The sequence below is a fragment of the Pristiophorus japonicus genome, chromosome 8, assembly GCF_044704955.1.
Source record: "Pristiophorus japonicus isolate sPriJap1 chromosome 8, sPriJap1.hap1, whole genome shotgun sequence".
NCBI classification, from domain to species: domain Eukaryota; kingdom Metazoa; phylum Chordata; class Chondrichthyes; family Pristiophoridae; genus Pristiophorus; species Pristiophorus japonicus.
In genome coordinates this window covers 35,757,856-35,884,104 of record NC_091984.1, presented here as the reverse complement: position 1 = coordinate 35,884,104, position 126,249 = coordinate 35,757,856, and the positions used below count along the sequence as shown (strand labels likewise).

Below are 126,249 nucleotides of genomic sequence, written 5' to 3'. Positions count from 1 at the left end.
AGCAGCGGATGAGCTGAGGCAAGTGTGGAGACGGGCAATGTTACGTAGCTGGAAATACGTGGTTTTAGTTATGCCACGGATTTGTAGTCAAAAACTCATTTCGGGGTCAAGTTTGACACTAAGTTTGCGAACAGTCTGGTTCAGCCTCAAACAAGTTGGGAGAGGGATGGAGTCAGTGTCCAGAGAATGGAGTTTGTGGCGGGGACTAAAGACAATGACTTTGGTCTTCCCAATATTGAATTGGAGGAAATTTCAGCTCACCCAGAACTGGATGCCGGGCAAGCAGTTTGATAATTTAGAGACCATAGAGGGGTCGAGAGAAGTGTTGGTGAGTTAGAGCTGGGTGTCATCTGCGTACATGTGGAAACTGATACTGTGTTTTCGGATGATGTCGCCAAGGGGCAACATGTGAAATAGGAAGGGGCCGAGGATAGATCCTTGGGGAACACCAGAGTTAACGATGCAGGAGTAGGAAGAGAAACCTGCCTAACTGTCCACTGGGGGTCAGGGGGCAACTGACTGTCAGGGCAACTAACCGTCTGGGGGTAGGGGGCAGCTAAGTGCCTGGGGGTCAGGGGAAACTAACTGCCAGGATCCGAGGGCACGTAACTGCCGGGGTCAGCGGGTCACTGAATCTCTGCTCCTCCTCGGCCTTCTCCTCCATGCTACTATGCATTAAGTCAGATTATTTCTTTAAAGTCCACTGAGTCATTGCTTTGTACTCTCTGATCGTTCTGTTAGTAACCACCAGGTGGCAAGACAAGTGTTCATCTTCTCTAAAACAGTTTCACAAGCTTTTCTGGTGTTTCTTAAGATATTAGATGTTGGGTAAAATCATTGTAAAATATTTCTTCTTGGTATTGCAAACATTCGTAGATCTCGTGTGTCATTGCTCATGGGCAAGGAGGGGTCATGTGTGATTTCTGATATTTATCATAGTTCTGATGTGGCCTAAATTAAAGAAGCAGTAGCGGGACATTTGGAAAAGCATGATTCAATCAGAGTCAGCATGGTTTTATGAAAGGGAAATTATGTTTAACAAATTTGCTGGAGCTCTTGGAGGATGTAACGTGTAGGGTGGATAAGGGGGAACCAGTGGATGTGGTGTATTCGGATTTCCAGAAGGCATTCGATAAGGTGCCACATAAAAGATTACTGCACAAGATAAAAGCTCACGGGGTTGGGAGTAATATATTAGTATGGATAGAGGATTGGCTAACAAACAGAAAACAGAGAATCGGGATAAATGGGTCATTTTCCGGTTGGCAAACAGTGACTAGTGGGGTGCCGCAGGGATCGGTGCTGAGTCTTCAACTATTTACAATCGATATTAATGACTTGGATGAAGGGACCGAGTATAATGTAGCCAAGTTTGCTGACGATACAAAGATGGGTGGGAAAGCAAATTGTGAGGAGGACACAAATAATCTGCAAAGGGATATAGATAGGCTGTGAGTGGGCAAAAATTTGTCAGATGGATTATAATGTGGGAAATGTGAGGTTATCTACTTTGGCAGAAATAATAGAAAAGCAAATTATAATTTAAATCGCGAAAAATTGCAAAGTGCTGCAGTACAGAGGGGCTGGGGGTACTTGTGCATGAAACACAAAAAGTTAGTATGCAGGTACAGCAAGTAATCAGGAAGGCAAATGGAGCGTTGGCCTTTATTGCAAGGGGGATAGAGTATAAAAGCAGAGAAGTCCTGCTACAACTGTACAGGGTATTGGTGAGGCATAACTAGAATACGGCGTACAGTTTTGGTCTCCATATTTAATGAAGGATATACTTGCATTGGAGGCTGTTCAGATAAGGTTCGCTAGGTTGATTCCGGAGATGAGGTTGACTTTTGAAGATAGGTTGAGTAGGTTGGAGTTCAGACGAATGAGAGGTGATCTTATTGAAACATACGATAATGAGGGGGCTCGACAATGGTTGCAGAGAGCATATTTCCACTCATAGGGGAAACTAAAACTAGGGGACATAGTCTCAGAATAAGGGGCCGCCCATTTAAAACTGAGAGGAGAAGGAATTTCTTCTCTGCGTGTTGTAAATCTGTGGATTCTCTTCCCCAGAGAGCCGTGGAGGCTGGGTCATTGAATATATTTAAGGCTGAGATAGACAGATTTTTGAGCGATAAGGGGGTAAAGGTTTACGGGGAGCAGGCAGGGAAGTGGAGCTGAGTCCATGATCAAATCAGCCATGATCTTTTTGAATGGCGGAACAGGGTCAAGGGGCCAAATGGTCCACTCCTGCTCCTATTTCTTATGTTCTAAACACGAGTGGTTTTCCCATTGCTGTATATGAAATTTACTGAAGCGATATATCACGCACGGTAAAAATATCACTTGCTCTACTGATACTGAAATGATACCGCCTTACCGTAGCACTAACACAACTGATACAATCAACATTAATCAAGCGGCTAAAGCAGCTCATGGTTCAATGGAGTATTGGTTTTTACATAGATATGTATTAGAGAGAAAATGTTCATATTCCAGATTTCAGAAATAAATTCATTTATCATGGAATTGAGCAACTTCAAATTGATCCACAGTTCCATTTCATCCTTCACCTCATCCGGCAGTTTAACAAAAAACTTTTTTCCTTCCTTTCAGGTGTCAAGGATCGTAAGTTTCAACAACTCTTTGACACCAATGCCCCTCCCGAACCTTGTTCTCCTTCACTTCTCTCTGAACCCAACCCTTCTTCCAATCTCACCCCCTGCCGTGTTTTCACTATCCCCTATGGCCATCCTCTCTCTGACCCCGAACGAGCATTCCTCAGCAAATGCCTGAGCTTCATCCCCTGACAGCCCCACCTCAATGAATTTCGAGCTCGGCACGATGCTGAGTTCTTTTTCCGCTGCCTTCACCTCCGTACCCACTTCTTCAGCCAGGAGTCTTCCCCCCGCACAGCTGACCCTTTCTCCCATTTTTAAAATTCTCTCTCTACCTGGACCCCTCCCTCTGGCCTCTTACCCTCTCTAGATCACTTCATTGCGAACTGCTGACTGGACTATGGCCTCCTCAATTTCTCTGCTCCCCTCACTCACTCCGCTCCCCTCATTCACTCCAACCTACCGACCTCTACCTTGCAGAGACTGATTGCCAGCTCTCTGACACCACCTCGTACCTCCCCCTGGACCATGACCTAATTTCCCAGACCGTCACTGACCTCATCTCCTCTGGAGATCTTCCCTTCACAGCCACCAACCTTATAGTTCCCCAACTCCGCACAGCCCGCTTCTACCTCCTTCCCAAGATCTACAAATAGGACTGCTCTGGTAGATTCATTGTTTCAGCCTGTTCTTGCCCCACGGAACTATTTCTTCCTATTTCTACTTTATTTTTTCTCCCCTTGTCCAGTCCCTTCCCACCTACATCCGCGACACCTCCGATACCCTCTGCCACTTTAACAGTCTCCTTTTCACTATGGACATACAATCCCTCTACACTTCCATCCCCCACCAGGATGGCCTGAGGGTGCTCCACTTCTTCAAGTAGAGGCTGAACTTGTTCTCACATTGAATAACTTCTTTGACTCCTCTCACTTCCCCCAAATTAACGGTGTTGCTATGGGAACTCGCCTGCCTTTTCGCGGGATATGTGAAACATTCTTTGTTCCAGTACTACTTGGGTCCCCTCACTCACTTCTTTTTCTGATACTTTGATGACTGTATCGGTGCCGTCTCCTGCTCTCGCCTTGAATTAGAAAATGTCATTCACTTTGCATCCAATTCCACCCTTCCCTCATCTTCACATGGTTCCCTCCCCTTCCTCAACTTCTCTGTCTCCATTTCTGGGGATAGACTATTGACAAACATTCACTATAAGCCCACTGACTCCCACAGCTACCTGGACTACACTTCCTCCCACCCCACATACTATAAGGACGCCATTTGTCTCTGTCGCATCTGTTCTGATGCCGCCATCTTCCATACTAGTGCATCTGATATGTCTTCCTTTTTCCTCAAGCGAGGATTCCCCTCCGCTGTGGTTAACATGGCCCTCGACCATGTCCATTCTATTTCCCGAACTTCTGCTCTCGCCCCTTCCCCTCCCTCTCAGAACCTCTACAGGGCTCCCCTTATCCTCACCTTTCACCTCACCAGTCTCCACGATCAACGGATCATCCTCCACCATTTACGCCACCTCCAGCGTCTTCCCCTCTCCTCTCAACATTCCGAAGGGACCGTTCCCTCTGCGACACCCTGTTCCATTCCACGGTCACCCCTTCCCTTCCCTTCCCCGCACCTTTCCGTGCAAGCGCAGCACCTGCCCTTTTACCTCCTCCCTTCCCACTGTCCAGGGCCCCAAATGAAACAACGATTTACTTGTACTTCTTTCAATTTAATATACTGTATTCGCTGCTCTCGCTGTGGCCTCTTCTACATTGGGGAGACCAAACACAGATTGGGTGACCGCTTTGCTGAACACCTCCGTTCAGTCCGCAAGGGTGACCCCGAGCTTCCAGTCACCTGTTACTTTAATTCTCCGCTCCATTCCCACTCTGATACCTCCGTCCTCGGCCTCCTACTCTGTTCCAATGAAGCTCAATGCAAGCTCAAAGGACAGCACCTCATCTTTCGTTTCGGCACTTTACAACCTTCTGGACTCAACATCGGGTTCAACAATTTCAGACCAGAACCTCTGCCCATATTTTGTTCCCTTGCCTCCTTTTTTTTCTCACAAAAACTCCCCCTACCCCCGTTTTATTTTTATTTTGTTTCTCTCTGATTCCCATGGCAGCTGCCATTAACACCCTATCCAGACTCATCTTTTGTTTCCTAACTTGTGCTGTTACCATCTCAATTCGGCCCATCATCCCTTTTGTCTCTCAAATCTCTTCTGCCTTCCACCCTATCACAGACCTTCCCTTTTGTTCTTTCCTCCCCTCCCCCTTTCAGGGCCCAGCACTTCCTTAAGCATCTGTAACATTTCAAACTATTGCCAGTTCTGACGAAGGGTCATCGACCTGAAATGTTAACTCTGTTTCTCTTCACAGATGCTGCCTGACCCGCTGAGATTTCCAGCATTTTCTGTTTTTATTTCAGATTCCAGCATCCGCAGTATTTTGTTTTTGTGTCAAATTGAATTTTGTTGTGTGGTCTTTTGTAGTCCTGCTTCTGTTGTTTACCAGTAGCACAGTTGTCTTTTGTGAATCCTTCTGATGTTTTATAGCACCAGCAATGTCCGTTTTACTGCCATCTGCTGACCCCTTAAAGGAAAACAGGAATTCAGATGTGTTGTCTTCAATGAGTATTTCAATCTACTCAACAAAGCTTTTGAAATTAAAATTTCACTCCAACAGACGCTGCTAATTCATCTTGACAGGAATTTTAAAAAGCGGTGTAAATAAAAATACATCTGAGTTGTGTAACATTTGTGTACCATGAGCCTTTTTACCACACACACTTCAAACAGAAAACCTCCACCAAGGCATTCATCTGTATTTAAATTTGCTCCTCTGTGGCTATTTTTTTTAATGGGATTCAAATATATAATCTGGGGTGGGGCTGGCACTGGATGGGGTCATGCAAAGAAAGTCATTCTGAGGGCACAGCTGTGAACCATTGAGTTGCTTTAGCCGCTTGATTGGTGTTGATTATATCAGTTGTGTTAGTGCAAGGATCGAGGGCAAGGCTGGTAGGACAATCATTGACTCGCCAATGTGAGACCTGGGCCATTTTAACTCCAAAGCCTTATTTAAATAAGTTAGGCCCAACTCCCTGGGGCGAGGACCACATATGCTACCTTCAAAAGCGCCATTAAAAAGGTGCGGGGCACTTGTTCAGCATGGATCCAGTGAGTGGCATGCTGCCTGTTATATATGTAAACTTCTATTTACTCTGTACAACCACCAGAAGGCTCATCCCCTGGAGTCCCAAGGGATCCCATAATCCCTTGGGAGCACAAGTATTTAAGGAGGCTTCACAGGTTGGAGAGGCACTCTGGAGACCTGCAATAAAAGACTACGGTCACACTTTGAGCTCACAATGTTCAGTCTGACTCTTTCTCCATACTCAACACCTGGCGACGAGATACAGATAGCGAACCCAAAGATGAAGAGAACAGTGGGCATCTTGGAGAAATTCTCGGAGGGAGATGATCGGAAATCTTTTGTGGAGCGACTCGACCAACAAGCTAGATGGGGAAGAGAACACTGCCAAACGAAGGGTGATCCTTCTCACCGTTTGTGGGGCACCAACATATGGCCTCATGAAGAATCTGCTCACTCCAGTGAAACCCACGGAAAAATCGTACGGCGATTTGTGCACACTGGTCCAAGAGCATTTGAACCTAAAGGAAAGCGTTCTGATGGTGAGGTACTTGTTCTACACCTACAAAAGGTCTGAAGACCAGGAAGTGGCGAGTTATGTCGCCGAGCTAAGACGCCTTGCAGGACATTGCAAATTTGAAGGACATATGGAGCACATGCTCAGAGACTTTTTCGTACTTGGCATTGGCCACGAAACCATACTTTGCAAACTTTTGACTGTGGAGACCCCAACCTTGAGTAAGGCCATAGCAATAGCCCAGGCGTTCATTGCCACCAGTGACAATACGAAGCAAATCTCTCAGCACACAAGTGCTGCTACAAGTACTGTGAACAAAGTAATGTTGTTTTCGAATCGTAACTTACAGGGCTGGTCACTCAGACCTGCAGCTATACGACCGCAGATGTCTCAGAGCCCACCATCAAGGATGATGAATGCAAGGCCATTAACAACCTGTTGGCGCTGCGGGGGTGATCATCATTTCCATTCATGCCGATTCAAAGGGTACGTTTGCAAGGGCTGTGGAACAATGGGACACCTTCAACGAGCGTATAGGCGAGCTGCAAAGCCTCTTAAACCTGCAAACCACTATGTTGCAGAGGAGGACAGATCCACGGAGGATCACTACGAACCAGAACCTCAGGTAGAGGAATCAGAGGTACATGGGGTGCACACATTCACCACGAATTGTTCCACGATAATGCTGAATGTTGAACTAAATGGACTCCCGGTGTCAATAGAGCTGGACATGAGTGCGAGCCAGTCTATCATGGGCAAAAAGACTTTCAAAAAGTTGTGATGCAACAAGGCTTCAAGGCCAGTCTTAACTCCAGTTCGCACAAAGCCAAGAATTACACGAAAGAACCGATACCTGTAATCGGCAGTGATACCGTAAAGGACTCCTATGATGGAGCAGTGCACAAGCTACCACTCTGGGTGGTACCGGGCGATGGTCCCACGCTGCTCGGCAAGAGCTGGCTAGGAAAGATACGCTGGAACTGAGATGACTTCCGAGCGCTATCGCCCGCTGACGACAATTAGTGTGCCCAAATCTTAAGCAAATTTCTTTCGCTGTTCAAACCAGGCATTGGAAAATTCCAAGGAGCAAAAGTGCAGATCCACCTAATTCCAGGAGCGCGACCCATCCATCTCAAGGCGAGAGCAGTACCGTACATGATGAGAGAACGGGTAGAGATCGAGCTAGACCAGCTGCAAAGAGAAGGCATCATTTCCCCGATCGAGTTCAACGAGTGGGCAAGTCCTATCATCCCAGTCCTCAAGGGAGACAGCACTGTCAGAATCTGTGGTGATTACAAAGTAACTATCAATCGTTTTTCCCTGCAGGACCAATACCCACTACCGAAGGCCGACGACCTCTTTGCAACGCCGGCGGGAGGAAAGACGTTCACGAAGCTGGATCTGACTTCAGCCTACATGACGCAGGAACTGGAGGAATCATCGAAGGCCCTCAGCTCCATCAACACGCACAAAGTTCTTTTTGTTTATAACAGATGCCTGTTGGAATCCGATCGGTGGCGGCGATATTCCAGAGAAACATGGAAAGCTTACTGAAGTCAGTCCCGCACACCGTGGTCTTCCAGGATGACATCTCGGTCACAGGTTGGAACACAGTCGAGCATCTGCAGAACCTGGAGGAGGTTCTTAGTCGTCTCAACCATGTGGGGCTCAAGTTAAAATGCTCGAAGTGCATTTTCCTCGCACCTGAAGTGGAGTTCCTGTGAAGGAGGATTGAGGCGGACGGCATCAGGCCCACCAAATCGAAGATGGAGGCAATCAAGAATGCACCGAGACCACAGAACGTGACGGAGCTGCGGTCATTCCTGAGACTCCTGAACTACTTCGATAACTTTTTACCGGGTCTCAGCACACTGGTAGAACCACTGTATGTCTTATTACAAAAAGGGGACGAATGGGTTTGGGGAAAAAGCCAAAAAAATGCATTTGTAAAAGCGAGAAAATTGTTATGCTCAAACAAATTACTTGTGTTGTATGATCCATATAAGCGTTTGGTACTAGTATGTGATGCGTCGTCATATGGTGTCGGGTGTGTATTGCAACAAGCTAATGATTTCGGGAAACTGCAACCGGTTGCCTATGCATCCAGGAATCTGTCTAAGGCTACGAGAGCCTACAGCATAACTCAGAAAGAAATGTTAGCGTGTGTTTATGGGGTAAAGGAAATGCATCAATACCTGCTTGGGCTAAAATTCGAATTGGAAAGTGACCATAAGCCACTTATATCCCTGTTCTCCGAGAGTAAATGGATAAATACCAACGCATCGGCCCGCATCCAGAGATGGGCGCTCACGTTGTCCGCATACAACTACGCCCCACCACAGGCCAGGCACAGAAAACTGCGCCGATGCTCTCTGTAGGCTGCCATTGCCCACCATGGGGGTGGAAATGGTGCAGCCTGCAGATCTAGCCATGGTTATGGTAGCATTTGAGAGTGAGCAATCACCCATCACTGCCCGGAAAATCAAAACCTGGACGAGCCAGGACCCCTTATTATCTCCAGTCAAAAGCTGTGTGCTTCACAGAAGCTGGTCCAGTGTCCCAGTGGAAATGCAGGAAGAGATAAAGCTGTTCCAGCGGCGCAAAGATGAAATGTCTATACAGGCAGACTGCCTTTTGTGGGGCAATCGAGTAGTGGTCCCCAAGAAAGGCAGAGACAGCTTCATCATGAACCTCCACAGTACCCACCCAGGCATCGTAATGATGGCAGTTGGTGAGAGGCGGGAGCGACCTATAAAAGGCCCAGCGGGAGATCGAGAGCCAGCGGCAGTTGGTGAGAGGTGGGAGCGACCTATAAAAGGCCCAGCGGGAGATCGAGAGCCAGCAGCAGTTGGTGAGAGGTGGGAGCGACCTATAAAAGGCCCAGCGGGAGATCGAGAGCCAGCGGCAGTTGGTGAGAGGCGGGAGCGGCCTATAAAAGGCCCAGCGGGAGATCGAGAGCCAACGGCAGTTGGTGAGAGGCGGGAGCGGCCTAAAAAAGGCCCTGCGGGAGATCGAGAGCCAGCGGCAGTTGGTGAGAGGCGGGAGCGGCCTATAAAAGGCGTACCGGTGCAGCTACAGCGGGAGAGAAAGCAAAATAGAAGTAGAAAGGAATCAAAAGGTGACGTCACAGCCAATGGGGTAAGTGATTGGCTGGTGATTGGTGAGTAGCTTTTCTTTTTCTTTTTTATATCAGTAAGTGAACTGTAACATTGTTATTACCAATTTAAGGGTATCTAAGGGTTAAGGCATGGCAGGAGAGCTCGGTCACATGATATGCTCCTCCTGTACCATGTGGGAACTCAGGGACACTTCCGGTGTCCCTGGGGACTATGTGTGTGGGAAGTGTATCTGCCTCGAGCTCCTGACGGTCCGCATTGCGGAATTGGAGCTGAGGGGGGATTCACTCTGGAGCTTCCACGATGCTGAGAATGACATGAGTATCATGTGTAGTGAGTTGGTCTTACCGCAGGAGAAGGGTCCACAGCCAGATAGGGAATGGAAGACCAGCAGGAAGAGCAGTGCAAGGAAAGTAGTGCAGGGGTCCCCTGTGGTCATCCCCCTGCAAAACAGATACAACGCTTTGAGTACTGTTGGGGGGGATGACTCATCAGGGGAGGGCAGCAGCAGCCAAGTTCATGGCACCATGGCTGGCTCTGCTGCACAGGAGGGCAGGAAAAAGAGTGGGAGCGCGATAGTGATAGGGGATTCGATGGTGAGGGGAATAGATAGGCGTTTCTGCGGCCGCAACCGAGACTCCAGGATGGTATGTTGCCTCCCTGGTGCAAGGGTCAAGGATGTCTTGGAGCGGGTGCAGGACATTCTGAAATGGGAGGGAGAACAGCCAGTTGTCGTGGTGCACATTGGTACCAACGACATAGGTAAAAAAAGGGATGAGGTCCTACGAAACGAATTTAAGGAGCTAGGAGCTAGGAGCTAAATTAAAAAGTAGGACCTCAAAAGTATTAATCTCGGGATTGCTACCAGTGCCACGTGCTAGTCAGAGTAGGAATCGCAGGATAGCGCAGATGAATACGTGGCTTGAGCAGTGGTGCAGCAGGGAGAGATTCAAATTCCTGGGGCATTGGAACCGGTTCTGGGGAGGTGGGACCAGTACAAACCGGACAGTCTGCACCTAGGCAGGACCGGAACCAATGTCGTAGGGGGAGTGTTTGCTAGTGCTGTTGGGGAGGAGTTAAACTAATATGGCAGGGGGATGGGAACCAATGCAGGGAGACAGAGGGAGACAAAAAGGAGGCAAAAGCAAAAGACAGAAAGGAGATGAGGAAAAGTGGAGGGCAGAGAAACCCAAGGCAAAGAACAAAAAGGGCCACTGTACAGCAAAATTCTAAATGGACAAAGGGTGTTAAAAAAACAAGCCTGAAGGCTTTGTGTCTTAATGCAAGGAGTATCCTCAATAAGGTGGATGAATTAACTGTGCAAATAGATGTTAACAAATATGATGTGATTGGGATTATGGAGATGTGGCTCCAGGATGATCAGGGGTATTCAACATTCAGGAAGGATAGAATAAAAGGAAAAGGAGGTGGGGTAGCATTGCTGGTTAAAGAGGAGATTAATGCAATAGTTAGGAAAGACATTAGCTTGGATGATGTGGAATCTATATGGGTAGAGCTGCAGAACACCAAAGGGCAAAAAACGTTAGTGGGAGTTGTGTACAGACCTCCAAACAGTAGTAGTGATGTTGGGGAGGGCATCAAACAGGAAATTAGGGGTGCATGCAATAAAGGTGCAGCAGTTATCATGGGTGACTTTAATATGCACATAGATTGGGCTAGCCAAACTGGAAGCAATACGGTGGAGGAGGATTTCCTGGAGTGCATAAGGGATGGTTTTCTAGACCAATATGTCGAGGAACCAACTAGGGGGAGGCCATCTTAGACTGGGTGTTGTGTAATGAGAGAGGATTAATTAGCAATCTCATTGTGCGAGGCCCCTTGGGGAAGAGTGACCATAATATGGTGGAATTCTGCATTAGGATGGAGAATGAAACAGTTAATTCAGAGACCATGGTCCAGAACTTAAAGAAGGGTAACTTTGAAGGTATGAGGTGTGAATTGGCTAGGATAGATTGGCGAATGATACTTAAGGGGTTGACTGTGGATGGGCAATGGCAGACATTTAGAGACCGCATGGATGAATTACAACAATTGTACATTCCTGTCTGGCGTAAAAATAAAAAAGGGAAGGTGGCTCAACCGTGGCTATCTGGGGAAATCAGGGATAGTATTAAAGCCAAGGAAGTGGCATACAAATTGGCCAGAAATAGCAGCGAACCTGGGGACTGGGAGAAATTTAGAACTCAGCAGAGGAGGACGAAGGGTTTGATCAGGGCAGGGAAAATGGAGTAGGAGAAGAAGCTTGCAGGGAACATTAAGGCGGATTGCAAAAGTTTCTATAGGTATGTAAAGAGAAAAAGGTTAGTAAAGACAAACGTAGGTCCCCTGCAGTCAGAATCAGGGGAAGTCATAACGGGGAACAAAGAAATGGCAGACCAATTGAACAAGTACTTTGGTTCAGTATTCACTAAGGAGGACACAAACAATATTCCGGATATAAAAGGGGTCAGAGGGTCTAGTAAGGAGGAGGAACTGAGGGAAATCTTTATTAGTCGGGAAATTGTGTTGGGGAAATTGATGGGATTGAAGGCCGATAAATCCCCAGGGCCTGATGGACTGCATCCCAGAGTACTTAAGGAGGTGGCCTTGGAAATAGCGGATGCATTGACAGTCATTTTCCAACATTCCATTGACTCTGGAACAGTTCCTATCGAGTGGAGGGTAGCCAATGTAACCCCACTTTTTAAACAAGGAGGGAGAGAGAAAGCAGGGAATTATAGACCGGTCAGCCTGACCTCAGTAGTGGGTAAAATGATGGAATCAATTATTAAGGATGTCATAGTAGCGCATTTGGAAAATGGTGACATGATAGGTCCAAGTCAGCATGGATTTGTGAAAGGGAAATCATGCTTGACAAAGCTTCTGGAATTTTTTGAGGATGTTTCCAGTAAAGTGGACAAAGGAGAACCAGTTAATGTGGTATATTTGGACTTTCAGAAGGCTTTCAACAAGGTCCCACAGAAGAGATTAATGTGCAAAGTTAAAGCACATGGGATTGGGGGTAGTGTGCTGACGTGGATTGAGAACTGGTTGTCAGGCAGGAAGCAAAGAGTGGGAGTAAACGGGCACTTTTCAGAATGGCAGGCAGTGACTAGTGGGGTACCGCAAGGTTCTGTGCTGGGGCCCCAGCTGTTTACACTGTACATTAATGATTTAGACGAGGGGATTAAATGTAGTATCTCCAAATTTGCGGATGACACTAAGTTGGGTGGCAGTGTGAGCTGCGAGGAGGATGCTATGAGGCTGCAGAGTGACTTGGATAGGTTAGGTGAGTGGGCAAATGCATGGCAGATGAAGTATAATGTGGATAAATGTGAGGTTATCCACTTTGGTGGTAAAAACAGAGAGACAGACTATTATCTGAATGGTGACAGATTAGGAAAAGGGGAGGTACAACGAGACCTGGGTGTCATGGTACATCAGTCATTGAAGGTTGGCATGCAGGTACAGCAGGCGGTTAAGAAAGCAAATGGCATGTTGGCCTTCATAGCGAGGGGATTTGAGTACAGGGGCAGGGAGGTGTTGCTGCAGTTGTACAGGGCCTTGGTGAGGCCACACCTGGAGTATTGTGTACAGTTTTGGTCTCTTAACTTGAGGAAGGACATTCTTGCTATTGAGGGAGTGCAGCGAAGGTTCACCAGACTGATTCCCGGGATGGTGGGACTGACCTATCAAGAAAGACTGGATCAACTGGGCTTGTATTCACTGGAGTTCAGAAGAGTGAGAGGGGACCTCATAGAAACGTTTAAAATTCTGACGGGTTTGGACAGGTTGGATGCAGGAAGAATGTTCCCAATGTTGGGGAAGTCCAGAACCAGGGGTCACAGTCTAAGGATAAGGGGTAAGCCCATTTAGGACCGAGATGAGGAGAAACTTCTTCACCCAGAGAGTGGTGAACCTGTGGAATGCGCTACCACAGAAAGTAGTTGAGGCCAATTCACTAAATATATTCAAAAGGGAGTTAGATGAAGTCCTTACTACTCGGGGGATCAAGGGGTATGGCGAGAAAGCAGGAAGGGGTACTGAAATTTCATGTTCAGCCATGAACTCATTGAATGGCGGTGCAGGCTAGAAAGGCTGAATGGCCTACTCCTGCACCTATTTTCTATGTTTCTATGTTTTCTATATGAAAGCGATAGCCAGATCCCACGTGTGGTGGCCCGGTATCGATGCGGACTTAGAGTCCTGCGTCCACAGATGTAATGCATGCTCACAGTTAAACAATGTACCCAGGGAGGCATTGCTGAGTTTATGGTCTTGGCCCTCTAATCTGTGGTCTAGGGTACACGTCGACAATGCAGGCCTGTTCTTGGGTAAAATGTTCCTCATGGTTGTAGACCTGTACTCCAAGTGGATTGAATGTGAGATAATGTCGGCTAGCACGTCCGCTGCCGCCACTGAAAGCCTGCAGGCTATGTTTGCCACACATGGCCTACCCGATGTCCTGGTGAGCGACAACGGGCCATGTTTTACCAGTGCTGAGTTCAAAGAATTCATGACCCGTAACGGGATCAAAAACATGTCACATTTGCCCCGTTTAAACCAGCGTCCAATGGTCAGGCAGAGAGAGCAGTGCAAACCATCAAGCAAGGCTTGAAGAGGGTAACTGAATGCTCACTGCAGACTCGCCTATCCCGAGACCTGCTTAGCTACCGCATAAGACCCCACTCACTCATTGGGATCCCACCTTCTGAATTGCTCATGAAAAGAGCATCCTGATCTACATGAACAGGTAGCGAGCAGGAGGCTTCAACAAAGTGCATAACATGATAGCGCAAATGTGTCACGCAAGATTGAAATCAATAATCCTGTATTTGTATTAAATTATGGACACGGCCCCAAGTGGCTTCCCAGAACTGTCGTGGCCAAGGAGGGGAGCAGGGTGTTTCGGGTCAAACTTTCAAATGGACTCATTCACCAGAAACACTTGGACCAAATTAAACTCAGATTCACGGACTATTCTGTGCAACCCACCTTGGACCGTACCTTTTTTGATCCCCCAACATACACACCAGTGGCAACCGGCTCCACAGTTGACCACGAAGCAGAACCCATCATCCACAGCAGCCCAGCAGGACCCAACACACCAGGCAGCCCAGCAAGGCCAGCTGCACAGCAGCCCAGCGAGGGCCCAACAAATGATTCAACAATACCAGCTTTCACACCAAGACGATCAACCAGGGCAAGAAGGGCCTTAGATTGACTCACATTGTAAATAGTTACACTATTGACTTTGGGGGGTGGGGGGAGGGGGGTGGAGTGTTGTTATACATGTAAACTTGTATTTACTCTGTACAGCCACCAGAGGGCTCATCCCCGGTGTCCCAAGGGATCCCATAATCCCTTGGAAGCACAGGTATTTAAGGAGGCTTCTCAGGTTGGAGAGGCACTCTGGAGACCTGCAATAAAAGACTAAGGTCACACTTTACTTTGAGCTCTTAGTGTTCAGTCTGACTCTTTCTCCATACTCAACACTGCTGATATTTTAACCCCCTGTATGCCCCATTCTCGTTGAGCATGCTGGGTTTAAGTCAGGGCTTTAAGCGTATAACACTGAACTAAATGCACTGTACAGGTTCCCTCACCATGAAAGAAAATAATATAGCTGTAGAATCCTGCAATGAAAGCATGTTCCTTGCAGAATCATTCTCTCTATGGAAACAGCAGAAGAGAAGTGATTACAGTTCTCCAATAGTCATCATCAGCTGAACCTGTCTGTGCCTGAAAGTAGCAGGATTTTTTGGTCTTGTGCAGAAAAAAATTGGCACAGAATTCATGAAAATGAGAAGCTACACAAGGAAGAATAGCGAGCCTCTTTCAATTATCCAGCAAGAGGTATGGGCAATGGATTGGTGAGGGAGAGAAGGTTGCATTTTTTGAGTGTAATCTTTCATCAAAATTGAAAACCCAAAGATAAGTGAGCTTTTTAGTAGGCTTGGAAGCAAACAACAGAAGTTGTTGTAAAACAACAGATTACCAATCACGCAGAGGAAGTTAGTGGGTTATGGGAAGTGGAGAAGTGGTTTCACCCAAGATACAGGCTTGTGTTTTAATTTTCAGGACTACTCGTTTCCAACATTTTCTATTTTCGGACCTCCTGCATTTGCAGGTTTTTTCCATTTCCCCCATTTTGTTGCTGTTTTCCTTGTGAGAGATTTATTTGCTTTTTTCAGCCTGTTAGCCAGTTGCATATTCTTTGTTCTTTTAATGTCTTTTCATTTACTCATTGAGGTGCTCTTTTACATCATGTAACAGATTCCTATGCTTGTCTTAACCACTTTGCCGATCTTTCAAGCTACTATTCTTTCCTGCTGCGGGAGTATCTGATGTTTTCCCCTGTCCCCCCTCCCCAACACACCCATCTTTTATCTATCCTTACTAAAATGCTTACTGCAATTTTTGTACTGACAAAGGGTTTACACCTAAGAAGTTAACCTGTCTTTTCGCTTTACAGATGCTGCTTTGTATTTTCAACATTTTCTGCTTTAATTTCAGATTTACAAAATTTGCTGGGATTTTTTTACGATAGAATTTATACTTAATCCATCAGAGCAATGGTCAATATGTATAATCTAAACACATACTTTGCTGTATTCATGTTGGATGAATTAATACCAGATTTGAGCAGTTCACCGGAAACCATAGGGGGGAATTTTGACCTAACCTGCCTGTTGGAAACTGACTGGATCGGGTGCAATGCTGATTTCATACCGCACTTGATTTTGAGATAGTGGATGCATTGGTTGTGATCTTCCAAAATTCCCGAGATGCTAGAAAAGCCCCAGTGGATTGGAAGGTAGCAAATGTAACCCCGCTATTCAAGAAAGGAGGGAGAGAGAAAACAGGAAACTACAGGTCAGTTAGCCTGATACCAGTTGTCAGGAAAATGTTGGAATCCATTATTAAGGAAGTGGTAGCAGGGCACTTAGAAAATCATAGTATGATTAGGCAGAGTCAACATAGTTTTATGAAAGGGAAATCAAGTTTTTTGAGGATGTAACAAGCTGGGTGGATAAAGAGGAACCAATGGATGTAGTATATTTGGATATTCAAAGGACATTCGATAAGGTGCAACTTAAAAATTTGGAATGCAAGATAAGGGGTTAGGGGTAATATATTAACATGTATAGAGGATTGGTTAATGAATCAAAAACAGAGAGTAGGGATTAACGGGTTATTTTCCAATTAGTAGGCTATAACTAGTGGGGTGTGGCAAGGATCAATGTTGAAGGGGCAGCTATTTACAATCTATATTAATTACTTAGATGAAGTGACCAAATGCAATGTATCCAAGTTTGCTGATGATACAAAGCTAGGTGAGACAGTAAGCTGTGAGGAAGACACAAAGAGATATAGACAGGTTAAGTGAGTGGGCAGATGGAGTATAATGTAGGGAAATGTGAGGTTATTCACGTTGGTAGGAAGAATAGAAAAACAGAATATTTTTTAAATGGCGAGTAGCTATTAAATGTTGGTGCTCAGAGAAATTTAGGTGTCCTTGTACAGGAAACAGAAAGTTAGCATGCAGGTACAGCTAGCAATTAGGAAGGAAAATGGCATGTTGGTCTTTATTGCATGGGGGTTGGAGTACAAGAATAAGGAAGTCTTACTATAATTGTACAGGGCTTTGGTGAGTACTGTGCACAGTTTTGGTCTCCTTATCTGAAAAAGGATCTTGGAGCCTTAGAGGGTGTGCAACAAATTTTCACTGGATTAATCCTGGGATGAGAGGGTTGTCCTATGAACAGAGATTGAGTAGATTGGGCCTATACTCTGTGGAGATTAGAAGAAGAATAAGAGATGATCTCATTGAAACATATAAGATTTTGAGGGGAATTGACAGGGTAGATGCTGAGAGGTTGTTTCCCCTGGCTGGAGAGTCTAGAACTAGGGGACATAGTCTCAGGATAATGGGCCGGCCATTTAAGACTGAGAGGAGGAGGAATTTCTTCACTCATAGGGTTGTGAATCTTTGGAATTCTCTGTTGTATATGCTGACTATGGATGTATTCTCTGCGTAGTCATTGTGTGATTGCATAAGATGGAGACTTGTTTACCTGATGTACTATCAATAAGTTTACACTGTGTACATATATGTTGGCACCACTAGAGGGTGCAAGTGGTGGAGACTGGGGGTTTCCTGCCCTGGCGGCAGGGCCCAGTAGAAAAGGCTGCACACCGTGCTTATGCCTCACTCTGGAATTTGGAATAAAGGACCGAGGTCACTACAGTTTGATTGTCTCGTGGACTCATTCATAAGTGCATTACAGACATAATATTCTCTACCCCAAAGGGCTGTGGATGCTGAGTTGTTGAGTATATTCAGGGCTGAGATAAAGTTCTGGACTCTAGGGAAATCAAGGGATATGTGGATCGGGCTGGAAAGTGATGTTATTGAACGGCAGAGCAAGCTCGAGTGGCCGTATCGCCTACTCCTGCTCCTAATCCTTATGTTCTTCTGTAATATCTAGGAGTACACTGCTGAACTATTTACAAATGCAGCATGTGTCAGCAGAACATAATAGTGTAGTAAGATTGTTGATTAGGATTGCACTGATTGTTACTGTTTTAACATGTAGATTAAAATGTTGATTGGTATCCTTTCTCAGCTTTTAAAGCAAAGTGCTCAAGAGTGCAAAGCCAAGGCGCTAACATCCACAAGAAACTACTCTGAACTCTTGTCAATCCACTCAGCCTGAACATAGTTTGTTTAAAAAAGAGCCCTTCCATTTAAGCTGTCCAAGAAGTGTTTAATTGTAAAGTCCTGTCCCCTCAGTACAGATTCACACGAGGCATGTAGTGAAGTCAAGGTCACTCTGGACCTGCGCCTTTATTTCACAGCTCTGGAATGCTGCACTTGCCTGAGACCTGTCCTTATATACATTTCTTTTGCAAATGCACCCCTGGTGATAAGGTATGCTGGTGGTCACAGGTCATATCTTATTACAGTCATGTATTGCATGTTAGGATACAGTTATATATAATAATGTAAGATACATGACATCACCCTCCTCCAAGGTCTTATTGTCTTTATAGGTTCAATCTCTCAGGTGGTCTACACGCTCGCGTGAAGCGTCTGAGTTGTGGTTCAGTTGTTTGCCTTGGTGTCTGTTTTTCTTTGGGTGTGGTTGCTGGTATCTCGCCTGGGCTATCTGTTGGGATTGCCCTTTCCTCAGGTTGTTCCCTCTGTCTGTCCACCGGGTGTGGTGCGAGTTCCACATTGTAGTCTGCCTCTGGTTCCGCAGTGTTGTTGGTAAATCTGCTTTTGACTTGGTCTACATGCCTCCTGCAGGTTTTGCCATTGTCCATTTGTACTACCAGTAGCCTGTTTCCTTCCTTGCCCGTTACTGTCCCCGCAAGCCATTTGGGACCCCTGCCATATTTAGTACAAACACTTTGTCCCCTATCTCATTCCATCTCCCCCTCGAATTTCTGTCGTGGTACTCAGTCAGTTTACGGCGCTTTGCCTCAACGATTTCGTGCATGTCTGGGAGGATTAATGAGAACCTTGTTTTTAAAGTCCTTTTCATCAACAGTTGCGTGGGGGTGATCCCAGTCAGTGAGTGCGGACGAGATCTGTATGCCAGCGGCAGTTGCGACAGGTGACCCTGCAGCGTGGGACCTTGGATTTTAAGTATGCCTTGTTTAATGATTTGCACTGCTCTCTCCGCCTGGCCGTTGGAGGCCGGCTTGAACGGTGCCGTCTTGACGTGATTTATGCCGTGGTCAATTATAAAGTCTTGCAATTCTGCGCTGGTGAAACATGGACCATTGTCACTGACCAATATGTCAGGGATTCCGTGCGTTGCAAACATGGTTGTGAGGCTCTCCACAGCGGTGGAGGTTGTGCTCGAGTTTAAAATGGTGCATTCTATCCACTTTGAAAATGCACCTACAACTACGAGGAACATTTTGCCCATGACCCGCGACCACGGTTTGGTAGGCCAGGGCCAGGGGCTCAGTGGAGCCTCCCTGGGGGCATTGCTGAGTTGGGTACAAATGGTGCACCTTCAGACGCAGAGCTCCAAGTCCGTGTCAATATCAGGCCACCAGACATGGGATCTGCCTATGAGAACAATCCCCGGGTGCTCGCGGTGGAGCTCCCGGACAAATGCCTCTCTGCCTCGCAGAGGCATGACTACTTGGCTGCCCCACATCAGGCAACCTGCTTGTAGTGATAGCTCATGCATGCGCCTGTGAAAGGGTTTTAATTCCTCGGGGCAGGCATCGCGAGCCTCTGCCCAGTCACCGGATAGGACACATCTTTTTACGAAGGATAACGTGGGGTCGCTGGCTGTCCAGACTCTGATTTGGCGAGCCGTCATGGGCGAACCTGTGGACTCAAAGGCATTGATTGCCATGACTATCTCACCGTCCTGTTCGTCAGACCCTTCCGGGGTCGCCAGGGGTAGCCTGCTGAGCGCGTCGGCACAGTTGTCTGTGGTCTGTGCCTTATGGTATAGTCGTAGGACGCCAGCATGAGTGCCCACCATTGAATTCGCGTGGAGGCGTTGGCGTTTATTGCCTTGCTCTCGGATAGGAGGGAAGTGAGGGGCTTGTGGTCGGTTTCTAACGCGAACTTGGACCCGAAAAGGTATTGGTGCATCTTTTTGACACCATACACGCACGCGAGCGCCTCCTTCTCTACCATTCCGTACCCGCGCTCCGCCCGCAAAAGTGACCTGGAGGCATAAGCTATGGGTTGTAATTTGCCCACATTATTGACATGTTGCAAAACGCACCCGACCCCATATGCTGACGCATCGCATGTGAGAACTAGCTTTTTACCTGGGTCAAAGAAAGTCAAAACGCTGTTAGAACACAGAAGGTTGCGTGCCTTATTGAAGGCGCGTTCCTGGGCATCCCCCCAAAATCAATCGCACCCCTTCCTGAGTAGCACGTGGAGAAGCTCCAGCAGCGTGATTAAGTTCTGCATAAAGTTCCCAAAGTAATTGAGTAGCCCGAGAAAGGCGCGCAGTTCTGAGACATTCTGGGGCCTGGGTGCCAGGTGAATTGCTTCTGTTTTGGACTCTGTTGGGCGGATTCCATCAGCGGCAATCCTTCTGCCCAAAAATTCAACCTCGGGTGCGAGAAACAGGCACTTGGATTTCTTGACTCATAGGCCTACCCGATCCAACCGCTTTAGTATTCCTCCAAATTACGGAGATGGGGGTCGGTGTCCCTGCTCGTGATAAGTATATCGTCTTGAAATACAACCGTCCCCGGGATGGACTTGAGCAGACTCTCCATGTTGCGCTGGAATATGGTAGATGCCGACCTGATGCTGAATGGGCATCGATTGTACATGAAAAGGCCTCGATGTATGTTGATGGTGGTGAGTAGCTTGGATTCCTCGGTCAATTCTTGCGTCATATACGCAGATGTGAGATCTAATTTTGAGAAAGTTTACCTCACAAAGCCGATACATTGATGACTGTATCGGTGCCGTCTCCTGCTCTCGCCTTGAACTAGAAAATGTCATTCACTTTGCATCCAATTTCCACCCTTCCCTCATCTTCACATGGTTCCCTTCCCTTCCTCAACTTCTCTGTCTCCATTTCTGGGGATAGACTATTGACAAACATTCACTATAAGCCCACTGACTCCCACAGCTACCTGGACTACACATCCTCCCACCCCACATCCTGTAAGGACGCCATTTGTCTCTATCGCATCTGTTCTGATGCCGCCATCTTCCATACTAGTGCATCTGATATGTCTTCCTTTTTCCTCAAGCGAGGATTCCCCTCCACTGTGGTTAACATGGCCCTCGACCATGTCCATTCTATTTCCCGAACTTCTGCTCTCGCCCCTTCCCCTCCCTCTCAGAACCTCTACAGCCCGAGAAAGGCGCGCAGTTCTGAGACATTCTGGGGCCTGGGTGCCAGGGAATTGCTTCTGTTTTGGACTCTGTTGGGCGGATTCCATCAGCGGCAATCCTTCTGCCTTATCCTCACCTTTCACCTCACCAGTTTCCACGATCAACGGATCATCCTCCACCATTTACGCCACCTCCAGCGTCTTCCCCTCTCCTCTCAGCATTCCGAAGGGACCGTTCCCTCTGCGACACCCTGTTCCATTCCACAGTCACCCCTTCCCTTCCCTTCCCCGCACCTTTCCGTGCAAGCGCAGCACCTGCCCTTTTACCTCCTCCCTTCCCACTGTCCAGGGCCCCAAATGAAACAACGATTTACTTGTACTTCTTTCAATTTAATATACTGTATTCGCTGCTCTCGCTGTGGCCTCTTCTACATTGGGGAGACCAAACACAGATTGGGTGACAGCTTTGCTGAACACCTCCGTTCAGTCCGCAAGGGTGACCCCGAGCTTCCAGTCACCTGTTACTTTAATTCTCCGCTCCATTCCCACTCTGATACCTCTGTCCTCGGCCTCCGACACTGTTCCAATGAAGCTCAATGCAAGCTCGAAGAACAGCACCTCATCTTTCGTTTCGGCACTTTACAACCTTCTGGACTCAACATCGGGTTCAACAATTTCAGACCAGAACCTCTGCCCATATTTTGTTCCCTTGTCTCCTTTTTTTTCTCACAAAAACTCCCCCTACCCCCGTTTTATTTTTATTTTGTTTCTCTCTGATTCCCATGGCAGCTGCCATTAACACCCTATCCAGACTCATCTTTTGTTTCCTAACTTGTGCTGTTACCATCTCAATTCAGCCCATCATCCCTTTTGTCTCTCAAATCTCTTCTGCCTTCCACCCTATCACAGACCTTCCCTTTTGTTCTTTCCTCCCCTCCCCCTTTCAGGGCCCAGCACTTCCTTAAGCATCTGTAACATTTCAAACTATTGCCAGTTCTGACGAAGGGTCATCGACCTGAAATGTTAACTCTGTTTCTCTTCACAGATGCTGCCTGACCCGCTGAGATTTCCAGCATTTTCTGTTTTTATTTCAGATTCCAGCATCCGCAGTATTTTGTTTTTGTGTCAAATTGAATTTTGTTGTGTGGTCTTTTGTAGTCCTGCTTCTGTTGTTTACCAGTAGCACAGTTGTCTTTTGTGAATCCTTCTGATGTTTTATAGCACCAGCAATGTCCGTTTTACTGCCATCTGCTGACCCCTTAAAGGAAAACAGGAATTCAGATGTGTTGTCTTCAATGAGTATTTCAATCTACTCAACAAAGCTTTTGAAATTAAAATTTCACTCCAACAGACGCTGCTAATTCATCTTGACAGGAATTTTAAAAAGCGGTGTAAATAAAAATACATCTGAGTTGTGTAACATTTGTGTACCATGAGCCTTTTTACCACACACACTTCAAACAGAAAACCTCCACCAAGGCATTCATCTGTATTTAAATTTGCTCCTCTGTGGCTATTTTTTTTAATGGGATTCAAATATATAATCTGGGGTGGGGCTGGCACTGGATGGGGTCATGCAAAGAAAGTCATTCTGAGGGCACAGCTGTGAACCATTGAGTTGCTTTAGCCGCTTGATTGGTGTTGATTATATCAGTTGTGTTAGTGCAAGGATCGAGGGCAAGGCTGGTAGGACAATCATTGACTCGCCAATGTGAGACCTGGGCCATTTTAACTCCAAAGCCTTATTTAAATAAGTTAGGCCCAACTCCCTGGGGCGAGGACCACATATGCTACCTTCAAAAGTGCCATTAAAAAGGTGCGGGGCACTTGTTCAGCATGGATCCAGTGAGTGGCATGCTGCCTGTTATATATGTAAACTTGTATTTACTCTGTACAACCACCAGAAGGCTCATCCCCTGGAGTCCCAAGGGATCCCATAATCCCTTGGGAGCACAAGTATTTAAGGAGGCTTCACAGGTTGGAGAGGCACTCTGGAGACCTGCAATAAAAGACTACGGTCACACTTTGAGCTCACAGTGTTCAGTCTGACTCTTTCTCCATACTCAACACCTGGCGACGAGATACAGATAGCGAACCCAAAGATGAAGAGAACAGTGGGCATCTTGGAGAAATTCTCGGAGGGAGATGATCGGAAAACTTTTGTGGAGCGACTCGACCAACAAGCTAGATGGGGAAGAGAACACTGCCAAACGAAGGGTGATCCTTCTCACCGTTTGTGGGGCACCAACATATGGCCTCATGAAGAATCTGCTCACTCCAGTGAAACCCACAGAAAAATCGTACAGCGATTTGTGCACACTGGTCCAAGAGCATTTGAACCTAAAGGAAAGCGTTCTGATGGTGAGGTACTTGTTCTACACCTACAAAAGGTCTGAAGACCAGGAAGTGGCGAGTTATGTCGCCGAGCTAAGACGCCTTGCAGGACATTGCAAATTTGAAGGACATATGGAGCACATGCTCAGAGACTTTTTCGTACTTGGCATTGGCCACGAAACCATACTTTGCAAACTTTTGACTGTGGAGACCCCAACCTTGAGTAAGGCCATAGCAATAGCCCAGGCGTTCATTGCCACCAGTGACAATACGAAGCAAATCTCTCAGCACACAAGTGCTGCTACAAGTACTGTGAACAAAGTAATGTTGTTTTTGAATCGTAACTTACAGGGCTGGTCACTCAGACCTGCAGCTATACGACCGCAGATGTCTCAGAGCCCACCATCAAGGATGATGAATGCAAGGCCATTAACAACCTGTTGGCGCTGCGGGGGTGATCATCATTTCCATTCATGCCGATTCAAAGGGTACGTTTGCAAGGGCTGTGGAACAATGGGACACCTTCAACGAGCGTATAGGCGAGCTGCAAAGCCTCTTAAACCTGCAAACCACTATGTTGCAGAGGAGGACAGATCCACGGAGGATCACTACGAACCAGAACCTCAGGTAGAGGAATCAGAGGTACATGGGGTGCACACATTCACCACGAATTGTTCCACGATAATGCTGAATGTTGAACTAAATGGACTCCCGGTGTCAATAGAGCTGGACATGAGTGCGAGCCAGTCTATCATGGGCAAAAAGACTTTCAAAAAGTTGTGATGCAAAAAGGCTTCAAGGCCAGTCTTAACTCCAGTTCGCACAAAGCCAAGAATTACACGAAAGAACTGATACCTGTAATCGGCAGTGATACCGTAAAGGTCTCCTATGATGGAGCAGTGCACAAGCTACCACTCTGGGTGGTACCGGGCGATGGTCCCATGCTGCTCGGCAAGAGCTGGCTGGGAAAGATACGCTGGAACTGAGATGACTTCCGAGCGCTATCGCCCGCTGACGACACTTAGTGTGCCCAAATCTTCAGCAAATTTCTTTCGCTGTTCAAACCAGGCATTGGGAAATTCCAAGGAGCAAAAGTGCAGATCCACCTAATTCCAGGAGCGCGACCCATCCATCTCAAGGCGAGAGCAGTACCGTACATGATGAGAGAACGGGTAGAGATCGAGCTAGACCAGCTGCAAAGAGAAGGCATCATTTCCCCGATCGAGTTCAACGAGTGGGCAAGTCCTATCGTCCCAGTCCTCAAGGGAGACGGCACTGTCAGAATCTGTGGTGATTACAAAGTAACTATCAATCGTTTCTCCCTGCAGGACCAATACCCACTACCAAAGGCCGACGACCTCTTTGCAACGCCGGCGGGAGGAAAGACGTTCACGAAGCTGGATCTGACTTCAGCCTACATGACGCAGGAACTGGAGGAATCATCGAAGGCCCTCAGCTCCATCAACACGCACAAAGTTCTTTTTGTTTATAACAGATGCCTGGAATCCGATCGGTGGCGGCGATATTCCAGAGAAACATGGAAAGCTTACTGAAGTCGGGCCCCCACACCGTGGTCTTCCAGGACGACATCTCGGTCACAGGTTGGAACACAGTCGAGCATCTGCAGAACCTGGAGGAGGTTCTTAGTCGTCTCAACCGTGCGGGGCTCAAGTTAAAATGCTCGAAGTGCATTTTCCTCGCACCTGAAGTGGAGTTCCTGTGAAGGAGGATTGAGGCGGACGGCATCAGGCCCACCAAATCGAAGATGGAGGCAATCGAGAATGCACCGAGGCCACAGAACGTGACGGAGCTGTGGTCATTCCTGAGACTCCTGAACTACTTCGGTAACTTCTTACCGGGTCTCAGCACACTGGTAGAACCACTGTATGTCTTATTACAAAAAGGGGACGAATGGGTTTGGGGAAAAAGCCAAAAAAATGCATTTGTAAAAGCGAGAAAATTGTTATGCTCAAACAAATTACTTGTGTTGTATGATCCATATAAGCGTTTGGTACTAGTATGTGATGCGTCGTCATATGGTGTCGGGTGTGTATTGCAACAAGCTAATGATTTCGGGAAACTGCAACCGGTTGCCTATGCATCCAGGAATCTGTCTAAGGCTGCGAGAGCCTACAGCATAACTCAGAAAGAAATGTTAGCGTGTGTTTATGGGGTAAAGGAAATGCATCAATACCTGCTTGGGCTAAAATTCGAATTGGAAAGTGACCATAAGCCACTTATATCCCTGTTCTCCGAGAGTAAATGGATAAATACCAACGCATCGGCCCGCATCCAGAGATGGGCGCTCACGTTGTCCGCATACAACTACGCCCCACCACAGGCCAGGCACAGAAAACTGCGCCGATGCTCTCTGTAGGCTGCCATTGCCCACCATGGGGGTGGAAATGGTGCAGCCTGCAGATCTAGCCATGGTTATGGTAGCATTTGAGAGTGAGCAATCACCCATCACTGCCCGGAAAATCAAAACCTGGACGAGCCAGGACCCCTTATTATCTCCAGTCAAAAGCTGTGTGCTTCACAGAAGCTGGTCCAGTGTCCCAGTGGAAATGCAGGAAGAGATAAAGCTGTTCCAGCGGCGCAAAGATGAAATGTCTATACAGGCAGACTGCCTTTTGTGGGGCAATCGAGTAGTGGTCCCCAAGAAAGGCAGAGACAGCTTCATCATGAACCTCCACAGTACCCACCCAGGCATCGTAATGATGGCAGTTGGTGAGAGGCGGGAGCGACCTATAAAAGGCCCAGCGGGAGATCGAGAGCCAGCGGCAGTTGGTGAGAGGTGGGAGCGACCTATAAAAGGCCCAGCGGGAGATCGAGAGCCAGCGGCTGTTGGTGAGAGGCGGGAGCGGCCTATAAAAGGCCCAGCGGGAGATCGAGAGCCAGCGGCAGTTGGTGAGAGGCGGGAGCGGCCTATAAAAGGCGTACCGGTGCAGCTACAGTGGGAGAGAAAGCAAAATAGAAGTAGAAAGGAATCAAAAGGTGACGTCACAGCCAATGGGGTAAGTGATTGGCTGGTGATTGGTGAGTAGCTTTTCTTTTTCTTTTTTATATCAGTAAGTGAACTGTAACATTGTTATTACCAATTTAAGGGTATCTAAGGGTTAAGGCATGGCAGGAGAGCTCGGTCACATGATATGCTCCTCCTGTACCATGTGGGAACTCAGGGACACTTCCGGTGTCCCTGGGGACTATGTGTGTGGGAAGTGTATCTGCCTCGAGCTCCTGACGGTCCGCGTTGCGGAATTGGAGCTGAGGGGGGATTCACTCTGGAGCTTCCACGATGCTGAGAATGACGTGAGTATCATGTGTAGTGAGTTGGTCTTACCGCAGGAGAAGGGTCCATAGCCAGATAGGGAATGGAAGACCAGCAGGAAGAGCAGTGCAAGGAAAGTAGTGCAGGGGTCCCCTGTGGTCATCCCCCTGCAAAACAGATACAACGCTTTGAGTACTGTTGGGGGGGATGACTCATCAGGGGAGGGCAGCAGCAGCCAAGTTCATGGCACCGTGGCTGGCTCTGCTGCACAGGAGGGCAGGAAAAAGAGTGGGAGCGCGATAGTGATAGGGGATTCGATGGTGAGGGGAATAGATAGGCGTTTCTGCGGCCGCAACCGAGACTCCAGGATGGTATGTTGCCTCCCTGGTGCAAGGGTCAAGGATGTCTCGGAGCGGGTGCAGGACATTCTGAAATGGGAGGGAGAACAGCCAGTTGTCGTGGTGCACATTGGTACCAACGACATAGGTAAAAAAAGGGATGAGGTCCTACGAAACGAATTTAAGGAGCTAGGAGCTAGGAGCCAAATTAAAAAGTAGGACCTCAAAAGTAGTAATCTCGGGATTGCTACCAGTGCCACGTGCTAGTCAGAGTAGGAATCGCAGGATAGCGCAGATGAATACGTGGCTTGAGCAGTGGTGCAGCAGGGAGGGATTCAAATTCCTGGGGCATTGGAACCGGTTCTGGGGGAGGTGGGACCAGTACAAACCGGACGGTCTGCACCTGGGCAGGACCGGAACCAATGTTCTAGGGGGAGTGTTTGCTAGTGCTGTTGGGGAGGAGTTAAACTAATATGGCAGGGGGATGGGAACCAATGCAGGGAGACAGAGGGAGACAAAAAGGAGGCAAAAGCAAAAGACAGAAAGGAGATGAGGAAAAGTGGAGGGCAGAGAAACCCAAGGCAAAGAACAAAAAGGGCCACTGTACAGCAAAATTCTAAAAGGACAAAGGGTGTTAAAAAAACAAGCCTGAAGGCTTTGTGTCTTAATGCAAGGAGTATCCTCAATAAGGTGGATGAATTAACTGTGCAAATAGATGTTAACAAATATGATGTGATTGGGATTACGGAGATGTGGCTCCAGGATGATCAGGGGTATTCAACATTCAGGAAGGATAGAATAAAAGGAAAAGGAGGTGGGGTAGCATTGCTGGTTAAAGAGGAGATTAATGCAATAGTTAGGAAAGACATTAGCTTGGATGATGTGGAATCTATATGGGTAGAGCTGCAGAACACCAAAGGGCAAAAAACGTTAGTGGGAGTTGTGTACAGACCTCCAAACAGTAGTAGTGATGTTGGGGAGGGCATCAAACAGGAAATTAGGGGTGCATGCAATAAAGGTGCAGCAGTTATCATGGGTGACTTTAATATGCACATAGATTGGGCTAGCCAAACTGGAAGCAATACGGTGGAGGAGGATTTCCTGGAGTGCATAAGGGATGGTTTTCTAGACCAATATGTCGAGGAACCAACTAGTGGGGAGGCCATCTTAGACTGGGTGTTGTGTAATGAGAGAGGATTAATTAGCAATCTCATTGTGCGAGGCCCCTTAGTGAAGAGTGACCATAATATGGTGGAATTCTGCATTAGGATGGAGAATGAAACAGTTAATTCAGAGACCATGGTCCAGAACTTAAAGAAGGGTAACTTTGAAGGTATGAGGCGTGAATTGGCTAGGATAGATTGGCGAATGATACTTAAGGGGTTGACTGTAGATGGGCAATGGCAGACATTTAGAGACCGCATGGATGAATTACAACAATTGTACATTCCTGTCTGGCGTAAAAATTAAAAAGGGAAGGTGGCTCAACCGTGGCTATCAAGGGAAATCAGGGATAGTATTAAAGCCAAGGAAGTGGCATACAAATTGGCCAGAAATAGCAGCGAACCTGGGGACTGGGAGAAATTTAGAACTCAGCAGAGGAGGATAAAGGGTTTGATCAGGGCAGGGAAAATGGAGTAGGAGAAGAAGCTTGCAGGGAACATTAAGGCGGATTGCAAAAGTTTCTATAGGTATGTAAAGAGAAAAAGGTTAGTAAAGACAAACGTAGGTCCCCTGCAGTCAGAATCAGGGGAAGTCATAACGGGGAACAAAGAAATGGCAGACCAATTGAACAATTACTTTGGTTCAGTATTCACTAAGGAAGACACAAACAACCTTCCGGATATAAAAGGGGTCAGAGAGTCTAGTAAGGAGGAGGAACTGAGGGAAATCTTTATTAGTCGGGAAATTGTGTTGGGGAAATTGATGGGATTGAAGGCCGATAAATCCCAAGGGCCTGATGGACTGCATCCCAGAGTACTTAAGGAGGTGGCCTTGGAAATAGCGGATGCATTGACAGTCATTTTCCAACATTCCATTGACTCTGGAACAGTTCCTATCGAGTGGAGGGTAGCCAATGTAACCCCACTTTTTAAACAAGGAGGGAGAGAGAAAGCAGGGAATTATAGATCGGTCAGCCTGACCTCAGTAGTGGGTAAAATGATGGAATCAATTATTAAGGATGTCATAGCAGCGCATTTGGAAAATGGTGACATGATAGGTTCAAGTCAGCATGGATTTGTGAAAGGGAAATCATGCTTGACAAATCTTCTGGAATTTTTTGAGGATGTTTCCAGTAAAGTGGACAAAGGAGAACCAGTTGATGTGGTATATTTGGACTTTCAGAAGGCTTTCGACAAGGTCCCACACAAGAGATTAATGTGCAAAGTTAAAGCACATGGGATTGGGGGTAGTGTGCTGACGTGGATTGAGAACTGGTTGTCAGGCAGGAAGCAAAGAGTGGGAATAAACGGGCACTTTTCAGAATGGCAGGCAGTGACTAGTGGGGTACCGCAAGGTTCTGTGCTGGGGCCCCAGCTGTTTACACTGTACATTAATGGTTTAGACGAGGGGATTAAATGTAATATCTCCAAATTTGCGGATGACGCTAAGTTGGGTGGCAATGTGAGCTGCGAGGAGGATGCTATGAGGCTGCAGAGTGACTTGGATAGGTTAGGTGAGTGGGCAAATGCATGGCAGATGAAGTATAATGTGGATAAATGTGAGGTTATCCACTTTGGTGGTAAAAACAGAGACACAGACTATTATCTGAATGGTGACAGATTAGGAAAAGGGAAGGTGCAACGAGACCTGGGTGTCATGGTACATCAGTCATTGAAGGTTGGCATGCAGGTACAGCAGGCGGTTAAGAAAGCAAATGGCATGTTGGCCTTCATAGCGAGGGGATTTGAGTACAGGGGCAGGGAGGTGTTGCTACAGTTGTACCGGGCCTTGGTGAGGCCACACCTGGAGTATTGTGTACAGTTTTGGTCTCCTAACTTGAGGAAGGACATTCTTGCTATTGAGGGAGTGCAGCGAAGATTCACCAGACTGATTCCCGAGATGGTGGGACTGACCTATCAAGAAAGACTGGATCAACTGGGCTTGTATTCACTGGAGTTCAGAAGAGTGAGAGGGGACCTCATAGAAACGTTTAAAATTCTGACGGGTTTGGACAGGTTGGATGCAGGAAGAATGTTCCTAATGTTGGGGAAGTTCAGAACCAGGGGTCACAGTCTAAGGATAAGGGGTAAGCCATTTAGGACCGAGATGAGGAGAAACTTCTTCACCCAGAGAGTGGTGAACCTGTGGAATTCTCTACCACAGAAAGTAGTTGAGGCCAATTCACTAAATATATTCAAAAGGGAGTTAGATGAAGTCCTTACTACTCGGGGGATCAAGGGGTATGGCGAGAAAGCAGGAAGGGGTACTGAAGTTTCATGTTCAGCCATGAACTCATTGAATGGCGATGCAGGCTAGAAGGGCTGAATGGCCTGCTCCTGCACCTATTTTCTATGTTTCTATGTTTTCTATGTGAAAGCGATAGCCAGATCCCACGTGTGGTGGCCCGGTATCGATGCGGACTTGGAGTCCTGCGTCCACAGATGTAATGCATGCTCACAGTTAAGCAATGTACCCAGGGAGGCACTGCTGAGTTTATGGTCTTGGCCTTCCAATCTGAGGTCTAGGGTACACGTCGACAATGCAGGCCTGTTCTTGGGTAAAATGTTCCTCATGGTTGTAGACCTGTACTCCAAGTGGATTGAATGTGAGATAATGTCGGCTAGCACGTCCGCTGCCGCCACTGAAAGCCTGCAGGCTATGTTTGCCACACATGGCCTACCCGATGTCCTGGTGAGCGACAACGGGCCATGATTCACCAGTGCTGAGTTCAAAGAATTCATGACCCGTAACGCTATTAAACATGTCACATCTGCCCCGTTTAAACCAGCGTCCAATGGTCAGGCAGAGAGAGCAGTGCAAACCATCAAGCAAGGCTTGAAAAGGGTAACTGAATGCTCACTGCAGACTCGCCTATCCCGAGACCTGCTTAGCTACCGCATCAGACCCCACTCACTCACTGGGATCCCACCTGTTGAATTGCTCATGAAAAGAGCATCCTGATCTACATAAACAGGTAGCGAGCAGGAGGCTTCAACAAAGTGCATAACATGATAGCGCAAATGTGTCACGCAAGATTGAAATCAATGATCCTGTATTTGTATTAAATTATGGACACGGCCCCAAGTGGCTTCCCAGAACTGTCGTGGCCAAGGAGGGAAGCAGGGTGTTTCGGGTCAAACTTTCAAATGGACTCATTCACCAGAAACACTTGGACCAAATTAAACTCAATTTACTACTATCCTCAGCAACCCACCTTGGACCCTACCTTTTTTGATATCCCAACATAAACAACAGTGGCAACTGGCACCACAGTTGACCACGAAGCAGAACCCATCATCCACAGCAGCCCAGCAGGACCCAACACACCAGACAGCCCAGCAAGGCCAGCTGCACAGCAGCCCAGCGAGGGCCCAACAAATGATTCAACAATACCAGCTTTCACACCAAGACGATCAACCAGGGCAAGAAGGGCCTTAGATTGACTCACATTGTAAATAGTTACACTATTGACTTTGGGGGGTGGGGGGAGGGGGGTGGAGTGTTGTTATACATGTAAACTTGTATTTACTCTGTACAGCCACCAGAGGGCTCATCCCCGGTGTCCCAAGGGATCCCATAATCCCTTGGAAGCACAGGTATTTAAGGAGGCTTCTCAGGTTCGAGAGGCACTCTGGAGACCTGCAATAAAAGACTAAGGTCACACTTTACTTTGAGCTCTTAGTGTTCAGTCTGACTCTTTCTCCATACTCAACACTGCCGATATTTTAACCCCCTGTATGCCCCATTCTCGTTGAGCATGCTGGGTTTAAGTCAGGGCTTTAAGGGTATAACACTGAACTAAATGCACTGTACAAGTTCCCTCACCATGAAAGAAAATAATATAGCTGTAGAATCCTGCAATGAAAGCATGTTCCTTGCAGAATCATTCTCTCTATGGAAACAGCAGAAGAGAAGTGATTACAGTTCTCCAATAGTCATCATCAGTTGAACCTGTCTGTGCCTGAAAGTAGCAGGATTTTTTGGTCTTGTGCAGAAAAAAATTGGCACAGAATTCATGTAAATGAGAAGCTACACAAGGAAGAATAGCGAGCCTCTTTCAATTATCCAGCAAGAGGTATGGACAATGGATTGGTGAGGGAGAGAAGGTTGCATATTTTGGGTGTAATCTTTCATCAAAATTGAAAACCCAAAGATAAGTGAGCTTTTTAGTAGGCTTGGAAGCAAACAACAGAAGTTGTTGTAAAACAACAGATTACCAATCACGCAGAGGAAGTTAGTGGGTTATGGGAAGTGGAGAAGTGGTTTCACCCAAGATACAGGCTTGTGTTTTAATTTTCAGGACAACTCGTTTCCAACATTTTCTATTTTCGGACCTCCTGCATTTGCAGGTTTTTTCCATTTCCCCCATTTTGTTGCTGTTTTCCTTGTGTGAGATTTATTTGCTTTTTTCAGCCTGTTAGCCAGTTGCATATTCTTTGTTCTTTTAATGTCTTTTCATTTACTCATTGAGGTGCTCTTTTACATCATGTAACAGATTCCTATGTTTGTCTTAACCACTTTGCCGATCTTTCAAGCTACTATTCTTTCCTGCTGCGGGAGTATCTGATGTTTCCCCCTGTCCCCCCTCCCCAACACACCCATCTTTTATCTATCCTTACTAAAATGCTTACTGCAATTTTGGTACTGACAAAGGGTTTACACCTAAGAAGTTAACCTGTCGTTTCCCTTTACAGATGCTGACAAGTCTGCTTTGTATTTTCAACATTTTCTGCTTTAATTTCAGATTTACAAAATTTGCTGGGATTTTTTTACGATAGAATTTATACTTAATCCATCAGAGCAATGGTCAATATGTACAATCTAAACACATACTTTGCTGTATTCATGTTGGATGAATTAATACCAGATTTGAGCAGTTCACCGGAAACCATAGGGGGGAGTTTTGACCTAACCTGCCTGTTGGAAAACTGACTGGATCGGGTGCAATGCTGATTTCATACCGCACTTGATTTTGAGATAGTGGATGCATTGGTTGTGATCTTCCAAAATTCCAGAGATGCTAGAAAAGCCCCAGTGGATTGGAAGGTAGCAAATGTAACCCCGCTATTCAAGAAAGGAGGGAGAGAGAAAACAGGAAACTACAGGTCAGTTAGCCTGATACCAGTTGTCAGGAAAATGTTGGAATCCATTATTAAGGAAGTGGTAGCAGGGCACTTAGAAAATCATAGTATGATTAGGCAGAGTCAACATAGTTTTATGAAAGGGAAATCAAGTTTTTTGAGGATGTAACAAGCTGGGTGGATAAAGAGGAACCAATGGATGTAGTATATTTGGATATTCAAAGGACATTCGATAAGGTGAAACTTAAAAATTTGGAATGCAAGATAAGGGGTTAGGGGTAATATATTAACATGTATAGAGGATTGGTTAATGAATCAAAAACAGAGAGTAGGGATAAACGGGTTATTTTCCAATTAGTAGGCTATAACTAGTGGGGTGTGGCAAGGATCAATGTTGAGGGGGCAGCTATTTACAATCTATATTAATTACTTAGATGAAGTGACCAAATGCAATGTATCCAAGTTTGCTGATGATACAAAGCTAGGTGAGACAGTAAGCTATGAGGAAGACACAAAGAGATATAGACAGGTTAAGTGAGTGGGCAGATGGAGTATAATGTAGGGAAATGTGAGGTTATTCACGTTGGTAGGAAGAATAGAAAAACAGAATATTTTTTAAATGGCGAGTAGCTATTAAATGTTGGTGCTCAGAGAAATTTAGGTGTCCTTGTACAGGAAACAGAAAGTTAGCATGCAGGTACAGCTAGCAATTAGGAAGGAAAATGGCATGTTGGTCTTTATTGCATGGGGGGTTGGAGTACAAGAATAAGGAAGTCTTACTATAATTGTACAGGGCTTTGGTGAGTACTGTGCACAGTTTTGGTCTCCTTATCTGAAAAAGGATCTTGGAGCCTTAGAGGGTGTGCAACAAATTTTCACTGGATTAATCCTGGGATGAGAGGGTTGTCCTATGAACAGAGATTGAGTAGATTGGGCCTATACTCTGTGGAGATTAGAAGAAGAATATGAGATGATCTCATTGAAACATATAAGATTCTGAGGGGAATTGACAGGGTAGATGCTGAGAGGTTGTTTCCCCTGGCTGGAGAGTCTAGAACTAGGGGACATAGTCTCAGGATAATGGGCCGGCCATTTAAGACTGAGAGGAGGAGGAATTTCTTCACTCATAGGGTTGTGAATCTTTGGAATTCTCTGTTGTATATGCTGACTATGGATGTATTCTCTGTGTAGTCATTGTGTGATTGCATAAGATGGAGACTTGTTTACCTGATGTACTGTCAATAAGGTTTACACTGTGTACATATATGTTGGCACCACTAGAGGGTGCAAGTGGTGGAGACTGGGGGTTTCCTGCCCTGGTGGCAGGGCCCAGTAGAAAAGGCTGCACACCGTGCTCATGCCTCACTCTGGAATTTGGAATAAAGGACCGAGGTCACTACAGTTTGAGTACAACACATTGTCTCGTGGACTCATTCATAAGTGCATTACAGACATAATATTCTCTACCCCAAAGGGCTGTGGAGGCTGAGTTGTTGAGTATATTCAGGGCCGAGATAAAGTTTTGGACTCTAGGGGAATCAAGGGATATGTGGATCGGGCTGGAAAGTGATGTTATTGAACGGCAGAGCAAGCTCGAGTGGCCGTATCGCCTACTCCTGCTCCTAATCCTTATGTTCTTCTGTAATATCTAGGAGTACACTGCTGAACTATTTACAAATGCAGCATGTGTCAGCAGAACATAATAGTGTAGTAAGATTGTTGATTAGGATTGCACTGATTGTTACTGTTTTAACATGTAGATTAAAATGTTGATTGGTATCCTTTCTCAGCTTTTAAAGCAAAGTGCTCAAGAGTGCAAAGCCAAGGCGCTAACATCCACAAGAAACTACAAGCACTCTGAACTCTTGTCAATCCACTCAGCCTGAACATAGTTTGTTTAAAAAAGAGCCCTTCCATTTAAGCTGTCCAAGAAGTGTTTAATTGTAAAGTCCTGTCCCCTCAGTACAGATTCACACGAGGCATGTAGTGAAGTCAAGGTCACTCTGGACCTGCACCTTTATTTCACAGCTCTGGAATGCTGCACTTGCCTGAGACCTGTCCTTATATACATTTCTTTTGCAAATGCACTCCTGGTGATAAGGTATGCTGGTGGTCACAGGTCATATCTTATTACAGTCATGTATTGCATGTTAGGATACAGTTATATATAATAATGTAAGATACATGACATCACCCTCCCCCAAGGTCTTATTGTCTTTATAGGTTCAATTTCTCAGGTGGTCTACGCTCTCGCGTGAAGCGTCTGAGTTGTGGTTCAGTTGTTTGCCTTGGTGTCTGTTTTTCTTTGGGTGTGGTTGCTGGTATCTCGCCTGGGCTATCTGTTGGGATTGCCCTTTCCTCAGGTTGTTCCCTCTGTCTGTCCACCGGGTGTGGTGCGAGTTCCACATTGTAGTCTGCCTCTGGTTCCGCAGTGTTGTTGGTAAATCTGCTTTTGACTTGGTCTACATGCCTCCGGCAGGTTTTGCCATTGTCCATTTGTACTACCAGTAGCCTGTTTCCTTCCTTGCCCGTTACTGTCCCTGCAAGCCATTTGGGACCCCTGCCATATTTAGTACAAACACTTTGTCCCCTATCTCATTCCATCTCCCCCCTCGAATTTCTGTCGTGGTACTCAGTCAGCTTACGGCGCTTAGCCACAACGATTTCGTGCATGTCTGGGAGGATTAATGAGAACCTTGTTTTTAAAGTCCTTTTCATCAACAGTTGCGCGGGGGGGATCCCAGTCAGTGAGTGCGGACGAGATCTGTATGCCAGCGGCAGTTGCAACAGGTGACCCTGCAGCGTGGGACCTTGGATTTTAAGTATGCCTTGTTTAATGATTTGCACTGCTCTCTCCGCCTGGCCGTTGGAGGCCGGCTTGAACGGTGCCGTCTTGACGTGATTTATGCCGTGGTCAATTATAAAGTCTTGCAATTCTGCGCTGGTGAAACATGGACCATTGTCACTGACCAATATGTCAGGGATTCCGTGCGTTGCAAACATTGTTGCGAGGCTCTCCACAGTGGTGGAGGTTGTGCTCGAGTTTAAAATGGTGCATTCGATCCACTTTGAAAATGCACCTACAACTACGAGGAACATTTTGCCCATGAATGGGCCCGCATAGTCTATGTGCACCCGCGACCACGGTTTGGTAGGCCAGGGGCTCAGTGGAGCCTCCCTGAGGGCATTGCTGAGTTGGGTACAAATGGTGCACCTTCAGACGCAGAGCTCCAAGTCCGTGTCAATATCAGGCCACCAGACGTGGGATCTGCCTATGAGAACAATCCCCGGGTGCTCGCGGTGGAGCTCCCGGACAAATGCCTCTCTGCCTCGCAGAGGCATGACTACTTGGCTGCCCCACATCAGGCAACCTGCTTGTAGTGATAGCTCATGCATGCGCCTGTGAAAGGGTTTTAATTCCTCGGGGCAGGCATCGCGAGCCTCTGCCCAGTCACCGGATAGGACACATCTTTTTACTAAGGATAACGTGGGGTCGCTGGCTGTCCAGACTCTGATTTGGCGAGCCGTCATGGGCGAACCTGTGGACTCAAAGGCATTGATTGCCATGACTATCTCACCGTCCTGTTCGTCAGACCCTTCCGGGGTCGCCAGGGGTAGCCTGCTGAGCGCGTCGGCACAGTTGTCTGTGGTCTGTGCCTTATGGTATAGTCGTAGGACGCCAGCATGAGTGCCCACCGTTGAATTCACGTGGAGGCGTTGGCGTTTATTGCCTTGCTCTCGGATAGGAGGGATGTGAGGGGCTTGTGGTCAGTTTCTAATGCGAACTTGGCCCCGAAAAGGTATTGGTGCATCATTTTGACACCATACACGCACGCGAGCGCCTCCTTCTCTCCCATTCCGTACCCGCGCTCCGCCCGCAAAAGTGACCTGGAGGCATAAGCTATGGGTTGTAATTTGCCCACATTATTGACATGTTGCAAAACGCACCCGACCCCATATGCTGACGCATCGCATGTGAGAACTAGCTTTTTACCTGGGTCAAAGAAAGTCAAAACACTGTTGGAACACAGAAGGTTGCGTGCCTTATTGAAGGCGCGTTCCTGGGCATCCCCCCAAAACCAATCGCACCCCTTCCTGAGTAGCACGTGGAGAAGCTCCAGCAGCGTGATTAAGTTCTGCATAAAGTTCCCAAAGTAATTGAGTAGCCCGAGAAAGGCGCGCAGTTCTGAGACATTCTGGGGCCTGGGTGCCAGGTGAATTGCTTCTGTTTTGGACTCTGTTGGGCGGATTCCATCAGCGGCAATCCTTCTGCCCAAAAATTCAACCTCGGGTGCGAGAAACAGGCACTTGGATTTCTTGACTCATAGGCCTACCCGATCCAACCGCTTTAGTATTCCTCCAAATTACGGAGATGGGGGTCGGTGTCCCTGCTCGTGATAAGTATATCGTCTTGAAATACAACCGTCCCCGGGATGGACTTGAGCAGACTCTCCATGTTGCGCTGGAATATGGTAGATGCCGACCTGATGCTGAATGGGCATCGATTGTACATGAAAAGGCCTCGATGTATGTTGATGGTGGTGAGTAGCTTGGATTCCTCGGTCAATTCTTGCGTCATATACGCAGATGTGAGGTCTAATTTTGAGAAAGTTTACCTCACAAAGCCGATACATTGATGACTGTATCGGTGCCGTCTCCTGCTCTCGCCTTGAACTAGAAAATGTCATTCACTTTGCATCCAATTTCCACCCTTCCCTCATCTTCACATGGTTCCCTTCCCTTCCTCAACTTCTCTGTCTCCATTTCTGGGGATAGACTATTGACAAACATTCACTATAAGCCCACTGACTCCCACAGCTACCTGGACTACACATCCTCCCACCCCACATCCTGTAAGGACGCCATTTGTCTCTATCGCATCTGTTCTGATGCCGCCATCTTCCATACTAGTGCATCTGATATGTCTTCCTTTTTCCTCAAGCGAGGATTCCCCTCCACTGTGGTTAACATGGCCCTCGACCATGTCCATTCTATTTCCGGAACTTCTGCTCTCGCCCCTTCCCCTCCCTCTCAGAACCTCTACAGCCCGAGAAAGGCGCGCAGTTCTGAGACATTCTGGGGCCTGGGTGCCAGGGAATTGCTTCTGTTTTGGACTCTGTTGGGCGGATTCCATCAGCGGCAATCCTTCTGCCTTATCCTCACCTTTCACCTCACCAGTTTCCACGATCAACGGATCATCCTCCACCATTTACGCCACCTCCAGCGTCTTCCCCTCTCCTCTCAGCATTCCGAAGGGACCGTTCCCTCTGCGACACCCTGTTCCATTCCACAGTCACCCCTTCCCTTCCCTTCCCCGCACCTTTCCGTGCAAGCGCAGCACCTGCCCTTTTACCTCCTCCCTTCCCACTGTCCAGGGCCCCAAATGAAACAACGATTTACTTGTACTTCTTTCAATTTAATATACTGTATTCGCTGCTCTCGCTGTGGCCTCTTCTACATTGGGGAGACCAAACACAGATTAGGTGACAGCTTTGCTGAACACCTCCGTTCAGTCCGCAAGGGTGACCCCGAGCTTCCAGTCACCTGTTACTTTAATTCTCCGCTCCATTCCCACTCTGATACCTCCGTCCTCGGCCTCCTACTCTGTTCCAATGAAGCTCAATGCAAGCTCAAAGGACAGCACCTCATCTTTCGTTTCGGCACTTTACAACCTTCTGGACTCAACATCGGGTTCAACAATTTCAGACCAGAACCTCTGCCCATATTTTGTTCCCTTGCCTCCTTTTTTTTCTCACAAAAACTCCCCCTACCCCCGTTTTATTTTTATTTTGTTTCTCTCTGATTCCCATGGCAGCTGCCATTAACACCCTATCCAGACTCATCTTTTGTTTCCTAACTTGTGCTGTTACCATCTCAATTCGGCCCATCATCCCTTTTGTCTCTCAAATCTCTTCTGCCTTCCACCCTATCACAGACCTTCCCTTTTGTTCTTTCCTCCCCTCCCCCTTTCAGGGCCCAGCACTTCCTTAAGCATCTGTAACATTTCAAACTATTGCCAGTTCTGACGAAGGGTCATCGACCTGAAATGTTAACTCTGTTTCTCTTCACAGATGCTGCCTGACCCGCTGAGATTTCCAGCATTTTCTGTTTTTATTTCAGATTCCAGCATCCGCAGTATTTTGTTTTTGTGTCAAATTGAATTTTGTTGTGTGGTCTTTTGTAGTCCTGCTTCTGTTGTTTACCAGTAGCACAGTTGTCTTTTGTGAATCCTTCTGATGTTTTATAGCACCAGCAATGTCCGTTTTACTGCCATCTGCTGACCCCTTAAAGGAAAACAGGAATTCAGATGTGTTGTCTTCAATGAGTATTTCAATCTACTCAACAAAGCTTTTGAAATTAAAATTTCACTCCAACAGACGCTGCTAATTCATCTTGACAGGAATTTTAAAAAGCGGTGTAAATAAAAATACAACTGAGTTGTGTAACATTTGTGTACCATGAGCCTTTTTACCACACACACTTCAAACAGAAAACCTCCACCAAGGCATTCATCTGTATTTAAATTTACTCCTCTGTGGCTATTTTTTTTAATGGGATTCAAATATATAATCTGGGGTGGGGCTGGCACTGGATGGGGTCATGCAAAGAAAGTCATTCTGAGGGCACAGCTGTGAACCATTGAGTTGCTTTAGCCGCTTGATTGGTGTTGATTATATCAGTTGTGTTAGTGCAAGGATCGAGGGCAAGGCTGGTAGGACAATCATTGACTCGCCAATGTGAGACCTGGGCCATTTTAACTCCAAAGCCTTATTTAAATAAGTTAGGCCCAACTCCCTGGGACGAGGACCACATATGCTACCTTCAAAAGTGCCATTAAAAAGGTGCAGGGCACTTGTTCAGCATGGATCCAGTGAGTGGCATGCTGCCTGTTATATATGTAAACTTCTATTTACTCTGTACAACCACCAGAAGGCTCATCCCCTGGAGTCCCAAGGGATCCCATAATCCCTTGGGAGCACAGGTATTTAAGGAGGCTTCACAGGTTGGAGAGGCACTCTGGAGACCTGCAATAAAAGACTACGGTCACACTTTGAGCTCACAGTGTTCAGTCTAACTCTTTCTCCATACTCAACAACTGGCGACGAAATACAGATAGCGAACCCAAAGATGCAGAGAACAGTGGGCATCCTGGAGAAATTCTTGGAGGGAGATGATTGGGAAACTTTTGTGGAGCGACTTGACCAAAACTTCGTGGCCAACAAGCTAGATGGGGAAGAGAGTGCTGCCAAACGAAGGGCGATCCTCCTCACCGTCTGTGGGACACCAACATATGGCCTCATGAAGAATCTGCTTACTCCAGCGAAACCCACGGAGAAATCGTACGCCGATTTGTGCACACTGGTCCAAGAGCATTTGAACCTGAAAGAAAGCGTTCCAATGGTGAGGTACTTGTTCTACACCTACAAAAGGTCTGAAGACCAGGAAGTGGCGAGTTATGTCGCCGAGCTAAGACACCTTACAGGACATTGCAAATTTGAAGGTCATATGGAGCACGTGCTCAGAGACTTTTTCATATTTGGCATTGGCCATGAAAATATACTTCACAAACTTTTGACTGTGGAGACCCCAACCTTGAGTAAGGCCATAGCTAGCCACATGCTAGTCAGAGTAGGAATTGCAGGATAGCGCAGATGAATATGTGGCTTGAGCAGTGGTGCAGCAGGGAGGGATTCAAATTCCTGGGGCATTGGAACCGGTTCTGGGGGAGGTGGGACCAGTATAAACTGGACGGTCTGCACCTGGGCAGGACCGGAACCGATGTCCTAGGGGGAGTGTTTGCTCGTGCTGTTGGGGAGGAGTTAAACTAATATGGCAGGAGGATGGGAACCAATGAAGTGAGACAGAGGGAAACAAAAAGGAGACAAAAGAAAAAGACAGAAAGGAGATGAGAAAAAGTGGAGGGCAGAGATACCCAAGAAAAAGAACAAAAAGGGCCACTGTACAGCAAAATTCTAAAAGGACAAAGGGTGTTAAAAAAACAAGCCTGAAGGCTTTGTGTCTTAATGCAAGGAGTATCCGTAATAAGGTGGATGAATTAACTGTGCAAATAGATGTTAACAAATATGATGTGATTGGGATTACGGAGACGTGGCTCCAGGATGATCAGGGCTGGGAACTCAACATCCAGGGGTATTCAACATTCAGGAAGGATAGAATAAAAGGAAAAGTAGGTGGGGTAGAATTGCTGGTTAAAGAGGAGATTAATGCAATAGTTAGGAAAGACATTAGCTTGGATGATGTGGAATCTATATGGGTAGAGCTGCAGAACATCAAAGGGCAAAAAACGTTAGTGGGATTTGTGTACAGACCTCCAAACAGTAGTAGTGATGTTGGGGAGGGCATCAAACAGGAAATTAGGGGTGCATGCAATAAAGGTGCAGCAGTTATAATGGGTGACTTTAATATGCACATAGATTGGGCTAGCCAAATTGGAAGCAATACGGTGGAGGAGGATTTCCTAGAGTGCATAAGGGATGGTTTTCCAGACCAATATGTCGAGGAACCAACTAGGGGGGAGGCTATCTTAGACTGGGTGTTGTGTAATTAGAGAGGATTAATTAGCAATCTCGTTGTGCGAGGCCCCTTGGGGAAGAGTGACCATAACATGGTGGAATTCTGCATTAGGATGGAGAATGAAACAGTTAATTCAGAGACCATGGTCCAGAACTTAAAGAAGGCTAACTTTGAAGGTATGAGGCGTGAATTGGCTAGTGTAGATTGGCGAATGATACTTAAGGGGTTGACTGTGGATGGGCAATGGCAGACATTTAGAGACCGCATGGATGAACGACAACAATTGTACATTCCTGTCTGGCGTAAAAATAAAAAAGGGAAGGTGGCTCAACCGTGGCTATCAAGGGAAATCAGGGATAGTATTAAAGCCAAGGAAGTGGCATACAAATTGGCCAGAAATAGCAGCGAACCCGGGGACTGGGAGAAATTTAGAACTCAGCAGAGGAAGACAAAGGGTTTGATCAGGGCAGGGAAAATGGAGTACGAGAAGAAGCTTGCAGGGAACATTAAGACAAATTGCAAAAGTTTCTATAGATATGTAAAGAGAAAAAGGTTAGTAAAGACAAACGTAGGTCCCCTGCAGTCAGAATCAGGGGAAGTCATAACTGGGCACAAAGAAATGGCAGACCAATTGAACAAGTACTTTGGTTCGGTATTCACTAAGGAGGACACAAACAACCTTCTGGATATAAAAGGGGTCAGAGAGTCTAGTAAGGAGGAGGAACTGAGGGAAATCTTTATTAGTCGGGAAATTGTGTTGGGGAAATTGATGGGATTGAAGGCCGATAAATCCTCAGGGCCTGATGGACTGCATCCCAGAGTACTTAAGGAGATGGCCTTGGAAATAGCGGATGCATTGACAGTAATTTTCCAATATTCCATAGACTCTGGATCAGTTCCTATGGAGTGGAGGGTAGCCAATGTAACCCCACTTTTTAAAAAAGGAGGAAGAGAAAAAACAGGGAATTATAGACCGGTCAGCCTGACCTCAGTAGTGGGTAAAATGATGGAATCAATTATTAAGGATGTCATAGCAGCGCATTTGGAAAATGGTGACATGATAGGTCCAAGTCAGCATGGATTTGTGAAAGGGAAATCATGCTTGACAAATCTTCTGGAATTTTTTGAGGATGTTTCCAGTAAAGTGGACAAAGGAGAACCAGTTGATGTGGTATATTTGGACTTTCAGAAGGCTTTCAACAAGGTCCCACACAAGAGATTAATGTGCAAAGTTAAAGCACATGGGATTGGGGGTAGTGTGCTGACATGGATTGAGAACTGGTTGTCAGACAAGAAGCAAAGTGTAGGAGTAAATGGGTACTGTTCAGAATGGCAGGCAGTGACTAGTGGGGTACCGCCAGGTTCTGTGATGGGGCCCTAGCTGCTTACACTGTACATTAATGATTTAGACGAGGGGATTAAATGTAGTATCTCCAAATTTGCGGATGACACCATGTTGGGTGGCAGTGTGAGCTGCGAGGAGGATGCTATGAGGCTGCAGAGTGACTTGGATAGGTTAAGTGAGTGGGCAAATGCATGGCAGATGAAGTATAATGTGGATAAATGTGAGGTTATCCACTTTGGTGGTAAAAACAGAGACACAGACTATTAGCTGAATGGTGACAGATTAGGAAAAGGGGAGGTACAACGAGACCTGGGTGTCATGGTACATCAGTCATTGAAGGTTGGCATGCAGGTACAGCAGGCGGTTAAGAAAGCAAATGGCATGTTGGCCTTCATAGCGAGGGGATTTGAGTACAGGGGCAGGGAGGTGTTGCTGCAGTTGTACAAGGCCTTGGTGAGGCCACACCTGGAGTATTTGTACAGTTTTGGTCTCTTAACTTGAGGAAGGACATTCTTGCTATTGAGGGAGTGCAGCGAAGGTTCACCAGACTGATTCCCGGGATGGTGGAACTGACCTATCAAGAAAGACTGGATCAACTGGGCTTGTATTCACTGGAGTTCAGAAGAATGAGAGGGGACCTCATAGAAACGTTTAAAATTCTGACGGGTTCAGGCAGGTTAGATGCAGGAAGAATGTTCCCAATGTTGGGGAAGTCCAGAACCAGGGGACACAGTCTAAGGATAAGGGGTAAGCCATTTAGGACCGAGATGAGGAGAAACTTCTTTACCCAGAGAGTGGTGAACCTGTGGAATTCTCTACCACAGAAAGTAGTTGAGGTCAATTCACTAAATATATTCAAAAGGGAGTTAGATGAAGTCCTTACTACTCGGGGGATCAAGGGTTATGGCGAGAAAGCAGGAAGTGGGTACTGAGGTTGCATGTTCAGCCATGAACTCATTGAATTGCGGTGCAGGCGAGAAGGGCCAAATGGCCTACTCCTGCACCTATTTTCTATGTTTCTATGTTTCTAATAGTCCAGGCGTTCATTGCCACCAGTGACAATACGAAGCAAATCTCTCAGCACACAAGTGCTGCTACAAGTACTGTGAACAAAGTAATGTTGTTTTCGAATCGTAACATACAGGGCTGGTCACTCATACCTGCAGATGTCTCAGAGCCTACCATCAAATATGATGAATGCAGAGCCATTAACACCTTGTTGGCGCTGCGGGGGTGATCATCATTTCCATTCATGCCGATTCAAAGAGTACGTTTGCAAGGGCTGTGGAACAATGGGACACCTCCAACGAGTGTGCAGGCGAGCTGAAAAGCCTCTTAAGCCTGCAAACCACCATGTTGCAGAGGAGGACAGATCCACGGAGGATCACTATGAACCAGAACCTCAGATAGAGGAGTCAGAGATACATGGGGTGCACATATTCATCAGGAATTGTTCCACGATAATGCCGAATGTTGAACTAAATGGACTCCCGGTGTTAATGGAGCTGGACACGAGTGCGAGCCAGTCCATCATAGGCAAAAAGACTTTCAAAAAGTTGTGATGCAACAAGGCTTCAAGGCCAGTCTTAACTCCAGTTTGCACAATTACACGAAAGAACCGATACCTGTAATCGACAGTGCTACCGTAAAGGTCTCCTACGATGGAGTAGTGCACAAGCTACCACTCTGGGTGCTACTGGGCGATGGTCCCACGCTGCTCGGCAGGAGCTGGCTGGGAAAGATACGCTGGAACTGGGATGACATCCGAGCGTTATCGCCCGCTGACGACACTTAGTGTGCCCAAATCTTAAACAAATTTCCTTCGCTGTTCAAACCAAGCATTGGGAAATTCTAAGGAGCAAAAGTGCAGATCCACCTAATTCCAGGAGCGCGACCAATCCATCACAAGGCGAGAGCAGTACCGTACATGATGAGAGAACAGGTAGAGATCGAGCTAGACCAGCTGCAAAGAGAAGGCATCATTTCCCCAATCGAGTTCAACGAGTCGGCCAGCCCTATAGACCCAGTCCTCAAGGGAGACAGCACTGTCAGAATCTGTGGTGATTACAAAATAACTATCAATTGTTTCTCCCTGCAGGACCAATACCCACTACCAAAGGCCGACGACCTCTTTGCAACGCTGGCAGGAGGAAAGACGTTCACGAAGCTGGATCTGAGTTCAGCATACATGACGCAGGAACTGCAGGAATCATCGAAGGCCCTCACCTCCATCAACACGCACAAATGGCTTTTTGTTTATAACAGATGCCTGTTTGGAATCCGATCGGTGGCGGCGATATTCCAGAGAAACATGGAAAGCTTACTGAAGTCAGTCCCGCACACCGTGGTCTTCCAGGACGACATTTCGGTCATGGGTCGGAACACAGTCGAGCATCTGCAGAACCTGGAGGAGGTTCTTAGTCGACTCAACCGTGTGGGGCTCAAGTCAAAATGCTCGAAGTGCATTTTCCTCGCACCTGAAGTGGAGTTCCTGTGAAGGAGGATTGAGGTGGACGGCATCAGGCCCACCAAATCGAAGATGGAGGCAATCAAGAATGCACCGAGGCCACAGAACGTAACGGAGCTATGGTCATTCCTGAGACTCCTGAACTACTTTGGTAACTTCTTACCGGGTCTCAGCACACTGCTAGAACCACTGTATGTCTTATTACAAAAAGGGGACGAATGGGTTTGGGGAAAAAGCCAAAAAAATGCATTTGTAAAAGCGAGAAAATTGTTATGCTCAAACAAATTTCTTGTGTTGTATGATCCATGTAAGCGTTGGTATTAATATGTGATGCGTCGTCATATGGCGTCGGGTGTGTAGTGCAACAAGCTAATGATTTCGGGAAACTGCAACCGGTTGCCTCTGCATCCAGGAATCTGTAAGGCTGAGAGAACCTACAGCATAACTGAGAAAGAAGTGTTAGCGTGTGTTTATGGGGTAAAGGAAATGCATCAATACCTGCTTGGGCTAAAATTCGAATTGGAAAGTGACCATAAGCCACTTATATCCCTGTTCTCCGAGAGTAAATGGATAAATACGAACGCATCGGCCCGCATCCAGAGATGGGCGCTCACGTTGTCCGGATACAACTACGCCCTCCACCACAGGCCAGGCACAGAAAACTGCGCCGATGCTCTCAGTAGGCTGCCATTGCCCACCACGGGGGTGGAAATGGCGCAGCCCACAGATCTAGCCATGGTTATGGAAGCATTTGAGAGTGAGCAATCACCCGTCACTGCCCGGCAGATCAAAACCTGGACAAGCCAGGACCCCTTATTATCTCGAGTCAAAAGCTGCGTGCTTCACGGGAGCTGGTCCAGTGTCCCAGTGGAAATGCAGGAAGAGTTAAAGCTGTTCCAGCGGCGCAAAGATTGAAATGTCTATACAGGCAGACTGCCTTCTGTGGGGCAATCGAGTAGTGGTCCCCAAGAAAAGCAGAGACAGCTTCATCATGAACCTCCACAGTATCCACCCAGGCATCGTAATGATGAAAGCGATAGCCAGATCCCACGTGTGGTGGCCCGGTATGGATGCGAACTTAGAGTCCTGCGTCCATAGATGTAATACATGCTCACAGTTAAGCAATGTACCCAGGGAGGCACTGCTAAGTTTATGGTCTTAGCCCTCCAAACCATGGTCTAGGGTACACATCGACTATGCAGGCCCGTTCTTGGGTAAAATGTTCCTCATGGTTGTAGACCTGTACTCCAAGTGGATTGAATGTGAGATAATATCGGCTAGCACGTCCGCTGCCGCCACTGAAATACTACTGGCTATGTTTGCCACACATGGCCTACCCGATGTCCTGGTGAGCGACAACGGGCCATGTTTTACCAGTGCTGAGTTCAAAGAATTCATGACCCGTAACGGGATCAAACATGTCACATCTGCCCTGTTTAAACCAGTGTCCAATGGTCAGGCAGAGAGTGCAGTGCAAACCATCAAGCGAGGCTTGAAGAGGGTAACTGAAGGCTGACTGCAGACTCACCTATCCCGAGTCCTGCTTAGCTACCGCATAAGACCCCACTCACTCACTTGGATCCCACCTGCTGAACTGCTCATGAAAAGAGCACTTAAGACAAGGCTCTCGTTAGTTCACCTGATCTACATGAACAGGTAGCGAGCAGGAGGCTTCAACAAAGTGCATACCATGATAGCGCAAATGTGTCACGCAAGATTGAAATCAATGATCCTGCATTTGTATTAAATTATGGACAAGGTCCCAAGTGATTCCCAGCACTGTCGTGGCCAAGGACGGGAGCAGGGTGTTCGGGTCAAACTTTCAAATGGACTCATTCACCAGAAACACTTGGACCAAATTAAACTCAGATTCACGGACTATTCTGTGCAACCCACCTTGGACCGTACCTTTTTTGATCCCCCAACATACACACCAGTGGCAACCGGCTCCACAGTTGACCACGAAGCAGAACCCATCATTCACAGCAGCCCAGCAGGACCCAACACACCAGGCAACCCAGCAAGGCCAGCTGCACAGCAGCCCAGCAAGGGCCCAACAAATGATTCAACAATACCAGCTTTCACACCAAAACGATTAACGAGGGCAAGAAGGGCCCCAAATTGACTCACATTGTAAATAGTTACTCTATTGACTTTGGGGGGTGGGGAGTGTTGTTACATATGTAAACTTGTATTTACTCTGTACAGCCACCAGAGGGCTCATCCCCGGAGTCCCAAGGGATCCCATAATCCCTTGGGAGCACAGGTATTTAAGGAGGCTTCTCAGGTTGGAGAGGCACTCTGGAGACCTGCAATAAAAGACTAAGGTCACACTTTACTTTGAGCTCTTAGTGTTCAGTCTAACTCTTTCTCCATACTCAATACTGCTGCAATTTTAACCCCCTGTATGCTCCATTCTCGTTGAGCATGCTGGGTTTAAGTCAGGGCTTTAAGGGTATAACACTGAACTAAATGCACTGTACAGGCTCACTCACCATGGAAGAAAATAATATAGCTGTAGAATCCTGCAATGAAAGCATGTTCCTTGCAGAATCATTCTCTCTATGGAAACAGCAGAAGAGAAGTGCTTACAGTTCTCCAACAGTCATTATCAACTGAACCTGTCTGTGCCTGAAAGTAGCAGGATTTTTTGGTCTTGTGCAGAAAAAAATTGGCACAGAATTCATGTAAATGAGAAGCTACACAAGGAAGAATAGCGAACCTCTTTCAATTATCCAGCAAGAGGTATGGGCAATGGATTGGTGAGGGAGAGAAGGTTGCATTTTTTGGGTGTAACCTTTCATCAAAATTGAAAACCCAAAGATAAGTGAGCTTTTTAGTAGGCTTGGAAGCAAGCAACAGATGTTGTTGTAGAACAACAGATTACCTATCACGCAGAGGAAGTTAGTGGGTTATGGGAAGTGGAGAAGTGGTTTCACCCAAGATACAGGCTTGTGTTTTAATTTTCAGGACTACTCGTTTCCAACATTTTCTATTTTCGGACCTCCTGCATTTGCAGGTTTTTTCCATTTCCCCCATTTTGTTGCTGTTTTCCTTGTGAGAGATTTATTTGCTTTTTTCAGCCTGTTAGCCAGTTGCATATTCTTTGTTCTTTTAATGTCTTTTCATTTACTCATTGAGGTGCTCTTTTACATCATGTAACAGATTCCTATGTTTGTCTTAACCACTTTGCCGATCTTTCAAGCTACTATTCTTTCCTGCTGCGGGAGTATCTGATGTTTCCCCCTGTCCCCCCTCCCCAACACACCCATCTTTTATCTATCCTTACTAAAATGCTTACTGCAATTTTGGTACTAACAAAGGGTTTACACCTAAGAAGTTAACCTGTCTTTTCCCTTTACAGATGCTGACAAGTCTGCTTTGTATTTTCAACATTTTCTGCTTTAATTTCAGATTTACAAAATTTGCTGTTTTTTTTAACTATAGAATTTATACTTAATCCATCAGAGCAATGGTCAATATGTACAATCTAAACACATACTTTGCTGTATTCATGTTGGATGAATGAATACCAAATTTGAGCAGTTCACTGGAAACAATAGGGGGGAGTTTTGACCTAACCTGCCTGTTGGAAAACTGACTGGATCGGGTGCAATGCTGATTTCATACCGCACTTGATTTTGAGATAGTGGATGCATTGGTTGTGATCTTCCAAAATTCCCGAGATGCTAGAAAAGCCCCAGTGGATTGGAAGGTAGCAAATGTAACCCCGCTTTTCAAGAAAGGAGGGAGAGAGAAAACAGGAAACTACAGGTCAGTTAGCCTGATACCAGTTGTCAGGAAAATGTTGGAATCCATTATTAAGGAAGTGGTAGCAGGGCACTTAGAAAATCATAGTATGATTAGGCAGAGTCAACATAGTTTTATGAAAGGGAAATCAAGTTTTTTGAGGATGTAACAAGCTGGGTGGATAAAGAGGAACCAATGGATGTAGTATATTTGGATATTCAAAGGGCATTCGATAAGATGCAACATAAAAATCTGGTATGCAAGATAAGGAGTTAGGGGTAATATATTAACATGTATAGAGGATTGGTTAATGAATCAAAAACAGCGAGTAGGGATAAACGGGTTATTTTCCAATTAGTAGGCTATAACTAGTGGGGTGTGGCAAGGATCAATGTTGAGGGGTCAGCTATTTACAATCTATATTAATTACTTAGATGAAGTGACCAAATGCAATGGATCTAAGTTTGCTGATGATACAAAGCTAGGTGAGACAGTAAGCTGTGAGGAAGACACAAAGAGATATAGACAGGTTAAGTGAGTGGGTAGATGGAGTATAATGTAGGGAAATGTGAGGTTATTCACGTTGGTAGGAAGAATAGAAAAACAGAATATTTTTTAAATGGCGAGTAGCTATTAAATGTTGGTGCTCAGAGAGATTTAGGTGTCCTTGTACAGGAAACAGAAAGTTAGCATGCAGGTACAGCTAGCAATTAGGAAGGCAAATGGCATGTTGGTCTTTATTGCATGGGGGTTGGAGTATAAGAATAAGGAAGTCTTACTATAATTGTACAGGGCTTTGGTGAGTACTGTGCACAGTTTTGGTCTCCTTATCTGAAAAAGGATCTTGGAGCCTTAGAGGGTGTGCAACAAATTTTCACTAGATTAATCCTGGGATGAGAGGGTTGTCCTATGAACAGAGATTGAGTAGATTGGGCCTATACTCTGTGGAGATTAGAAGAAGAATAAGAGGTGATCTCATTGAAACATAAGATTCTGTGGGGAATTGACAGGATAGATGCTGAGAGGTTGTTTCCCCTGGCTGGAGAGTCTAGAACTAGGGGACATAGTCTCAGGATAATGGGCCGGCCATTTGAGACTGAGAGGAGGAGGAATTTCTTCACTCAGGAGGGTTGTGAATCTTTGGAATTCTCTGTTGTATATGCTGACTATGGATGTATTCTCTGTGTAGTCATTGTGTGGTTGCATAAGATGGAGACTTGTTTACCTGATGTACTGTCAATAAGGTTTACACTGTGTACATATATGCTGGCACCACTAGAGGGTGCAAGTGGTGGAGACTGGGGGTTTCCTGCCCTGGTGGCAGGGCCCAGTAGAAAAGGCTGCACACCGTGCTCATGCCTCACTCTGGAATTTGGAATAAAGGACCAAGGTCACTACAGTTTGAGTACAACACATTGTCTCGTGGACTCATTCATAAGTGCATTACAGACATAATATTCTCTACCCCAAAGGGCTGTGGATGCTGAGTTGTTGAGTATATTCAGGGCTGAGATAAAGTTTTGGACTCTAGGGGAATCAAGGGATATGTGGATCGGGCTGGAAAGTGATGTTATTGAACGGCAGAGCAAGCTCGAGTGGCCGTATCGCCTACTCCTGCTCCTAATCCTTATGTTCTTCTGTAATATCTAGGAGTACACTGCTGAACTATTTACAAATGCAGCATGTGTCAGCAGAACTTAACAGTGAAGTAAGATTGTTGATTAGGATTGCACTGATTTTATCTACATGTTAAAACAGTAACAATGTTGATTGCTTTGAAAGCTGAGAAAGAATACCAAAGTGCTCAAGAGTGCAAAGCCAAGGCGCTAACATCCACAAGAAACTACGAGCACTCTGAACTCGTCAATCCATTCAGCCTGAACATAGTTTGTTTAAAAAAAGCCCTTCCATTTAAGCTGTCCAAGAAGTGTTTAATAAAATAAGTAAAGACATGGGCTGTGTTTTAATGGATGTAATGTGCAGTTTAATGGATGCTAAGGTTCCTCCAGATATGCTTAAGATGAAAGAGTTATATTATGGGGTAATGTAACTTAATTGGACACATCATCATCATAGGCAGTCCTTCGAAATCGAGGAAGACTTTCTTTCACTCTTAGAATGAGTCCTTAGGTGAGTGAACAGTCCAATATGAGAGCCACAGTCACTGCCATAGATGGGACTGACAGTTGTTAAGGATACGGGAGGATGGGACAGGTTTGCCGCCTGCGCTTGTTTTCTGCATGCACTCGGCAATGAGACTCGAGGCGTTCAGCACCCTCCTGGATGCACTTCCTCCACTTAGGGCAGTCTTTGGCCAGGGACTCCCAGGTGTCGGTAGGGATGCCGCACTTTATCAGGGAGGCTTTGAGGGTGTCCTTGTAACGTTTCCTTTGTCCACCCTTGGCTCATTTGCTATGAAGGAGTTCTGAGTAGAGTGTTTGCTTTGGGAGTCTCGTGTCTGGCATGCGGACAATGTGGCCTGCCCAATGGAGCTGATCAAGTGTGGTCAGTGCTTCAATGCTGGGGAGGTTGGTCTGGTCGAGGATGCTAATGTTGGTGCGTCTGTACTCCCAGGGGATTTGTAAGATCTAGCGAAGGCATTGTTGAAGGTATTTCTCCAGCGACATGTCTACTGTACATGGTCCATACCTCTGAGCCATATAGGAGGGCGGGGGATTACTACAGCCCCGTAGACCATGAGCTTGGTGGTAGATTTGAGGGCCTGGTCTTCGAACACTCTTTTCCTCAGGTGGCCAAAGGCTGCGCTGCGCACTGGAGGTGGTGTTGAATCTCCTCATCAATGTCTGCTTTTGTTGATAAGAGGCTGCCGAGGTATGGGAAATGGTCCACATTGTCCAGGGCCGTGGCATGAATCTTGATGAATAGGGGGTAGTGCTGTGCGGTGAGGACAGGCTGGTGGAAGACATTTGTCTTATGGATGTTTAGCATAAGGCCTATGCTTTCGTATGCCTCAGTAAATACGTCAGCTATATCCTGGAATTCAGCCTCTAAATGTGTGCAGACGCAGGCTTCGTCCGTGTACTGTAGCTCAGCGACAGAGGTTAGGGTAATCTTGGACCTGGTGTGGAGGCGGCAAAGGTTAAACAGCTTCCCACTGGTTCTGTAGTTTAGTTCCACTTCACCGGGGAGCTTGTTGACTGCGAGGTGGAGTATGGCAGCGAGGAAGATTGAGGGTTGGAGCGATGACACAGCCCTGTTTAACCCCGGTCCGGACGTGGATTGGGTCTGTAAGGGATCCGTTGGTAAGGATCATGGTTCGCCTGTGGAGCAGGCAAAGGATGTTGATGAACTTTTGGGAGCATCCGAAACAGAGGATGACGCTCCATCGACCCTCGCTATTGACAGTGTCAAAGGCCTTTGTAAGTTCAAAGAAGGCCATGTATAAGGGCTAGCGCTCTCCCTGCATTTTCCCTGCAGTTGTAGCGCTACAAAGATCTTGTCCATTGTGCCCTGTAGGGGATGAAATTTGCGCCCATGCCCCAACACTCGATGCAACGGATGAGACCAAAGAGAGTTTTTACTCCAACCTCGAAAGATCCCTGTCCCGTGTTCCCATGGGCAACAAACTGATCCTCATAGGTGACTTCAACACCAGGGTCGGCAAAGACACAGCCCTCTGGGGAGGCGTGATTGGCAGAGAGGGGGTAAGGAAAACCAACTCCAGCGTTACCCTACTCCTAAAAAAAAAAATGTCTAAAACATGAACTGCTCATCACCAACAACTTGTCTACCACAGGGACAAATACAAGGCATCATGGCAACACCCTTGCTCCAAACATTGGCACCTGCTCGAATATGCCATCGTCCGAGCCAGGGATCGCAAGGATGTGCGCATCACCCGTGCTATGACAGGAGCTGATGTCAATGATGGACCACTGCCTAATCCGATCCATCATTGACATCAACATAGCCCCAAAGCGGAGGGGACAGCAGAAGCAGTGCCGCAAAAAAATAAATGCCAGGGCACTTAAAGACCCAGCTAAGAGAGCCCTATACAGCCAGCGCCTCACAGTTAACCTGGCATGCCTTGATGACCCTGAGATGCAGAATGCCCATAGTGCTTGGTCTGCTCTCCAGGCCTCCATAACCAGTGCCAGCGAAGAGACACTTGGTCACTCAACCAGAAAACACCAGGACTTGTTTGATGAGAATGATCAGGAGATCCAAGAACTAATAGATCGCAAGCGCAGAGCATTTCTGAGGCTTAAGCAACAACCCAACTCCGGAGCAGCAAAGCAACATTAGAGATGGCTCAAGGCTGAGGTCCAACAAAAAACCCTGGACCTAATGATCAGGTGGTGGATGGAGAAAGCACAGGAGATACAACAACTGGCCGACAGCCAGGATGTGCGAAGATTTTTCGTCGCAGTCAAGGTCACTAGGGTCCAAACTTCCAAGGCCCCACCCCACTGCTGGCCAAGAACGGGGAAACACTCATCAAAGACACCGAGGCAGTCAGGGCCCGCTGGAAGGAGCACGTCAAAGATTTCCTCAATCGAGACTCTGTCTTTGACTCAAGTGTTCGGCGACCCACCACCACCTCAGTGAAACCCCAATGTTGCATGAGGTAGGAAAAGCCATAAGACAGCTCAAGAACAACAAGGGAGCGGATGAATCCCTGCTAAGGTGCTAAAGTATGGTGGAGGCGCTGTTGGCGCAGATGCATGACCTCATCTCTCTCATCTGGAAGGAGGAGAGCATGCCGGAAGATCTCAGAGATGCATTGATCATGACCATCTTTAAATACGGGGACAAGTCTGACTGCGGCAACTACAGAGGAATCTCCCTGCTATCAGCCACTGGGAAAGTTATCGCTAGAGTCCTCCTCAACCATCTTCTCCCCGTGGCCGAGGAGCTCCTCCCGGAGTCAAAATGCAGAAATGGACACAAGGAAGTTACTGATTGTATGTGATGGAAAAGAATGGATCCCTGACATTTTCAGTCATGCTGACATCACTTCCTGAAATGGTGAATATGACTTTTACTCAAGATGGAGAGTGACACAGTTAATTCAGAGACTAGGGTCCTGAACTTAAGGAAAGGTACCTTCGATGGTATGAACATGAATTAGCTAGAATAGACTGGCAAATTATACTTAGAGGGTTGACGGTGGATGGGCAATGGCAAACATTTAAAGATCACATGGATGAACTTCAACAATTGTACATCCCTGTCTGGAGTAAAAATAAAACTGGGAAGGTGGCTCAACCGTGGCTAACAAGGAAAATTAAGGATAGTGTTAAATCCAAGGAAGAGGCATATAAATTGGCCAGAAAAAGCAGCAAACCTGAGGACTGGGAGAAATTTAGAGGTCAAAGGGTTTAATTAGGAGGGGGGAATAAAATAGTATGAGAGGAAGCTTGCTGGGAACATAAAAACTGACTGCTAAAGCTTTTATAGATATGTGAAGAGAAAAAGATTAGTGAAAACAAACCTAGTCCGTTGTAGTCAGATTCAGGTGAATTTATAATGGGGAACAGAGAAATGGCAGACGAGTTGAACAAATACTTTGTGTCTTCCTTCGTGAAGACAGAACCAAATAACCTTCCGGAAGTACTAGTGGACCGAGGGTCCAGTGAGAAGGAGGAACTGAAGGATATCCTTATTAGGCGGGAAATTGTGTTAGGGAAATTGATGGGATTGAAGGCCGATAAATCCCCGGGGCCTGATATTCTGCATCCCAGAGTACTTAAGTAAGTGGCCCTAGAAATAGTGGATGCATTGGTGATCATTTTCCAACAGTCTATCGACTCTGGATCAGTTCCTATGGACTGGAGGGCAGCTAATGTAACACCACTTTTTAAAAAAGGAGGGAGAGAAAACGGGTAATCGTAGACCGGTTAGCCTGACATCAGTAGTGGGGAAAATGTTGGAATCAATTATTAAAGATGAAATAACAGTGCATTTGGAAAGCAGTAACAGGATTGGTCTAAGTCAACATGGATTTATGAAAGGGAAATCATGTTTGACAAATCTTCTGGAATTTTTTGAGGATGTTAACTAAGAGTGGACAAGGGAGAACCAGTGGATGTGGTGTATTTGGACTTTCCAAAGGCTTTTGACAAGGTCCCACACACGAGATTAGTGTGCAAAATTAAAGCACATGGTACTGGGAGTAATGCACTGACATGGATAGAGAACTGGTTGGCAGACAGGAAGCAGGGAGTCGGGATAAACGGGTCCTTTTCAGAATGGCAGGCAGTGACTAGTGGGGTGCCGCAGGGCTCAGTGCTGGGACCCCAGCTATTTAGAATATACATTAATGATTTAGATGAAAGAATCGAGTGCAATATCTCCAAGTTTGCAGATGACACTAAACTGGGTGGCGGTGTGAGCTGTGAGGAGGATGCTAAGAGGCTGCAGGGTGACTTGGATAGGTTAGGTGAGTGGGCAAATACATGGCAGATACAATATAATGTGGATAAATGTGAGGTTATCCACTTTGGTGGCAAAAACACGAAGGCAGAATATTATCTGAATGACGGCAGATTAGGAAAAGGGGAGGTGCAACGAGACCTGGGTGTCATGGTACATTAGTCATTGAAAGTTGGCATGCAGGTGCAGCAGGCGGTGAAAAAGGCAAATGGTATGTTGGCCTTCAGAGCTAGAGATTTTGAAAATAGGAGCAGGGAGGTCTTACTGCAGTTGTACGGTGCCTTGGTAAGGCCTCACCTGGAATATTGTGTTCCGTTTTGGTCTCTTAATCTGAGGAAGGATGTTCTTGCTATTGAGGGAGTGCAGCAAAGGTTCACCAGACTGATTCCCTGGATGGCTGTACTGACATATGTGGAGAGACTGGATCGTCTGGGCCTGTATTCACTGGAGTTTAGAAGGATGAGAGGGAATCTCAGAAATATATAAAATTCTGACAGGACTGGACAGGTTAGATGCAGGAAGTATGTTCCCGATGTTGGGGAAGTCCAGAACCAGGGGACACAGTCTAAGGATAAGGGGTAAGCCATTTAGGACTGAGATGAGGAGAAACTTCTTCACTGAGTGTTGTTAACCTGTGGAATTCCCTACCGCAGAGAGTTGTTGATGCCAGATTGTTGGATATATTCAAGAGGGAATTAGATGTGGCCCTTACGGCTAAAGGGATCAAGGGGATGGCGAGAAAGCAGAAAAGGGGTACTGAGGTGAATGATCAGCCACGATCTTATTGAATGGTGATGCAGGCTCAAAGGGCCAAATGGCCTACTCCTGCACCTGTTTTCTATGTTTCTGTGTTTCATCCCTTTTTGGCGTGGAAGCACATCATCCTCGTTTCAAGGGGCTGCCTATGATGATGATGGTGTCCAACTCTGGGCATCGCACTTTAAGAAGGATGTGAAGGCCTTGGAGAGGATGCAGAAAAGATTTACAAGAATGGTTCCAGGCTGAGGGACTTCAGTTATGTGGATAGATTGGAGAAGCTGGGGTTATTGTTCTTACAGGAGAGAAGGTTGAAAGGAGATTTGATAGAGGTGTTCAAAATCATGGAGTCTTGACAGCAGAGAGAAATTGTTCCCATTGGCAGAAGGATCGAGAACCAGAGGACACAAAGTTAAGGTGATTGGCAGAAGAACCAAAGACGACATGAGGAAAAATTTTTTTTTTTTTTTACGCAACGAGTGGTTAGGATCTGGAATGCACTGCCTGAAAGGGTGGTGGAGGCAGATACTATTGTGGTTTTCAAAACGGAATTGGATAAGTACCTGAAGAAAAAAAAAATTGCAGGGCTGCAGGGGAGTGGGATTATTTGAAGTGCTCTTGCAGAGAGCTGGCACGGACTCGATGGACTGAGTGGCCTCCTGTGCTGTAACCATTCTATGATTCTATGAACAAGCTAACAACTTAGTTTGTTTTAAAAAGTGGATAAAAATAAAGAATGCATGGAAGCCCTATCGGAGGGAGGGGGGGGGGGGTGGTGGTAGAGGGAGGAGGAGAAGGGAGAAGGAGGAATGGGGGTCGATGAAAGAACAAGAGAGAAGGTCTATGATAGGGTGGAAGGCAGGAATTATTAAATGACAAAAGGGATGATGGTACAAGGCAAAAGTGGGTGGTAATGGTACAAGTAAAGAAACAAAAGTTGGGTCCAGAGGAGTTGTAAATAGCAATGGCTGAATCATTACTAGCACCTGATGTCAGGGTAAATGGATCAGTGATTGTTGAACTCAACGCCTTGCACCATCTTCCAATTATCATTTAAATGGTTGCTATACTTCCTCCAAGTGATTACACTTTAAAAGTACTTAATTGGCTGTAAAACACTTTGGGACTTTCCGAGGCGTTATATAAATGCACATCTTTTGATTTCTATTTTGCAGCATCATTTATAAATTTCATTAAACATTATTTCCACGTCTTACACATCTACTCTTTCAAACTCTGAAGGTAGACCAAGTTAACATATGATGCAGCAAAGTTTAGTTCAAATCATAAGCCACTTTAATCTAGTGGGTAAAACAGAGCAATGGGATTGATGAGCGTCATTGAAGCACTATATAAATACAAGTTGTCATTGCAGCCACTGGCTACAATCTGTATAACTTCTGTTCGCATACGATCACAAAAATAAACCACGTACCAGCCCACTTCACTGAGACATCTAACTCAACTTAAAAGCAGGTCACTCCCTTCACAGCACCTTTGCTGCTTTCTATGTGCTGATTTTTAGCACCCACTCACAATCAAGATTTCCAACCCCAAGGTACAAAGTGTTTTTCTGAATAATTGTACATAGATAATGAATTGTCCATTGTTGGGTTCTGAGAAAAACATTTTTTCATCTCATTGTCATTGGTCATTAGTCTACCGATTCACAAGCCAGCATGGGGTCATCTCGAAAAACCAACCCCTTTTACGCAAGCTTTTGCTAAAAATAAAATCTCAACACAAACCATGTCCAAGTATTTTCTGTGAAAAATTGGTCAGAGTCCTGAACCATGACAATCTCTTTGACATCTTGAACACACAGCCTTGTAATCCTCTGGCACAACTTCCATAATTGAAGGATGTTTGGCAGATTGTGTCCAGAGCCTCTGCTATTTCCTCTACAGCTTCCCTTTTCATTTTAGGATTCATACCATTATCACCCCAAGTCTTTTCCACTTTGGAGTTCCACCAACTATTAGCTCCCACCCTGTTCTAGATTCCTCTAGTTGAGGAAGTCTTTCCTGATCATCTCTGTAAATTTCCCTTATTACTTTAAACACTTCAATTAGATCATAGAAACATAGGAATGGGAATAGGCCATCTAGCCCCTCAAGCATGATCTACCATTCAATGAGATCATGGCTGATCTGTGACCTAACTCCATATGCTCGTCTTTGCCCAAATCTCTAAATACCTTTGGTTAACTGGAATCTTTAAATCTCAGATTTAAAATTATCATAGGTGGTCCCTCGAACGAGGATGACTTGCTTCCACGTGAGTTCACAGATGTTTCAATGAAGGACCCGATGCTCCAAACCTGAACTCTAGTTGAAAGGGTGGAAGATGCCTGTGCGTGGATATTTTTTTATATAAACGTGTAGTTACCGTCGCACATCAGCTACCACATGGCTTGACAGAGCTAAGCCTTTATCCAGTGGCAAGGGTTAGCCAGGAGAACTGGAGACCTGCTCTGCTGCATGGACCTAGTGTGCACACAAAACGCAGTGTGGGCTGGCCTTCTTGCCTTAACAATTGAACCAGCATCAACTGCCATTTACAGGAGTGTTCCAAACTTCTACCATCCTTTGTGTGTAGAAGTTTTTCCTAACTTCACTCTTGAAAGGCTTAACTCAATTTAGAGGACTATGTCCTCTCGTCCTAGATTCCCTAACTAGCAGAAATAGTTTCTCTATCTACCCTCCATTCCCCTGAATACCTTGAAAACTTCAATCAAATCACCTTGATCTTCTAAATTCCAGGGAGTTCAACACTAGTTTATGAAATCTCATCTTGCAATTTAACCCTTCAAGTCAGGTATCATTCTAGTAAATCTACAATGCACACGCTCCTAGGCCAATATATCCTTCCAAAGGTAGTGCCCAGAACAATATCAAATTTAACAGCCATAATTATGCCCCCAATAATGGATTCTAGCAGTTTTCACACTATTGATGTTAATCTTGTGGTCCCTCAATAGGACTGTCGCTATGGCAACTAGGAGGAACCAAATAGATAGCAGTTACTTCATAGAAAAGCAAATATTGGAGGGGGAATTACCAGAGCTTCTTGTGAACCATCTAATAAAATGATTTCAGAGCAGGATTTTTCAGGAATCTCATGGAAAAAAGGGTGGCGGGTGGCGCTGATAATATAGTGCTATGGAACCATTCATGGGTGCACTTGGGAAATCTCCCAATATCCTACATGGTCAGTCTGTCCCTGTTTTAGAGCAGTATGGGCAAAGTTTGGGAGCAGGTCAAACACATGCCAACAATGGACAGGAAAAAGCCAGCTAGCCCAACAGGCTTGTACCATACAGTCATGGTGCAACATGCAGACACTATAACCCTCATTTGCACCCTCCCTTAAAGAGCCAGTCACACAAAGTCCTGGGGAGGTCACCTCTTAGTGCTCTCTTCAGAGGAGTGCATGGCACAGGGAAAAAGTGAAAATGAAGGAAGTAAAAAGATCATATGAAAAATAGTTTTCACTTTGCTAGCTTGGAGTGGATTTCATGATTACATCTGCTGTTTATAGGAAATGTCCAATTAATTGTGCCGCTATTTGTAAATAAACATGGTTGGGTTCATATTCAGTTAACATATCTCCAAATTAACCAGAATTTTCCAAGAGAATGTTTAAACTCTAAATCAAAAGTGAAATACTGCAGCTGCTGGAAATCTGAACAGAAAATGCTGGGAATCCTCAGCAGGTCAGGCAGCAGAGATCGAGAGAGAGAGAGTGCGAGAGTGCGAGAGAGAGAGAGATTGAGAGAGAGAGATTAAGATTGAGAGATTGAAGGTCAAAGACCTTTCGTCAGAAGGTTTGATGAAAGGACATCGACCTGAAACATTAACTCTGTTTCTCTCTCTCCACAGATTTTGCCTGAGCTTCTGAGTATTTCCAGCATTGTGTGTTTTTATTTTATTTTAAACTCTGTGCCACACTCCCTCGGCTCCACCATTGGCAACTGCTCTTTCAACGATTACTCCTTTGCCCCCCGGAACACTTCCCTCAGATCGCTCCACCTTGCCATTACACGCTCCATTTTCAAAATTTCCTGAAAACCCTGCTCTTTTACTATGTCCTATGTTCCCATCCGCTTTTTACTTTCCCTTTCACCCTCCTACTTGGCACCAGTCTTTCCTCCACCTTGGAAAACATTTCAAGACATCCTCCAAGGACAGAATTTTTTTTTTATATAAAGCATTTCAAAATATTAAAAATTAAAATCAGTCATGCTGCTTTATCAAAGCTTAGATTTAATATACATCATATACACAGACTTTGCTATACAGGAAGAATGACAAAAGTATTTTTCTGATAATTTAAGGGCTAAGTTTAGCACCATTTATGATTAAAAAAATTATCAAGCAATGTAATGCACAATGGTCCTGCAATATCTGGTAGTTGCTGTTTGAACAAAATATGTATGATTCTGTTCAAGTGCTGCTGACAGTATCTAGAGCTTTGGCATTTTCATTTTTATTGTATGATCATTAATGAAGAAGCGTTGTGTGAGTGACCCTGCATTTTCTGCTTATGCTATCTCACAATCATGTCAAAGAAACACATTCCTCAAAAAAGGTGGGAGGTCACCACTATTGAAAATATGAGCAGACATGAGATAGGACAAGAGGGAGCTTGGTTGCAATTTCTCCTGTAATCGAAGAACCTTAGAATAATTATGGTCAAGGCTCACACATGTATAATGGCCAGCTGGGCTAGACTGAGGAGGATGACTGTCATCCCTTGGAATGAAATCCCAGCAACTGAATCAGGAGAGGTGGAGGAAAATTGGCAACATACAAGAGAGGAAAAAAATGGAACCACACTTTATAAAAATATACCCAAAATATATACCGAGTCATAATTTACTTCATCATTTTATCTGCTGTAAACATGGAGCTGTGATGACATCACCAGGGACATTGACCTGGAGGAGTTGCTGGTGTGAAAGAGCTACATTAACTGCAATAGATACAGGATTTTCTCCTCGAACAGGCAATTTCTGCTGTTTATGCAATTTCCACTTGCCTGCAGTATCAGTCTCAGTAACTCTTTCATCAATTCCCCAGATGATATCAAAATGCTATTTGTAGGAAAATATTAAACCAGAAAGAGAAAATAAAAGAAACACAATCATTACCCAATTCTTTGTAACTCATTTCAATGCGCGTGAAAAATATAATTGCATCTGGGGGATGTGTGTACTGGTAGCCACACTTAATTGTTTAAAAAAGTTTCCTTTATCTTCAGAAGGCACCACTGCCCACAATTGCTCTGCTAACGAGTAGGATTTTGGCAGGATAAGAGGGGGCCTGGTTGTAATTCCTCCTTGTGTTGCAGATCTTGCTGCAACACAAGTAGTATTCATTGTGCAAACAAGGACACGCTTCTGAATGCAGCTCAGCTTTCTTTGTGTTGGGAGATCTCCAGTTAGGGGACAGCTCACACTTAAGGTCTTTCTCTGTTGTGATATGGTGATGTTGAGCTGATGACGGTTGATATATATCCGACAGTCTCTATTGCAAATTTCATTTTAAGTTTGCTCAATCCCCACGAGGAGAGCTATCAGAAATGCCAAGTTTCCACACAGGTACACAATCAATATGAGAAATTTGAGCTGTAGAAGAAAGGGGAAAATCATCACTAAATCAAACATACAGCAATTCTTGACTTCTTCAAAATGGGTTAACCAACTGCATTCAGTTTAAAATATATTGGCAACTAGTTGGTGGATATTAAGAACCTGTATTCCCAGAAAGAGCTATGGCTCAATAACTCACTAATATTACATCCCATCAACTCTTCCAATTGCTCAGCTGGTTAAAGGTAATGAATAACATAATCATACAGCCAGGTCCCAAGTTAGCAGTTCTCAGTTGAGGCAGTGGTAGGAGTTGCTACAAGTGGCCTCAGCACCTCTGCGTTAGAGGAGAGAAAATTGACCACGGTTCTCACTCCTGATCACTATCCAACAGCCCCTCTTGGAAAGTCTGCATGCAGGAACAATACGGGCAGGATTCTGTTCCTGTGTGATACTGCCTTATGGTCAAATAACCTGCTAACACTTCACTATCTAAACTGAGCACTGTGGATTAGACACCTCTATATCTCTTGTTCAAATAAATCCCGGATGATGAGCTGAAAGGCGATAAGTCTCCATCCAGTGCCAAGTGCCAAGTGAGTATGAACAAAACCTGCCACCAATTTCCAGCGAATTATTCATCTCACTTACTGAAGGGAAGTCCTGTGTAACAAATGTCGAGGTGATCTGAGGCACGATGATGGGGCAGAATAGACGGAGCTTTGCTCCATATCCAACCTGGATGTCCTTGATGTTGATTAATAGCTGCCTGAAAAAGAACATGTTCCATTCACTAGCATGGTGTCAGCTTGGCGTAGTGAAGGCATTCCATTGGAGTCAGAAGATTGTAGGTTTAAGTCCCACTTCAAGACTCGAACACATAAATCTAGTCGGACACTTCCATGCAATGCTGCATGGTCAGGGACTTCATCCTTAGGAGGAAACTTATAACCAACGCTCCATCAGGTGGATGTAAAATATCTGATCTCAGAATTTGAGGGACAGACAAGGGAGTTCTTCAGATTTAACATTTATCCCTCAACAAATACCATCAAAACAGATGAAATAGCCAATATCTCATTGCTGTTTGTCGGATCTTCTTGTGCACAAATTGTCGGTTGCATGTGCCTACGTAATGACTGCACTTCAACAGTAATTCATTGCCTGTGCAATCCTTTGGGACATCATGGGGAGGGAAGAAGCACGACATCAATGCAAGTTCTTTGTTCCTTCCAATAGCCCTCATCTCAATAAGCACAAAGGAGGTACACAAAGAATTGTGGCTTGGGCAAGGTACGAGAGGATGACTGGCACCCGTGGGACTATACTCCAAACACCTTAAAGGAGAGGAGTAGGGGAAGCAAAGAGACAACTGGAAAGGAAAAACCCAGCATTCATCTGGTAATGATACTAATAATCCTTGAGGAGTAAGGAACCTTGAACTGTTGCTTTAATTTGCACTTTGTCCCCCTACCTCAAAATAAATGTGCTAGAATGCTCACAAGTAGCTGAAGATAAGTTATCTTTTAATACATAGTGCTGCTTTCAATCATTGCTGATCATATAAAGATTTTGTACCTAAAGAAATATTGCCATCCAATGTACAACACTGCACATATTTGTTGTCCACATGGTCACTGCGGTCTTCTGAAACTCATTTTGATCAGGGGGTCGGAGAGGAATTTCTCAGAATTTAATTTTATCTAAATTGGCACAAGGCTTTATTATCTGGGGCTTTGTCTCTCGCAGGCAATTAGATGGCTGTTGATGGATGGGGAGCATTGGGGATCATGATGCTCAGTGCAACATTAACATAAGAACATAATAAGAACATAAGAATTAGGAATAGGTGTAGGCCATCTAGCCCCTCGAGCCTGCTCCGCCATTCAACAAGATCATGGCTGATCTGGCTGTGGACTCAGCTCCACTTACCCGCCCGCTCCCCATAACCCTCAATTCCCTTATTGGTTAAAAATCTATCTGTGACTTGAATACATTCAATGAGCTAGCCTCAACTGCTTCCTTGGGCAGAGAATTCCACAGATTCACAACCCTCTGGGAGAAGAAATTCCTTCTCAACTCAGTTTTAAATTGGCTCCCCCATATTTTGAGGCTGTGCCCCCTAGTTCTAGTCTCCCCGACCAGTGGAAACAACCTCTCTGCCTCTATCTTGTCTATCCCTTTCATTATTTTAAAATGTTTCTATAAGATCACCCCTCATCCTTCTGAACTCCAATGAGTAAAGACCCAGTCTACTCAATCTAACATCATAAGGTAACCCCCTCATCTCCGGATTCAGCCGAGTGAATCGTCTCTGTACCCCCTCCAAAGCTAGTATATCCTTCCTTAAGTAAGGTGACCAAAACTGCACGCAGTACTCCAGGTGCGGCCTCACCAATACCCTGTACAGTTGCAGAAGGACCTCCCTGCTTTTGTACTCCATCCCTCTCGCAATAAAGGCCAACATTCCATTCGCCTTCCTGATTACCTGCTGCACCTGCAAACTAACTTTTTGGGATTCATGCACAAGGACCCCCAGGTCCCTCTGCACCACAGCATGTTGTAATTTCTCCCCATTCAAATAATATTCCCTTTTACTGTTTTTTTTCCCCCCAAGGTGGATGACTTCACACTTTCCGACATTGTATTCCATCTGCCAAACCTTAGCCCATTCACTTAACGTATCTAAATCTCTTTGCAGCCTTTGTGTCCTTTACACAACCCGCTTTCCCACTAATCTTTGTGTCATCTGCAAATTTTGTTACACTACACTCTGTCCCCTCTTCCAGGTCATCTATGTATATTGTAAACAGTTGTGGTCCCAGCACCGATCCCTGTGGCACACCGCTAACCACCGATTTCCAACCCGAAAAGAACCCATTTATCCCGACTCTCTGCTTTCTGTTAGCCAGCCAATTCTCTATCCATGCTAATACATTTCCTCTGACTCCGCGTACCTCTATCTTCTGCAGTAACCTTTTGTGTGGCACCTTATCGAATGCCTTTTGGAAATCTAAATACACCACATCCATCGGTACACCTCTATCCACCATGCTCGTTATATCCTCAAAGAATTCCAGTAAATTAGTTAAACATGATTTGCCCTTCATGAATCCATGCTGCGTCTGCTTGATTGCACTATTCCTATCTAGATGTCCCGCTATTTCTTCCTTAATGATAGTTTCAAGCATTTTCCCCACTACAGATGTTAAACTAACCAGCCTATAGTTACCTGCCCCCTTTTTGTTTTTTTAAACAGAGGTGTTACATTAGCTGCTTTCCAATCCGCTGGTACCTCTCCAGAGTCCAGAGAATTTTGGTAGATTATAACAAATGTATCTGCTATAACTTCCGCTTACATTATTGTATGGGACAGGCTTGATTGACCAGCTTGATTTACCTGTGTCATTTTCGTATATTCAGAAATGGCCCATCCTCTGTTTTTGATCTTTACAATGTCAGCTTGAATTGGGGACAGGAGTGGGGGGGTGGGAGGGAGGTGATGTTGGGCGTGAACTATGCTACAGAATAGTTGGATAACTGCAGCTTAAGTTACGAGAAGCCTGTGGTCATAGATTCATAGAATGGTTACACAACACAAGAGGCCGCTATTTGGCTCGTTAAGCCCGTGCCGGCTCTCTGCAAGAGCACTTTAGCTAGTCCCACTCCCTGCAGCCCTACAAATTTTTATCCTTCAGGTGCTTATCCAATTCCCTTTTGAAAAGCACAATTGAATCTGCCTCTACCATCCTCTCAGGCAGTGCATTCCAAATCATAACCACTCACTGCATAAAGGAGTTTTTTCTTACATCGCCTTTGGTTCTTTTGCTAATCACCTTAAATCGGTGTCCTCTGGTTTTCGACCTTTCTGCCAATGGGAACAGTTTCCCATTGTCTGGACCCTTCATTATTTTTAAACACCTCTATCAAATCTCCTCTCAACCTTCTCTGCTCGAAGAACAATAACCCGCATTCTCCAGTCTATCCATGTAACTGAAGTCTCTCATCCCTGGAACCATTCGTAAATATTTTCTGCACCCTCTCCAAGGCCTTCACATCCTTCCTAAAGTCCAGTGCCAAGAATTGGACACAATATTCCAGTTGAGGCTGAACCAGTGTTTTATACAGGTTCATCATAACTTCCTTGCTTTTATACTCTCTGCCTCTGTTTATGAAGCCCCAGGATCCTGCATGCTTTTTTTAACCACTTTCTCAACCTGCCCTGCCACCTTCAATGATCTGTGCACATATACCCCTAGGTGTCTCTGTTCATGCACCCCCTAATGTACTTTTGGGGCGACTACACAGAATGATAGTGTGACATCCCAACACCATTTCAACTTGTTACTGCTGTGACAACTCTATTCATTTGAACTCAGCAGGGGTCATTGGCAAGTTAGGCTGGTGGATTCTGCCCGGGAGACATTTGGGGGGGGGGGGGGGGTGCGAGTGTTGGGAACATTAGTCAGTCAGTGTGACTAAAACCTGACCAGAGCCAGGCTTGCAGAGAAACAAGATGTTGTGCAGGAGGTCAAGCTGCAAAAAGTAGGCACAGTAAATTCAGCTCCGGGTAAAAGGACAGATTGCAGAGCAGCTATTCGGTTTAAGTTAAGTATGATGAGTGGAATACTGTGGTGTCTTCATATTTTATATTAAACAAGGTTAAGTTACATCAATTGGACTAAATGAATCTGATCATAACTGTTGCTCTTTATGGGCATCTTACTATGGAATAAAGTAGCTTACATGATTTTAATCAATTGAAGAAATACATGCTTGAAAGACACGAGTAGATGGTCTAGATTGCTATTATTATGTCCCTGGTTATTGTACAAGTAACTATAGAGCAATGTGAATGAACTACCATAAAGGCAAGATACTCAAACCGCTTAAGGGAGTGACTGATGTTACTGAACCAAGAAGCTATCTATCTACGGCAGACCTGAATGTGTAACACTGATATCAGATTCCTTCTGTAAAGGCAGAGATACATGTTGCAAGACTGGCTGTTCAGATAAGCAAGAGTTCAGCTACGCTGGGTGCGTAAATGAATAGCAGGGCACGAGAGCCACAAGTTGAGAATGAGTGTTTCTGGGACATAACATTGCCCTCAATTTGACTTTTGGCCTTAATCAGAGGTTTCATTTGAATAAGTAGGTTTACGGTCTTCTAAAAATCGAGCAGCTTAGCGCGCTCTTATACGGATTGTGATTACCAGGTTTCTGTGAATTTTACCCCCTAATATACACTTTTTACAGGCACGAAGTAATTAGTCAAATAAAACACAGTACCTTTTTCAGTTTGCTGTACAAAGCTGAAAAGACAAGAAATGTAAAGGACACCGTTAGTTTCCATCATGTATTCTGTATATTAGTTGATGTGAGACTTTGTCAGTTTAAAAAAAATCAAAGCTGAACTATTGCATACCATTTTCTTTGCAACAGCAAAATGTGAGAAGCAGGGTGTGGGCAAGAAATTCCCATCCAACAAATCCTCCCAGGACCTTCACCGGCCACTTATTTGGTGCTACATTTATTAGTATAAATCCGAGAAAGAGAGTCGCCACTAGAAGGAAGGGAGAAAGTAATAAATATATGAGAACGTTTCAAGGAAGGAGAGATTTTCTTTTAATAAAAAATAATCTGTTTAAGTTTTCATTTTAAAATTGACAGAAAAACAAAAAAAACATTTAAAAATGTCAGGAATTTCTTTCATCCATTCAGCTGCCGTAACTCCAGCAGAATCCCCTCCGGGCCATCTCCTGATCCTCCACTGAAATTATTGTAGCCGATTGGGAAGGCTTTGTTCCTTTCTTACACCAGGTCACCATAGCCTTGAAGTTACATTCTGATTAATAGTACAAACGGTAATGTATCCCCATGTAGCTCTTGCCTTAATGAAGGCATTAATCCATTTAAAATAAATATTCACACACACACTATCAATGCCTAAGTATTATGAATAAATGCCAAGAAATCTTTTACATACATAAAGAATTAGGAGCAGGAGTAGGTCACACAGTCCCTCGAGCCTGCTCCGCTATTCAATAAGATCATGGCTGATCTTTGACCTCAACTCCACTTTCCCGCTGATCCCTATATCCCTTGATTTCCCTAGAGTCCAAAAATCTATCTATCTCAGCCTTGAATATACCAAACGATTCCAAAGATTCACAACCCTCAGGGAAGAAATTCCTCTTCACCTCAGTCTTAAATGGCCGGCTCCTTTGCCGAGACTGTGACCCCCAGTTCTGGACACTCCAGCCAGCGGAAACGACCTCGCATAAGAACATAACACAATAAAAGCAGGACTAGACCAATTGGCCCCTTGAACCTGCTCTGCCATTCCAGGAGAAATCCACTGATCTTCTACCTCAACTCCACTTGCCTGCACTATCCCCATAACCCTCAATTCCCTTCATATCCAAAAGTCTATCGATCTTGGTCTTGAATATAGTCAATGACTGAGCTTCCACAGCCCTCTGGGGTAGAGAATTCCAAAGATTCACAACCCTCAAGGAAAAAATTCCTCCTCATCTCAGTCCTAAATGACCGACATATTATTCTGAGACTGTGACCCCTGGACTCCTCAGCCAGGAGAAACATCCTCCCTGCATCTACTCTAAGAATATTGTATGTTTCAATGAGATCACCTCTCATTCTTCTAAACTTGAGAATATAGGCCTAGCCTGCTCAATTTCACCTCATAGGACAATCGTCCCATCCCAGGAATTAGTCTGGTGAGCCTCCGTTGTACTCTTTCTGTGGCAAGTATATTCTTCCTTAGGTAAGGGAGACCAAAACAGCACAATACTCCAGGTGTGGACATCTTTGCTCTTCTACTCAAATCCTCTTGTAGTACAGCATCAGTTCATTGCTCCATCACTTCCCTCAACCATACAACTACCCACATACTCAGCAGACTGCCTGTCCGCTATCAATCAGAAGGCTCACTAGGTTGTTTCCTGAGATGAAGGGAATGTCATATGAAGAAAGGTTGAGCAGGTTGGGCCTATATTCATTGGTGTTTAGAAGACGGAGAGGTGATCTTATTGAAACATACCATTTGTTTTCTTAATTGCTTGCTGTACCTGCAAGTTAACTGTGATTTGTGTACAAGGACACCCAGGTCTCTCTGAACACCAACATTTCCTAATTTATCATTTAAAAAATACTCTGCTTTTCTATTTTCCCTTCCAAAAAAATGGATAACTTCACATTTCTCCACATTATATTACATTCTTGCCCACTCACTTAGCCTGTCTAGATCCCCTTGAAGCATATTTGCATCCTCCTTACAACTTACATTCCCACTTAGCTTTGTATCCCAGCAACTACCCTGTCAATTCCTCTCAGAATCATCCATGTTTCAATGAGATTATGTCTCATTCTTCAAAACTCGAGGGTATAGGCCCAATCTATCCTTCTAGAACAAACCTCTCATCCCAGGGATGAATGTAATGAATCTTCGAGGCACCGCCTCAGAGGCTAGCATGTCCTTCCTCAGATAAGGAGACCAAAACTGTGCACAGTACTCCAGGTCTGCACTCACCAAAGCCCTGTACAATTGTAGCAATATTTTATTCTTAGACTCCAACCCCCTTGCAATAAAGGCCAACATGCCATTTGCCTTCTTAACTGCTTGCTGTACCTCGCATGCAAACTTTGTGTTTCCTATACAAGGACATCTAAATCTCTCTGAACACCAACATTTAATAATTTCTCACCATTTCTTTAAAAAAAGTGCAAACAATAAAGTCAATAGAATCATGCAGACAGACGTAATATATTTTTATTAAAATTATTAAACAATCGCATACCTGCAAGAATCTTGATCGCGATACCCATGAAGGCATGAAACGAGTTAAAAATGAATCGTCTGTTAAAAAAAATGCATAATAGCCATTTAATCTGGCTTTCATTTGATAATTATGCTTTAAAAAAAATTACAACTAATTTTAATTATGTAAAAATTACAACAAAAAGATACTTTTTTCTAGTCATTATTTTGATTGACTTCCATATGCACATCTTGCCTGCTCATGAATGACAACTCCAGAATCTGCCAAGGATTTATCTTTGGCTCCCTCAATGACATGCTGCCCTTCAGTGGCATCATCCACAGGCACAGCATCAGTTCCATTGCTCCATCACTTCCCTCAACCATACAACTACCCACATACTCAGCAGTCTATCTGTCCGCTATCAATCAGAAGGTTCACTAGGTTGTTTCCTGAGATGAAGGGAATGTCATATGAAGAAAGGTTGAGCAGGTTGGGCCGATATTCATTGGTGTTTAGAAGACGGAGAGGTGATCTTATTGAAACATACAAGAGTCTGAGGCGGCCCGACAAGGTAGATGCAGAGAGGATGTTTGCCCTCATGGGGGAATCTAGAACTAGGGGCAATAGTTTCAGAATAAGGGGTCGCCCATTTAAAAACAGAAACGAGGAGGAATTTCTTTGGAATTCTCGACCCCAGAGAGCTGTGGAGGCTGGATCTTTGAATATATTTAAGGTGGAAAAACAGATTTTTGAATGACAAGGGAGTCGAGGGTTATGGGGAGCGGGCAGGGAAGTAGATTCGAGGCGCTGATCAGCCATGATCTTATTGAATGGCTAGAGGGGCTAAATGGCCTACTCCTGCTCCTATTTCTTATGTTCTTATGTTCTTAATTATAGACGAGTCAAAATTATTCTCCAAATGAACAGGAAATCCCGAACCATTCATTCTCTGCTCCTGCAATAAATGCCACACCTTTGTCACTAACTGCCTCCCCTCAAGGACAAGTTAAATTGTTAAGGAAGTTTAAAAATCAATTTTTATTGGTGACTTAACACCCGGGAGGTTTTTTTTTTGTGTGTTTGTTTTTATTTTCAAGCACCAAAGCAGAGTCAATTCCAAGAAAAATGTGTTTTATTTTGATTAAATCTCAAGAACACAGCAATCAATCAGGCTCAGTTATCCTAAATGACAACCAACAATTATTTACACCATTTTTATGGGCTCAATGCCAGTTCCAAAAGTAATGCAAGTTAAATTTCGATCACAAAGTACTGTCATGGTAATTTAATATTAAAGTACTTCTCGGATATTTGCAACTGGACTGTGTGCTACAAAATGTTGACAGCCAGCATTAAGCAACACAAATATTTTTCAAATCTGATTGAAATATTTATCCTAAAATTTTGCAGCATGTGCAAGCGTATCCATTGTGATAACATAGCTGTCGTCATGATAAAGATTCTTCAATGTGCAATAGTCGCAGATCTCTGGACCTGATTTTTGGTAAGAAAGATAGAAAATTTCAGGGAATTTTTCTCCCTCAAATCTGGGAGATTGTCTCACCCAAATAAAAATCTGGGAATTTGTCAATGGATTTTAAAGATTCATATAAATTGTTGCAAAGTTATTACATAAAAGTCACACTGTAGAAGTAGAACATTCATTCAAAAGGGAGGGGGAAATGAAAGGGCTGAAAATCCTTGGGCCCACTCTGCTGGTGGAAAAACGTTAGCGTGGCCAAACACGACTTCTACTCCTGACCCCATGGGAGTATCTGAGGTCTAGGGGAAGTGACTTTGTTTACATGACAGCGGCAGGGACCCATACCACTGTGGGCACATCTTGAGCACCCAGAGGAGAGGGAGCAAGAAAAGCGGCCTGGGTCAGCTGCTCGCCAGCAAGCCCATCTTTGCTGCCCGGTTGGCCCTTATAAGGGAATCAGATATCCCTGCAGTCCACTGGGGCTCCAAACTAGAATCCAGGCCCAGACAGGTGGGCCTCAGTTCTACCGCTCCAACAGAATCATGTACACCAGCATCACGGTCGCTCAGTGGTGGTCAGCCCCGAGGCCAAGGAAATTCCCAGCATGGGAACTCCCTTTCCCTCAGCCCCAATCCTTCAGAAGTCCAATCAAGAATCAAAGAAAATGTGAAGCCCGGCCTGGGATCCACTTTATCGGGGTCGTGACTGATTGGCAGGATAAGGAGTGAGCATTTTAACCTAGCGACACCTGCAAAGTTCCAGCAGGGCTACTCAAATTACAGTCATGAGGGAAAACAGTTTACTGAGCACAGATTAGGGACTGAACCAGCGAGCTTTAGTCTGCAAGGCTCAATCACTCACAGCATAAACTCACTGAGCTACCGGGGATATTTATCCTAAATGTACAATTAATTATTAGTGTACCAGTCAGGAATAATTTTGGGTTTACATTTTTTTTTAAAACCTGTTTTATGTTTGGAGTTTGCCTACAATTTGCATAATGCAAGTTTGACTGTGCATTTTGCTAAATAAAGCCAATACCATCACCTGGCGAATGTTCAGAAAAGATCCTGGATATACATTGCTGCTTTCTCAAGCATCATAAAGAACATTTCTGTATATATCAATTACCTAGACATGAGCCATTAAGCCAACTAAAAACACATTCCCACTCAGTGTGAAGACATTCTCCATTCCAATGATGCAGATATGCCGTTCCATTAGCTAGCAGCTTATACAAGCCTTTATTTTCTCTTGAGCCTCAAATCCTTCTTTATGAAATCTGATTAGTTCTGAATGGATACTCCAGAAAGAAAAAAACAAGGTGCTGAATTCGCTAAACTGTTCAACAGCAATGCAAGTTTTAACAGGCTGGGGCTCTTTTCTCTAGAAAAGAGAATACTGAAGGGTGACCTGATAGAGGACTTTAAGATTATGAAAAGATTTGATGGGATAGACGTAGAGAAGATGTCTTCACTTGCAGGCAAGACCAGAACTAGGGATCACAGATAGTCATTAATAAATCCAATAGGAAATTCAGAAGAAACTTCTTTACTAAGAGAGTGGTGAGAATGTGGAACTCGCTACCACGGAGTAGTTAAGTGAATAGCATAGATGCATTTAAAGGGGTAGCTAAAGAAGCACAGGAGGGAGAAAATAGAATATATTAATGGGGTTAGACGAAGAGGGCTGGGAGAAGGATTGTGTGGAACATAAACAATGGCATGGACACATTGGGCCAAATGGCCTGTTTCTGTGCTGTAAATATTTTGTAAAAATAGAGACTATAAGTTATAAAAATGATTTATTCAATGCGGCAAGATGAAATCTCCTGAGGGCCACATCATGGTACCAGTGTGGAGTCTGCTATAATTTCCATAACAATTACATTTTCTAAAACCAACAGCAGTACAAGATGATCAAATTTGACAAAGTGGGAACAGTTAAAAACACTTGCAAAAGGATTTGAGTCAGTTATGTAAGACAGATGGTAAATAAAATGCCGAATGCAAAGTGTTTCACAACACTAGTAAAACAAAATGAATGGAATAGATTTTGAACAGGAGGATTCACAAAAAAAAGGATCAGGAGCACTCTCAGTCAGGAAAATCTGATGAAGCATTTTAAAAAAAAACTAAAGAAGTGCCAGGATATATAGCCAGAACAGGAGAATACAATTTCAGAGGTAATGATGGGGTTGCACAGTGCACTGATCACACAGCACTTGGATGGCTGTGTAATGTTCCAATTGCTACAAATGTACAGCATTGGAGCAAGAGTAGAGAATAGCAAGCAGAATGATTCAGAGGGTGACGAGCGATAAGGGGAGAAGACAATTAAAGTGGAGTCCCCGACTTATATAAACATCAGGAGGTTCAGGTTCAGATTCAGATTAAGACAAGTCCAGAATATCAGTTTAAAATAAAACAGGATCATAGTTCATCGATATAAACTAGTTAAAAGGTCAATTTAAATCAGATACTGCTAGGGTGCTTCTTTGTCTGCAGTAAAAAAGGCAAGTAGTCATTTGATGGGATGGGGGAAAGAGAGGGGAAGGTTGTTCAGTTGGCTGCCAGAGTGGACCAGAGAGTACTTGGGGGACCAAATGGGCTTTTGTAGCCCTTGCTATTTCTTGTGTTTCTTAAAAAGGGACTGTAGTGCGACTAATACAATTCCATGTGGCAGCACGTTAGTTTCAGAATGGGTGACTGCCAGTTTCTGCTCTATCAGTCTGAGAGAGGAAGCAGCAACAGAGCTTGTGCACTTCCTCATGGGAAATGGAAAGCCCTGCAGGCGAGTCATTTGTACCACATCCCTAGCAACAAGCTTGGAAAAAAAAAACAGGCAGCAGTTGACCTGCCTGATCTCAGCAAGAGAACACAACAAGAATTAGCAGGAGTAGGCCATTCGGCCCCTCGAGCCTGCTCCACCATTCAAGATGATCATGGCTGATCTTCAACCTCAATTCCATATCCCTTGATTCCCCGAAAGTCCAACGATCTATTTATCTCAGCCTCGAATATACCAAACGACTGAGCATCCATAGCCCTCTGGGGCAGAGAATTCCAAAGAAAGATTCACAAACCTCCGAGTGAAGAAATTCTTCATCAGTCTTAAATGGCCGACTCCTTATCCTGAGGCTATTTCACCCCCCACCCCCCCACCCCACAACTAGACTCTCCAGCCAGGGCAAACAACCTCAGCATCTACCTTGTCAACACCCCCCACCCCGCCTGCCCGATCACCCCTCATTCTTCTAAACTAGAGAGAATAGGCCCAATCTACTCAATCTCTCCTCAGGACAACCCTCTCATCCCAGGGACCAATGTAGTGAACCTGTGTTGCACCGCCTCCAAGATAAGTACAGGTGTGACATCCAAAATCCGGAGTTCCTGAATCCGGAATCTGGCCCGATCCGTGGCAGGATCATCCAGAAACCGAAATTGTTCCGACATCCAGACTCCCTGGCCTTCAGCCCGACCCCACCTCTCCTCCCCCTCCCCGGAATCCTGACAGCCTCGGTTCAGAGGTTTCCGGATTTCGATGTCACACCTGTATATCCTTCCTCAGATAATGAGACCAAAGGAGAATGGTGCATGTCACACAAGAATCAAAAAGCCATAAAAGCAACCACATTTGCATTGCAATATGGGGGGGGAGGGGGGTGGGGGGAACAATCGGAAGTATAGTTAAAACAGTAAAGATTCAACCAAAATACTGCTCAAAAAGATCAGTACAGTCTCTATAATATGGCAAAGTTGCTTGGAAATTCTGCAAGGCCAAAAAAAATTGTCAACATCTTTATTTCCTGCAACATGGTTGCTAACATCATTATTCAGCAGTGTCATCAATGAATTCCATATTCTAAATGTGCAGCTGTTTCAACGTGGTAGAAATGTATTCCCCTTGTGTTACAGCTCAGTTGGTCTTCCTCACATTACCAGAATCCAATTACCTGTCTTTGTTTAAATAGTTAAATGATATGCTGTGAATGAACCATGTCAGAACAAACTCAGGATTCAAACTACATCACGCGACAATACGAGATGAAAAATTGTTATTGAACTGACCTCTTGTGGTCTGGTGCAGGTCGGAAGATGGCTACAGTAGGTTGAATCAGTGTGAGCCCCAGTACAATACAACCCAACAAAGGGTGATTTCCTGCACTCTGCAAGAGAAAAACACAGAAACATAGGAAAAGCAAGGTTTCACTATAATCTAGCAAAAAGATTATACAGGGTATTTACATTTTAAGGTGAAGAATTAAGGCATTTGCTTACATCAAGTCTACAGCACCGAAACAGGACATTCGGCCCAACTGGTCTATGCTGGTGTTTGTGCTCCCCACAAGCCTCTTCATTTAATCCCATCAGCATGACCTTCTATTTCTTTCTCACTCATGTGCTCATCTAGCACTCCCTTAAATGCAGCTATGCTATTTGCATCATTCACTCCATGTGGTAGCGAGTTCCACATTCTAACCACTCTCTGGGTAAAGATTGTTTGCTGAATTCCCTATTGGATTTATAAGTGACTATCTTATATTATGACCTCTAGTTTGGATTCTCCACAAGTGGCAACATTTTCTCCACATCTACTCTATCAAACCATTTCAGGATTTTAAAAAGCCCTCCATCATGTCACTCCCTCGGCCTTCTCTTTTCTAGAGAAAGGAGTCCCAGTCTGTACAACCTTTCCCGATAGGCATTCGCTTTCAGTTTTGGCATTATCAAGATTAATTTGTTTTTTTAATAACACCTTCAATCCCGCTATATCATTTTTACAAATGGCGACCAGAACTGTGCAGGGTACTCAAGTGTGGTATAACCAAGATTCGATAGGCAGAGAGGTTGTTTCCACTGGTCGGGGAGACTAGAACTAGGGGGCACAGCCTCAAAATATGGGGGAGCCAATTTAAAACCGAGTTGAGAAGGAATTTCTTCTCCCAGAGGGTTGTGAATCTGTGGAATTCTCTGCCCAAGGAAGCAGTTGAGGCTAGCTCATTGAATGTATTCAAGTCACAGATAGATAGATTTTTAACCAATAAGGGAATTAAGGGTTACGGGGAGCGGGCGGGTAAGTGGAGCTGAGTCCACGGCCAGATCAGCCATGATTTTGTTGAGTGGTGGAGCAGGCTCAAGGGGCTCGATGACCTACTCCTGTTCCTAATTCTTATGTTCTTATGATACAAGTTTAGCATAACTTCTCTGCTGTTCAATTCTATAGCTCTAGAAATTAACCCCAGTGATTGGTTTGCTTTTTGGGCATTAACCTGCGTCGCTACTTTTAGTGTTTTGTAAATGTGTACCCCTAGATCCCTTTGCTCCTCTTCCCCATTTAGTCTTATTATCCAGCAGCATGTAGCCTTTTTATTCTTCCTACCAAAATGCACCACCTCACACTTATCTATATTGAAATTCATTTGCCAATTACTTGCCCATTCTGCTAGTTTATTAAAATCTTTTTGTACTTTGTCACATCTGTATTGACTACAGCCACCAATTTGGTGTCGTCTGCAGATTTTGAAATCGTACTTCCAATTCCAAATCGTTAATGTAAATTGTGAACTAGTGGTCCCTGCATCGATCCCTGTGGAACGCCACTTCCCACCTTTTGCCAGTCTGAGTAGCTACCCTTAACCCGACGGTCAGTTTTGTTTTGTATCCATTCTGCTCCTGACTCCACATGCTCTACGAGTCTACTATGCAGTACCTCATTGAAGGCCATTTGGAAATAATCACAAATCATTTTCCCCCACTGTCAGTAGATCATGTGACGTGGGTATATCCCAAGAGGATCCCAGAAGTAAAGCAGTGTGGATTTAATGAGTGAGTGAGGCAGGGGCAGCAAGCGGGAGCAGACAACATTTTCAGTAGGGAATAAGTTGGCCAACAGAGCAAATTCCCCAACCAGGGCCGAGTGATACATTAAACAATAAAAATTGCAGCTGGGAGCGATAGTAGGCTTAGAGTTAGAAGAACTAAGAGGTAAGTATTGGGAGGGAAAGAAAGTCAGGAAGCCAGCTCCACAGAAGCTGGATGCGACGGCATAGAGGGTAGATCGGAGGGGAAACAGTGCCACCATTGATGGGATGACTGAAATGCTGTGACACAAGGATGAGCTTGAGCACAGAGCTGGGAGGACGCAAACATAGCGAATCGCCAGCAGGGAGGAATTTTGTGAGCGCAGGTGGAGAGAAGGAAGGTGGTGGAGATATCTGACTGAAAAGGAGTGGAGCCACAGAACCAAAAGGTCTCCAAGTTAATAGACACGAGAGCAGACCTGTGGGACAGCGAGAGGAACGGCTGCAGATAAAGGTAGGCCCAAGAGCCTCGCGGGAGCGTGATTGTCAGGGAGCTAGATAAGTGATGTCTGTGCAAGGGAAGGAGCTGATTGGCGAGTTCTTGAGTTGTTGGTGATAACTTTTTTTTTTATAAAAGTGTTAAGTAACTTAACAGAAATAAACTTAATAGTTTATTAAGTAGAGGCATGGCAGGGCACCTCGGTTTCGTGGAATGCACATCTTGTGCCATGTGGGGACTCCAGGACTCTTCCCGTATCCAGGACAACCACACGTGCAGGAAGTGTCGTCAGCTGGAGGAGCTCCAGCTTTGAGCTTGAGTAGCAGCTGGTGTTACTGCAGTGCATCCGTAAGGCCGAGGGCTTCGTGGATAGCATGTTTCAGGTGGTCCCCCCACAGCGCAAGAGTGTGCAGGCATAGAGGGAATGGGTGACCGTCAAGACAGACAAGGAGGACCAGTCAGGTAGTGCAGGAGTCGAGTGCATCGCACTCTCAATACAGGTGTGAGGACAATGGTTTCTCCGGGAAGTACTGCCAGAGCCAAGTCCACGGGTGGCTTAGCTGTACAGGGGGAGGAGGAGGATCATCAGGAAAGTAATACTGATGAGAGGTTCAATAGTTAGGGGAACAGATGTGATTTTCAGGATGGTATGTTGCCTCGCTAGTGCCAGGGTCAAGGATGTCACTGAGCGGCTGCAGAACATGGAGAGGGGAGGGTGAACAGTCAGAGGTCGTGGCCAAATCAATAACAACAACATAGGTAGAAAGAGGGATGAGGTCCTGCAGGCAGATTTTAAGGAGCTAGGGAAGAGATTAAAAAGCAGGACCTCAGTAATCGCTGGATTACTCCCAGTGCCATGAGCTTGTGAGTATAGAAATAGAAGGAGAGCATGGCTGGAGAAATGGTGCAGGAGGGCTCTAGATTCCTGGGACATTGGGACTGGTTCGGAGGGAGGTGGAACCTGTAAAGGCTGGACGGGTTGCTTCTCAACAGAGCTGGGACCGACGTCCTCATGGGGAGGTTTGCTAATGTTGCGGAGAGGGTTTAAACTAATTTAGCAGAGGGATGGCGACCAGGATGTAGCATTAGAAAGGAGAAACAAGGTACACAAAGGATTGGGAGAGACAGATAGCACTAGAGTAAGAAATAGTATGGTATTAGGTGGGGTCAGACTAAGAATACAAAAAGGTTTACAGTGCATGTATGTGAATGCACAAAGTGTGGTAAAATAAGGTTGGTGAGCTGCAGGTGCAAATAAACACATGGGAATATGATGTGGCGATAACAGAGACCTGGGTCAAAAAAGGACAAGATTGGCTACTAAACATTCCTGGATACAAGGTGTTCAGGAAAGATAGGGAAGGTGTGATGGCAGTATTGATTGAGAATATTACCGTTCTGGAGAGAGAGATGATTACGTGGAGGGGTCAAGGACATAATCTAGTTGGTTAGAGGGTAGAAACAATAGAGGTGCCATTATACTACTAGGTGTATTCTATAGGCCGCGAAGTAGTAGGAAGGATATAGAGGAGAAAATTTTCTGGGAAATTAGAGAGGTACAAGAATTATAGAGTAGCGATAAAGGGGAATTCAACTATCCCAATATAGACTGGAATAGCAATAGTGCAAACGGCAGAGAGGGGGAAGAATTTCTGAAATGTGTTTAGCAGAGCTTTCTTGATCGGTATGTTTCCAGCCCAACAAGGAAGGAGGCATTGCTGGATCTGGTTCTGGGGATTCAGATGGGTCAAGTAGAGCAAGGTGTCAGTAGGGGAATATTTATCAGTGTCATACGGTTTAGACTAGCTATGGAAAAAGACGGAGCAATCTAGAGCAAAAGTACTTAATTGAAGGAAAGTCAATTGCACTGGGTTGTGAATGGATCTGGCCTGGGTAAATTGGACTAAAAGATTGGCAGGCAAAACTGTAATCGAACAATGGGCTGCCTTTAAAGAGGAGGTGGTTCAGGTACAGTCAAGGTTATTTCCCACGGTGGGGGGGGGGGGGGAGGGGGGGAGGAAACGAGGGTAGGGCAACCAAAGCCAGAGCTTCCTGGATGACAAAAGAGATAGAGAGTAAGATGAAGCAGAAAAAGGGCATGTATGACAGATGTCAGATTGAAAATACAAGAACGAACCAGGCTGAATATGGAAAGTTCAGAGTGGAAGTGAAAAAGGAAATAAGACGGACAAAGAGAGAATAGGAGAATAGATTGGTAGCTAACATAAAAAGGGGATCCAAAAGACTTCTATAGGAATATAAATAGTAAACAATGGTAAGCAGGGTGTGGCTGATTAGGCATCAAAATGGAGACCTACACATTAAGGCAGAGGGCATGGCAGAGGTACTAAATGAGTATTTTCATTGGTCTTTACCAAGGAAGATGCTGCTGCACCAATCAGTGAAAGGGGAGGTAGTGGAGATACTGGATGGGATAAAAATTGATAAAGAGGAGGTACTAGAAAGGCTGGCTGTACTTAAAGTATGTAAGTCACCAGGAGCGGATGGGATGCATCCTAGGATGCTAAGGGAAGCAAAGCTGTATATTGCGGAGGTACTGGCCATAATCTTCCAATCCTCCTTGGATACGGGGGTGGTGCCAGAGGACTGGAGAATTGCAAATGTTACACCCTTGTTCAAAAAAGGGTGCAAGGATAAACCCAGCAACTACAGATCAGTCAGCTTAACCTCGGTGGTGGGGAAGCTTTTAGGAACGATAATCAGGGACAAAATTGCCACTTGGACAAGTGTGGAATAATTAAGGAAAGCCAGCACGGATTTGTCAAAGGGCGGATGAGGGCAATGCGGTTCAATGTGTACATGGACTTCCAAAAGACATTTGATAAAGTGCCACAAATTAGGCTTGCCAGCAAAGGTGAAACCCATGGAATAAAAGTGACAGTGGTAGCATGGATATGCATTTGGTTAAATGACAGGAAACAGAGTTGTGAACGGTTATTTTTCAGACTGGAGGAAGGTGCACAATGGTGTTCCCCAGGGGTCAGTATTAGGACCGCTGCTTTTCTTGATATATATTAATGATTTGGACTTGGGTGTACAGGGCACAATTTAAAAATTTGCAGATGACACAAAACTTGGAAGTATAGTGAACAATGAGGATGATAGTGATAGATTTCAAGACAAACAGGCTGGTGGAATGGGTGGACACGTGGCAGATGAAACGCAGAAGAGTGCAAAGTGATACATTTTGGTATGAAGAACAAGAGGAGGCAATATAAACTAAAGGGCACAATTCTAAAGGGGGTGCACGAATAGGGGGTGGGGGGGTGCACAAATAGGGAAACCCAGGGGTATATGTGCACAAATCGTTGAAGGTGGCAGGGCAAGTTGAGAAAGCGATTTAAAAAAGCATACAGGATCCTGGGCTTCATAAATAGAGGCAGAGATATAAAAGCAAGGAAATTATGAAGAATTGTTATAAAACACTGGCTTGGTCTCAACTGGAGTATTATGTCCAATTCTGGGCACAGCACTTTAGGAAGGACGTGAAGGCCTTAGAGAGGGTGCAGAAAAGATTTACAAGATTGGTTCCAGGGATGAGGATCTTAGTTATGTGGGGTTGTTGTGCTTTGAGCAGAGACGTTTGAGAGGAGATTTGATCGAGATGTTCAAAATCATGGAGTCTATTGGCAGAAGTGTTGACAAACAGGTCACAGATTTAAGGTGATTGGCAGAAGAACCAAAGGCAACATGAGGAAAAACATTTATACGCAGCGCGTGGTTAGGATCTGGAATTCACTGCCTGAAAAAGTGGTGGCGGCAGATTCAACTGTGGATTTCAAAAGGGAATTGGATAAGTACCTGTAGGTTGCAGGGCTACGGGGAAAGAGTAGGGAAGTGGGACTAGCTGAAGTGTTCTAGTAGAGAGCCGGCATGGACTCGACGGGCCGAATGGCCTCCTTTTGTGTTGTAACCATTCTATGATGGTAATTTTTAGAGAGACTTGACTGCTTGCTCATTAAAAGTAGCATAAGCAGGCGTAACATCAGACATTACCAAGCACTCAGTGTCACAATGGGTGATAAAAATTGTGACACAGGAAGTGCATCCTTTACAAGAAATCTAATATGATGAAATGGTAATCTGAAGTAAATAATATTCTGGAAATAGTCATCGTATTACATTTTAATTTTGGTGCTGAAATACTACCTAAAGTAATGATACAAACATTAATCATTTTTTTTAAATTGACTAAATGCACTTGAGCTTATCAGATTGCTCATTTTAAAAAATGAATTAAAGGTGAGAACTTACGTAACTCCAACCTTTCACATGCACGAATATCAGCACAAAGCCTATGATTGTTATTGCAACAGTTAGCAGCATCAGAGACAAATGAAGCTAAGGAAAAAAAAAGAAGAGTACATCATATGATGTTTTCATTTCTGTGTCATTTACTGTGAACATACATATTTCAACCTGACGACAGCATGCATGGGCAATGATTAATGAACCTTTCCCCATCAGAAAAATTGTTATTCCTCTTCTCAATCAGCAAAAGTCTGTGACTGTAGAACAAACCATTCTCTACAAATAAACAATTGAAGCTATTGCTCCAAGCTGTTCAAGGGGCTCGAATTGCCAAGATTGTTTGTAATAAAGTAAAACAGAAAATAAGTAAATTAGAAAATATAACAGTAAAATAGCATAGCTACACAGCTACCTCATTAAGAACACAAGAAATAGGAGCAAGAGTCAGCCATTCAGCCCCTTGAGCCTGCTCCTCTATTTCAATAAGATCATGTCTCATCGTCTACCACATATCTACTTTCCTACACTATCCCCATATCCCTTAATGTCCAAAAATCTATCAATCTGTCTTAAATATACTCAACAACTAAGCCTCCTGGGGCAGGGAATTCCAAATATTCAAAACACTCAGTGAAGAAATTTCTCCTCATCTCAGTCCTAAACGGTCAACTCTTTATTCTGAGACGGTGACCCCTGGTTCTAGATTTCCCAGCCAGAGGAAACACCCTCCCTGCATCTACCCGGTCAAGCCCGGTAATAATTTTATATGTTTCAATGAGATCACCTCTCATTCTTCTAAACTCGAGAATATGGATCTAGTCTACTCAATCTCTCCTCATAGGACAATCTCTCCATCCCAGGAATCAGTCTGGTGAACCTTTGTTGCACTTCCTCAATGACAAGTATATACTTCCTTAGGTAAGGAGACCAAAACTGTACACAATACTCCAGGTGTGGTCTCACCAGGGCCCTATATAATTGCAGTAATACGTCTTTACTCTTAAACTCAAATCCTCTTGTAATAAAGACCAACATACCATTTGCCTTCCTAATTGCTTGCTGTACCTGCATTTTAACTTTGTGATTAGTGAACAAGGACACTCATTTCTCTCTGAACACCATTTCCCAATCTCAACTTTAAAAAAAATACTCTGCTTTTCTTTTTTACCTATCGAAGTGGATGACTTCACATTTATCCACATTATATTCCATTTGCCATGTTCTTGCCCACTTAGCCCATCTATAGTCCCCTTGAAGCCTCTTTGCAATCCTCCTCACAACTTACATTGCCACCTAAGCCATCGATGCCTTATTACCTTTGTTACTCTGTCCCTTCCTGATCCACTCTGCTTATTTTTACCCCAAATCCTACTCTGCTCTAGAACCTTAACATTTCTCTTGCTGCTTTTAAATGTACTCTTTCCTGAAGCCTCCAACCTCCACTTCATCAGTTTAAAGCCCTGTCTTACTGCCCTAGTTATTCAATTCGCCAGGACACTGGTCCCAGTCCGGTTTAAGTGCAGCCCGTCCCATTGGAACAGTTCCCTTTTTCCCTAGTACTGGTGCCAATGCCCCATGAACTGAAACCCCTTCCTCCCACACCATTCTTTAAGCTACGCATTTAAATCTCTAATCTGTTTGGTCACTATGCCAATTTACTTGACCAAATGCTTGGCTCAGTGCCTCTGAGTTCTATCAGATAAGAGTATTTCGACAAAGAGTGGGAATGCACTGGAACATGGCCAGGGCTCAATAATGATCCAATTTAGTTGGCAATTCTGAAAACAAGTAATCAGCTTTCTACAGCTTACCTGAAACCAAATATTCTTGCCCAAAATCTTCTTTGTGCCTCCAATCTCCTTAAAGAATTTTGCAATTATCATGCCAATGCTTCCAGTTGTCATCCAGGCTATTAACATCAGTGCAGCTTTAAAATAGAAAAGTGGTAGGGTTTTATATATTTTTTGTATTCCCATCCATTACCAAGATCTCTCCATATTTTATACTCCATTATGAGGCACTCCCTGTGCCACAACGAACATACAAAATCCTGGAACAAGCTTCGAGAATTGCACTGTAAACTAAGGTCAATCTAAAGTGCATTGTGGGAAGGATGCGCAAGGATCTTTTCTTCTTTGCAAATCTCAGTTTTTCCATCATCCTATACTTTTCAGACTTTTGAAACCCAAGCTTGAAATCATCCATTCCCCGCTTCACGATTTACCTCATCTCTGACTCTTTACAACTGGGGTGGTATCCTGTACGATGGGCCTTGACCTTGGTTTCTCAATTTAAAAAAAGCCATCACTAGTCACCAAAAGAAAGTGATTATCAATTGCTGCCTGCGCAAAGTGGGGTTGTTCATTACAGACCATGTGCCAAACTTGGTAAGGTCTACAGTGCCACACTTGCCTTTCAGAAAAGGTGCCATATGACAGCTCATAAGCAAGCAGATAATATTTCGATCTATGCCGAATAGCTAAATTGTTAAATATGTGTCATGTTGAAAAGAATTTGGTATATGAAATATTTTGAGTAGTTATGACTTGCAGAAAATAGAAGCTAATTTTGATTCAACGTCGATAATTGAATTTACTTAGTTGTAGAAGTAACAGTTAGCCGCGTGCGGCGGCTCGGCCTGGAAATCGTCGCGGTCCCGGCCTGCAAGACTATCAGAGGGTGCAGCGTGTGGCAGCATGCCACTTCAGAGAGCAGGGGTTGGAGGGGCGACTGCTGACTGCAATGTGGGCAGCAGGAGTGGCGAGGTCGGGGCGAAGGAGCGGCAAGAGTTTGTAGAGGGATGTGATCGGGGCCCAGGAGAGACGAGAGCTCGCGACCCAGAAGAGGCGAGGGCCCAGGGGCAGCATGCGCCACAGCCCACACTGCAATATGTGTGTGCAGTCGTCCTGGTTAATCCTCGCCACTGGACCAGGACCTAGCTCTGTCAAGCCCATGTGGTGGCTGGTGTGCAACGGCCACCATACATTAAAAAAATTCCACACACAGATATCTTCCACCTGTCAAGGTGTAGCTCGGGATCGGAATATTAGACCCTTCATTGAAACATCAGTGAACTCATCGCTTTTCAGCGTGGAAGCAAGTCATCCTCGTTTCGAGGGACTGCCTATGATGAGGTCCTACGAAACGAATTTAAGGAGCTAGGAGCTAAATTAAAAAGTAGGACCTCAAAAGTAGTCATCTCGGGATTGCTACCAGTGCCACGTGATAGTCAGAGTAGGAATCGCGGGCAGCGTAAATGAATACGTGGCTTAAGCAGTGGTGCAGCAGGGAGGGATTCAAATTCCTGGGGCATTGGAACCGGTTCTGGGGGAGGTGGGACCAGTACAAACCGGACGGTCTGCACCTGGGCAGGACCGGAACCAATGTCCTAGGGGGAGTGTTTGCTAGTGCTGTTGGGGAGGAGTTAAACTAATATGGCAGGGGGATGGGAACCAATGCAGGGAGACAGAGGGAAACAAAAAGGAGGCAAAAGCAAAAGACAGAAAGGAGATGAGGAAAAGTGGAGGGCAGAGAAACCCAAGGCAAAGAACAAAAAGGGCCATTGTACAGCAAAATTCTAAAAGGACAAAGGGTGTTAAAAAAACAAGCCTTAATGCAATTGTGTCTTAATGCAAGGAGTATCCGCAATAAGGTGATGAATTAACTGTGCAAATAGATGTTAACAAATATGATGTGATTGGGATTACGGAGACGTGGCTCCAGGATGATCAGGGCTGGGAACTCAACATCCAGGAGTATTCAACATTCAGGAAAGATAGAATAAAAGGAAAAGGAGGTGGGGTAGCATTGCTGGTTAAGGAGGAAATTAAGGCAATAGTTCGGAAGGACATTAGCTTGGATGATGTGGAATCTATATGGGTAGAGCTGAACACCAAAGGGCAAAAAACGTTAGTGGGAGTTGTGTACAGACCTCCAGACAGTAGTAGTGATGTTGGGGAGGGCATCAAACATGAAATTAGGGGTGCGTGCAATAAAGGTGCAGCAGTTATAATGGGTGACTTTAATATGCACATAGATTGGGCGAGCCAAACTGGAAGCAATACGGTGGAGGAGGATTTCCTGGAGTGCATAAGGGATGGTTTTTTCGGCCAATATGTCGAGAAACCAACTAGGGGGGAGGCCATCTTAGACTGGGTGTTGTGTAATGAGAGAGGATTAATTAGCAATCTCGTTGTGCGAGGCCCCTTGGGGAAGAGTGACCATAATATGGTGGAATTCTGCATTAGGATGGAGAATGAAACAGTTAATTCAGAGACCATGGTCCAGAACTTAAAGAAGGCTAACTTTGAAGGTATGAGGCGTGAATTGGCTAGGATAGATTGGCGAATGATACTGAAGGGGTTGACTGTGGATGGGCAATGGCAGACATTTAGAGACCGCATGGATGAACGACAACAATTGTACATTCCTGTCTGGCGTAAAAATAAAAAAGGGAAGGTGGCTCAACCATGGCTATCAAGGGAAATCAGGGATAGTATTAAAGCCAAGGATGTGACATACAAATTGGCCAGAAATAGCAGCGAACCCGGGGACTGGGAGAAATTTAGAACTCAGCAGAGGAGGACAAAGGGTTTGATTAGGGCAGGGAAAATAGAGTACGAGAAGAAGCTTGCAGGGAACATTAAGACGGATTGCAAAAGTTTCTATAGATATGTAAAGAGAAAAAGGTTAGTAAAGACAAACGTAGGTCCCCTGCAGTCAGAATCAGGGGAAGTCATAACGGGGAACAAAGAAATGGCGGACCAATTGAACAAGTACTTTGGTTCGGTATTCACTGAGGAGGATACAAACAACCTTCCGGATATAAAAGGGGTCAGAGGGTCTAGTAAGGAGGAGGAACTGAGGGAAATCCTTATTAGTCGGGAAATTGTGTTGGGGAAATTGATGGGATTGAAGGCCGATAAATCCCCAGGGCCTGATGGACTGCATCCCAGAGTACTTAAGGAGGTGGCCTTGGAAATAGTGGATGCATTGACAGTCATTTTCCAACATTCCATTGACTCTGGATCAGTTCCTATGGAGTGGAGGGTAGCCAATGTAACCCCACTTTTTAAAAAAAGAGCGAGAGATATAACAGGGAATTATAGACCGGTCAGCCTGACATCAGTAGTGGGTAAAATGATGGAATCAATTGTTAAGGATGTCATAGCAGTGCATTTGGAAAGAGGTGATATGATAGGTCCAAGTCAGCATGGATTTGTGAAAGGGAAATCATGCTTGACAAATCTTCTGGAATTTTTTGAGGATGTTTCCAGTAGAGTGGACAAGGGAGAACCAGTTGATGTGGTATATTTGGACTTTCAGAAGGTTTTCGACAAGGTCCCACACAAGAGATTAATGTGCAAAGTTAAAGCACATGGGATTGGGGGCAGTGTGCTGACATGGATTGAGAACTGGTTGTCAGACAAGAAGCAAAGAGTAGGAGTAAATGGGGACTTTTCAGAATGGCAGGCAGTGACTAGTGGGGTACCGCAAGGTTCTGTGCTGGGGCCCCAGCTGTTTACACTGTACATTAATGATTTAGACGAGGGGATTAAATGTAGTATCTCCAAATTTGCGGATGACACTAAGTTGGGTGGCAGTGTGAGCTGCGAGGAGGATGCTGTGAGGCTGCAGAGCGACTTGGATAGGTTAGGTGAGTGGGCAAATGCATGGCAGATGAAGTATAATGTGGATAAATGTGAGGTTATCCACTTTGGTGGTAAAAACAGAGAGACAGACTATTATCTGAATGGTGATAGATTAGGAAAAGGGGAGGTGCAAAGAGACCTGGGTGTCATGGTACATCAGTCATTGAAGGTTGGCATGCAGGTACAGCAGGCGGTTAAGAAAGCAAATGGCATGTTGGCCTTCATAGCGAGGGGATTTGAGTACAGGGGCAGGGAGGTGTTACTACAGTTGTACAGGGCCTTGGTGAGGCCACACCTGGAGTATTGTGTACAATTTTGGTCTCCTAACCTGAGGAAGGACATTCTTGCTATTGAGGGAGTGCAGCGAAGGTTCACCAGACTGATTCCCGGGATGGCAGGACTGACCTATCAAAAAAGACTGGATCAACTGGGCTTGTATTCACTGGAGTTCAGAAGAATGAGAGGGGACCTCATAGAAACGTTTAAAATTCTGACGGGTTTAGACAGGTTAGATGCAGGAAGAATGTTCCCAATATTGGGGAAGTCCAGAACCAGGGGTCACAGTCTAAGGATAAGGGGTAAGCCATTTAGGACCGAGATGAGGAGAAACTTCTTCACCCAGAGAGTGGTGAACCTGTGGAATTCTCTACCACAGAAAGTTGTTGAGGCCAATTCACAAAATATATTCAAAAAGGAGTTAGATGTTGTCCTTACTACTAGGGGGATCGTGAGAAAGCAGGAATGGGGTATTGAAGTTGCATGTTCAGCCATGAACTCATTGAATGGCGATGCAGGCTAGAAGGGCCGAATGGCCTACTCCTGCACCTATTTTCTATGTTTCTATAATGATGAGTTAGCAAAACAGTTAGCAACCACTTTCACATCCCTTACCATGAGTCTTGATGAAGATGGATCGGCCGTTGTTCCCTTCTGCTCGCTGTATAACTGAAACATCTACTTTCTCTGTCGAGATGAATGGGATATTTGCATGCTTGCTTATTTGTCCTGAAATATAAGCAACAGGTCTAAATGCATGGTAGGAATAGGCCATTATTTGTGTTTAAAAAGAACCTTATACTGTGTATTATTTACCAATGTCCTTTGCAATTGCAACCACGGCATATTATTTCTCCATCATTTGACATGGTCGACCATTCCATCTCCCCCAGTCCACCTCCTTGTGTCACCCTTAATTGGTTCCACTCCTTTCTGTTCTAACATAACCAGGACATTTCTAGCGATGGCTTTGACCTCCTGCCCCTTCATAGTCACCTCAAAAGTGCTCCAAGGTTCTATTCTTGGGCTCCTCATCCTCATTTATATTATCTACTGGCATGAGAAGTTTCTACATGAATACTGATAACATTGAACTCAACTTCTCCAATACTGCCATCATGGGTGTTGTCAAGTAGCTTGTCCAACATCAAGCTATGGATGAGCCACAACTTTCTCCAGTTGTCAAGACTATATTCTTCCAGATCAACTCCCACCAAAAATCTTCATAGCCTTACTTCTGACTCCATGGTCCACCCTAAGTGCTTTCGCAGAAAGTACAAAACTTCAGTGTCTCGTTTGACCTGGAGCTGAGCTTAAACTATATTTTATCCATCACCAAGACTGCTTACTTCCACCCATGTAGCATTGTCGGCCTTTACCTTTATCTTGCACTCCAGCTACCGAACCTGATCTGTCTCCAGTCTTGACCTTCAACACCCTGCTCCTTTCTACACAGACTTCAACTGGTCCCAAGCTCTGCTGCCCTGCTCGTTACCCTGGTCTTCTCTGACCACTGTTCCTGTGCCCTACAACACAGTGAATTCTGAATGTGTGTTTACATTTTCAAATCCCTCCATGGTCTTGCTACTGCAAGATCATCATGGATTAGTTGTTTTTTTTAAATACTTGTTTTGATATCTTATCAGTATTAGATCTATATTGTGTATAAGGAGTAAATGTAGAAGTTTGTAATAATCAACCGCATGCTATGATAACGTGAATTATGTAGAACATAACCTTTTTCTTAAACTTAAAAATTCTGAGTAAGCTGTAACCAGACAACCTGGGGTGAGAAAGAGATTACCATGGTCAAATAGATAGCAGTTAGCCTGGGAACCAAGGCTAGCTGCAGTTACCATTGTGTTGAAATGCATTAACATCCACAGTGAATCATAAAAACAAAAGCCAACAGCAGGGGTCATATCTTGACCTATGGAGACATTTTAGAGGAGTGGGACTAGCTGAGGTGCTCTTTGCAGCCAGCCGGCACTGGCTTGACAGGCCAAATAGTCTTCATCCGTGCTGTGATCATTCTATAATATTTCTTTTATATTGCCAATACTACCCCAGATGCAGGTCTTGGTAGTCAAAAACAGATGATGTAGGAGTGTCACGAGACTAAAAGCCTGTATAAGGTTTCTACGAACGTGGTATTGGATTTTGGGTTTTGGTGTCAGCCAGTGATTGGTTTGGTTTAGTTTGGGAGGACTCCGTAGGTTTTGAATGAGTATAAGGATATAAGAAGGGGGTCTTAATATCCACAAATTGTGGAAGTTTCTGAGGAGGAGAAGATTTCAGCAAGAATCAAGGAGACACCCAGGGGATGAGGAGAGATGCGAGACAAGAGACACGGTTGCGGCTTCTATCCAGAGTAGAAATGGTAATTCAAGTCGCAATTATACTCTAAACTGCTGCTTGAATACTGTAATATATTAAATCTCATTTGTGCTGAATAAAGTTAAATCACTGTCTCCAATACAGGTCAGCCTCGAATCATTTGGACCCTCTGGGATCTTATACTAGACTGCTTCAGAAGCGACCTCTAACTTGTAATCTTTCACCTTTGCTTTCTGTGCAGCCCCACTCTTGGGGCCCTACCTTTAAAGACTCTTCAAAATTTACATTTTCAAGTGTGAAAATGTCCTTCACACCGAACCTTTTACATCTCCATTACTGCTGTTGGGCATGCATCTCCAACTGTGGAACACCTTCGGAGATTTGTGTTTAAAGAAAGGGGGGGGGGGGGAAAGGGGAACAAAGGGGCGAACGGGAAACGGAAAGACTTGCATTTATATAGCGCCTTTCACATCCTCAGGACATGCCAAATGTGTTGTGTATCTGTAAAGCATGCACTCCCATGTTCCACCACCAGGGAGCTCATCCCCTGAAGTCACAAGGGATCCCAGTATCCCTTGGGAGCACTGTTTTTAAGCCGGCCCCTAAGGCCTGTTCCTCACTCTGGAGTGTCTTATTAAAAGACTGAGGTCACTGTTTGTGTTCCTAACACAGGGAGGTTAAACTATCAAATGCTTTACAGCCAATGAGGTACTTTCGGAGTGTATTCACTGTTGTAATGTAGGAAATGTGGCAGCTAATTTGCGCACATCAAACTCCCACAACCAGAAATGTGATAACGACCAGATAATGTTTTTGTGATGTTGTTTGCGGGATAAATATTGGCCCAGCACACTGGGATAACTCACCTGTTGTTCTTCTAAATAGTGCCATGGGATCTTTTACATTCACCCGATCGAGCAGACGGGGCCTCGGTTTAACGCCCTGTCTGAAAGACGGCACCTCTGACATTGCAGCACTCCCTCAGCACTGCACTGGAGTGTCAGCCTAGGCTGTGCTCAAGTCTCTACAGTGGGACTTGAACCCACAATCTTCTGACTCAGAGGAGAGAGTGTCACCACACGAGTCACGTTATGCAGGTTATATGTTATATATGCACACATTTGCATAGTTAATGGCTGAGAAATGTCTGCCAATTTTATTTTCATCTTGTACCCATGATAATTTACAACACGGTTTATAAAGATATTGGATGAAAATATTATTTCACTAGCCCACACTGTGCTCATCATGCTCTAGCCTCCTCAGCAAGCTGAGCATCCTTCAGCAAAAACAAAAAATCACAAAAGCAGAGACCAGTCAACTCTCCACTATACACTAGAACCATGTATATTATCAAATTCCAATGGACAAATAATATTTGTTTAAAGTATTTAAAATTGATTCACTTACACTGCAACAAATGTATATAGTAGGTAGAGTATTAGCTGAAACATTTATAGCTTCATTCTACCACGGAGGAAAAGCTCAAAACTACTTTATAACTAAAGCTGTGCATGACAAGAAGCTGAGGAGGCGTATGATAGTACAAAGCAAAATGAGATGGTAATGATATAAGGAAAGAAACAAAAGATGAGTTCAGAAGATGTGTAAATGGGAATGGCAGAATGTTCAACAGCTGCCATGTGGAAAAATAGGAGCAGCGGCAAGGTCTGAAATTGTTGAACCCGATGTCAAGTCCAGAAGGCTGGAAAGTGCCTAATCGAAAGATGAGGTGCTATTCCTCGAGCTGAATTGGAACAGTGCAATAGGCCGAGGTCCAAGAGGTCAGAGTGGGAGTGGAGCGGAGAATTAAAGTGACAGGCAACCGGAAGCTCAGCGTCACGCTCACGGACTGAACTTTTGGGCTGTCTATTAACAGTAGCATGGGGATAGTGCAGGAAAATGGAGTGGAGATACAAGATCAGCCATGATCTTACTGAATGGTGGAGCAGGCTCAAGGGGCTGAATGGCCTACTCCTATTTCTTATGTTATGGTAAGGGATATGTGATGGAGCGGTTTACACATTAAATCCATTTCTTATCTCATCCTTACACAGAACATAATGTAATTGGGTGCTGGATTGAGCTCAAAAGACACAAAGAGAATAGTTTGTTCTGATCGGACTTCAGTACTTACCACCGCTAGCAGCCCCATACGCAATGAATAAGTAGTGCATGTTGTTGGCAGCTCTTTGTGCTGTCGAAATGTTGTTTCTTGTGACAAATGAACACTGAATGACTCCATTTCTATTAGCAACAGTCATAACGTCTACTTCACCCTGCGTATGAATAAGCATTGGTATCTTATATGATATGGAACAAACATTATATCTTTTACATCATGTTTCAGGGAGGCTTTTGAAGACAGAATCAAAAAGCCTATAGAACCTGCTACAACAATGAAATAATAAAATGACTACAGGCTGCAATAGAGGACACTGAATAGAAAAGCACACAATTAATTTATGGAATACAAACAGAAAATGCTGGAAATACTCCAGTCAGGCAGCATCTGTGGAGAGAGAGAGAGAAACAGAGTTAATGTTTCAGGTCGATGACCCTTCGTCAGAACTGGAAAGATTTAGCGATGCAACAGATTTTTAAGCAAGTGTAGGGGCAGGAAAAGAGAGGAGGGGAGGAAAGAACAAAATGGAAGGTCACTGATAGGATAAGGCAGGAGTGATTAAGTGACAAAATGTATGATAGTACAAAGCAAAAGGAGATGGTCATGAGACAAGTAAAGAAACAAAAAAGATGTAAATGGGAATGACAGAATCATCACCAACTGCCATGTGAAAAAATAGGGGCAAAGGTTATGGTCTGAAATTGTTAAACTCGATGCTGAGTCCAAAAGGCTGTAAAGTGCCGAATCAAAAGATGAAGTGCTGTTCCTCGAGCTGAATTGGAACAGTGCAAGAGGGCGAGGACCGAGAGGTCAGAGTGGGAGTTGAGCGGAGAATTGAAGTGACAGGCGGCCAGAAGCTCGGGGCCACGCTTATGGACTGAACAGAATGAATTTATGGGCTGTCTATTAGCATTTGCACAGCATGCTATACATTAATGTAGATTTCAGTGAGTGCACTTTTAGAATATGAGCCCAATTTCTGCTATGGGGCTTGAACCCACAGAATTTTAACCTGGAGGCAAAAGCACAACAGCTGAACCTTTTTTTTTATATAGAGCATGTTAATGCTTTTCATACAGTCTATTTGTGTACAAGTTGAAGATTGTTACCAGCTGCTCAATGCGGGGAGGCGATCTTCCTGTGGAATAGGCACGTTGAACTTTTATTTCTCCAGAGATGTCTGTACCACAAATGTAGATATCATCATTGCCCTGGATATAAAATGGAACCATCGTCACCAACAAGATAGCTCACACATAAAAGAAACCTATGTGAAATGTTTCAGGTATGGCAACTTAATTAATTCAAACTTAATTGGCACCCCATCCATTACCTTAAACATTCACTCCCTCCGCAAACAGCGCACCGTGGCTGCAGTGTGCACCATCTACAAGATGTACTGCAGCAACTCGCCAAGGCTTCTTCAATAGCACCTCTCAAACTTGAAGGACAAGGGCAGCAGGCACAAAGGGCACCACCACCTGCAAGTTCCCCTCCAAGTCACAAACCATCCCGACTTGGAACTAGAACGCTGTTTCTTCATCGTTACTGGGTCAAAATGCTGAAACTTCCTCCCCAACAGCACAGTGGGAGTACCCTCACCTCACGGACTACAGTGGTTCAAGGCGACGGCTCACCATTACCTTCGAGGGAAATTAGCGATGGCCCACATCCCATGAATGAATTAATCAAACATATTCTCTTGCTGTTAAATGTGTTTGTATGATTGGGAATTTAAAACACAGTTTATAACAGCCAAGCAATCCTGAATTAAGTGAATAGTTCATTCTTTCTGAAACCAGTGTAATATTTTCTGGATTATAAGATTAAGTTGCAGAATACTTTCAATGTTAAGAAACTTTGTTCCCCTCACTTCCCCAATCTAAGCTGAAAAGGAAAGAAAAAAATATCCAACTTTATTGGAGATTACTTGTGCTTTCACTGGTATTTTGCCTCTACAGGAAGACCTGCTATTCTGCCGCTTGACTTTTAATGAAAGGCCACTCAGCTGACCATCAGGCATGGTGCTATAAGCAGGTGTCTTTGTTGCAAGTCACACAGATCAGCATCTTTGCCATTTGGAGCCATCCATGCCAGGTACTTCAGTACCAACTAACCATTGCAATGAGATCCAGCTCTAACAACCAGCAATATCATTCATTTTGACCAACATCGGCTGCTTCCTAAACTTGCACCTTATACATTATAACTTCTTCCAAGATGCCTTACCATCATCTGGTCATCTGAAAAGCCAAGAGAGATGTAGCCATTCGCCTTTCCACTCATTTCAAATCGCAGACCTTGGTTACTCACTGGGACGGATGACATAAAGTAACAGTCTGGATCCGTGACGGGATTGCATCGTCCAGGGTTACTGAAGCAAAACTTTGTGGTCCCACATCCATCACTAGAGAACTAGGTTTAAACAGAAGGTAGTAGTAAATGACATGGTGCTTACAATGAGCTTCGTACTTCAATCGCTGTTCCCTGGTTTTAAAATAGTTGTTCGCTGTTAAGCAGCATTTGGATGTTTATTCATATACATGTGCGCCCCAGGGATCGATTCTGTAACCTCTTATTTCTGTATGTCATGGACACAAGAGAGGGAATACTGAAGCTTATGATATCAAAATTAGAGTGCATGGTAATTCTGAGGAAGATTGCAAGACAAAGACGGGTGCACAGAGTAGGAAGATAGGTAGCAGATGCAGTTCCAATGTAGAGAAATCTGAAGTAGGACATTTTCTAAATGACAATATTCGTAAAATAGGAGTGGAAGAACAGAGAAATTTAGGCCTATAGAAACTCAAAACTTTAAAAATGTTGGAATTCATGTAGAAGAGACTATAAGAAGGCAAATGAGATTGTGTGTTTATAGGCTGAAGATAGTGACACCATTATTCCCGGCTAGAATGGAGATGATTGGGTAACTCCCCCATCAATCATGCCTGTGTAAGCAAGTGGGATTGATTTTCTGCAGATAAATCTGTATGCAACTATCCTTCACTAACTGCATTTTTCTGGAGAAATCACCAATTTTATCAGAAGTTGCTGTAGTTTCGGTCATTAGTTCTATTTGCTGTAGTTCATGGAGACTCTTTTTAAATAGACTCTGTAGACTGCTGTAGTGCGCTATTTAAATAGACTGTTTGCTGTGAGTTCTGCCCACCTTTAACTCATTGGCCCTTACAGCGGTGTTAATAATATAGGGCCAGTGAATACAGAGGGAAAGAAATGATGTTGCATTGGTGCAATACTTTGTTCAGATCATGTTTGGAGTATCATGTGCAATTTTAGATACCCTCTTATAGGAATGGTACAAGATCTATGAAAAGCAAATAGTGAAGATTTGAGGATTTGAATGAAAAGGTTAGAGTTACTAAAAAATGACCCTGTCCCCTGCCAACCAGAACAAAGGTGGGTGGGGGAGGGGATCTAATACAGATTTTCAAAATCATTGAAGGTTCTGAGAGGATACAAATTGATAGATTTTTCCCATTGGTTTGCAAAATCAGTAACCGGCAAGAGGAACAGGTCATTGCATACTCAGGATTATCATCAGAACAAAAAGGAGAAGTTTGCATTTTATTCACAAAGCATTATTAGCATATATGGCTATTGAGACAGAGGCTATCATTTAGAAGGGATTTGGATTTGAAAGCAAGTATGTGAAAGCATATGTGGAAAGGGCAGGGAAATAGTATTAGAGTCAAGAGCCAACACCAGTAGACATGAGCCAAATGGCTTCCTTTTATGAATCAGGTCTTATATTTCAAATCATCTTGTTCACTCATTGCTGCATGTTTATTAGAATTGTTAAGCCATTTCAGGAATGATCACGGAGAACAATAAACTACAGTTCAAGTATATGAAATGATCTCGACCTACTGAATCCACATTTGAATCGGTGTTTGCGGTTAAGCTGGTCCTCGGATCTCGAGTGGTGGCTGAAGACACATTGGTGACACTCGGATTTCGAGCGGTGGTAGAAGACACATTGGTGACACTCGGATTTCGAGCGGTGATAGAAGACACATTGGTGACACTCGGATTTCGAGCGGTGGTAGAAGACACATTGGTGACACTCGGATTTCGAGCGGTGGTAGAAGACACATTGGTGACACTCGGATTTCGAGCGGTGGTAGAAGACACATTGGTGACACTCGGATTTCGAGCGGTGGTAGAAGTCACATTGGTGACAGATCTTTGGATGGTCTCAGATTTGACCAGAGTCCAAAATATTGGCTGTGTCTTCACAACAGTAGCTCTAAAAAAGAAAGATGCTATGTGTAATTACATTGTGATATAACTTTAGCTGTCAATTTAAAAGGAATATTCCAGAATTAGATTTCATAAACGGTTTTATCATTGGAGTTGGCTTTTTAAAAATATCAGCCGCAATTATGGTTTTTAAAAAAAAAAAATGTCTGTGGCTGGGCTCCCGTGGAGTTGCTGTTTTTAATTTCAGAGCCTGGATTACCCAGCCTAGTACACTATACTGCTGGACAGATCAGCCTTCAGACGGTGTACAGTAGGGTTCCCAATCCTCCAGCTTTGAGCAGGAGTATATCAGAATGGGCGATGGGTTTCCCGAGTACTACTGCTGGCGACTGGGGAGAAACAGTTCCTGTACGTGCGGTTTGTGCAAACACAGTACCAACGTTCCCCAGAAGCTGGCTTTTCAATACAAAAACCGCACATGCGTGCACAGTATTTTGACTGGTCCATGCAGGGCAAAACAAAAGTAGAGGGAACATTGCGCAATACCCTGGCTGCCATGACTTGCAAGCAAACCTCAATCGTAACCCTGCTGGACCACACCCACCCACCCACCCCCCGGCTATTTGGAAACACACCGCTTCATTACTGCTTGTGAGGATACTGCATCTAGGCCTGAGGAGGGAGGAAGAGAGATAGAGATATAGAGAGATAGATAGAGATAGAGATAGAGATGAACAGAGAGCGAGACACACACACACACAAACAGTGGGGGAGAGAAAGAAGTGCATAAACTGGGGAGGGAGAAAGAAACACAAATGGGGGAAGAGACAGAGCAACACAAACTGGGGGAGGGAGGGAAAAGTTCATGATTGCTTCTGATAAGAACATAAGAATTAAGAACAGGAGTAGGCCATCTAGCCCCTCAAGCCTGCTCCGCCATTCAACAAGATCATGACTGATCTGGCTGTGGACCCAGCTCCACTTACTCGCCCGCTCCCCATAACCCTTAATTCCCTTATTAGTTAAAAATCTATCTATCTGTGACTTGAATACATTCAATGAGCTAGCCTCAACTGCTTCCTTGGGCAGAGAATTCCACAGATTCACAACCCTCTGGGAGAAGAAATTCCTTCTGAACTCGGTTTTAAATTGGCTCCCCCATATTTTGAGGCTGTGCCCCCTAGTTCTAGTCTCCCCGACCAGTGGAAACAACCTCTCTGCCTCTATCTTGTCTATCCCTTTCATTATTTTAAATGTTTCTATAAGATCACGCCTCATCCTTCTGAACTACAACGAGTAAAGACCCAGTCTACTCAATCTATCATAAGGTAACCCCCTCATCTCCAGAATCAACCTAGTGAATCGTCTCTGTACCCCCTCCAAAGCCAGTATATCCTTCCTTAAGTAAGGAGACCAAAACTGCATGCAGTACTAAATTGCAGAAGGACCTCCCTGCTTTTGTACTCCATCCCTCTCACAATGAAGGCCAACATTTCATTCGCCTTCCTGATTACCTGCTGCACCTGCAAACTAACTTTTTGGGATTCATGCACAAGGACCCCCAGGTCCCTCTGCACCGCAGCATGTTGTAATTTCTCCCCATTCAAATAATATTCCCTTTTACTGTTTTTTTTCCCCCCCAAGGTGGATGACCTCACACTTTCCGACATTGTATTCCATCTGCCAAACCTTAGCCCATTCGCTTAACCTATCTAAATCTCTGCAGCCTCTGTGTCCTCTACACAACCCGCTTTCCCACTAATCTTTGTGTCATCTGCAAATTTTGTTGCACTATACTGTCCCCTCTTCCAGGTCATCTATGTATATTGTAAACAGTTGTGGTCCCGGCACCGATCCCTGTGGCACACCACTAACCACCAATTTCCAACCCGAAAAAGGACCCATTTATCCCGACTCTCTGCTTTCTGTTAGCCAGCCAATTTTCTATCCATGCTAATACATTTCCACTGACCCCGCGTACCTTTATCTTCTGCAGTAACCTTTTGTGTGGCACCTTATCGAATGTCTATTGAAAATCTAAATACACCACATTCATCGGTACACCTCTATCCACCATGCTCATTATATCCTCAAAGAATTCCAGTAAATTAGTTAAACATGATTTCCCCTTCATGAATCCATGCTGCGTCTGCTTGATTGTACTATTCCTATCTAGATGTCCCGCTATTTCTTCCTTAATGATAGTTTCAAGCATTTTCCCCACTACAGATGTTAAACTAACCGGCCTTTAGTTACCTGCCTTTTGTCTGCCCCCTTTTTTTTTTTTTAAACAGAGGCGTTACATTAGCTGCTTTCCAATCCGCTGGGACCTCCCCAGAGTCCAGAGAATTTTGGTAGATTATAACGAATGCATCTGCTATAACTTCCGCCATCTCTTTTAATACCCTGGGATGCATTTCATCAGGACCAGGGGACTTGTCTCCCTTGAGTCCCATTAGCCTGTCCAGCACTACCCCCCTAGTGATAGTGATTGTCTCAAGGTCCTCCCTTCCCACATTCCTGTGACCAGCAATTTCTGGCATGGTTTCTGTGTCTTCCACTGTGAAGACCGAAGCAAAATAATTGTTTAAGGTCTCAGCCATTTCCACATTTCCCATTATTAAATCCCCCTTCACATCTAAGGGACCAACATTTACTTTAGTTACTCCTTTCCGTTTTATATATCTGTAAAAGCTTTTACTATCCGTTTTTATGTTTTGCGCAAGTGTACCTTCGTAATCTATCTTTCCTTTCTTTATTGCTTTCTTAGTCATTCTTTGCTGTCGTTTAAAATTTTCCCAATCTTCTATTTTCCCACTAACCTTGGCCACCTTATACGCATTGGTTTTTAATTTGATACTCTCCTTAATTTCCCTGGTTATCCACAGTTGGTTATCCCTTCTCTTACCGCCCTTCTTTTTCATTGGAATATATTTTTGTTGAGCACTATGAAAGAGCTCCTTAAAAGTCCTCCACTTTTCCTCAATTGTGCCACCGTTTAGTCTGTGTTTCCAGTCTACTTTAGCCAACTCTGCCCTCATCCCACTGTAGTCCCCTTTGTTTAAGCATAGTATGCTTGTTTGAGACACTACTTCCTCACCCTCAATCTGTATTACAAATTCAACCACACTGCGATCACTCATTCCGAGAGGATCTTTTACTAGGAGATCGTTTATTATTCCTGTCTCATTACTTAGGATCAGATCTAAGATAGCTTGCTCCCTTGTAGGTTCTGTAACACACTGTTCTAAGAAACAATCCCGTATGCATTCTATGAATTCCTCCTCCAGGCTACCCCGTGCGATTTGAGTTGACCAATCAATATGTTGGTTAAAATCCCCCATGATTACTGCCGTTCCTTTTTCACATGCCTCCATTATTTCCTTGATTTTTGTCCGTCCCACCGTGAAGTTATTATTTGGGGGCCTATAAACTACACCCACCAGTGACTTTTTCCCCAGTGCAGTTATATAATGTATTTTATTATGTGAATCAGTGTATTGAATTAGGGCTGGATCTATTTATTATTTTTATAACTTGCTGTGTTGAAAAGTCATAAAATTGTACAAAAGCTTTAGTTAGTAGTTACTTATGTCAATGATAGTTTTGTCGAATCGGTGGTGTTCACTTGGTGTATCGCATTACAGTCGATACTTTAGAAACATCACAGAAGTAGTTTTATTTAAAAACATTACTTATCCTCATATTTGTGTTTTTTCTTTGATTTATAAATTATGTTATTCATTTCAGTGGACAAAAAGTCAAATATTTTATTCGGGGCTTGGTAATATGGAGACACTCAACTAAGGTAACTGCAATAACATTTACAAATAGTGGGCATACGATGTGATCAAATGTCATGTGATTAAGCATATATGAACAGTGTAACTTGATGGACTGCCAATGTGATCAAGTGTCACATGATCAAATCTCCAGGAATACATCAGACCAGAGTTGGCAACCCTGGTACAAAAACATGCTGGCTGAATGTTAAATCGATGTGGTTGGGTTGTGATCCAGGCTCCTTTCCTCAAATCCTCATATGAATCTGTCATCTGGAGATAGAGACCAGCAGGACATTAATTCACAGAAAAACCATGAAAAATTCAGGGTGGGTCATGTTCACCACCAGTTCATGAATGACTGTCAGAAGCTGAGAATGCCTCTCCGCCAACTCTGTTTCAGTGCCCGGGGGGGGGGGGCGGGGGGCGGGTTGGCGTGGAGTAGAGGATAGGAAATACAAAAGAAAATGATAATGCATATAAAGAACAAAAATACCTGAATTCAATGTTGCCTGTATCCGGTGCAATCCAAGTAACAACGATCTGTGTTTTTACACTTCCTGAAGTATGACTTACAGCAGAGTTCTGTGGAGAAAGGATTATACATAAACCCATTAATGCCAACCCAAAAGATAAAAAATATAACCCAAGATCTTCAGTTGTCACATATGCCTTTAGGTGATTAACCATTACTACAGCATTCAAGATTTACATTTTTTTAAATTAATCTCAATAAAAATTACAAGAATCCATTCCAGTAATTTTACCAAATTGAAATGTTGTAGTGAACACACGCACGCTATTTAATTTGTATTAAATTCCTCTGTTCATTATTCTAACGTAGACGCTAAAACAGCAGACCATCCTATAAACACGATGGGCCCATTTTCTGATTGAGACGGTGGTCAGCTCAGGCCTCTTCTTGTGCAAGCCATTGAAGGGACAAGAGCATAGTCGGAGGACTTGGCTTTGGATTCCCTCTTCCTCATGTTGGGGAGGAGCGTCCGATTGTTATTCAGCATTTCCTTGTGATGGGTCAAGATCAGAAACTGCTGGAGTGGGAAAATTGTACGAAGTACAAAGAGCCCATGTCCTAACCAGCTGAGCAGCAACAGTACATGGGTACCAAAGTGCTGCAACGCTGTACCACCAAAGAGCTTTTAGCCCAGAAATTATAGATTGCAATAAAAGCAGATGAATGCATTAAACCTTCGTTTAACATTCCCCTCTTCACTATTTTAACAGAGGCATTAAATTAAAAAAGGTACATCACATGAACTTATGAAACATAATGGGGTTGAAATTCAGTACTGCCATTTTTGAGGCGATGTCACCGCCAGAGTGCTGATTTTGCCATCAGGCGTTAGGTGCAGGCTCAAACTGCTACATCCCGTTTTTACACCCAAAGGTGAGAGCAGCGCACTCATCCTCGGGCGGGAGCCCAGGGGGCCTACTCAGTTTTGCAACATGAGGCTGCCACCATGCTAGGAAAAAAAAAAGAAGAAAAAAAACACCTAAAACTTCTCCAATCCACACATACACTTCCCCACTCTTCTAATGAAAACATGCAGAAATAAATAGAGAGAAAAACTTCCCTTCCTTTCTGTCCGATTCCACCCGAGAACCACTCTTTAACCACCACATTTTTCAGGCTGTACAGCCTCCTGCAGGTATGGCAGCCGTACAAAGCAAATATCGCGACAGAGGTGTCAGAGGCGTTGTACGCTGGATGATGTCACCATATGGGTGGCGTTAGCCGGCACAGTGTTGCCTCTTGGCACCTCCGCCAAAGAGCCTACTCAATTTCAGCCGGGACGTGGATGACGCTTGACGACGATGGTAGGCCTTTGCCGCCTACGTAACGGGTGCTGTTCACAACCGAATTTCGACACCAATATCTGCTATTATCACCGACAGTAACTTATAGCCTTAAACTCAAATGTGTGGAATTGCGCTTTATCTGGGCAATACACATTCCCGTGCACAGTATTGCATTAGAAATACATCGGATTTTATTTTCTATTGGAGAACATCGTCCAGAATGTTGCTACCATCCCAGTAGGAAATAATCATTTTGAATAGCTTACCTGGTGGGTAATCCCACCAACATTGCAATTGAGGGTCTGAGCTGCTAAACTGGTACTGAAGGTGCCAAGTGGCATCAGGTCAGATGAGGATCCAGCGGCACGAGCTTCCAGCAAAAATCCTTTGAAATTGTCTCCTGAATTGCTTTTCAGCGTCACTTAAACAAAATATGCAGATTTAAGAAAGTGTTTTTATTTTAAATAATATGCCTCGAACATTTAGGATAGTAACTAGTTTTCACCTGGAATAGCCATGTACAGTGAAACCTGCATCAACAGAACTTGTATCAATAGACACTTAGTGAAAGACCCAAATAACTTGCATGTTAAAATACACAAGCAGCACTCAAACCACGCACACTTGCAAAATTACAAACTATGGACAGCTTTCAATGCATCAAGCCCTTTTACAACTTAAAACACAGGACACGGCCTGTTGCAAAGCTGCTGTATCTATAAACTTTTAACAGAGTTGGGATCACTGGCGGTTCCCCTTGCAGCTTGCTCACTTTCTGCCCCCAAAATTCTGGTGAGGTCAGTGCGGAGCGACAGTGGACTTTGTGAAAAAAAAGAGTTACCTTTCATGGAATGGAGAGTTCTTTGCCCAGCATGCACACTGGCAGAGAAACTGGGATCGAATACTTGCTTGGGACAGAGCAGTTTCTTTGCCACTATGGATGCACTCTCCATGCTACTGAAATTGTTTACAGTACATAAATTGACCATTTTGAAAAGAAAGGAGCTGCAAAGGCAGACAGCTAATGCTAGTCCCCAAGGTGTCCATAATTTACAGGTTTCATTGTACAAGTACAATTTCAATCAAGGAGACAGCAGTCCGCACTTACTGACAGATACTGAGCATCACAGGTAGGGTTGAAACAGAACCACAAATCTGTTTTTTTCATTCATCTAAAACCTGAATTGAGGCAGCTTTGTCACTTTGGGTTAAGATCTCCTTATTTCCCTTTTTTGAAACAGTTGTAGTAGTGGAGGGTTCCACTGGGCCGTGCTGCTGCTGTTTGGTCAGTCCCTTTGTATATTTCTACCTCGACACGACAAGTTATTGGCTGAAGGGCCAACATCGATGGCGACAGCTGGAGTGCCAAAAGTGACTCCTCCAATCAGTGCTCCCAACAAATGAGGCACCTTATCTGGAATGGAATCTGGAATCTTGCAAACCGCCCCTTATAACTGTCAACGAATTGTCATTCTGTTCAGTCACAGAAAAGCATTCAGATTAATTGTGCTCCAAAATAGGAAAAAGTACATTTTATATAAAATAAAAAGTGATTTACAGTACAGCATCTGTATTACCAGACATGCTGTGTGTAGTGTCCCTGCACCTTACTACAAACTCACACGAGGCATGTATGTATCAGACACGGTCACTCTGTGACCTTCACCTTTATTCCCAGGACCAAGGAGTGCTCATCCTGGGTGGGACCTCCCCTTTTATACCTGGAAACCCAGGTGAGGAGTGTCTCCCACAAGTTCACCCCGTGGTCAGGGTGTGCATTTCAAGGGTACAGGTAGAGTGTACATGAGTTACAGTTACATGACGATGTCATTGCAAGATGGTTAAATACATGACACTGTGGAAAGACTTTGGTTGTAAAACAAGATTCAGTAGAAGTTTTAATAGATTCACTAAATATGGTACCTGTGATTGTATCCCCTGGGTTAAAGGTGCTGCTATTTGCAGTGATTTGATATGGTGCGGCTGATGTTTGTTCTGTAGACCCATGGCTGGGAACCATGCTAGCACAGACAGAACTAACTCGTCCATGAGAATATCCCAAAACGTACAGCGGGAAGGTGACAGTAATAAAGACCAGCACGAAACAAGTATATCCCCTCATCTGCAAAGACAAAACATCCATCAACTGGCACATCTTTCATTTGTTAGTGATTATATTTTCTCTTATTTGTTCCTTGAAGTTTGAATTCTCCATGCAGCTTTGAAATACAGAGTGTATCAGGTTTCAGTGACTTCTGCCATTCTGGGACCATGCGACAGAAAATGTACTTGAGACAAGACAATCTGACCAATGGAAGTCCATCATCCAGCCAATTGAAGAAAGCCCACCTCCAGGTGCCCAATAAAATAATAGAAACATAGAAAATAGGTGCAGGATTACGCCATTCAGCCCTTCGAGCCTGCACCACCATTCAATATGATCATGGCTGATCATGCAACTTCAGTACCCCACTCCTGCCTTCTCTCCACCCCCTGATCCCTTTAGCCATAAGGGCCACATCTAACTCCCTTTTGAATATATCTAACGAACTGGCCTCAACAACTTTCTGTGGTAGAAAATTCCACAGGTTCACAATTCTGTGTGAAGAAGTTTCTCCTCATCTCGGTCCTAAATGGCTTACCCCTTATCCTTAGACGGTGACCCCTGGTTCTGGACTTTTCCCCCAACATCGGGAACATTCTTCCTGCATCTAACCTCTCTCATTCTTCTAAATTCCAGTGAATATAAGCCTAGTCGATCCAGTCTCTCCTCATATGTCAGTCCAGCCATCCCGGGAATCAATCTGGTGAACCTTCACTGCACTCCCTCAATAGCAAAAATGTCCTTCCTCAGATTAGGAGACCAAAACTGTACACAATATTCAAGGTGTGGCCTCACTAAGGCCCTGTACAACTGCAGTAAGACCTCCCTGCTGTTATACTCAAATCCTCTCGCCATGAAGGCCAACATGCCATTTGCCGCCTTCAATGCCTGCTGTACCTGCATGCCAACTTTCAATGACTGATGTACCATGACACCCAGGTCTCGTTGCACCTCCCCTTTTCCTAATCTGTCACCATTCGTAATCTGTTTAAAAAGAGGCAGCTCGTGCAAACACGGAGTGCAGCAGCATAGAGTGGCATTTGCGAGTTTGGTAAGTGGGTGAGTTTTAAGGGTTATTCTCTTTAAACCATTTGGAGGCTGGAGTAAATGGTTAGTGGCAATTGCCAGTAGCTTCTAAGTAGCAGTTTAATTTAAAGGGGAAAGGTTAAATAGTTGGGAATCTTTCAGGTTTAGGCAGAGAAAAACAAGGCAATTCTCCAGTAGGAGGCAATTAGCAGCTAGTTAAAACCAGTTCTGTAAACGACTGACCAGTAGTGAGTCATCTGACCTAGATACAGTTTAAAAAGAGGCAGCTCGTGCAGAGCATGGAGTGCAGCAGCATAGAGTGGCATTCGGGAGTTTGGTAAGTGGGTGAGTTCAGGCAAGTGAGGGTGGCAGGTGCTGTTTTGTCTTGTTTTTCCTACCAGTGCTGACACTAGAGCAGCTGATAAGGAGTGCAACAATAGGAGATGGAGGCCCAAAGACCAGCCCAACCAGCTGCAGACAAAGATAGAGTGGTGCGAAATCGAGAGGTGACGTCACAGCCAAGCTGGTTTGTGGTTGGCTGTTCGACTGGTAAGTATAACACTCTTTTAAACTGACTTTTAGATTGGTTTAATTGGCAGCGAACTACTAAGTAGTTGTTTGGTGTTTAAGTAAATTTTAGCAAGTAAATTAATTTAAGGGTTAAGTCATGGCAGGAGAGCTCCTGACAGACCGCATGATGGCACTGGAGCTACGGATGGAGCCACTCTGGAGCATGCGCGATGCTGAGAATATTGTGGATAGCACATTTAGTGAGTTGGTCACACCGCAGGTAAGGGTTAGGACAGATAGTGAATGGGTGGCCAAGAGACAAGGCAAGAGCAGGAAGGTAGTGCAGGAGTCCCCTGCGGTCATCTCCTTCCAAAACAGATATACCATTTTGGATACTGTTGGGGGAGATAACTTACCAGGGGAAGGCACCAGCAGCCAGGTTCATGGCACCATGGGTGGCTCTGCTGCACAGAAGGGCGGGAAAGAGTGGGAGAGCTATAGTGATAGGGGACTCTATTGTAAGGGGAATAGATAGGAGTTTCTGCGGCCGCAACAGAGACTCCAGGATGGTATGTTGCCTCCCTGGTGCAAGGGTCAAGGATGTCTCGGAGCGGCTGCAGAGCATTCTGGAGGGAGGATGAATAGCCAGTTGTCGTGGTAGATGTAGATACCAATGATATAGGTAAGAAGCGGGAAGAGGTCCTACAAGCTGAATTTAGGGAGCTAGGAGTTAAATTAAAAAGTAGGACCTCAAAAGGTAATAATCTCTGGATTGCTACCAGTGCCACGTGCTAATCAGAGTAGAGGGAGCAGGATAGTTAGAATAACTACGTGGCTTGAACAGTGGTGCAAGAGGGAGAGATTCAAATTCCTGGGACATTGGAACCAGTTCTGTACAAAAAGGGACGGTCTGCACTTGGGCAGGACTGGAACTGATGTCCTGGGGGTAACATTTGCTAATGCAGTTCAGGAGTGTTTAAACTAATATGGCAGGGGGATGGGAACCTATGCAGCGAGACAGGGTGAAGTAATATGGAGTCAGAAACAGAAGATAGAAAGGTAAAAAGCAATAGTGGAAGGCCAAGTAAACAAAGGCAAGAAACAAAAAGGGCCACACTACATCATAATTCTAAAAGGACAAAGGGTGTTTAAAAAAACAAGCCTGAAGGCGTTGTGTCTTAATGCAAGGAGTATCCGTATTAAGAAGGATGAATTAACTGTGCAAATAGATGTTAACAGATATGATGTGATTGGGATTAGAGACGTGCCTCCAGGATGATCAGGGCTGGGAACTCAACATCCAAGGGTATTCAACATTCAGGAAGGATAGAATAAAAGGAAAAGGAGGTGGGGTAGCATTGCTGGTTAAAGAGGAGATTAATGCAATCGTTAGGAAGGACATTAGCTTGGATGATGTGGAATCTATATGGGTAGAGCTGCAGAACACCAAAGGGCAAAAAACGTTAGTGGGAGTTGTGTACAGACCTCCAAACAGTAGTAGTGATGTCGGGGAGGGCATCAAACAGGAAATTAGGGGTGCATGCAATAAAGGTGCAGCAGTTATCATGGGTGACTTTAATATGCATATAGAGTGGACTAACCAAACTGGAAGCAATATGGTGGAGGGGGATTTCCTGGAGTGCATAAGGGATGGTTTTCTAGACCAATATGTTGAGGAACCAACTAGGGGAGGAGGCCATCTTAGACTGGGTGTTGTGTAATGAGAGAGGATTAATTAACAATCTCGTTGTGCAAAGCCCCTTGGGGAAGAGTGACCATAATATGGTGGAATTCTACATTAGGATGGAGAATGAAATGGTTAATTCAGAGACCATGGTCCAGAACTTAAAGAAGGGTAACTTTGAAGATATGAGGCATGAACTGGCTAGGATAGATTGGCGAATGATACTTAAGGGGTTGACTGTGGATGGGCAATGACAGACATTTAGAGACCGCATGGATGAACTACAACAATTGTACATCCCGGTCTGGCGTAAAAATAAAAAAGGGAAGGTGGCTCAACCATGGCTATCAAGGGAAATCAGGAATAGTATTAAAGCCAAGGAAGTAGCATACAAATTGGTCAGAAATAGCAGCGAACCCAGGGACTGGGAGAAATTTAGAACTCAGCAGAGGAGGACAAAGGGTTTGATTAGGGCAGGGAAAATAGAGTACGAGAGGAAGCTTGCAGGGAACATTAAGACGGACTGCAAAAGCTTCTATAGATATGTAAAGAGAAAAAGGTTAGTAAAGACAAATGTAGGTCCCCTGCAGTCAGAATCAGAGGAAGTCATAACGGGGAACAAAGAAATGGCAGACCAATTGAACAAGTACTTTGGTTCAGTATTCACTAAGGAGGACACAAACAACCTTCCGGATATAGAAGGGGTCAGAGGGTCTAGTAAGGAGGAGGAACTGAGGGAAATCCTTATTAGTCGGGAAATTGTGTTGGAGAAATTGATGGGGTTGAAGGCCAATAAATCTCCAGGGCCTGATGGTCTGCATCCCAGAGTACTTAAGGAGGCGGCCTTGGAAATAGCAGATGCATTGACAGTCATTTTCCAACATTCCATAGACTCTGCATCAGTTCCTATGGAGTGGAGGGTAGCCAATGTAACCCCACTTTTTAAAAAAGGAGGGAGAGAGAAAACAGGGAATTATAGACTGGTCAGCCTGACATTGGTAGTGGGTAAAATGATGGAATCAATTAAGGATGTCATAGCAGCGCATTTGGAAAGAGGGGACATGATAGGTCCAAGTCAGCATGGATTTGTGAAAGGGAAATCATGCTTGACAAATCTTCTGGAATTTTTTGAGGATGTTTCCAGTACAGTGGACAAGGGAGAACCAGTCGACGTGGTGTATTTGGACTTTCAGAAGGCTTTCGACAAGGTCCCACACAAGAGATTAATGTGCAAAGTTAAAGCACATGGGATTGGGGGGTAGTGTGCTGACATGGATTGAGAACTGGTTGGCAGACAGGAAGCAAAGAGTAGGATTAAATGGGAACTTTTCAGAATGGCAGGCAGTGACTAGTGGGCTGCTGCAAGGTTCTCTGCTGGGGCCCCAACTGTTTACATTTTACATTAATGATTTAGACGAGGGGATTAAATGTAGTATCTCCAAATTTGCGGACGACACTAAGTGTGAGCTGCGAGGAGGATGCTATGAGGCTGCAGAGTGACTTGGATAGGTTAGGTGAGTGGGCAAATGCATGGCAGATGAAGTATAATGTGGATAAATGTGAGGCTATCCACTTTGGTGGTAAAAATAGAGAGACAGACTATTATCTGAATGGTGACAGATTAGGAAAAGGGGAGGTGCAACGAGACCTGGGTGTCATGGTACATCAGTCATTGAAGGTTGGCATGCAGGTACAGCAGGCGTTTAAGAAAGCAAATGGCATGTTGGCCTTCATAGTGAGGGGATTTGAGTACAGGGGCAGGGAGGTGTTACTACAGTTGTACAGGGCCTTGGTGAGGCCACACCTGGAGTATTGTGTACAGTTTTGGTCTCCTAACTTGAGGAAGGACATTCTTGCTATTGATTGAATGCAGCAAAGATTCACCAGACTGATTCCCGGGATGGCGGGACTGACACATCAAGAAAGACTGGATCAACTGGGCTTGTATTCACTGGAGTTCAGAAGAATGAGGGGGGATCTCATAGAAACATTTAAAATTCTGACGGGTTTAGACAGGTTAGATGCAGGAAGAATGTTCCCAATATTGGGGAAGTCCAGAACCAGGGGTCACAGTCTAAGGATAAGGGGTAAGCCATTTAGGACCGAGATGAGGAGAAACTTCTTCACCCAGAGAGTGGTGAACCTGTGGAATTCTCTACCACAGAAAGTTGTTGAGGCCAATTCACTAAATATATTCAAAAAGGAGTTAGATGTAATCCTTACTACTAGGGGGATCAAGGGGTATGGCGAGAAAGCAGGAATGGGGTACTGAAGTTGCATGTTCAGCAATGAACTCATGAATGAAGGGCCGAATGGCCTACTCCTGCACCTATTTTCTATGTTTCTATTCAGATAATATTCTGCTTTCCTGTTTTTGCCCCCAAAGTGGATAACTTCACATTTATCTACATTATACTGGATCTGCCATGCTTTTGCCCACTCACCTAACCTGTCCAAATCACCCTGCAGCCTCTTAGCGTCGTCCTCACAGCTCACATCGCCACCCAGCTTAGTGTCATCTGCAAACTTGGAGATATTACACTCAATTCCTTCATCTAAAATCATTAATATATAATAAACTATAAAAAAAAAGATATTTGACCCATTTGGAGTGGAAGGCTTTCAGAATTGTAGTGACTGTTAAGTAGGCCAAAGTGGCAACCAAATTACACACTGCAAGATATCACAAATGACAACTAGATGAATTATCAATTAATCTAGTTTTGGTGGTGACAGTTGTAGGGGGAATGATGGCTCGGACACTGGGAGAGCTCTCTGCTATGCACCATGGAACAGTGTGGAAGGCAGTGGAGGTTGAGCAGGCCAAGAGGAATAGGCGTGTGAAACTTTGTACAGGATAAGTTACGAGTGGCAGCAATTTGAATGAGTTGGAGATTATATGTTTTATAAAGCCTAGAAGGCCAACTGGGAGAGGATGGAGAAATTAAGAAGGCTGCCCAGTATAAAAGGGCTCGAGCGCATAGTCTAGGCAGACTCTCCAGTGCAGCAGAGAGGGAGCACAACACTGTTTAAGGTACCACCCTTTTGATGAGATTTAAGCCAAGATCGGCTTGCCTGTTCCAGTAGGATGTTAAGCACCCTACTACAGCACGCTTTGAAGTGAACTGCATATTCGCCAACATTCCTTCTTGCAATGTCACTTAATAACAGATTGATTAGTCATTCATTTAATAGCAGTTTCTGGAGTGTTGCTGGGACTTAATGGTTGCTCCATTTACTGACATTAAAAAAAAAAGTCAGTCAGTATGCTTCAGAAATAATGTGTTATGTAAAGTATTTCCAGATATTTCAACTTGAAAGGTGCTAAATAAATATAAGTAACATTATATTAAAGCCCAGGTGCTGGCTGTCCAGCCACTAAAGTAGTTTAATTACCCAGTTAACAGTTCACTGAAGATATACAATACAGAGCATGTCTGAGAGCATTCCCAGCAGTGCAGATGGTAACCAGACTGCCTACATTTTGTTTGGCGTCAATGGTCCTGAAATTCCTCAGGGATTCTACTGATCTCCCACCATAATTTCAGTGATATATTCTTACGACATCACCAAAGCACAAAACTCAAGATGGCTTCAAACTGAAACTTCCTTTTATTCTATAAACAGCAGTGGTTGCATTACCACAGTCGACTACCAGACGGAGCTTTTTTTTTACAACTTCTGGCAGAACACCCGGGGCACTGGCAAGTTTCATTTGTTTACCGTTTTGGTGGGGCTCCACCAAAACCCTCCAAGATATCTGCGCTCTTCGAATTGGCCGCTTGAGCATCCCCGATTTTAATCGCTCCACCTTTAGTAGCCGTGCCTTCAGCTGCCAAGGCCCTAAGCTCTGAAATTCCCTCCATAAACCGCTCTGCCACTCTACCCTCCTTTAAGACACACCCTTAAAATGAACCTCTGACCAAGCTTTTGGTCATCTGTTCTAATACCTCCTTATGAGGCTCGACTATCACAGAATCATAAAAATTTACAGCACGGACGGAGGCCATTTCAACCCATCATGTCCGTGCCGGCCAACAAGAGGCTATCCAGTCTGATCACACTTTCCAGCTCTTGGTCTGTAGCCCTGCAGGTTACGGCACATCCAAGTATTTTGTGAATGTGGTGTGGCTTTCTGCCTCTACAACCCTTTCAGGCATGAGTTCCAGACCTTCATCACCCTCTGGGTAAAGGAATCTCCCCTCATATCTCCTCTATACCGCACCCCCCTCTCCTATTAGTTTAAATCTATGCCCCCTGGTTGTTGACCCCACTGCCAAGGAAACAGGTCCTATCCACTCTATCCAGGCCCCTCTCAATTGTATACACCTCAATCAGGTCTCCCCTCAGCCCCCTCTGTTCCAAAGAAAACAGACCCAGCATCTCCAATATTTGCTCATAGCCAAAATTCTGCAGACCAGGCAACATTCTTGTAAATCTCCTCTGCACCTTTCCAGTCACATCTTTCCTGTAAGGTGGCGACCAGAGCTGCACGCACTACTCCAGCTGCAGCCGAACCAAATGTTTTATACAATTCAAGCATAACCTCCTTGCTCTTGTATTCCATGCCTCGACCAATGAAGGCAAGTATTCCATATGCTTCCTCGTAACCACCTTATCTACCTGGCCTGCTACCTTCAGGGATCTGTGGTCCTGCAAGGTCCCTTTGTTCCTCTACACTTTAGTGCCACACCATTTAATGTGTATTCCCTTGCTTTGTTAGACCTCCCCAAATTGCTAAAATCCATATACACTACATCATAAGCACTGCCTTCATCGTTTCTCTTGGTTACCTCCTCGAAAAATTCAATCAAGTTAGTCAGACACGACCTTTCCTTGACAACTCTATGCTGACTGTCCTTGATTAATCCATGTCTTTCCAAATGAAGATTTACTCTGTCCCTCAAGATTTTTTTCCAATAATTTTCCCACCACTGAGGTTAGGCTGACTGGTCTGTAATTACTCGATCTATCCCTTTTTAAACAAAGGTACAACATTAGCAGTCCTCCAGTCCTCTGGCACCACACCTGTAGCCAAAAATGATGGTCTGAGCCTCTGCTATTTCCTCTTTTGCTTCTCTTAACACCCTGGGATTATATTTCAACCGGGCCTGGGGATTTATCCACTTTCAAAGCTGTTAAGCTCCTTAATACTTCCTATCCCACTATGTTTACCTCGTCTAAATATTTTACAATCCTCCTCCCTCATTGCAAAGTCTGCGTCACCTGTGTTTTGTGAAAACAGATGCAAAATATTCATGATGAATCATATCCACATCTTCTGCCTCCACACACAGATTTCCTTTGTGGTATCTAATAGGCCCCACTCTCTCTAGTTATCCTCTTGTTCTTAATGTATTTATAGAACATCTTGGGGTTTCGTTGATTTTACTTGCCAACATTCTTTCGTGCGCTCTCTTTGATTTCCTGATCTCTTTTTTCAATCGCACACCTGCACTTCTTATACTCCTCTAGAGTTTCTGCAGTATGGAGCTCTCGGTATCGGTCACAAGCTTCCCTTCTTTTCTTTCTCTTACCCTGTATGTTTTATAACCCCCCCCCCCGTGAAGTGCCTTGGGGTGTTGTTTTACTATGGTAAAGGTGCTATCCGTATATAAATACAAGTTGTTGATGAGAGGGGTAATGGGGTCAGGAAAGAGCATTGCACTGGGATTAATTTGGGAGTTTGCTCTAGGAATTCTTGCTTGAGCTCTTGACAGACACAATGGGCTGAATGATCATCTTCTGTGCTGTAAATATCTACAGTTCCACAACAGAATTAAATGCACCAGAGATGTAAGAAAATTTGATTCATAAGAACATAAGAAATAGGAGTAGGCCATCTGCCCCCTCGAGCCTGCTACGCCATGCACCAGGATCAACGCTGATCTGATCTTGGCCTCAACTCCACTTCCCTGCCCTCTCCCCATAACCCTAGACGCCCTTATCTTTTAAAAAGCTGTCTATCTCCACCTTAAATATATTCAATGACCCAGCCTCCATAGTCCAGATTCCACTGGTGACTCACTAAAATTACGCCGAAAACTAATAGATGCCCTTCATAACCAACGATAATACGTTACTTCACTGATCATCTATGTGCAGCTGGTAGTATGCAATAGGTGAGACAATTCTAAACTGGGAGCCTCAGGCAGAGCTGATTTGTACTTGGATTTCACACATCAAAACTGACTGTCTGAGCTGAACCAAAGCGAGAGATCACACAAGAGGCAACAGGCTCACTGTTTGGAGCATCCCTCACAGGGCACATTATCCTCAACATTTCACACCACTCCCTGGGCTCAGACTTAATAAAAGGAGAGTGCTCAGAACATTAGAAATTACAGCATGAGGCAGCCATTTGGCCCCCATTGCTTACTCATTCTCTCTTTCCCCAGATCCTTTAATATTCCTCCTATTCAAATACTTATCCCATTCCCTTTTAAATTATGTTCTAGTCTCTGCCTCAATAGCCACCTGTAGTGAAGAATCCAGTGGTCTAATAGCTCTCAGTTGAAGAACATTCCTTCTCCTTTTCCCCCTTGGTTAAGAACATAACAAAAGAATTAGGAGCAGGAGTAGGCCATATGGGCCTGCTCTATCATTCAATAAGATCAGGTTGATCTCCACTTTCCTGCCATATTCCCATATCCCTTCATTCCTCTAGAGTCCAAAAATCTATCCATCTTGGGCTTGAATATACTCAACGACTGAGCATCCACAGTACTTTTGGGGGGGGGGGGGGAGGGAGAGAATTTCAAAGATTCACAACCTTCAGGTGAAGAATGTTGTTACTCTTGTACTCCAACACTAGCAATAAAGGCCAACATGGTTCTTCCAGTGATAGCCATTACTCTCCCTTTATTCCCCAATCAGCCACTAGTGGAAATAATCTTTCACTATTTAACCACATAAGGCCCCTAGTCACCCATACTACAAATTTAATAATTTTTCAGAAAAAGGTGTAGTGCCAGAGGACTGGCAGATAGCTAATGTAATACCTATATTTGAGAAAGGGGATAGAACATGTCCAGGGAATTATAGACCAGTCAGCTTAACATCAGTGGTAAGAAATATAATGGAATCACTACTAATTGAGAAAATGGAACATCTAGAAACCAAAAATATAATAATGAATAGTCAGAATGGATTTCAAAAGGGAATGTCTTGCTAGACCAACCTCATTGTATTTTTGAAGAAGAGGTAACAGAGAGAGTAGACAATGATAATTCAGAAGGTGTAATTTATCTCGATTTTCAAAAGGCCTTCGATTAAGGTACCCCATAATAGACTGAGGAACAACGTCGGAGAATGTAGAGTCAGGGGACAAGTAGCAGAATGGATAGCTAGCTGGCTTCAAGACAGAAAGCAGTGAGTAGGGATAAAAGGTAGCTATTCACAGTAGCAGAAGGTGGGTAGTGGTGTTCCACAAGGATCAGTGCTGGAGCACTGTTGTTCACAATTTAGACTTTGGAATCAAAAACACAATTTCTAAATTTGTGGATGACACCAAATTCGGAGGGGGTGGGGGGGGGGGGAAATAGTTAATACTGAGGAGGACTGCAACAAATTACTGGAGAACATTAATAAACTTGCAAAATGGGCATATAGTTGGCAAATGAAGTTCAACACTGATAAATGTGAGGTATTACATTTTGGTAGGAAGAATAGGGAGACCACTTATTACTTCTAGTCTAGGTGGAGTAGCAGAACAAAGGGATCTCGGAGTATAAATACACAAATCACAAAGTTGCAACACAGGTTAGCAAAGCCATAAAACAAGCAAACCAAGCACGTGGGTTTATTTTGAGGTATAAAATTGAAAAGTAAGGAAGTTTTGCTAAACCTGTATCAAACCTTGGTTAGACCCCACTTTAGGTACTGCGTCCAGTTCTGGCAGCAATATTATAAAAAAAGGATAGAGGCACTGGAGAGGTTGGAGAGAAAATTTACAGGGATGATACAGGTTGAGCCTCCCATATCCGGCACCACCCCTCATCCGGCATGATTCCGGCAGCCGGGGGGTGCAGAACACAGCCGACCTCAACCCCGACATTGGGGCCGCACCGACCCTTTGGGCCTGTCTGGGGCCCGCCGATCTCCTGCCCCCCACCCCCTCCCGACCTCGGGCCGCTTACCTCCCCTTATCCGGCAAAATCCCTTATTCAGCATAGGCCAGGTCCCGAGGGTGCCCAATAAGGGAGGTTCAACCTGTCCATATCAGGAAAGGACGAGGAGGCTGGGACTCTTCTCTTGGGAAAAAAGGCTGAGCGGTGACCTAATAGGAGGTCTTTAAAATTATGAAAGGTTTTGATAAGTGGAAACATTCCCTCTGTATCCACTCTGTGGAGAAGAGCAAAACTAGAGGACATCAATACAAGATAGTTGATAGGTCCTTACTATAAATGCACACGAGGCCCATACTTGAGAGAAGGTCACTCTGTGACCAGTAACTTTACTTGCCAGCACTGAAGTGATGAAGGTGGATGGAGTTTCCCCTTTTATACCTGAAAGTCCAGGTTAGGAGTGTCTCCCACAAGTTCACCACCTAGTGGTCAATGTTGTCACGGTGAACAACTTAGGTCAGTTTATACATGGGTTACAATGACAGTTGAATACATGACATAATCTCCCCACCCCTCCCCTGCCCCCCCCCCCCCCAAAAATCTTATTGGGATCACACGTTAAGTCTCTCTGATGGTTTACACTCCCTTGAGTTGGGGCTCCGGTTGTTGGGCGCTGGCCTAAGTGTCTGCTGTTTGCGGTGCCTCAGGCCTGTCCGGACTGCCGACAGTGACTGGGCTCTCCTCCACTTGGTTCCGGTGTTCGGTCATCTGTGGAGGAGTGAACACTACATCGTGTTCTTCCTCTGCTTCTTCTATGGAGTTGCTGAACCTCCTTTTTGTTTGATCCACATGTTTGCGGCAGATATGTCCATTGGTAAGTTTAACTACCAGAATCTTATTCCCCTCTTTGGCAATCACAGTGCCTGTGAGCCATTTATGCCCTGCAGCGTAGTTGAGGACAAAAACAGGGTAATTGACATCAATACATCGCGCCCTCGCATTCCCGTCATGGTAGTCACATTGTGACTGGCGCCTGCTCTGAACAATTTCTTTCATCGTGGGGTGTATAAGGGATAACCTGGTTTTGAGCATCCTTTTCATTAGCAACTCTGCAGGTGGGACCCGTGAGCGAGTGTGGTCAGGATCTATTGGCCAACAGGAGGCGTGATAAGCGGTTTTGCAGGGAACCCCCTTGGATTGAGCATCCCCTGTTTGATTATCTGCACTGCTCGTTCCGCCTGGCCATTTGAGGCCGGCTTGAACGGTGCCGTTCTGACATGGTTGATTCCATTTCCTGCCATGAAGTCCTGGAATTCAATGCTTGTAAAGCACGGGCCATTGTCGCTGACAAAGACGTCCGGTAGACCATGGGTGGCGAACATTGCCCGTAGACTTTCTACCGTGGCAGAGGATGTGCTTGAATTGAGAATGTCACACTCGATCCATTTGGAGTAGGCGTCTACTGCAACCAAAACCATTTTTCCCCATGAAAGGACTTGCGTAGTCCACATGGATGCGTGACCAAGGCTAAGGGGGCTTCCCTGGGCGCATTGCCCAGCTAGGCACACGTGTTGCACCTGCGAACACAAAGTTCCAGGTCTGCATCTATCCCTGGCCACCAAATGTGTGACCTGATAATTGCCTTCATCATGACAATGCCCAGGTGCTCATTGTGGAGTTCTCTGATGAACACCTCTCTGCCCATCTGGGTTTCCCTATAGTCGGCAATCGGCCTGACTCAAGAGTTCATCCTTGCGCCGGTTTGAATTGCTCAGCACATGCCCTGTACGTGGCTGCCCAGTCCCCATTCAGGACACATTTCTTGACTAATGACAGTAGCGGGTCTCTGTTTGTCCAGACTTTGATCTGACAGGCTGTCACTGGTGAGCCTTCGCTTTTGAAAGCTTCAACAGCCATGACCATCTTAGCAGCATGCTCGGTTGCCCCATCGGTGGTGGCTAGTGGGAGCCTGCTGAGTGCATCGGCGCTGTTTTCAGTGCCCGGTCTGTGCCCAGGGAAGCCCCCTTAGCCTTGGTCACGCATCCATGTGGACTACGCAAGTCCTTTCATGGGGAAAAATGGTTTTGGTTGCAGTAGACGCCTACTCCAAATTGTATAGTCATAGGCAGCTAACGTGAGTGCCCACCTCTGTATGAGGGCCGATGCATTTGCATTTATGGCCTTGTTGTCGGCCAAAAGGGACGTAAGGGGACGTGATCTATCTCCAGCTCAAATTTCCTGCCAAACAGGTACTAGTGCATTTTTTTTTTTTTAAATAGCATATACACATGCAACGCTTCCTTTTCTACCATCCCGTAGCCCCGTTCTGCCTGGGACAGACTTCTGGAGGCATAAGCTATCGGCTGTAACTGACCCTTGGCATTAACATGCTGCAACACACACCCGAGCCCATAGGACGACGCATCGCACATTAAAACAAGTTTCTTACATGGGTCATATAGCTTTAACAGATTGTTGGAGCATACCAAATTGCGTGTTCTATCAAAAGCCCTTTCCTGGCTGTCCCCCCAGACCCATTCGCGACCTTTGCGTAGAAGCACGTGTTGCAGTTCTAACAACGTGCTCAATTTGGGAAGAAAGTTACCAAAATAGTTCAGGAGCCCCAGGAACGAACGCAGCTCCGTCGTGTTACGGGGTCTGGGTGCTCTTTGGATCACTTCCGTTTTGGACGCAGGAGGTCTGATTCAGTCTGCTGCTACCCTCATCCCCAGGAATTCTACTTCTGGAGCTAGGAAGACGCACTTCGCCTTTTTCAGTCGCAGCCCTACCCTGTCCAGTCTGCGTAGCACCTCCTCCAGGTTGTGGAGGTGTTCTTCAGTATCGCAACCAGTGATGAGGATGTCGTCTTCAAAAACCACCGTTCTCGGAATCAACTTGAGGAGGCTTTCCATATTTCGTTGAAAGATCGCAGCGGCCGAGCGAATCTCGAACTGACATCTGTTGTACTCAAACAACCCCTTGTGTGTCATGATGGTGGTCAGCTTCTTCGACTCACTCGCCAGCTCCTGGGTCATGTAAGCGGAGGTCAGGTCCAATTTTGAAAAAAGTTTGCCACCAGATAGCGTCGCAAAGAGGTGCTCTGCTCTCGGTAGCGGTTACTGGTCTTGAAGTGACACCCGATTGATGGTGGCCTTGTATTCACCACAAATCCTGACCAACCCATCCGCCTTGAGCACCGGCACAATCGGGCTCGCCCAGTCACTGAATTCGACTGGCGAGATGATGCCTTCCCTCAGCAGGCGGTCCAATTCGCATTCTATCTTTTCCCGCATCACGTACGGCACCGCTCTGGTCTTGTGGTGTACTGGTCTGGCGTCCGGGTTTATGTGAATCACTACCTTGGTCCCCCTGAAAGTGCCAATGTTGGGTTGAAAGAGTCAACTTTGTCCAGACCTGTGAGCAGGATATTCGCTCCACAGAAGAAATCGAAGAAGCTACATTGACATCGCCCCATTTCCAGTTCATGACAGCAAGCCAATCCTCCCTAGTAGTGCGGGACCGTCCCCCGGGACAATCCAGAGTGGCAATATTTGTGGGTCACGACTACTGTGGTGCTACCTAGCACCGGAATGATTTCCTTTGTATATGTCCGTAGCGGTGCGTCAATCAGCAATAATTTTGGGCTCCTGGCCTTAGACGCCCACAACTTGTCGAACTGTTTGATTCTCATCAGGGACCGGCTGGCCCCCATGTCTAGCTCCATTGATACTGGGATGCCACTGGAGGAACACTTTCATTATCGGTGGCGTCCTGGTGTATGAACTGTATATGTACTCCACATGAACTCGCTGAACTTCAGCTTCCAGCGAATTCCCCCGGTGTCCATTTGGCCTCGTAGGACTTACATCGGGCCCGTCTTCCTCGTACATCAACCTGGCTGCAGGCTTCCTGCACATACACGCCAAGTGACTGCTGACATTGCTATTTCTGCAGGTATATTGCTGATACCTGCAAGCTCTGGCTGGGTGTTTACCTCCACACCTCCATGAGCCGTTATTGGAAACAGAAGGTCCATTACCAGTCGATCGTCTCTGACTGCCTCTGTAACTGTTCTTAAGCGCACCATTGACAGGTGTTGATGGCCCCATTACTGGCCGCATTGTCCCTTGCGATGGCATGAATCGCCGTTCAGCTAGCCATTGTCTTTGTTGAATTCCCCCTTTGGGTTCGACTACATGCTCGGGCATGTCCAATTGCCCATGTCTGCCTGGAGAACTGTGTGCCGCGTTAACAATGTTGACTCCCTGACCTTTTGCTGCATTTAAGCCAAGATTTTTGTCAAACATCATTCTGGTCTCTTCCTCTCCTGAAGTAAATATCTGGGCCATCAAAGCCACCTTTTCCAGGGTCAAGTCTTTGGTCTCAATCAGTTTCCTGAAAACCCCAGCGTGCCCGATTCCCTCAATAAAAAAGTCTCGCAACATCTCCGCTCTGTATCTGGGAACTTACATAGGCTCGCCAGTCGCCGGAGGTCTGCCACGAAGTCTGGAACGCTTTGCCCTTCTCGCCGCCAGTGCCTGTAAAACCGGTGTCTCGCCATGTGCATGCTGCTCGCCGGTTTAAAGTGTTCCCGATCAACTTACTGAGCTCTTCAAAAGGTCTTGTCCGTCAGCTTCTCTGGCACTAGATGGTCCTTCATCAGGGAGTACGTCCTGGATCCACAAATCATCAGGAGATGAGCCCTGCGTTTGTCGGCCTAATCCTGTCCCAACCATTCCTTCGTGATGAAACTTTGCTGTAGTCTCTCAATAAAGTCGTCCCAATCATCACCAACACAGTACCTCTCGTCTGTGCTGCTAGTGGTCATGCTCGCGTGGTTTAAATCCCAGTTTCTCATTGCCAATGATATGTTCTTACTATACTTACTTGCTATAAATGCACACAAGGCCCATACTTGAGAGAAGGTCACTCTGTGACCAGTAACCTTTATTAGCCGGCACTGAAATGATGAAGGAGCTTCCCTTTTTATACCTGAAAGTCCAGGTTAGGAGTTTCTCCCACAAGTTCACCACCTAGTAGTCAATGTTCTCACGGTGTACAACTTAGGTCAGTTTATACATGGGTTACAATGACAGTTGAATACATGACAATAGTCACCAAGAAATCCAACAGGAATTTCGGAAGAAAATTCTTTACGCAAAAGAGCGGCGAGAATGTGGAACTCGCTACCGCAGGGAGTAGTTGAAGCAAAGTGTAGATGCATTAAAGGGCAGGCTAGACAAGCACAAGGTGAAGAAGGGATAGAGGATTATGCTGATAGATTTAGATGAGGAAAGACAGAAGGGGGCTCGAGTGGAGCATAAATGCCAGCATGGATTGAGTAGCCTGTTTCTGTACCGTATATCCTATGTGATCCTATGTAAACTCCTTTACTGGCTACTCCTCCCTCAGTACAGCTCCCACTCACCACGCTGCTACTCCCAATTCTACAGGAAACATCAGATTCCACCGAATTGCCCAGTCTCCCTCCACCCAACTTGATGCCCAAATAGCAGACACCCATTCTCTCTCTCTCTCTCTCTCTCTCTCGCTGCCTAAAACCCCATACCAGAGCCCTTCTCTCCACCTGAACACCCATCCCACCCCCATTCCCAGCTTTCGGGGTGTGGGCGGGCGGGGGGGGGAAATTAAAGTCCACACATAGGGCCCAAGTTTCCACATGATTTGCGCCTGATTTTTAGGAGCAACTGGTGGAGAACGGACTATCTTAGAAATCGCAATTCTCCACATTTTTTTTCTGCAGTTCTAGTCAGGTAGAACAGTTCTACTTTGGAACAGAATTTTTTCTTCAAAAGGGGGCGTGTCCGGCCACTGACACCTGATTTCAAAGTTTCCACAGTGAAAACGCACTCCAAACTAAAGTAGAATGGAGCAAGTGAAGATTTTTGTAGAACTGAAAAAACTTGTTCTACACATTAAAAAATCAGGCGCAAGTTACAAATTAGGCGTCCAGAACGAGGTGGGGTGGGGGGGGAGCGGGGGGGGGGGGGGGGGGGGGGAGGGAACTCATTAAATTCTATAATAAATCCTTATTTATACTTATACAAATAAATCCAACCTGAATAAACATTTATAAGCAAAGAAAAGATTAAATAAACCATCTTCCTACCTGTGTGAAAGTGCTTCAGCCAGGCCTTTCGGGACCGAAGGCTGAACGGGCCGGCCCGAGACTTCAGGGCAGGGCCCGTCCCCAGCACCAGATTTACAGGTAGGTCGGGTCGGGTCGGGGAGAGGAGAGGAGGTTCAGTTCGGTTCGGGGGGAGGGAGAGAGAGGGGGAGAGAGGGAGAGAGAGAGGGGGGGAGGAGAGAGAGGGGGGGAGGAAGAGAGAGGGGGGGGAGGAAGAGAGAGGGGGGGGGGAAGAGAGAGGGGGGGGGAAGAGAGAGGGGGGGGGAAGAGAGGGGGGGGGAAAGAGAGGGGGGGGGAAAGAGAGGGGGGGGAAGAGAGGGGGGGGAAGAGAGGGGGGGGAAGAGAGGGGGGGGAAGAGAGGGGGGGGAAGAGAGGGGGGGGAAGAGAGGGGGGGGAAGAGAGGGGGGGGAAGAGAGGGGGGGGAAGAGAGGGGGGGGAAGAGAGGGGGGGAAGAGAGGGGGGGGAAGAGAGGGGGGGGAAGAGAGGGGGGGGAAGAGAGGGGGGGGAAGAGAGGGGGGGGAAGAGAGGGGGGGGAAGAGAGGGGGGGGAAGAGAGGGGGGGGAAGAGAGGGGGGGGGAGAGAGGGGGGGGGAGAGAGGGGGGGGGAGAGAGGGGGGGGAGAGAGAGAGAGGGGGGAGGAGAGAGAGGGGGAGGAGAGAGAGGGGGGGAGGAGAGAGAGGGGGGGAAGAGAGGGGGGGAGAGAGAGAGAGAGAGGGGGGGAGAGAGAGAGGGGGGGAGAGAGAGAGGGGGGGAGAGAGGGGGGGGGAGAGAGGGGGGGGGGAGAGAGAGAGGGAGGGAGGGGTCAGGTCGGAGAGGGGGGGGGGAGAGAGGGGGGGGGGAGAGAGAGAGGGAGGGAGGGGTCAGGTCGGGGAGGGGGAGGTCAGGTCGGATCCAGTCGGGGGGGAGCGGGAGCAGGAGCACGGGTCGGGTCGGGTCCAGTCGGGGGGGCGGGGGAGAGGGAGCAGGAGCAGGTCGGGTCCAGTCGGGGGGGCGGGAGCGCGGGTTGGAGCGCGGGTCGGGTCGGGTCGGGTCGGGTCCAGTCGGGGGGGGGGGGGGGGGGGGGCGGGAGCAGGAGCGCGGGTCGGGTCAGGTCCAGTCCGGGGGGGGGGGGGAGCTGGAGCAGGAGCAGGAGCACGGGTCGGGTCCAGTCGGGGGGGGGGGGGGGGGGGGTCGGGTCGGGAGGCAGGAGCGGGGGGGGGAGAGCGGGTGTCGGGTCTGGTCGGGGGGAGCAGGAGCTGGCCGTGGGAGGAGCCTTATTCACGCAGCCCCAGTGAAGCCATTCGGCCAGGGCTAGGGGCTGCGTGCTTCGGGCCCCTCCCACACAGTTTCGGGTGCCTGGAGCTACTGCACTTGCGTGCCCACTGTAGCGCGCATGTGCAGAGGTCCCGGCACTGTTTTCAGCGCAGGGACCTGGCTCCGCCCCCCCACAGCTCCTGCTGCCGCGCCGAGGGCCAGATTACCTGCAGGGAGGTGGAGAATACTGAGGGTTTTTTAGGCGCACTTTGTGGCGCGAAAAACGGGCGTCCAGCTCGGAGGGGCGCCCGTTTTTTATCGTGTGAAAACTTGGGCCCAGCCCGGCTGCAGTCTCGGTGGGCTGGCAGCCCTCGTGTGCACTGAGCAGTGCGGTTTCTGAAGTGGATACCCAGCAAATGGGCAGCGCTCGCCGTCACCTGCGGGATAAAGCATTCAGGAATCTCCGGGCACCTCTATTATGGAGCAAGGAAGCTCTCAAACATCTCCAGCTCGTAGCTTTCGCTCGTAATTGTTACTGAGAAAGGAAAGCATCCGAATAGCATATCTGGAGTAAATAATAATCACACCTCCAGGTGGGAATAAGATCCCTGGATCAGGAAACTGACAAGCAGTCCACATTGAAAGATGCAGTATCGTTGACACAGTTACCACCGACATTGGAAAAGTGGGGTGAAGTGCACTCCGCCGCCAAACAGATTGACTGCAGGGACGAAGATCACACTGTTCAAATCCAGCAGAGCTGGGTTAGCTTGTGTTTCACTGCATTAAAAACTTCCTCCCACCACCCCCTCGTATTAGAAGCTCACCTGATTGGAAAATACTACACTTACCTTACCGTGGCTCAACAGCAGACTGATGAGAGACTGAGAGGTTGTCAGAGTACTCTTACTCCAGCAGACGCTTCCGCCCTCTCAATCACATGATGTCATCCTTCGCAATTTCAGCCCTGCCTTCCGACTTTCTCGTACTGGGAATTAATGACAGCAGTCCGATGATCGGCGGATTCAAATATTTGTTATTGCAATCTGTCCCCATTGGCAACTGAGCAGGTTTACGTCAGTCAGTGGTAATTCCCCAAATGAATTAAATAAAAATAAGACTACCCAGTACTGTGTGAAACGAAATGACAATGTCACATTGTGTAAAATTGAACTCTTTGCTTACAACTATTTTTGTGTATACAATAAACAAGTGGTTAAAGGGGGCACACTCCAAAAACTTTCAAATACCACCTTGTTTTTTGCTTTTTTGTTTTTTTGTGAGGGCACTAAAAACACAAATTATACAAGTGCCCCCTGGCTAAAAGGGGGACGGGAGACTAAAACCGACAAACTTAAACAAAATAAATTTTTGACTCTTTGCTTACAACTATTTTAGTTGCATCCATAAATCTGTAAATCAAATGCCTCTTTTTTAAAGGGGTAAATTGGATGGCAATCTTTAATACAAGTACCCCCTTGTTTTTTTTGAGGGCAACAAAAACACAAATTATACAAATGCCCCCTGGCTAAAAGTGGGGGGGGGCACTAAAACCGACAAACGAATTAAACTTTAGACTCTTTGCTTACATTACTGAGTTAATGTTAATTGATCCAACAGTTGTGTGCTGGAACAGAGGACACGAGAGCTCAATATTTTAATTAGTTCAATAGATAAAACGCATTTATTGACCACAGCTACAGGTGCTTGATTCAAAGTGAGGTGTTTTTACATCTAATTTAGGGGGTGGGGAATTGCTCTATTTTTGTGTGGATGGTTAGAATGATTTGCTTACTTTTAGAGTGTTGGTCTCTTTGCCGTGCTTGTAGCTATTCCTAGAATATGGAATATATTTTAACGTTGGCTGTGTAATTAGGAGTTAGTATTTAATTGGAAGCCTTAATCAAATCAATGTAAAACTGTGAAAAGCAAGAATATTAAAAACGATATCTAATTAACACAGATCACCCTTTATTCAAAGTCAATATGCTCTAATTTTACTGGATTGAGGAAGGAGGATATCGTCCCATTCAAATTGGGTGCATCACAAAGCTGTGGTACGCCCGAATTACCTCATTCCTAATGTCATATCATGATGACAAAGCAAAAATTCATCAGTGTATTTTCATAACATTTCAATTACACACAACATTCAACAGCTTTCCTCATAGGTGGGGGTGTAAAGAAATGTTAATTGGCTCTGAAATTACACCATGAAATACTTGGATGCACATGCTTATCCTTATCGTCTGAAAATAATCTTTATTCTTTAAGCAGATGCATTAAATCATTTAAAATAAAATAGTGAAAGGAATTTCAGAATAATACAATACAATTCGGCGCAGACTTGACGGACTGAAGGCTCTTCTGTGCTGCACTACAGGGCTCAATTTTACCGGGTCATTTGTGCCGTTTTTTTTGGTGCGTGCTGTTTTGTTTGCCATATTTATTTTTTTCAGAGTTTCCTCATGCGATCTACACTGGCTTAACTGACTTAGTTACGATTTTTCTAGTTTTTTTTTACCTCATATCTGCGCCGGTTTTTATAATTTTTCGCAGTTTTGCCAACACTTTTTTCCTCCTAGGTTGGCATATCAGGCCACTCCCGAAAAACCTTCGGGGCACTTAAGAAAACCAGCGTACATTGAGAAATTGGTGCTGAAAGATGCCATTGTTTTTAATCGAAATTTTGGAAGGAGTCAAGAACACTGTCAAAATCAATAATAAAGTTCAACTTTTTTTTAACCTGTCAATGTCGTAAATGGAAGTTTGTTGGATTTCAGAAGTTTTTTCTTTTAAACTCACTCACACGCCACCAGCCTTGAAGCAGGGCTGGAGGGTCGTAGCTTTGGCCGGCAGAATCGGCCCACACCCGCACACAAGGGGCTTGGGGCTCAGCTACAAAACAAGCTGTGGGGGGAGGAGAAAGAGAGCAAGGTGCCGATCGGAAGCTTTATGCAGACTGAGCCCAGGGAGCGAATTGCTAATCGGAAGGCTTCTGAAGATTGCAATGAATGTGGGCGGCAGGGGGGGGGGGGAGTTGGTGGTGGAGAGAGAGAAGGGGAGAAGTCACAAGATTGCAATTAGTTAAGGGAGTGGGGGGAACAGAGGAACAAATTATGGAACTGATTCAGTTTTAATGT

At 45.1% G+C, this 126,249-nt stretch overlaps 1 protein-coding gene across 3 annotated transcripts; it reads right to left on the bottom strand.

Annotated features, from left to right (window-relative positions):
* Nucleotides 1-60,935: 60,935 nt before the first annotated feature.
* LOC139268469 (putative ferric-chelate reductase 1) lies at nt 60,936-124,098 on the bottom strand. Of its 3 annotated transcripts, none has more exons than XM_070886671.1 (16): nt 123,958-124,097; nt 104,260-104,458; nt 102,603-102,757; nt 101,012-101,100; nt 96,401-96,779; nt 94,742-94,927; nt 93,622-93,723; nt 92,525-92,666; nt 88,666-88,779; nt 83,935-84,050; nt 82,127-82,213; nt 75,620-75,717; nt 70,103-70,161; nt 67,711-67,848; nt 67,575-67,597; nt 60,936-62,319 (listed from the first exon to the last, which is right to left on the bottom strand). In XM_070886671.1, the coding sequence occupies exons 2-16, from the start codon at nt 104,456-104,458 to the stop codon at nt 62,236-62,238; spliced, it is 1,971 nt and encodes a 656-aa protein (XP_070742772.1). In that variant the 5' UTR covers nt 123,958-124,097; the 3' UTR covers nt 60,936-62,235. The 3 variants fall into 3 exon arrangements, with proteins under 3 accessions (XP_070742772.1, XP_070742773.1, XP_070742774.1); XM_070886672.1 differs by lacking the exon at nt 123,958-124,097 and adding an exon at nt 110,105-110,207; XM_070886673.1 differs by lacking the exons at nt 60,936-62,319; nt 67,575-67,597; nt 67,711-67,848; nt 70,103-70,161 and adding an exon at nt 71,295-71,560 and having other exon boundaries at nt 123,958-124,098.
* Nucleotides 124,099-126,249: the final 2,151 nt, after the last annotated feature.

Excerpts from the sequence above, each read along its gene's own strand:
- LOC139268469 (XM_070886671.1), bottom strand. The coding sequence starts at position 104,458 with ATGAGGGGATATACTTGTTTCGTGCTGGTCTTTATTACTGTCACCTTC. Across the intron at positions 70,162-75,619 it reads CCTGCACCAGACCACAAGAG|ACGATTCATTTTTAACTCGT; the intron begins GTCAGTTCAATA and ends TTTTTTTAACAG. Across the intron at positions 62,320-67,574 it reads TGTACAGCAAACTGAAAAAG|CTCAAATTTCTCATATTGAT; the intron begins GTACTGTGTTTT and ends TTTCTTCTACAG.